The 138,136-nt window shown below is 44.2% G+C and overlaps 19 protein-coding genes and 1 long non-coding RNA gene across 23 annotated transcripts in view; 15 read left to right on the top strand and 5 right to left on the bottom strand.

Moving 5' to 3' along the window:
* Window positions 1-1,539: 1,539 nt before the first annotated feature.
* On the top strand, window positions 1,540-6,477 carry LOC135642078 (cytosolic isocitrate dehydrogenase [NADP]-like). The gene is made up of 16 exons (XM_065157901.1): window positions 1,540-1,666; window positions 2,518-2,561; window positions 2,695-2,804; window positions 3,172-3,209; window positions 3,329-3,406; window positions 3,504-3,557; window positions 3,677-3,778; window positions 4,310-4,395; window positions 4,491-4,594; window positions 4,696-4,764; window positions 4,830-4,945; window positions 5,093-5,127; window positions 5,323-5,465; window positions 5,762-5,884; window positions 5,970-6,103; window positions 6,196-6,477. Exons 1-15 carry the CDS (start codon window positions 1,618-1,620, stop codon window positions 6,061-6,063), a joined length of 1,245 nt encoding a protein of 414 aa, XP_065013973.1. The 5' UTR covers window positions 1,540-1,617; the 3' UTR covers window positions 6,064-6,103; window positions 6,196-6,477.
* Window positions 6,478-25,675: 19,198 nt separating this feature from the next.
* LOC103991885 (probable beta-1,3-galactosyltransferase 14) lies at window positions 25,676-30,326 on the top strand. Its single transcript, XM_065158823.1, has 7 exons — window positions 25,676-26,124; window positions 26,378-26,530; window positions 26,624-26,706; window positions 26,782-26,881; window positions 27,957-28,070; window positions 29,046-29,188; window positions 30,000-30,326. The coding sequence occupies exons 1-7, from the start codon at window positions 25,766-25,768 to the stop codon at window positions 30,080-30,082; spliced, it is 1,035 nt and encodes a 344-aa protein (XP_065014895.1). The 5' UTR covers window positions 25,676-25,765; the 3' UTR covers window positions 30,083-30,326.
* Window positions 30,327-33,777: 3,451 nt separating this feature from the next.
* On the top strand, window positions 33,778-35,436 carry LOC103991884 (protein trichome birefringence-like 38). Its single transcript, XM_009411423.3, has 5 exons — window positions 33,778-34,016; window positions 34,099-34,273; window positions 34,618-34,796; window positions 34,881-35,039; window positions 35,139-35,436. Exons 1-5 carry the CDS (start codon window positions 33,778-33,780, stop codon window positions 35,434-35,436), a joined length of 1,050 nt encoding a protein of 349 aa, XP_009409698.2.
* Window positions 35,437-47,251: 11,815 nt separating this feature from the next.
* Window positions 47,252-48,975, top strand: LOC135643793 (protein trichome birefringence-like 38). Its single transcript, XM_065161151.1, has 5 exons — window positions 47,252-47,517; window positions 47,600-47,774; window positions 48,117-48,295; window positions 48,421-48,579; window positions 48,678-48,975. The coding sequence occupies exons 1-5, from the start codon at window positions 47,279-47,281 to the stop codon at window positions 48,973-48,975; spliced, it is 1,050 nt and encodes a 349-aa protein (XP_065017223.1). The 5' UTR covers window positions 47,252-47,278.
* Window positions 48,976-49,356: 381 nt separating this feature from the next.
* Window positions 49,357-50,758, top strand: LOC103991882 (protein trichome birefringence-like 37). Its single transcript, XM_009411421.3, has 5 exons — window positions 49,357-49,604; window positions 49,677-49,848; window positions 49,951-50,126; window positions 50,224-50,382; window positions 50,461-50,758. The coding sequence occupies exons 1-5, from the start codon at window positions 49,393-49,395 to the stop codon at window positions 50,756-50,758; spliced, it is 1,017 nt and encodes a 338-aa protein (XP_009409696.2). The 5' UTR covers window positions 49,357-49,392.
* A 64-nt stretch (window positions 50,759-50,822) lies between these two features.
* LOC103991630 (GDSL esterase/lipase At5g45910-like) lies at window positions 50,823-52,939 on the bottom strand. Its single transcript, XM_009411136.3, has 5 exons — window positions 52,539-52,939; window positions 52,230-52,445; window positions 52,009-52,157; window positions 51,652-51,925; window positions 50,823-51,190 (listed from the first exon to the last, which is right to left on the bottom strand). Exons 1-5 carry the CDS (start codon window positions 52,933-52,935, stop codon window positions 50,964-50,966), a joined length of 1,263 nt encoding a protein of 420 aa, XP_009409411.3. The 5' UTR covers window positions 52,936-52,939; the 3' UTR covers window positions 50,823-50,963.
* A 51-nt stretch (window positions 52,940-52,990) lies between these two features.
* Window positions 52,991-54,811, bottom strand: LOC135643770 (GDSL esterase/lipase At1g28600-like). Of its 2 annotated transcripts, none has more exons than XM_065161108.1 (5): window positions 54,561-54,811; window positions 54,269-54,484; window positions 54,028-54,179; window positions 53,681-53,957; window positions 52,991-53,497 (listed from the first exon to the last, which is right to left on the bottom strand). In XM_065161108.1, exons 1-5 carry the CDS (start codon window positions 54,766-54,768, stop codon window positions 53,262-53,264), a joined length of 1,089 nt encoding a protein of 362 aa, XP_065017180.1. In that variant the 5' UTR covers window positions 54,769-54,811; the 3' UTR covers window positions 52,991-53,261. The 2 variants fall into 2 exon arrangements, with proteins under 2 accessions (XP_065017180.1, XP_065017181.1); XM_065161109.1 differs by having other exon boundaries at window positions 54,567-54,811.
* A 602-nt stretch (window positions 54,812-55,413) lies between these two features.
* On the top strand, window positions 55,414-57,820 carry LOC135643771 (GDSL esterase/lipase At5g45920-like). The gene is made up of 5 exons (XM_065161110.1): window positions 55,414-55,590; window positions 55,704-55,931; window positions 56,624-56,691; window positions 56,930-57,094; window positions 57,471-57,820. Exons 1-5 carry the CDS (start codon window positions 55,492-55,494, stop codon window positions 57,628-57,630), a joined length of 720 nt encoding a protein of 239 aa, XP_065017182.1. The 5' UTR covers window positions 55,414-55,491; the 3' UTR covers window positions 57,631-57,820.
* A 6,790-nt stretch (window positions 57,821-64,610) lies between these two features.
* LOC103991628 (3'-N-debenzoyl-2'-deoxytaxol N-benzoyltransferase) lies at window positions 64,611-66,319 on the top strand. Its single transcript, XM_009411134.3, has 2 exons — window positions 64,611-65,548; window positions 65,655-66,319. The coding sequence occupies exons 1-2, from the start codon at window positions 64,725-64,727 to the stop codon at window positions 66,175-66,177; spliced, it is 1,347 nt and encodes a 448-aa protein (XP_009409409.2). The 5' UTR covers window positions 64,611-64,724; the 3' UTR covers window positions 66,178-66,319.
* A 182-nt stretch (window positions 66,320-66,501) lies between these two features.
* On the bottom strand, window positions 66,502-69,481 carry LOC135643662 (nudix hydrolase 15, mitochondrial-like). Of its 3 annotated transcripts, none has more exons than XM_065160915.1 (4): window positions 69,008-69,479; window positions 68,754-68,896; window positions 67,041-67,160; window positions 66,502-66,943 (listed from the first exon to the last, which is right to left on the bottom strand). In XM_065160915.1, the coding sequence occupies exons 1-4, from the start codon at window positions 69,390-69,392 to the stop codon at window positions 66,761-66,763; spliced, it is 831 nt and encodes a 276-aa protein (XP_065016987.1). In that variant the 5' UTR covers window positions 69,393-69,479; the 3' UTR covers window positions 66,502-66,760. The 3 variants fall into 3 exon arrangements, with proteins under 3 accessions (XP_065016987.1, XP_065016988.1, XP_065016989.1); XM_065160916.1 differs by having other exon boundaries at window positions 66,807-66,943; window positions 67,041-67,242; window positions 69,008-69,481; XM_065160917.1 differs by having other exon boundaries at window positions 66,807-66,943; window positions 67,041-67,233; window positions 69,008-69,481.
* Window positions 69,482-69,586: 105 nt separating this feature from the next.
* Window positions 69,587-72,148, top strand: LOC103991881 (transcription factor PCF5-like). The gene has a single exon (XM_009411419.3). The coding sequence runs from the start codon at window positions 70,525-70,527 to the stop codon at window positions 71,698-71,700; it is 1,176 nt and encodes a 391-aa protein (XP_009409694.2). The 5' UTR covers window positions 69,587-70,524; the 3' UTR covers window positions 71,701-72,148.
* A 320-nt stretch (window positions 72,149-72,468) lies between these two features.
* Window positions 72,469-73,117, top strand: LOC103991880 (RING-H2 finger protein ATL39-like). Its single transcript, XM_009411418.3, has one exon. The coding sequence runs from the start codon at window positions 72,469-72,471 to the stop codon at window positions 73,009-73,011; it is 543 nt and encodes a 180-aa protein (XP_009409693.2). The 3' UTR covers window positions 73,012-73,117.
* Window positions 73,118-103,072: 29,955 nt separating this feature from the next.
* LOC135642287 (sodium/calcium exchanger NCL1-like) lies at window positions 103,073-107,917 on the top strand. The gene is made up of 6 exons (XM_065158302.1): window positions 103,073-103,724; window positions 104,753-104,931; window positions 106,209-106,354; window positions 106,434-106,692; window positions 106,779-107,084; window positions 107,507-107,917. The coding sequence occupies exons 2-6, from the start codon at window positions 104,800-104,802 to the stop codon at window positions 107,753-107,755; spliced, it is 1,092 nt and encodes a 363-aa protein (XP_065014374.1). The 5' UTR covers window positions 103,073-103,724; window positions 104,753-104,799; the 3' UTR covers window positions 107,756-107,917.
* On the bottom strand, window positions 107,395-111,873 carry LOC135642289 (uncharacterized). The gene is made up of 2 exons (XR_010497922.1): window positions 111,466-111,873; window positions 107,395-107,765 (listed from the first exon to the last, which is right to left on the bottom strand). It is a non-coding gene; the product is annotated as an uncharacterized LOC135642289 (long non-coding RNA).
* Window positions 111,874-112,678: 805 nt separating this feature from the next.
* LOC135643343 (uncharacterized) lies at window positions 112,679-113,422 on the top strand. Its single transcript, XM_065160176.1, has one exon. The coding sequence runs from the start codon at window positions 112,739-112,741 to the stop codon at window positions 113,219-113,221; it is 483 nt and encodes a 160-aa protein (XP_065016248.1). The 5' UTR covers window positions 112,679-112,738; the 3' UTR covers window positions 113,222-113,422.
* Window positions 113,423-114,851: 1,429 nt separating this feature from the next.
* LOC135643342 (uncharacterized acetyltransferase At3g50280-like) lies at window positions 114,852-116,518 on the bottom strand. The gene has a single exon (XM_065160175.1). The coding sequence runs from the start codon at window positions 116,375-116,377 to the stop codon at window positions 114,971-114,973; it is 1,407 nt and encodes a 468-aa protein (XP_065016247.1). The 5' UTR covers window positions 116,378-116,518; the 3' UTR covers window positions 114,852-114,970.
* Window positions 116,519-124,343: 7,825 nt separating this feature from the next.
* On the top strand, window positions 124,344-126,494 carry LOC103991623 (cationic amino acid transporter 5). Its single transcript, XM_009411128.3, has one exon. It carries the CDS (start codon window positions 124,601-124,603, stop codon window positions 126,380-126,382), a length of 1,782 nt encoding a protein of 593 aa, XP_009409403.2. The 5' UTR covers window positions 124,344-124,600; the 3' UTR covers window positions 126,383-126,494.
* A 415-nt stretch (window positions 126,495-126,909) lies between these two features.
* On the top strand, window positions 126,910-128,873 carry LOC135642991 (cationic amino acid transporter 5-like). Its single transcript, XM_065159475.1, has one exon. It carries the CDS (start codon window positions 126,975-126,977, stop codon window positions 128,742-128,744), a length of 1,770 nt encoding a protein of 589 aa, XP_065015547.1. The 5' UTR covers window positions 126,910-126,974; the 3' UTR covers window positions 128,745-128,873.
* A 2,284-nt stretch (window positions 128,874-131,157) lies between these two features.
* On the top strand, window positions 131,158-133,086 carry LOC135642453 (gibberellin 2-beta-dioxygenase 1-like). Its single transcript, XM_065158615.1, has 3 exons — window positions 131,158-131,762; window positions 131,847-132,183; window positions 132,611-133,086. The coding sequence occupies exons 1-3, from the start codon at window positions 131,368-131,370 to the stop codon at window positions 132,848-132,850; spliced, it is 972 nt and encodes a 323-aa protein (XP_065014687.1). The 5' UTR covers window positions 131,158-131,367; the 3' UTR covers window positions 132,851-133,086.
* Window positions 133,087-134,499: 1,413 nt separating this feature from the next.
* Window positions 134,500-138,136, top strand: part of LOC103991619 (polyadenylate-binding protein-interacting protein 9) — a 5,265-nt gene continuing 1,628 nt past the window's right edge. The window contains exons 1-7 of the mRNA XM_009411125.3: window positions 134,500-135,125; window positions 135,423-135,533; window positions 135,705-135,749; window positions 137,325-137,397; window positions 137,479-137,591; window positions 137,769-137,828; window positions 138,052-138,099. Coding sequence (XP_009409400.2) covers window positions 134,781-135,125; window positions 135,423-135,533; window positions 135,705-135,749; window positions 137,325-137,397; window positions 137,479-137,591; window positions 137,769-137,828; window positions 138,052-138,099 — 795 coding nt within the window. The 5' untranslated portion in view covers window positions 134,500-134,780. The remainder of the gene's footprint in view (window positions 135,126-135,422; window positions 135,534-135,704; window positions 135,750-137,324; window positions 137,398-137,478; window positions 137,592-137,768; window positions 137,829-138,051; window positions 138,100-138,136) is intronic.

The raw sequence follows: 138,136 nt of genomic DNA, 5'->3' as shown, positions 1-138,136 counted from the left end.
CGGGTCGAATCCGCTTAGGATCCGATTACAAAATATATAAAGACCACTAACCAATAAATTCTCTCCTGCCTTCGTTTAATGGATAAATATTACCTTATGTAATTAGATCTTTTTAATATCTCGATTTTTAACTTAAAAATTTATATTAAAATATCTATAGTTATACAAGTAAAATATGTAGGTTTATTTATCGTAACGTCGTCGGTTTTACTAATGGAAGCACAAAAATAATTGGTAAAAAAATAATTTTAACATCTTAATTATGTTCTCGATGGTGGTAGACAATGATACTGTTAGGGGTCACGAATGATTATTGTAGATGAGGAAGGTGAGCAACAGAGATAAGTGAGGTAAATGGAGATAAAGAAGAGGACGACACAGATGTAGAACGACGAAAGAGCGACGGTCTACTGTGAGCTGAATACAACATTCTTTTGTTGGGCTTGCGACACATCTGCCCACGACACTAACTTCCTCGTGGCTCACCACATCCGCCAAGTCACCTATATTGCTTGCCACTCCCTCAATGCTGACTACCGCATCTCTGACGCAAGTCCGTGGTGGATTCATATCCTTTACGCTTCTCATGATCTCGATCTTATTACCTCCCTTTGCACTATGTGGCCTCCTCGTCCTCTAGCTCTTGCCTCTCCACCTCCGAGTCCATCCGATACCTTGGGCGAAGAAGCTCGTAGATCCTTAGTGGATGACCATGAAGTAGCAATGCAAGGTGGTTAAGGAGAGGGTGAAGGTTGTCCTATTAGGATAGGACCAGAGGATAGGGTTGCAGAGTGACATCGATGTAGTTTTTTAGCAATGTTAAAATATATGCAAAGCGATAAAAGAGTTGCTTGACATTTACATCGACGTCACTCAGTAACTATGTCAACACTTACGTAAATGTAGAGCGATGAAAAGACGGCTCAACATCTACATCGACGTTGATGCAGATCTAGAGCAACACTACTCTACGTTATCCTCTTCCTCTTCTCCCTTTGTCTCAACTCTCGTTATTGTTCTTCCTCCTCGTCCACAAAGTGATGTCGTTGTTCATCACCATCTAAAATTATATTTTTACATATTATTTTTATACTTTTATTGATAAAATTGATAATATTAGGATAAACAAACATATATATTTTATTTTCATAACTATAGAGATTCAATATAAAATTTTAAGACTAAGAATCAAAATACTAATGAGGTTTAACCGCATAATATGTAATTAACCCTTAATTAAAACCATACATTTTTTTTCACTTTACATTCTTATTTATTAGATATCCTAAGAAGAATATATATGAATAAGAAGAGAAAAATAAAAGTGGGAAAGATAAAAAGGTTCTCTTAATATTTTTTTTGTTTAATTACAAAAGATACTTTATACTTGGAATCTAAATTGCACAACCAAAATTATGATTTAATGACCCCACCAAAATATATATATATATATATATATATATATATATATATATATATATTTGGGGGAAAGTGACGTCACCAGTGACGGTTCAAAGCTGTGATTCGGCACAAATATATAGCCATCTCCGATAGCTTACCGTCCCGTTCTCGTCACCTCGCCGCGCTGCTCCTCTAGAGCTGTTCGCCCAAGCGGACATGGCGTTCCAGAAGATCAAGGTTGCGAACCCAATCGTCGAGATGGACGGTGAGCAGAACCCTCCATCCGTCTCCTCTAATAATCCCGGGCTTTCCCCTTTTGTTGTTCAATGATCGCTCACGGAAGTAGCTATTAGAGATTTTGTGATGCTTGTCAAAGGGTGGAATTTCTTTTGCTAGTTATTATATTCTCCATTTAAGGACTTAGTTGTCATATTTCTTGATCCCGGATTTGTATGTCATTGAGAATATTGCGAGTTTGTTGCAGTAGATCTGCGATTTCGTCTATCATTTGCCCATATGATGCCCTTTTTTTTAATCCTACAAAGAACTTTTTATATATTACGGATATATTGCTCATGGATTGGAATGATTTCAAGGGACCAATTCTTTGCTTTGTAATTTTTTTTTTAATATAGCCAACTTGAACTAATTTCAGTCTTAATTGAAAAAGGAGAAATAATTGTAACACTAATCGCTATATCTTTATAAGAATCTGATGATGAATTCTATATATATGGCAAGCATGCAAGGGTTAAGTTTGATATATGCTGATAGGGTTGGATTCTATTGGTAATATTTGTCAATATGCCCATTGAGTTATGATATGTATGGTTGTGTTTTTGAAATGGCAATCCATGCCACCCAGGATGATCCAGGGTTGGCAACAATGAGAGTTCACATGTCAATCAAATTAACCAAAATCGAGTGATCTAATTATTCAAGATGGAGTATTTTTTTTGTTCAAATAATTAGTAGCAAAGTGATTTTTGGACAACAAAATCGTTTCTGTTTGTGCAATTTGCACACAAGATATCTCTGATGTTTATTTTTAAAAATTTTCTAGATTCTTTGAAGCTCTCTTCTTGTTGACTATCTCCAATGTGTTCTCTGCTGCAGGAGATGAAATGACTAGGGTAATTTGGAGATCAATCAAGGATAAGGTGAACAACTACTTCTCTTCTAGCTGACCATTTCCACTTTTTTCTCAATCCGATAATCACATGATGTATTATTATTACTATTGTTGGTTTTGGTCACACCTATCTGAATTTAATGCTTTGATGATATATGCAGCTTATTTTCCCATTTTTGGATTTGGACATAAAGTACTTTGACCTAGGCCTTCCAAATCGGGATGCCACAGATGATAGAGTTACAATTGAAAGTGCGGAAGCTACTTTGAAGTAAGCATCATTTTCTTAAAATTGGAGCTATTTTTGTTGACTCTGTAACCCTACTTGTATTTAAATCATAATAATGCAGCAATGTAATGCTATTATTTATTGCCTACTGAGTTTCTAATTCAAACATTCTAGTAGAGTCCTAAATGCCTCTTCTCATGGTTGACACTAACAGTAGCTTTATTCTCTGTTCCGCTTCCTTTGGCAAAGATTAGAGTTGCACTTCTAGTCACTTCTGTTTAATTATAGTGACATTCTATCTTTTTCTTGAAATTTAGATATATTACTAATGCCATTTTGCATCATTCTTATGGCATGTTGAAGCTATTTGTCCTGTAGTCTCTACTTAAACTGTTATTTGTGATTGCAGATATAATGTGGCAGTAAAATGTGCAACAATAACACCAGGTATAGTTGGAAATGGTTCAGAGGGTGTTTTCTGTGTAAACTGATATACGATGTGACGTTGATTTTTGATGATGTATGCATATTGATTATTGTTCTGCACCACAATCTATATCTTTCAGATGAAGGTCGTGTCAAGGAGTTCAACCTCAAAGCAATGTGGAAGAGTCCAAATGGAACAATCAGAAACATTTTGAATGGTATGCTGACTTAGTTGTTGGAAGCTCAATTTCCACTGTAGTTGTAACAAGCATGCAATTGCATTTAACTTTTCTTACCCCTTTCTCATTTTCCAAGGCACTGTATTTAGAGAGCCAATTATCTGTAGAAACATACCAAGGCTTGTGTCAGGTAATCCGAAAATGACATTTTATACTCTCACTATATGAAAATACTTCTTTCTCAACCCTGTCCTTAACTCTTCTGTTTCTTTCCTTCACCCTCTTTTACCTTATGTATCATGTTGTTAGGATGGACAAAGCCAATATGCATTGGAAGGCATGCTTTTGGTGATCAATACCGAGCCACAGACACAGTTATTAAAGGACCTGGGAAGCTAAAATTGTTGTTTGGTAAGTGCATCTGACATTCATGTTTAATAAGACTGTGATAAGTAGGATTTTCAATAATCCATGCTATATATCCGGCATGTATATCAAACTTGCTAGGTATAACTCAGCATCAAAGTGGCTGTCACTTTGTTTCTCCTTTTAGTTTCATGTTGTATTTATGTGCTTGGTTTTTTCTGCTATCATCCAAGGCTGCTGCCTAGTTTAGTCCCAACCAACCAACCAACCTAGCCGCAGTTTTGTGCAGCTTTGCATGAGTAGCCAATGAGGAAAAACTGAATATGTAATAATGTCTCCAGAATATGTAACAACTGCAGCAAAATCTACAAACAACTCCTTTCAGAAATTACTTCTTATCCAGGCATGAAAATTTAAGTAATGATTTAACCATCCAAATAGAAGATGTGCCCATCTATTATTAGTATATATTTATAATCTTTACTCTTTGTACGACATCTTACATTGGTTAGTTATTTTTGTACTACTTGCAAATTTAATGAGTTCTTTTCTGTTTTTCAATGACTGAATTCCCAGAGGGAAAAGAAGAGCAAGTCGAACTAGAAGTGTTCAAATTCACAGGTGCTGGTGGTGTGGCGTTGTCTATGTATAATACTGATGAGGTAATCGATGGTAGTTATGCATCTTTATATGCTGGAACATGAATTAGAAGCTATTTTCTGATTTTAATTATTGGTTATTATTATGTGCTTTATAGTCGATTCGTTCTTTCGCTGAGGCTTCAATGAACACAGCCTACCAGAAAAGGTGGCCACTTTACCTTAGCACTAAAAACACAATTCTCAAGAAGTATGATGGAAGGTATGGCTCCTTGCGCCTATAACATTGTGATGTCTGTGACGTTAGATTAAAGTGTTTATGTTGTAAGCATTTTCTGGATTGAAACATTATCTTGACTGCAGGTTTAAGGACATATTCCAGGAGGTGTATGAGACTCAATGGAAATCCAAATTTGAGGCTGCAGGAATATGGTAAGTTATACCAATCGACTTGGTCATCCATCATCTTTGGTGTTCACCCTGGCCATCTTTTCCAGGTATGAGCACCGATTGATAGATGATATGGTTGCTTATGCACTTAAGAGCGAAGGTGGATATGTGTGGGCTTGTAAGAACTATGATGGAGATGTGCAAAGTGATTTCTTAGCTCAAGGTGAGAAGACCAACTTTTTTATAAAAAAAAATTCCTATTATGGTTTTGTGAAAAGAGTCCTAACCAATTCTATGACTTATGGCATAATTGACCACTGGAGGTTCATTGTTTTCTAATATGAGGATAAACTTCATTACTTTTCTGCAGGTTTTGGGTCCCTTGGGTTGATGACGTCAGTGCTGGTATTTATGCTTCAAAGAAAAATATAGTAGTAGCTGGTTGTTTAATAATCTAAATGTTCCATAGAACAGATGGATTTGAATTAGTAGTTAGTACAGTCAACAAAAGTTAGAATGTTCTGGATTTAGAAAATAGAAACAGGTATCTATTATTAATAAAAAATTAAACCATAAATTGGGGATTTGTATCTTGTTCAGATGTGCCCTGATGGGAAAACCATTGAAGCAGAAGCTGCGCATGGCACTGTTACTCGTCACTATCGGGTTCACCAAAAAGGAGGAGAAACTAGCACAAACAGCATTGCTTCAATTTTTGCATGGACCCGAGGGCTTGCACACAGGTATGGAACAACTTTTTCTATGTTGAGATGAGCACTGTCTTTGGGATCACACAAAGCATTAATTCTGCATGATTTCTCACAATTTCGTGGAACCACTTTAACATTGTTCATCAGTATTATTGTGTTCAGCAGCAGCATCAGTATTACAGTCACTAGCTAATTTTCCACTTATTTTGTTTTGTTCTTATTAGTCATAATGAACGTCACTTTTAATCTGTCCTGTATTTTGTCTGCTTCACTAGCAGTTGTGTTGTCTGTGAAGTCTCTCTAACAAAATGTAGGTGATGTCCAAACAGGGCAAAGCTAGATAATAATGCAAGATTGCTCGATTTCACTCAAAAGCTTGAGGCAGCTTGCATTGGAACCGTGGAGTCTGGGATGATGACCAAAGATCTTGCTCTCCTCGTTCATGGACCCAAGTACTTCCAACACTTGTCATAATTGCCGTAACTGTTGGACTACTTCATTCATAATCTAATTCAACAATCTCAATTGTGAACTCAGGGTTACTCGAGATAAGTATCTGAGCACCGAACAGTTCATTGACGCCGTGGTAGCGGAGCTTAGGACAAAGCTGTGTGCCAGACCGAAGTTGTAAACTCCCTCTCACCCTTACATTGGCTCAGGAATTAGTTGTGGTATCATATACCTCTCCTTATCCTTATTAGCAACCCTCAAATTTTGCCTGATGCTATGTGAATTGGTCTTTGATGCTTAATGTCAATTGCAGGACCGTGTAGATTGCAAAGGAGTGGGTCGCTTTCGACCTTTCAGCAATAAGGTGGAGTTCTCGTCAGTAATTCATCGGAACTGAACAACTCAATTTACTTTGCCCCCTCCCCGTGATATGTTTTACGAGTTGAATTGTTGTACTCCTTCTGGCTGTGGTTGTGCGTTTGGTGCATACAGGTGTCATATCATGTGCATCTCGTGTTGATGTAGCAGCTAATTGAATATTGTGGATGCTTTAGCTGAAGAGAGTATACTATTGCACGGCAAACAACTTGGAACACTTCCATAGGTGTGTGTTGGTCATGTGCCTACTTCCATGCAATTTTTTTTACTAGCTATAAATATGGATAATTATTTAAAGAGATGGATGAAGATATTATTAAGATGATGGGCGATATCAGGAGTTTTTGTGTATCGTTGGACATATTTAAAATTTAAAAAATATAAAATTATTATTATATTAATATTATTATATGAATAGATAAAAATAATTAATATATATATAATTTATGTTATTGAATATTGATATAGACGTATAGAATTATTAAAAATAATTAAAAAAATATTTTTATTCGTGAAAAACTTGGTATTCTTTTTTATTAATATAAAAAAAAATTAATTTTTTTAATAATTTTTTTATTTTAAATTTTATTAAATATATAATTTTTATATATCTTAATAATGATAAAAGATCGTTGTAGTTGGTCTCAAATGATTATAACTTACGGTTTTATTATTAATATTGTATAAATATAAATAATTATCAATATTTTAAGAGATTATTCATTTTACTTTAATGGATTATTTTAATATAATATTTTTTCTATTTTACATCCACCCATCTTTTGCCAACATAATAAATGTTATTTGGTGTACACAATGGTATTACATAAAAAATGAAATAATGTGCGTATTATGACGGCTCCAAACAAGCAGCGGCGAGCGCAGAAGAAATGGCTGCTATGACACTTTTGACATAGACAAACCCAGCATAATTTCTTGTCTTAGTTTGACATTTGACACTTTTTAACAATGTTTGCTAAACAGTTTCTATATTCTGTCTTTTGACTTTGATGAAATATAATTATACCTACATTGTTTGGCATCGTCAACGATGCGTTGACCACCACAGACGGAAGGATTCAGAGCTTAGCAGCTGCGGAAGATGCGTTGGGGTACTAACGAAGGAAGTACCATTCACTCTGAGGCACGGATCCAACACTACACTTGTCTGCATGGCATCAAAGTCCATGAAAGTTTCAGTGATTCGGTAGCAAAGATATAATGAGACAGAGAGAGAGAGAGAGAGAGGTATCCGCTAAACAGTATACCAACAAGCTAGCAATCAAAGCAACTCTATATGCAAACAATGTAGTGTTCAATCTGACAGTCAAAGATGATGGGGTTATGCAAACAATGTTGTGTGCTTAACGGGAAACCGGACAAAAGAATGGCCTCCTCGATAGGCAGTCAAGAGGAAGTGAAGTGGACAAAGATAGAGGGAATTGGAGAATGTGTAGCTCTCGTGCCACATCCCATTTGCATTCTTCCTGCTCCTATTCCCCATTCATCAACATTGCTGTCTCACATGCACCTCCGAATCCCCTCAATCGTATCTCTCTAGCGATGGACCGGCGTTCAACTTTGCCAAGAGTTCATTGTTGCAACTGTGCCGACGAGAGAGAGGTCTTCGGCGGAGACCTTCACATCGTACGGGTACCGTGGGTCTGCCCCGACCGGGAAGGGAGGGGGAAATAAATAAATTTTTTATTATGGATGATTAAAGAGTCAGCATGGATAGAGCATTCTCCATCCCGAATTATTTTTATTTATTATTAATTCTATAATTATAATTATGATTATATTTATATTTATATTTATATATTATTATGATATATAATATGTATAAATATTATTTTTGTTAGGTATAAAATTTGATATTATTAATTAAAAAGTTAAAATTAATTAATTAATTAATTGTATATGAAGAACCAATGAATTTTCGTCCCATTTAAATAAGAAATTATGTGAAACACTCATTGTTCTTCCTAGTTGACATTTCTATTTTGGAGTAGGAACAATCATAGAATTTTAATACCTTGGTCTTCGCTTAGGTTACACTCACGATAAGAGAAGAATAGCAGACAATTGTATAGCTTTTACAATTGTCTAAGTCTTATAAACAAACGTAGATTGTACAATCATTGCGCATAGGTAAGACTATCTAAAAATAAATCATCCATACAATCATTTTAAGGGTTTTATAACTCCTGCAAAATAGTAGCAATCAGCACAATAACTTGAAGCTATCCCGGGTGGTATATAATTGGATAAGCCTTCAGGGTAATGTCTATGGCTGATTCATCATATTGTATTATAACAATATCACGTGGACACTTGTGAGGACTTTTGATCGTAACAAATTATCTTAAATTTTTTTCACATAATTATTTATAAAATTTAATTTGTATTTTATATCAATGGTTGACGAGGACGATGGTGATGATGCCAAGTAATCGAGTGAGACACACAGTAAAATTTGAGATTTGCGTCAGATTTGGTGAGTTTATATGGTCAAGATTTGGGTCGTATTTGGTATCGGCTGACCCGGCTCAGTCTTGAGCCACATATCAGAAGGGTCCCGCATCATAGACCAATGAGTGGCTACCACCTCGATATTTGTCCTCGATGCTGCCTTGGCCACGATAGTTGTTGAGCTGTCCACACCGCAAATAATTCATCACGTGGGGGCTACTTAGTCGCGGCGCGACCTGTCTCTTTTAGCATCGAACTTAACCACCTCCCACCAGGCGAGTTCTCACCGAGTCGAATCACCCTCCCGAAAAAATTGATTACTTCCCTCAGTTGTGTGGGTCGCCGCAACTATCAGGGGCGACGTCCCATGATGTGTTCTCACGGGCGACTCACATCTGCCACGTGCCCTCGTCCATCTCAGAAGTCAGAAGTAGACAATCTGCGGAGTCGTCAGGGTGGGTCCCAACAATCGAACGTCACATGGTGAATCGGCGGCTTTGGTCAACTGGATCAGGTCCACTCCGGTCCGCTGACGCACGTTGGTTGACCACCGGGGAGGAGAACGATCGTCGCTTGACGCCTCCTGTAATCTCTGACCTTTTCGTGCACCACCTCCTTCTACCCTGATGCACGTACAGACATCACAGCGCAGCCAAACCATCTCCCTCCTATATATATATATATATTGTTTGCTCCTACCTCGACTCACCGGGACCTCAAGCCTCGTAAGATGTCATGCAAACGAGCGCCGGCGGCGAGCGTGAAGGTGACGGTCATCGAGACGCAATTCGTGCAGACGGACTCGGCCAACTTCAAGTCCGTAGTCCAACGGCTCACCGGCAAGGACTCGGCGGTGGCCGAGGTGGCACTGGCGAGGCCGCGTGCGACGAGGAGGAGATCGGCACAGCCGGAAGAAAGGCTTTGCAGTGAAGGGGAACGATTTTGGTCGCAGGAAGTGATGGGGGAGGCTATGTTTAAGGAATCGGAGTGGGCGGCAGCCATGGAGCCATGTCCAGAAGAATGGTACAAATTCTGGAATTAGCAAAGCTCTCTCTCTCTCTCGCTCTCTCTCTAGCAAGAGAAATGCGCAGTAATCTTGTTCTTTTCTACTGTAGGCTCCCGAAGGAATGCTAATTGTCGGAGATTTAGAATCGTTAATTGTTGGTGGTGTAAGTGACTTAGATATGTGGTGCAAATAAACCATGTCCTTCGAGTATGGGTTTTACAGGAACTGAAACTTGTCCAGAGAAGACTAATCGAGTGTATTACCTGCATCTTCGTTGGCAGGGACAACAAAGCATGCAAGGGCATCGATCCTTGGCTTAGTTGGTGGGTGTGACGGGGGAGTCATGAGACTTTTCTTAGGTATAGTAACATGGGTTTGTTCAGCGTTTCTTGGATCTGCGTTGGACACATAATTGGAGGCTGTCGCTGGTAGAGTGCCAGCGATAAGAAATCGTACATGCACGTGCTTGATGTAATGTAGATGACTTTGACTGTGTATGGTCCCTATCATTTGCATTAGCTTATGCGGTTCTAAGATTCTTACTGCGATCTATTTGAAATAGCCACCTTCCATATATCTATTATACCTTCGAATATGTTTGTTCTTCTAATCAGACGCAAATATAGGTTTTTGGAACCACAAGTTATGATTGTAAACATGCAATAGAACTCTGGGATTTTGAGTGCCAAATAACGAAGAACAAATGTAGGTGTCTTTATTGGATCATCTTAAAATCCATCAAGGTGATCATGGGACCATAACATCAAGTCCATGGAAGATCACATCATCTGGAAACCTTTGGTTTGAATCCTCAGTCAAATCAAATAGCATGTTGTGCAACACACATGCAGTCAAAGAAAGATACACACCTCCTTGTCTTTGCAAGGAAAACAAAAGGTAGACAAACTTCGATGGGGAGATCCATCATGTCAACCAGACCTTGAGACTAAAAACATAAGAATGCCTTTTTAATAGGTTAGTTGAAACTCAGAATGAATAGAGATCATTTTTCTTGGTCAAATAAATTCATTTTAAATTCAAATTATATCTAGAAATGAACTGTAGAGGTGCAAGTGTTGTTGTAAGCTTGCTGATGGAGAAAGACTGCCCAACTTTCTCAATCTAGTCAGGAGTTAGGGTTTTCTTTATTCAGTCCTTGTGTGAGATTTCAACAGCTTTTAGCTGCATCCACTGCTCTCCAATTAAACAGGTTTTACTGTAACATTCTATATGAATAAATGGCCTGAGAAGTCACTTCATCACTAGCTTTTCCCTTCTGAAACTCGACAACCAAATGAAGAATGGGTGACGAGATATCTTTGACCAGCACCACCCAAGTTTGACCAACAATGGAGATGGTGATAAACTCAACGCCACTGTTCTTCTTGAATCTATATATGCTTGGCAACTAGTCAAATCTTCATCTTTGGACATATACTTAACCTCGTGATCAAAATTTCTCCTTGACCGGTCAAGACAACGCAGTCTCTAATCCATTCTTTTGCCAGAAGTCCAACTTGACGGTGAAGAGCTTATTGGATCCAGTAATTAGCATCAATCTACAGTGGAGCTTTATTTTAGTCTCTGGGTTCTATTAATATGAACTGCGTCTCGATCGATCGTTCGCATACAGTCACTGATGACTAGTCTAACTCGGTGGCAGTATTGGTAAATTGATCCTTGCAGAATCATCGATGGCAAACGAGGCAGATGGTCAAGTTGTTCCTGGACGGAATTGGCTGAGCTTTCAGCTTGCTTCGTTGGAGGAGCAATCATCCACAAAGTTCTTTGTGGTTGTGAAGAGAAGAGGACATTTTCTCCTTTGATCTTTTTTTTTTCTCCTCACCTTTTGTGTTCTACTTCAAACAATGACAGGATTTTGACTCGGTACCTGTTCTAGAATCATGTAAAGATTTCGATTGAATCCTTCACTGAAAGTTTACATGGGTGCTACCTTCTTTGTGAAGCTATAACGAAGGAAGATTAGCAATTGGAGGACATCATTTAGCAGTTAGTAGGAGTCAGAAAGTCCATAAACTTAATATAATTTCATTTGTTTTACCAAAAGCTTACAAATACAAACACATTACTAGTTATAAATTATTTTTGTAATGAATTACCTTTAGTATTTCAGTCTTTATACTTTCAAAAACTATAATGAGATTTCTATAAACATTTAATCTTGTTTCATTTTATTGATAGAAATATTATAGGATTTATCATTTATCTCACTTCGGTTTATTATTGAGTAAGAAGAAATAAGATCAAATGTTATATAAAGATATCAATATAATTTTTAAAAATATAGGAATCGAAATACTAAAAGTAACTAATTACTAATTGGTCCATATAAAAAGTTAATAGACTATGGTAATTTGACCATAACCAACATCTCTGAAGAAAGGAAAGGATTGCAAGCCACATGAAATATAAAATGTTGGAAGAGGTCAATGAAGAAGCAGCTAAGCACATCTCAAACATTGTTTTTCTTCGAGTCAGCAAGATATCATCTTTCCGGTTGAAAGGGTTGCCACTTTGTGCATGCACTTGATATATATTATGAACTTAGCATTACAAGTGTGATAAAATCATTGAATATTTCAATTCATAAAATGACAGTCAAAGTTGGTCTCTTTCACCAGCAAAAATTGGTTCTATATTTGCATGATGCATCATAAATAATACTCAAAACTTTGGTTAAGATATCGTGACAGTACAATAAATGAAATGAAGTGACGTGTTCTGTGTTCTGTCCTTTGGTATTAGCTGACCGGTCGACCAGTAGTAGTAGTTTATCCTTACAGGTTTGACTTTTTGACTGTTCTTAGTTTGCCATGCCCCACGCAGTCCCAAGAAGCCATCGGAAGCAACGACTATTCCCTCGGGAGCAGGGAGAAGGATCCTCCAAGCTTTTAGATGTCCGTCGAAGGTGTGAGACCTGTCGAAATGTGAAATTGGAACAATGAAGATAAGACAAGTAATGAATTGTGTTTTCACATCTATTTTTTGAAGGCACTCTAAAAGTATTTATATACAAGAGAATTGATATTTGCTAATACTAAAAAATAACGACATCTAAGCAATATGAACAAAGGAGGAAATAATCCCTTGCTCGATTGAAGATACCAAAGTTTCTATAGCAACAATGTATCTGAACGGAGATGCGAAACTTTGGTGGCGAACTCGTTGGGAAGAGATCCAACAAGGTCGGTGTCGAGTCGACATATGGGAGGACTTGAAGCTGGAGTTGAGAACTCAATTCCTACCGGAGAACACATAGTTCGTCGCAAGAAGGAAGTTGAGACAACTCCGCCAAAGCACCACCATTCGTGTGAAACAGTTTTCTGCACTAATGCTGGACATACAGGACATGTCCGAGAAGGACAAGTTGTTCAGCTTCCTCGATGGTTTGAAACCATGGGCTCAACAAGAGCTAAATCGAAGGAATGTTACCAATGTAGTCGGGGCAATTGCTGCTGCAGAAAGGCTCACCGACTTTGTTTCCTCTGAAGACCCAGCGAGAAGGAAACAATCTTCAGGCAATCGCCCTCCAAAACATTCTCGAGGGAAGGAGCTCGGGGGCGAACAAAAGAAGAAGAGCTCCCACAAAGGGCCGAACCCAAAAGGCAAGGCCTCAAAACCTAGAGGATGCTTCTTGTGCGGAGGACCGCACATGGTAAGGGAGTGCCCACAGAAATAGACACTCAATACTTTGACGGCTTCTATCCACCCTCCCCGATCGGATAAGGGCAAAGCTGTTGCTCTTAGTTCGAGTAGTTCAGAATCCAGCAGCGACGACGAGGAGTCGCAAGGACCTCGAATGGGAGCTATGCGTTTGTTGAACGCTATGCGGGGTCAAGTGGGAGAGAACATGAAGATAAAGGCACAAAAAGCAGGAAGTAGTAAGCTGATGTATGTGGACATCAAGCTAAATGGCCAAACGACCCGTGCAATGGTGGATACGGGCGCTACCCACAACTTCATAGCCGATCGCGAAGCACATCGACTTGGGTTGACCTTGGAGAAGAGCCCAAGCCGAATGAAGGCGGTGAACTCGGAGGCTAGGCGAATCTCCGGGTTGGCGAAGGGTGTTCCTATCAAAATCGGGACTTGGAGCGGAAACACCAACATGATGACCGTGCCACTGGACGACTTCCAAGTGATTCTCGGAATGGAGTTTATGCATGCGACAAAGTTGGTGCCGATGCCGTTCTTGAACTCCCTATGTATGATGGGAGGCGATGACCCCTGCGTGGTTCCCGTCTCTCGGAGAGGAACTAAGGAGCCCCAATACATTTCGGCATTACAATTGAAGAAAGGGGTGCGAAAAGGTGAATTGGCATTCGTGGTTGCTACGAAGCTAGAGCCACTCAACGAGGAGGCCATTCAAGAACCTGCTGTGGTGGCGAACGTCCTAAAAGAGTTCAAAGACGTTATGCCACCCGAGTTGCCGAAGACTCTCCCTCCACGCAGAGGCGTAGATCACAGTATCGAGCTGGAGCCAGGAGTGAAGCCTCCAGCGAGACCACCCTACCGCATGCCCCCACAAGAATTGGCAGAACTCAGGAAGCAGTTAGGTGAACTGCTAAGCGGTGGTCTCATCCGCAGCTCTAAAGCACCTTTCGGAGCTCCAGTTCTCTTCTAGAAGAAACAAGATGGGAGCCTCCGATTATCCGTCGACTATCGAGCCCTCAACAAAGTAACAGTGAAGAACAAGTATCCCATCCCGCTCATCGCGGACTTGTTCGACCAACTGGGCAAGGCCAAGTATTTCTCAAAACTCGACCTTCGGTCGGGGTATTGGCAGGTGCACATTGCTGAAGGCGACGAAGCGAAGACTACCTGTGTGACCAGGTATGGAGCGTTTGAGTTCTTGGTGATGCCTTTCGGCTTAACCAATGCTCCGGCCACATTCTGTACTCTAATGAACCAACTATTCAAAGAGTATTTGGATAAGTTCGTGGTCGTCTACCTGGACGATATCGTCGTCTACAGCCAAACGCTCGAGGAGCACGTCAAGCACCTTCGGACGATTTTCAAGGTTCTCCGGGAGAACACTTTATTCGTAAAAAGGGAGAAATGCTACTTTGCTCAAACTGAGATCCTATTCTTGGGGCATCGAATCGGTGATGGCTCCATTCGGATGGATAAGTCGAAGGTGCAAGCAGTTGCGGAATGACAAACTCCAAAGAAGGTGCTAGAGTTGAGATCCTTCCTTGGTTTTGTCAACTACTATCGACGCTTCATTGCGGGATACTCGAAGCGGGCAACCCCACTGACAGAGTTGCTGAAGAAGGAGCAGCCTTGGAAGTAGTCTGACAAATGTGAGATAGCATTCTAAGATCTGAAGGCTGCTATTCTAAAAGAACCAGTGCTCAAATTGCCAAACTATGGAGAGCCCTTTGAAGTCCATACAGATGCTTCGGACTTTGCTATTGGGGGAGTACTTATGCAGGAAGGTCATCCGGTGGCCTACGAGAGCCACAAACTCAACGAGACCGAGAGGCGGTATCTAGTGCATGAGAAGGAGATGACAGCAGTAATCCACTGCCTACGAGTTTGGCGACAGTACCTCCTTGGGTCGCGATTTGTGCTGAGGACAGATAACATCTCCCTGAGCTATTTCCAAACTCAAAAGAAGCTCTCCCCAAAGCAAGCACGGTGGCAGGACTTCCTGGCTGAATTTGATATGGCAATGGAGTACAAGCCCGGGAAGGCGAATGTCGTGGCCGATGCGCTGAGTCGGAAAGTGGAATGCGTTAATGCTGCACAACTGGAGGGCAGAGGCCAAGCAAGTCAGTTGCACTCCAACTTCCTTTCCCGAATCAGGAATGGACTGTATAGTGATCCCCAGGCAGTTATCCTGATGCAACTCATCAAAGAAGGCAAGACACGACGATTTTGGGTCCAGGAGGGACTTGTTTACACAAAAGGGAATAGGGTTTATGTTCTTCGAGTGGACAATTTAAGGCGTGAACTCTTAAAAGAGTGTCACGATTCCTTTTGGGCTGGACATCCAGACATTCACAGAACGTTGGCTCTCGTGGAGAGGGCCTTCTACTAGCCGAAGATGGGGATTGATGTGGAGGAATATGTTCGAGCATGCCTTACTTGCCAACAAGACAAGGTGGAGCAACGGAAGCCGGTGGGACTTCTGGAGCCGTTGCCCGTACCAGAAAGGCCGTGGGAGAGCATTTCCTTAGACTTCATATCAAGCTTGCCACCTGTAAGGGGACTCGGATCGATACTCGTGGTGGTCGATCGGTTTTCGAAGTATGCAACTTTCATTGCTGCTCCCCTACACTGTTCAGTAGAAGAGGCGGCCAGGCTGATGATGAAGGATGTAGTGAAGTATTGGGGAGTCCCGCACAATATCATTAGTGATTGAGACGCTCGATTCCTGGGACGATTCTGGACCGAGCTATTCAAATTGTTGGGGTCAAAGTTATACTTTTCTACAAGCCTCCACCCCCAGACGAATGGTCAGACTGAAAGAATAAACTCGTTCTTGGAGCAATACCTCCGACACTACGTGAGTGCCAATCAACGAGATTGGGTGAAGCTGTTGGACATTGCCCAATTCTCCTACAACTTGCAGCGGAGCTCTGCATCCAACAAGAGCCCCTTCGAGATTATCACAGGACAACAACCGTCGACTCCGCACACCATGGCAATTGGGTATACTGGGAGTAGTCCATCAGCCTATCATTTCGCAAAGGAGTGGCATCGAAATGCAGATATTACGTGGGCAGACTTGGGAAGGCGACCACAAGAGTTCAAAGTTGGCGATTTAGTGTTGGTAAAGCTCCAACCAGCATCACTCCAATTCTTCAAGAACAGAGTCCACAAAGGATTGGTGCGTAAGTATGAAGGGCCCTTCCCAATTATCAGCAGGGTAGGTAATGTTTCTTACAAGTTGCAACTGCCGGCGTAGTTCAAAATTCACAACGTTCTTCATGCCAGCAACCTAAAAGCCTACCACTCGGATCCGCAAGATGCTTCTCGAAGTATTCCAACTCGGCTACCTCCCATCACAGCTTCCTACGAGAAGCGAGTGGAAACCATTCTGGCGGATCGCAAGATAAAGCTACCCAACGGAGCTGAGCAAACAGAGTACTTGGTGAAGTGGCGAAAGCTTCCCCGAATTGAAGCCAGTTGGGAGCCTGAAGACTCCTTGCGACATGAAGAAGAAGTCATCAACAACTACCAACAAGCGTTGACGAGGGCGTCGACAGTTTAAGTGGGGGAGAATGTCACGAACGGTCGTCGCGCACCCGCAACAACTCCGTTCAATGAACCGTTCGTCGCTCACACCTGCATGTACAGCTGCTTGGCAGCATGTTTTCTCTTGGTTTTGGGTCATTTTGCTTATAAATATGTAAGTTCGAACAAGCTGCAGCGTTGCAAAGCGACCGTTCATCAAACCGAGCAAAACAGCCCCAAAACAGCTCCGTTTTCGCGTGCCGCGGGAGGTGAGCGGAGAACTGCCTCTGCTCACCAAAATGTCAGCCATCTCAGACCCCAGGAACCCCCCGGGTGGCACAGGGCTGGATGGGGCTTCGGTTATATACCGGGCGTTGAGATCTCTTTCGCAAGTTCGCACGTGACCTTTACGGGAACTTGTCTTTGCGCCCGGAACCAGGTGAGCGGCTGTTTGTGGGCTTGCAGCTGTTCGTTCATCCTTGAAAGCCTTGTTTTTCTCCCTCTCCCTCTTTTCTCTTGTGCATACAAGGTGTTCGTCGAATTGCTTGTAAAGCTTCCCTTTTCGCGAGACTTCGGGACTTGTCCGTTGCTCGTTCTTTCGAACTAACTCTCTTTCTCTTTTACATGTCCTTCGGGACCTGCGAGAGGTTACAAAGCAGCTGATCCTTGCAGAGCAATATCGCAAGGGCGAAGCGCGACTTAGGCAACGCAAGCTAAGTTCGCGTCTTTGGCCGCAAGGGTGCCTCACGCCTTAGGCAATTCGAGTTAAGATCGTGACATTGAATCATGGCAAGCATCTTGTTAATTGATCCTCAGTATAATTTTTGTGCCACATGGAAAGAATCCTAACGTCTCTTTTGTGCTGCATGAAAAGAATTCCGATTGCTGATGATTTCCTCGAGATTGTGTTGGCTTCTTCGGGTCCCCTCAAGCTGGCGAGTAAAAGTGAGTGAACTCTCAGCTTGAATCAAAAAGTACAAAAATAAAAAGAAAGTTTGGATAAGGGTTTAGTAAAAACATCTATAATTTACAGTGAAAAGGAAATGAATTTTATGAAAGGACATGACGAGTAACTTTTTCTCAGATAAAACGATAATCAACTTTAATATACTTGGGAAGAGTTATGAAGGCTTTTTGAAATGGATGCTAATGTTACAAAAGAGATAACACACATGATATTTTGCTTTGGGGCTCAATCAAGCATATGGTTGGCTATCACTTCATTAATTTAGTTTCATCGATGATAATATGATCATTAGAGAAGATGAAAGGTTTGATGGCCATGGGTTGGACAGAGATGTAGAATATAACTGTAGGAGGGCCACATCCTGCCATTGTGCCATGGTCATTTCCGACGTCTTCACTCGATATAGCTATCACTTCCACCACCACTACTATTGCTTCCCTCGATTGTAGTCATTGTTGCTACTGCTCATGTTGTATCATCCTTCAACAATACATATGTGGCCTTGCTCAATGCCACCCCCACGACTTCTCTCGTGGCATTGCTCCACATCGTGTCTACGACCTTGATCATCACCTGTGACCCTACCAGTCTCCCACAACATTCAAAGGTATCACTCAATACTCGTATGTATTGATATAGGGATATCACATCTCGAATTCAATGCATGATAGCCTATAGATTCCTAAAAGAATCATAAATGATCCTATGCTAAATCAAGATAGATATATTTAAGCATGAGAGACCCAAAGTCGAATGGGTACATAAAAAAAATTCACCTTTCTTGTAGAGATCCAAAATACTTCACAAAATTTACTAGCCAAAATAATAAAGAAAAGATTATTAGAATTAGAACTATTGATAATAAAATAATTTTAATAAAATATACTTTATGTTCAATGAAATCATGCTTGATGTTGTAACGATGTAATGAAAATGTTAAAAGGTTTGGTATGATGATTTTATATTATGCATGAGGATTTGAAGTAATGATGCTTTGAAATCTTATGTTTTGGAATTATGTGTTACACTTATTATCATGATGATTTTTGTGATATATGATTTATTGATCTTGATATTTTTTTTTGATTTTCTGTTTTAATCAATGATGAATGGATTTGGTATAAAAAACAAGGATATGTTTGTATGAAATTAATCGCTGAAATTAAAATTTAAAAAAGGGGGAATGCATCTCTTTTGAAAATATCTTTATTTCTAAAATTTTTCAAGTTTTTCAATCCAAATATATTATTATTTTTTAAATCCTTTGAACTATGAAAGTGATTTTGATGATATGAATTTCAATGAGTTTTATTTATATCATGATCTTGATGACTTGAGATTTCTTATGCATAATCAAGTTTTCTTATATTTCTTTCTACCACAGAGAAGTTTTTATCCTAATCATGATCTTGATTTCTCGATATTTAATACTTGAGATTTTTTTTGTGAATCAAGATCTTGTATTTATTCTCTTATGTTTCTTTTTACCATTTAGTAAAGAGGAGAATTATCTATATGAATCATAGTTTTTCTTGATTTCTCGGAATCTTAACTTGAGAATTTTTTTTATGAATGATCGTTTACTATGATTCTTCTTTTCGCTATTTGACGTATCCAAATATAATGTCACTTGACTTCTTGATGATTATAATTTTTTTTTGTACAACTCCTTTATACCTATGGTTGTATACATTTTGTCATGATTTTAAAATTAAAGTAAAGTTAAAAGAATTATAACATTGTATTCTTTCATTCTTTTTTATAATGACAAAGAGAGAGAAAAAATTGCTAGCCTAAGAAGTAAAGAATTGCTAGACTTACACATCTCTAAATTTGCTAGCTTGCAAATTATAAAAAAAAGCAAAACTTGCTGGCCTTCGTACTTCAAAGAGAAGTAACACTTCCCAACTTGTTAGATTTCATATTCTAAAGTGATGTAAATCTTGCTAAATTACTAGCTTGAAAATTTGCTAGTTGCACTTATTCTTTTTGTTGATGACAAAGGGGGAGAAGTTATGATGATGATGATCATGCATTGTGTATTTTGATTATACATGAAATATTTATGATTTTAAAATACATGTAATAATGTGATTAATTGGTTCTTTCAATATTCATGATACATGCAATGATGAAATAGTCATGATTTTCTGAATTCAAGGTTTCTATCAATATAACATATTGATATGGAGAGTTTAGATTAAACTCTATCATCAATTGATTGACATCATAAAAATGGGGAGATTGTTAAATCTCATATTTTGATGATGAAATCAATTGATGAGTTTGCGATCGTGTTTTAAGTGATGCAGGACTAGCTTCGATCAAGGAGAGATAAATTAATTGAAGTAGGAGGAATCAAACATTGGGCCGGAGTGAAACATGTCAGGAGATTGGACGTCGAGCCGGAGGATCGGTCGACGTATCGGCAGAAGGTTTTGTGCCATGAGTTTAGGCATTGGGCCATAAGGATCAGACATTGCGCCAAGGAGATCAAATGCTACGGAGGTCAACATGCTGATTGGGCCATTATGCCGCAAGAGAGGACGATGCGTTGAAAAGATCAGATGAAGTGCCAAATGAACCAATGATATGCTAGACAACATAAGATTCATGCTTATAATTGATTATGTCTAGATCAAGTTAGTTTAGAGTCTAATTGAGTCAGTTTTTGGGTATTATACTAACTCAATTAGGGGCTCATTGGACCTAAGTTAGGACTATTTTGGGCCAAGTGGAAGGCTCATTCAATCACCCAAGATTAGATGGAACCACCTATGAGCTGAAAAAGTTAAGAGTACACTTTTTCAGGTTGTCAGGCGATGGTATCGCTAGACTGGGCGATGGTATCTCCAACTATTAGTGTTGTAGGTGATGAGATATAATACAGAATAATTTTTGTATATGAACAAATACTAGCAGGCCATGATATGCAGCGAAATTAAATGAAATCATAATCAAATAGAATATCAAGATATACGTGGAAAACCCCTATAATGTGAAGGGTAAAAACCACGGGACAAACTAGAGATAATCCACTATAAGAATAATGAATATACAAATATTAATCTATTGCCCTAAACCCTTGTAACAATCTCAAGAGAATAACTGGGATACAAGAATCACGTTACTGTCCACAATATCTAAAACCTCCTCAAGTAATCACAACAAGAGTCTATTGTAGATTTGATCTAACCTGAGATGAGAACACTGCTAGATGATTGAGAATAGTCTCTCTACGTTGTCCTTATTTTCTTCCCTTTCTTTCTCTTGTTTTTTTGCCTTTTTCTTCTCCTATTTTCTGTTGGAAGGATCACCATGTTGCTGCCCTTTTCTACCCAAAAAACACAGCCACCTTCACACCAAAACGCAGCCACCACACCCCCCTTTTATTGATTTAGGGTTAGGTTAAGAGGGGGTGTGGGCTGTGGGTTGATAAAGCCCACATTGGGCTGAATATGGGCTGTCAACCCAATAACCTCCCCCTTCAGCCCATAAGGGAGGTTGTTCCATGACTTCTCAACGTGAAGCCATGCCGATCAACTATCGACATATCTCATATCTTTCTTTTGGTAAAGTTTTTGTCAACATGTCTACTCTGTTGTCATCTGTGTGAATTTTCTGAAGCTGCAATTGCTTCTCTTTCTGCTCACTTTTAACTGCTTCCTGGTAACTCTCTGGTTCATCTGCATCAGTAAGCATCACATACTCATCTGTAGAGTATCTTCTAGAAGGTTGGCGTTGTCTAGAAGATCTTCTCAACTGAGATTCTGTGGGAAGTTGCTCTCCAACTTCTTCTTGCTCAATATGTCCTCCAAGTAGATCAGCATCAGGCTCTACACCATCTTCCTACACATCTCCCCCATCACCCTGATATACTGGAGGAGTAACTGGGTCACAATATACTAATCCTTCTGCAGAAGTTTTGGCTGGTGCCTTCTTCTTCAAATCCTCAAAGGTTTGATCATCAAAGAAGACTATATCTATGCTTCTAAACACCTTATGCTTTTCTAGATCCCAAAGCCTGTAACCAAAATGATCATGTGAGTAGCCAAGAAAAATACATTCTTTAGTCTTACCACCAGCTTGTACCTCTCATTGTCTGGAATATGTGTAAATGCACGACAACCTCATCCCAAAACCTTTTGGGTAGCTTGGCTTGTGAAAGCATACATCTGATCTTTTCCATGATGGTGCGGTTCATCCTCTCTACAATTGCATTATGTTGAAGTGTACCCGTAACTGTCATCTCATGTTGGATTCCATGTGACCAACAATAATCATTAAACAATCCTGTATACTCACCACCATTACCTGATCTTATGTATTTCAATTGTCTTTCTGTCTCCCTTTCAACCCTAGCATGAAACTCTTTGAAGACATTAATAACCTGATCTTTGGTCTTCAAAGCATAGGCCCAAACTTTTCTAGAAAAATCATCTATAAAATTGACAAAATAAAGTGCACCACTTATACCAAGAACATCAACAGATCCACTAGGAGTTTTTGTCCTCAGAGGACCACATACATCTGTATAAACACGGTCTAAGGCATGCATTTTTCTAGATAAAGCAGGACTAACAAATGAAACTTTATGTTGTTTACCAGCCAAACAATCAATACAAGGGTTCAGATGTATACCTTTGAGGTCTGGCAATACCTCTCTCTTGGAAAGAGCTTGCAGCCCCTTCTCGCTCATGTGTCCCAATCGCCTATGCCACAACTCCATACTAAGTCTTTTTCTATAGCATTTAACTGCTCACCATAATCTTTAGCTTGCAGCCTGTACAAAGTATGACATTTCTTTCCATTAACTATAATAAGAGAACCCTTACTGAGCTTCCATTGCCCTTTGTAAAATCTGCTATCATAGTCTTCATCATCTAACCTTCCAACTAAAATTAAATTCAGCCTCAAGTTAATCACATGCCTCACATCCTTAAGCATCAACTTGTAGCCAAGGTTGGTCTTTAAATGAATATCACCTATGCCTATGATGTCTGCCGTGTCATAGTTGCCCATTCTGACAACACCAAAATTTCCAGACTTGTATGTAGCAAAAAACTCCCTCCATGGTGTAGCATGATAAGTAGCACCTATGTCAATCACCCATTTAAGATCCTGACACATACAAGAAAAAATATCATCAGAAGGAGACAAAATCAAATAATCACCACCCTGCATTGTAGTTGTGATATTATCTTTCGACTCTGTAGACTCCACTTCTTTTCCCTTTTTCTTGCTCTTCTTAGATTGCTTACATTGGTTCTTGTAATATCCTTTCTCACCACAGTTATAGCAAACAATATCTTTTCTTGATCTTGATTTGCTCCTACTCATGCGTGCACTGCTTCTAGACTTTGACCTTCCTCTGTTCTCTGAGATAAGTGCTTATGAATCATTCTAAGATGTGAAGTAACAATGCTTGCAACTCATCATTAAGAGACATTTTCATAGAGGATAACTGGTTAGTAATACATTGCATTTTATTCAAATGCTAAGTAAAAGAAGCACCCTCTCTATATTTTAGATTCATAAGTTTTCTAATAAAAAAAAATTTGTTGCCAGCTATTTTTCTTTCATAGAGATTTTTTAACTTTTTCCAAAGAGAATATGAAGAAAATTCAGTAGAAACATGGTGAATGATACTATCATCAAGCCATTGTCGAATAAATCCAATTATTTTTTTATATAACCTCTTCCACTCATCATCTGTCATAGTTGTGGGTTTTACAGTATCCATCTACAAAGGTCCATACAAATCTTTGCAATACAAGAGATCTTCCATTATTGGTTTTCATATCATCCAATTGTTTCCATTTAAACTAATCATGCGAGAAACATTACTGGCCTCTATGTTCAAATACAAAAATTAAATCACCAAAACTCCTTGCTCTGATACTAGTTGATGGGATATAATGTGGAATAACCTTTGTATATGAACAAATACTAGCAGGCCATGATATGCAGTGGAATTAAATGAAATCACAATCAAATAGGACACCAAGATATACGTGGAAAACCCCTACAATGTGAAGGGTAAAAACCACGGGACAAACTAGAGATAATCCACTATGAGAATAATGAATATATAAATCTCAATCTCTTGCCCTAAACCCTAGCGGCAATCACAAGAGAATAATTGGGATACAAGGATCATGTCACTGCCCACAATATCTAAAACCTCCCTAAGTAATCATAACAAGAGTCTACTGTAAATTTGATATAACATGAGAAAAGAATACTGCTAGATGATTGAGAACAGTCTCTCTGTGTTATCCTTGTTTTCTTCCATTTCTTTCTCTTATTTTTCTGTCTTTTTCTTCTCCTCTTTTCTGCTGCAAGGATCACCACGTTGCTGCCCTTTTTGACCCAAAAAACGCAGCCACCTTCGCACCAAAATGCAGCCACCACACCCCCTTTATATTGATATAGGGTTAGGTTAAGAGGGGGTATAGGCTGTGGGCTGATAAAGCCCACATTGGGTTGTCAGCCCAATAGTAGGCAGTGGTACCGCCCAGCACAAGTGGGGTATCGGTAGGACTGGGGAAACCTATGATAAGACTTTTTTTGGCTGTATTTTTGAAGTCATTTGAGGTCTATAAATACTTTAATTATTTATGTATAGAGATATAAGAATTGAGTATGAAAGAATTCTAAGTTAAAAAAATATTGTATTCTCTCTAAGTTTAGTGGTCTCTTCCTCCTAGATTTAGAAGGTTTCTAGGGGAGGAGTGAGGTTTACAAAAAAGAGAGATGTAAAGGTTCTCTCCTGAGCTTGCGAAAAGGAAAAAGAGTTATAAAGATAATTGATCTTCGTCCATTGAAATAAGATCGATAGTGGAAGTCGGTGGCCTCGCGTGAAGAGGAATCAGAAATGGATGTAAGTCACGACGACCGAACCACTATAAACTCGGTGTGTAATTTCTATTCTGCTTTTCATTATCATTGCTATTATTTTCTGAGTTAATTGCTTAGTTCACTTACTCAAAGTCAAGCACTCTTTTTCCGATATTGATTTTCATCGAATGTAATTTTTCAAAATCGATATTTTTATCGTAAACACTAATTCACCTTTTCTCTTAGTGCCGATTTTGGTCATAATAATGAGATATTCGCTGGAACCCCTATCTTATTGGATATCCAATATAAGCCTATGAATTATTAGATCCTATGGATAAGATCCAATAAGAGCTAATAAGAGATTATTGGATAGAGACCCACTAATCTAAGAGATTTGGGTAGTTGGATGGAGATCTGATACCCAATATGGTAGGATCCATTAGGGTTAATTTGACAACGGGCCTCTATAAAAGGGAATCAAAGACCTTTTAGTTGCCTCATCCGATTCTCCTCTCTCACTCTCTTCCTCATACTACGTGATTTGAGGAGCATCTTCGCAGCCCCTATCGTGTGGATGCGACACTAATTAAACACTTAATTTAAGTTGGTGGCTTTTTCTAAGAAATCAAATTTTGTGTGTTCATTTGTTTGAAGGTCAATAACCAATTACAAATTGATCGTAAGATGAATTAAATAAACATGATATTTAGATAAATTATATCTAACTAATCCAATCAATCGTGAGAAAACAAGACGAATAGGGTGGCATGATGTGAATGAGCTTTAGATTATTAACTCCAATTATACGATGTTTACTAAAGAAGTCTGCTATATTTAATTTTTAATAGTCAGTAATTCATTTTTTTGTTTTGTTTACTTTTTTCTTTTATTCTCAGAAAAATGTCGTATCTACTACAGCTTCTTTCTTCGTCCTGCGTCCGCTTCACTTTTCTCTGCGGGCGAGAGTCCTCGAGAAGGAGAGGAATTTGGAAGGGTTATGAGTCGAAGCGAGCGATGCCGAAATCGCCCAAGGTCTTCCGCACTGGCCCGCTGCCGTCCCCTCTGCTCTCCCGCTTCCGGCGCATCTCCTCCTCCTCCTCCTCCTCCGCTTTCTCCCTCTTTTGCCTGATCTTTGGCCTTGCCGGATTCCTCTTCGGTGCCATCTCCATATCCAGGCCCGCCCGCAGCTGCCCCGGTCTCGAGCCCAGGTCGGTCTCCGTCGTGTGGGACCGCGGCGGCGGGACCGGTAGCGGGACGCCGGAGCGGCACAAGGTGATGGCTTTCGTCGGGATCCAGACAGGGTTCGGATCCGTCGGCCGGCGCAGATCTATCAGGCAGACGTGGTTGCCCTCCGATCGCCCAGGTCTCCTTCGGTCAGTCCTGGTCTCGTTCTTGGGCTCGATTCGTTCAATTTTGCTGCTCCCGTTTCTCATCATCTGAACAATGCCATCGGATATTGTCAAGATCTGGTTTTGGTTGGATCTTTGAATTAGTTCCTTCTGGTTTATGGTTCTCTTACATGAATGTTCTTGTTTTGATGCGATCTTGTGGTCGGTTTCGAAATTGAGGCGTGCTGCTGTTGCATTTTTTGCCCCATAGTTCTGAACCGAGTAATTGGTATCGCAGCTTGGAAGAAGCGACCGGTTTGGCTTTTAGATTTATTATCGGGAAGACCAAAGATAAATCGAAAATGGCGGCGCTTCAACGAGAGGTGGATGAATACGACGATTTCATGCTTTTAGATATCGAGGAAGAGTACAGCAATCTTCCACATAAAACGTATGAGATGCACCATACACTTAGCCATGCGCGAGTGTTTGTGTTGTTTCTGCTATTGGTTTGTCCAAACCGTCATCTAATCTTGTGTTGCAGGTTAGTTTTCTTCAAAGCAGCCTTTGCATTATATGATTCCGATTTCTACGTTAAAGCTGATGACGACATTTATCTAAGGCCAGGTGATGTGTCTTTGGATCTTATCATTTGTTTCTCTTGAACTTTTGATTGTTGACAGATTCTTTACTTTGTTTTAGATCGTCTCTCACTGCTTCTGGCAAAAGATCGACCAAACCCTCAAACTTATCTTGGATGCATGAAGAAGGGGCCTGTATTTACCGACCCAAACCTCAAATGGTTAGTATTTCTGTGAGCTACACAATGCTATGGTGTTTATATTTTACTCTGCTTAAGATTCAGGTCCACCAAAATGCCATGTGATGAAAACAGAGAATAGTGCATAATCAGAAACTTGCAATAAGTTTTAAGAAACCAAATGTTGTGATTAAGGGACGGAAAAGCAAAAGGTGATGAGGTGAAGCGACAGTTCTAACTCAGAAGGATCCCAAGTTTCAAGACCATTGTTCTTAAGCAATCTGATCAACATTTCACCTTCTTCAACTTATATACATGCGTAGACAGAAATGTAACATAAAATAGCAGTCAAAATAAAGGAAACTATTTTACCAGCAGAGACCTGCATAAAGTGTACTGTTTTTGAACATAAAAGTAAAGAGAAAATGGCCTTCACATTGTAGGTGTGCGTGAAACCCTAGGTTTTCTAGGATGCTATCCAATAAGATATTTTAGAACTGTGATTTCATCAAACTCAACCTGACCATAGCTCGAGCTCAGGATGGTTCTTAACTTGGGTAATTATAGGGGTGGTCACATGTTATCTTACTTTTGCAAACTTGACTAACCGTAACTCCTCTATAGCTAGGATGCAAAGAGCTCATATTGGTGTATTCCCACATAATATACCATCCCATAACACTCAGTATCAAACGGGGAAAAAAAACAATATGCTGACTGGTACTGGTCCTGGATCAAATTCATATATAACAGCTGATCAAACCAACTGATATTTTGAAATCATGCTTAATCCGAGCTTGTACCATACTGAGCCCAAGCTGTTTACAAACAATTGAGGCAATTGAAATCTTTCAACTATTGCCTGTTCTCTGTAATGATATCAGCATGTATATCTTGTATGGGTTTATGCTTTATGCTAAGACTGGGTGTTTGAATTTAGAGGCTAAGTTTATTTTTCTGGTGCATCTTTCAAATGTTTGCTTAATCCGATTGGTTCAGTTTTGCAGTTTTGTGATATGCATCTCCCATAGAACTCTGATATTGTAAAATTTAATATTATCTACAAATATAGTAAAATTCTGGCTGATACTTGAGTATATATTTGGGAACTCGATAGGTATGAACCACTAGCATACTTGCTCGGGAAGGAATATTTTCTGCATGCTTATGGTCCTATATATGCACTTTCAGCAGATGTAGTTTCAAGCTTGGTTGCACTGAGAAACAACAGGTAAACTACAAAATCTTGATGCTTAAAACTTTGTTACTTTAATTTCTGATCCATAAAGAACTTTAACAATTATAACTAACTCTTTATATCATTTACTAGTAATTTTTTCATTGTTTCTCTATGTTGAGGTCAAGATGATTTATTTTGTATTCTTCAGCACGAAGGAATTTTCGTTCCTTACTGTCAATGCACAATATAACCTTGTTTTATTACGAGTGCTTTTCGTTTCCTCATTCAAGTGACTTGATTGACCTTACTATTGTTCATCATGAAGCAATGCTCAAATCTTATTTTCTTAATGCATGAGCAAACCTGGCTTCTCTTCCTAGGGGTGTACCAAGTGAAGGTATAAGGCTTATGTATTGTTTGTGATATATGCCAACTTGTGGCTTGGTCTATTTGTTTATACTTGGTTAGATTACTTGGGATGTGGAAGCTTTTTATCTTGATCTGTTTCTTAGGGAAGGGTTTCAGATAGGAGATGAGTTTTGCTGAATTTCTCCTGTCCTATGAAGGTGATTATTATGAGCTTAACTCAAAACTGCAATTTCAGAATCATCGCCAAGAATCTTGCTCTAATTAGCATTAGGATTCTGGACCTCGTAGCAATTACGATCATTAAGATGCCATGCTTGTTATATCTCTATAATCATTAAATGTGCTGTCTGAATTAATAGAATGTGGTCATCTTCATTTGGTTGTCATTCCACTGTTTCCTGGAGTTCTTTTTTTTAAACACATAAGAAGAAATTAATATTACATTAAGTAACGACATTCAAACATGGACTCAAATCTGAGACCTATTACTTGTGCAATAATACACTAACTACTATAATATCTCAACAGAAACGTAACTACAGTTATCGTTATGTGCAACAGCTATTTACATTTTGGTGTGGAATATCTAGACGCATGACTTTTTTAACAAGTTGTGCTGGAATCACTAGATGCATGTATAACTTTTTATATTTCCAGTTTCCGAATGTTCAGCAATGAGGATGTCACTATAGGATCCTGGATGCTTGCAATGAATGTCAACCATGAGAACATCCATGCTCTCTGCGAACCTGACTGCACTTCATCATCAATTGCCGTTTGGGACATTCCAAAGTGCTCAGGTTTGTTTCAATAAAAAGCATTGTTGGTTTTTCCTTAGATTGATGAAGTGATACCTTTCGGTGGACTATGGTAGGAACCAGTATGCATGCCTGATCGATTGTCCCTCACAAGTAGCTTTGTCGTCGTAAGATCCTTGGAATCGTGCATTAGTTTCATGTTAGGCAAGTTTAGAAGATAGTTACCTCAATGGATAAAGCTTAATTGGTGCATATTGGGAAACTTCATTTTGTAAATTTGATGGCCAGTCTGATTCTTCTTGAGAACATAAATTTATTTCTTTACTATATTAGAGCCATGAGACTAATTCAAGACATGGATAATAAGGTGAATATCATTGATAAAGGTTTCCTTTATGAGTCATCCAAATGGTGAATTGAAGGTTAATTAAAGGACAAGGAAAATATAATTTCTCTGGGAGTGAAAACAAACTGTGATCCTCATGATACCTGCTAGCATTTCCCTTTATGAACCAGTATGTGCTATGATTATTACCATCATGGTAATATCATGCTTATGCCAAATTTCATTAGAATTTATCTTGCAGTTATCCATATTGTCCTCCTAGTAGTATAGGACATAAGCCAATTGTCTATCAATCATGTCATAGTTTCTTTTAGGTGGATGTGGAGACTTCTTAACTTCAATCATGTTAGATGTTGCTTTCACATGTTCTTGAATTGCCAACAATTACATTCATATGTTTTTGCATCGCCATGAGGACACTATAATCCATCAGCCCATGAAATAACCTACAGCATTTACGATCAATAGCTATTTCAGATCACTTACGTGTTCTTATGATCCTTCCAGGTCTCTGTAACCCAGAAGTGAAGATGTTAGAGCTCCATAAAAGGGAGATATGTTCTGGCGGTTCGACATCCTCAGATAGATGACAAGTAATGCTCATCTATTTGAGAGTACGATGGAGCACCTCCATCTCAAATTGGTGCTGCACGAAAAAACCAGTATCGTCAACCTTGCAAGGAGATCAACGACACCAACGACGCCTTTTGTTGTTTTGTACAATTTGATTTGAGATACACCTCCATCATCAGTCATTGTCTGTTGACCTCCCAATTAGTCTCCATTATGAGTTCGAGTTCTAAGAGAATAGGCAGATGTGACTAATTGCAGCCACCGTCGTTGGTTACAAAGCAGGATAAGAATGGCCAGGATATATATATATATATATATATATATGTTGGAATTTTCACAACAATGTTGGATGGTTTAAGCCGGGCACTTTGGCTTTGGCTAAGCCGTCCAGAATTGCTCAGCATTTATCTTGTAGTGGACTTGAGGCCATCACGATGGTCTCAAGAGTCAGCAATACAAAATGCAGCGCCTGCAATGGTCTCAGAGCCATCACAAAAGGTTTGAAAGGTCCTGTATTGTTCATGCAGTGAGGAGACGCTGCTTTGTTCTTGCAGAGACGGAGCACCGCATTGTTGACTCTGTGGAAGATTTGAGGAGGCAGTGTCCTCAGACGACTAGGAGATGTTATCGTTGAACTTAGAGGTAGCTGTGTCCTTCAACCAGATGGAATGACGGTTGCTATATTTAGTATCATTTATGTTCTTCCAAAGGAACCAAAGAGAGGTTGCTATAATGGAGACTGTGGTATTCAGACGTTGTTCATAAAAGGAGAAAGTTGTAAGAGAATAATAGAGTCGACCCCCAACAGATGCAACAGTACAGTGAATAACATTTGCGAGCCAAGAAGAGATAGGTAATCTATTTTACTGGAGTTTTCAATGAAATGTTTTGATTCTAGGAAGGATATTTAGATTCCAAACATTTTTCCGACTACTCTATCCTCTCTATGATAAGGCTACTTATCTCTCAAGAATTTATATATGCTTCGGAAGTGAGGACTCCAAACCCAACCATTATCATCGGACATAATAACTCTTTTATTTGGATTACATCACTTCACTCAAAAATTTACTTTGTCAACAAGTGCATTAAAATTAAACATTTTAACTTTTTTACTTGGATTGGATTGTATCACTTCACTCCAAAATAATAGGTCTTCTAGGAATCTCAGAAGTTCACTTTGTCAAAAAGTGCCTACATGTATAACTTCTTTACTTGGATCATATCACTTTACTAAAAAATAATAGATGTAGGAATCTAAGAAATCGACAAGTGCATTAGGGTCAAACATATAACTTCTTTACTTTGATTGTATCACTTCACTTAAAAATAATAGGTTTAGGAATCCAAGAAATCCATCTTGTCAAGAAGCATTGGAGCCTACTGGATAGCACGAGGATATTTATTAGAGGATTATTTCTTAAAATTTTAATATTAAACAAGGTATTTCTTGAGCCTCGGAGAGGCTTAACTCACCTCTTCCATAGTATCAAGCAAAAATTTAGGATACTAATCAATACAACAATTTATGTGGGATAGTAGCTACCACATACAGATGTGAAATAGGATAGGTTTCGTATTGCCACTACTAAACACAATCAGTAGAGAATAACCCATATAATAATTAACTCATACATTACTAACTTTATGTAGGGATTTTTTTTTTGGAATCACAATAGCTCCCATAACAAGTTTAACCATTTTATTTGCGATTGTATCATTTCAATAAAAAATAATAGGGTTCACGAATCCATGAGATCCACTTATCAAGAAGTATATTGGGTAAACGTATAACTCATTTACTTAACAAAGAAGATAATTTATAAATTAATCTTATATTATCATTCCTTATAATTTTAATACTAGATAAAGACACTTCTTAATCTTAGACAGGCTTAACCCATCTCCTTGATAGTATCAAGAAAAAAATTAGGATACTAATCGATAATAGTTCTATGATATTTAGCTTACCAATATACCACTCAATTTATAATCATAAATAAGATAATATGTTATCTCTTATTTATTTTTGAATAGGTATGTATTATTGCAATTTATCTATCCACAAATTACTTTTTCATCCATATTTTGTGAATATGGTTTTTGAGATTCATATTCTCTTATATGACTTGGATTCCCTATCTTTTAGAAATATCCTTTAATTGAAGTTTTTATATATTTTTAAGTATATGTACAGAAATGGTTGGAAAACCGTTTGAGCTATTAATATTTTTTCTTCTGTGAAAATCTTTTTTTGAAACTAATTTAGCATATAAGCTATCTATGATGTCTACACAATGCATGAATTAGATTTTATAGTACATAAATTTCTAAATATCATGTTTACATATTATATTTAAACTCTCCTTTTCATATCTTCTTATATATATATTTTTTCCACTTTCTCGTACTATATTATATTTTTTTTCCACTTTCATATCTTCTTATATTTTTTACACAATCCTATCTACTTTCTATTTGGTGCCAAGCTATTATATTTATTTCCTATGATAAAAATTTATATTTTAATATATTTGAGGAGTCCGAAATCCCCCCCCCCTCTTTAGGGATTCCTCCTTACGGAAGCTAAGGCTATTTGGAGTGTGATGGATCCTTCTAACTCTCCTTTAGATATGACAAAGTATTAGTTATATTTTAAGTTCCCATGGAGCAATAATATTATAGCTGGTTGTCGGGCAATCGAGGCTTCTTATATTTTCATAAAGAATATCCCATATTATTCGAAAATGTAAAATATCTTATATTTTATTTAATATTATTAAACTGATTAAATTAATAAATATGATTAAATCCGAACGGAACTATTTGTTTTTCTTATTTGGTCGATTAAAGTAAAATAGTCTAAATCAAAATCAATTCGGATCTATCTAATCAAATCGATTCAAGATCGATTTATAATTTTAAATAATTTAAAAAATATATATTTTAAATGAACATGTTCGATTCAATTGGATCGAACGAGAATCTTAGTCCAATAGAACGATTATTTATAAGATTGAGCATTTTGGTTGATTTGATTAATCGATTTTTGTTGAATCGTTTAAAGACTTATAATAGGAAACTCAACCAAATTGATATCTTCTAAATTAAATTGAACGGATTAACTGAACCAAAGAAGAGTACCTCGAATTAGAATCATTTATAGTTTTCAAAATCAAAGAAGAGTACCTCGAATTAGAATCATTTGTGCGTACACTGAAATGCCATAAATGCACCACAAAAGGGAATGTGATGCGATAGAGTAAGCAAATCGTATGGATTAATTACTTAATAATGGGCCAAAAACACCTCGAAACCCCAATCAAGAACGACATGATTCGAGATAATGGATCGAGCGCACCAAGGGACGTACGCAGCGTCTGATTCCACGCCCTAATGGGAAGATACGGAAAGAAAGCCACAACTTGCAACCAACGCAGGCAGCCTTTTCTTCTTCCTCCTCTAATTAAGTTGTACTTTGTAATATCCATATTAATTCCCAGACAAAATTCCTCGGATTTGCCTAACCACAATTAAGAGGAAGGAAGGAAGGAAGGAAGGAACGAGATTTCACCTCCATCAAATTACGTGTACGTAAGGTTCGGCGCGAGTTCGATTACAAAAGACACCCCCGGCCACTCTCTTCCATGGCATTCGTTGCATTGTTGCACCAGTCTCTCCTTCTTGTCGTCCTGTCGCTGTGGGATCCGAGATGGGAACCATGATCGGTGTGATGCTGCTGCTGGTGTTCGTGATGGCCTCGGCGTGGGGCGTAGGAGCCCGCTGCGATTTGTACAACGGGAGCTGGGTGGAGGACGAGTCGTACCCGCTCTACGATTCGCGGAGTTGCCCCTTCGGTCGCAAGGAGTTCGACTGCCTGCGCTACGGCCGGCCCGACACCAAGTACCTCAAGTTCCGGTGGGAGCCCGCCGGGACATGTAATCTCCCCAGGTTGGAGGCTGATTGCTTTTATGAGCCTTTTTTCTTCTCCCTTTTGTTTGACTTACTTGGGAGATGGCGTATCCGCGAACAGGTTTGATGGTGTGAAGCTGATGAGGACGTTGGGAGGGAAGAAGGTGATGTTTGTGGGAGACTCATTGACTTTGAATCAGTACATTTCGTTCCTGTGTTTGCTCCATGCGGCTGTGCCCAACGCCACCCTCTCCTTCTCCTCCGATAATCGCTCCCTCTCTGCAGTAACATTTGAGGTTTCTTCTTCCCCTTCTTCTTGCGGCACGTATCATATCATACCGATTATTAATGATGGTTAGTCCTGTGTGAGTACATGCTAAAACTTTAATCATGAGAACGGGCCATAGAACGAATTGACATGATCCTCATCGATGGCACTTGTCGAGCCTGATGAATGAATGATAGGAGGAAGTAGTGGAATGAAATGATTGAGTATATATAGAGTGGAAGCACTTGATCAGAACCAGCACGGGAGTTGACCTTCGTTGAGTTCATGTATCTTAGTTGCGTTACAGGCCAACACAATTAGCTCATGAATAGAAGTTGCAAGAAAATAGCTAAAGATCAAACATTGCTTCAGGATTACAACGTTACGGTGATGTACTACAAGTCTCATTACTTGGTGGACATCGTGAACGAGAACATAGGACGTGTCCTAAAGCTGGACTCCGTACAAATTGGTGGATCCATCTGGCTCACCGCCGACGTGCTCGTCTTCAACACTTGGCGCTGGTGGCTATCCACGGGATCCCGCCAAGAGTACGTGACAAGCCACCCCCCCTCTCTCACATTGTTTTCATGAATTCACCAATGGATATAGAACTTGTGCTCTGGTGAATGCAGGTGGGACTACATGCAAAATGGCGACCGGACAGTGAAGGACATGAACAGGACCGTGGCCTTCTCCAGAGCATTGGCTACCTGGGCAAACTGGGTAGACTCGAGCATCAATTCATCCACTACGCGAGTGTTCTTCCAAGGGATCTCACCAGACCATTACAGGTAAGGACCATAAATGATACATTTGCATGAGACAGATCAACTGCACTGTAGAGGATTTGTTTGGTAACATTGACCGCTTGTGTTCGTTCGTTGAATCAGAGGAACAGAGTGGGGCGAGAAGGGAAGCACCTGTGAAGGAGAAACAGATCCGTCGAGTCCATCTGAATACCACGGAGGTCCGATTCCACAAGTAGCCATAGTGAAGCAGCAGCTGAGCAAAATGTCGAAGCCTGTGTACCTGTTCGACATTAGCTATCTCTCGCAGCTTCGGAAGGATGCTCATCCATCCAAGTATAATGGCGTCAAATTCCGCATCGATTGCACCCATTGGTGCGTTGGTGGCCTGCCAGACACATGGAACCTGCTCCTATACGCAGCTCTTGTCCATTCCATATGAGATGATTAATATGTTAACCTAGCAAATGCTAATAACTCATATGGACTGCGGTATCATATAAGTCGTCGTATCTTAATTAACAGAGCCTTATTGGAAGATGATTCTAAATGATGTCAAGGTGACCTAAGTTCATTTCCTGAAATGCCTACATACATAATGATTTGTGTGTGTTAGAGAGCATGTAATCATGCGATGGGTCATAGCCCATCAGCTACGTGGAGGACAAGTAACCCTGTCAACCAGGGGGTCCGTTGTCGTTTTGACGTATGCTCTCCTCTGTGAGCGATAGGCTATAAAGAGTTGCTCGGGCTAACCCTGCCAGCTACTGGGGATAGTGGTCCCCAAGTCGCTAATCATACCTGTGCCTCCTCTTATATTGTTACGGGTTAGTCATCCACGTAAATAAACAACAAAAGAAGAGTGTTACGATAATTACGAAGGGTCCCCATGCTGCCCAAGTATATAAGTTTTGGGGCTCGAAAAAATATTGAATCTTCTATCTCCACTATTTCAAAATTAACTTGACTATCAAAGGGGCGAGTCGAAAATTTTCCCTCGACATCGACATTTGTGCAATACCCCATGGAGACCAGAGCCCACTTTGACCTATCCTTGAACACCCGAAAGATACCTCGGATCATCCTCGGCCACTTCAGTTTTGCAGTGACTTCCTCATAGGATTGCCACAAGGGACACTCGGACGACTTCGTGCCTTCGGGTCAAGTTTGGGTCGTGCTGACTCCTAGTTGATAGCATTAAAGCTGTAACAATTTTAGAGATAGAAGGAAGGCCTAAATGTCGCAAGAACGTCTACCCATGAATCCTCTCAATGAGTGCTTTAGCAATGAGGCATAATCGTTGACACACAACACGGTTATGTAGGGAGGGCAACTCCCCTCCTTCCCTTAGGTGGATGTGCTCAGACCCGAGGCATTATTGGTGCTCTATTCAACAATCTCAGACTCTCACTTCTGAGGATGAGCATCAGGCACCTGGTTATTCCCATCGAGGCCTTTTTGAGTCTTACGCATCAGGTGCAAACCCTCATCAGGATGATGCAAGCCATTGCCCCACTCCTACCCCAACTAGCTCAATAGGCAACCCCTCCTTCACAACAGCAATCAACGACTTAGCCATCACCTATGCCCGAACCCCTTGGAATTCCCTTGACCGATCTATTACCGTTGGCCCCAAACTACCCTCGATCAGTTGGAATGCCAATTGAAGTATCACGCTCACCAATGGTGGAATTTAGTACACTCTCGCATCATAAGCCAGCTTTACTTGAGTCGAAGACCCAATCGACCGACTCAATAAATGGCTCCCTGGGAGCCCAACTACAGTTAATGGTCCAACATCTTAACGATATGTGATAAGAGTTTTAGCAATCAAAGGGAGAGGGCGCAAATGACCCAACCTCGAGTTGTTCCCCATTTGTCTAAAGCATTCAAGATGAGCCACTTTCAACGAACTTTTGCCTTCCACCACTATAGGCTTTTGATAATAGTTCCAACCCAATAGAGCACACTATAACCTTTGGAGCTCAAATATCATTATATAACAAGTTCAATCATTTTATTTGGGATTATATCACTTCAATAAAAATTAATGAGGTTCACAAATCCATGAATCCACTTATCAAGAAGTACATTCGGGTAAATGTATAATTTCTTTACTAAATAAAGAAGATAATTTACAAACTAATCTCTTTCATATGAAATATGATCATTCCTTCAAGTTTTAAACCTAGATAAAGACATTTCTTAGCCTTAGAGAGGCTTAACCCGTCTCCATAGTACCAAAAAAGAAATTAGGGTACTAATCGATAATAGTTTCATGATCTTTCGCTTACCAATATACCCCTCAATTTATAAGTATGAATAAAGTAAAGAATTTCTATATTGTCTTCGATTTATTTCTGAATAGGTATTAAAATTTGTCTACCCTCAAATTATTTATTTTCTCTTATATCCTCACGATGAGTTATGGATTTGGACTTCCTATCTTTTAAAGATATTTTTAGTATAATTTTTATGAATTTTTAAGTATGTGGATACATATACACAAATGGTTGAAAAGTCGTTTGGGCAATTAATATTTTTTCTACAGTGAAAATTTTTCTTGAAACTAATTTAGCATATAAGCTATCTATCTCCACTTAGACAATTAGATTTATAATACACAAATATCTAAATATCATGTTTGTAGATTACATTCAGACTCTCCTATTCATATCTTTTTCTATTTGTTTTTCACTTTCTATCCAATCAAAACTTAACTATTGTTTCCATCAATTTTTTTGATTAGGCTAATGGTGAAGGCCAAGATTTAGATAACTCAAGTTTCTTAAAAATTTTATTACAAACTTTCTTTGGTTGATTTGGAAACATCATAATGATTGTCATTTCCATAAACATCGTATCAATCTACTTTTCGATTGGTGCCAAGCTATTAAATTTATATTTTTAAAATATTTGAGGAGCCCAAAATCCCCCCTTTAGGGATTCCTCTGTATGGAAGATGTGTCTATTTAGAGTGTGATAGAGATCCTTAACTCTTCTTTAGATATGATAAGCATTAGTTATATTTTCAAGTCTCCATGGAGCCATAATATTATAGTTGTTTATCGAGCTGGCTTCATCACATCTTAATAATAATAATTATATATATATATATATATATATATATATATAATATAATTTTCATAAAGAATATCCGATATTATTCTAAAACACTTCAACAAGAGTAATATCTCTCTTATTTGGTAGATCTTCAAAAATATATTAAATATACGGTTAGGATCTTGAATGACACTTAGAAGGAGGAGGGGGGCGAATTAGTGTTATCATAAAAATTAAGTCGATTTGAAACTTTTGATTTGATAAAAATATATCGAAAAAGATATTAAAAGTATGCTTGACTTAGAATAAGAGTGATAAGTAATTAAGGCAGAAAACAATAGTAATGAAGAGCAACGAGAAAGTGCACACCAATTTTATAGTAGTTTGGTCGTTGTGATTTATGTCAACTCTCGATTCCTCCTCCATTGAGGTCATCGGCATCCACTATTAGACTTCCTTCAAAGGGCAAAGATTAACTATCCTTTTACAACTTTTTCTCCTTTTTACAGATTTAGAAGATAACCTTTTGTAAGCCTCACACCTCTCTCAGACTGATCACAAAGCTAAAGGAGGAGAATAACACTTAGCACTTTTTTAATACTTTTACAACTAAAATTTTAAGACTTTTATTCACATATTTTGTGCTCTTTTACGCAGAAAAGAGTAGGGTATTTATAGACCCTAACAGCTTAAAAAGTGAAGCCAAAAAGTATCTCATTCCAGGTTTTTAGGTTACTAGCAGTACCACTACTAGTATTGGGTGGTACCACCGCCTAGTCTAAATGGTACGACCACTTGACAGAGCCTTGGAGACCGGGCTCTAGCAGTATCACTACCTGACCTGGTGGTACCATCGTCTTGCAGCATTAACTGCTAGCGGTACCATCATCCAGACCATTTGAGAGGCTGAGCCCAGTCTGGGCAATGCCATCGCCTGATGTGGCTCTAAGTGGCTGCATGGGCCATCCAACCGGCCCAATTCAGCCTTGTTTAGGGCCTAGTTGGCCCTTAATTAAGTTAGTATGATTTGTCCCAAAACTAACTTAAATTAAAGTCCTAACTATGATAGTTAAGGCTAAAATAATTACGATACAAGGAATCTAAATTGTCTGGCATGTCAATTGTTCAACCAAACTCTCGGTGAACTTCCGGTGAACTCCCAACGATATTCCGGTGAGTTTTCAGCTAACTTCCGGTGAGCTTTCGGTGAACTTTAGATAAGCTTTCGATGAACTTCCAATAATCTTTCACTATATCATTCGATCCTTTGGTGTATCACTCGATTCTTCCGGCCCGATGCCCAATCATTGACTCTAGCCCAACATTGAATTCTTCTTTAATCGTTTTGCTTATCTCAACATATAGATTAGATTATTAATTCATCAATTGATTTCATCATCAAAATCCGAGATTCAACAATCTTCTTCTTTTTTATGATGACAACTAATTGATAATGGAGTTAACCTTATCTATATGCAATATTGAGATAAGGCAAATTTGAATTCAAAAGAAATCATAACCTTTGAATTCAAGTGAAACAATTTCGATGAATGCAATATATCAAAATTTCATATATTGTGCATCATCATAGTTTCAAGCCATCAAATCATGCACAATTTCATCACTTTATAACAAATCAACATTACTTTGGGTATAACCTACATGATACTAAAGCATTCATCACTTCATGCATGATACTAAAATTAACATTATTTTGGACACAACATCCATGATACCAAAGCATTCATATTTTCAATTATTTTGGACATAACATACATGATATCAAAGCATTCATATTTTCATTCATTTTGGGTATAACGTACATGGTACTAAAGGATTTTTTAACCATTTATTCCTTCATGCATAATACCAAATACAACATTATGATTTCAAATATTCATCATTTCTCCCCCTTTGTAATCAATAAAAAGGAGAATCATTCAATAATTTATGTAAGTATTTTAAACTATGTAAGTAAGTTTTACACCCATTTATGCAAACTAGCAAATTTGTAAAATAAAAAGTTAAGCAAAAACTAAGATAACTACTTTTGCTTTTCGAAATGGGCAAGCTAGCATTTTTCTTTAGTTGTGCAAGTACTTTTTGGTTATTCTTAAGATGTGCAAGCTAGCATTTTTGCTTTTCTTGATATGCTAGTAAGTTTCTTTCTTCTTTTTGCCATGAAAAGAAGAATAATAAGAAGAAGAAGAAGAAAGGAGGAATTCATTCATCACAAGAAAAATCAACCAAAAGTCCATGAATCAAACTTCTACTTATGTAAAGAGAAAGGATTCATCACATAAAAGATCAAATGCATATACTAAAAATTCATGAATCAAATCCCTATTCTTGTAAATAGAATGAATAATGATTCATAGGAAATGATCATCACATACCAAAAGTCCATGAATAAAAACTCTTCTTTTGTGAATTACAAGAAGAAGGAACAAAAAAAAATGATCTCAATTTAAAAAGAAAACTCAAGTTACGAAAAAATAAGAAATCCGAAAAAGGTATAAGAGGAACTTATGCATTTGAAAATTTTAACATGCCTAATTCTTAGAATGTTGCATGTAATCATAATATCATCACGACATGTATCATAATATTGAAAAGCACATAACGTCAAAAAGTACATTATAGAGTGTAAGGATAAGGAGTATAACACATCATGGTACTTTTGAGTTTTCTCCTTCATCAACAAAAAGAAAGAAGAAATATATAAGCTATTCAGGTGGTGGTAAACCAAAATGCCTAAGTAAAATATTAAACTGCGTATTAAAGATGCCAAGTTATCGATGAATTTGTTGTATCTCAGTTAAGATTTGATCTTGACGTAGTTCAGTTCGATCCAATCATGTCACTATGGAATCGACAAATGCAAAGGGTGTTGGCTCCGTTGGAGATGATGCCTCGAAGGAACTAGTATGAGGAGATTGACTTTCCCTATATATAGGTGTTTCTGGTTTTGGTTCAGGTGGGGGAGGATCAGTTCTCCTAGGTAATCTAGTCCAAATACTATTTCTTATTATATATCTTAATCTTCTTAATAGGTTTCTATTGATGATATTAAATCTATCTAGTTTCATAGTTTCTTCATCTAATGGAATAACTATGTCATGTGCATATATTAGTCTAGTAATCAAGCTACCATATGGAAGCATCATATCTTTTATTGACAGTTCAATCATGTTTTGTCATATCAGATATCCAAAATAGTTATCATGTTCTATTATAATCCAATACATTGTTCCTAATTTTATTTGACTAACTTTATCATAATGGTGTTATTTTGGAAGTAGAATATTTATCATGACGTGATGAAGCAACTTTGTGTTGAAAGGTAACAAATGTTCACAACTTCTTGGAACAATAAATAAATCTAGGTTTCTAAAAATAGTACAAAGCCTTAGAATACGTAATCTCAATCGATTCTATGTCATATTTTCCTCTAAAATAGCAACCTCTTCTTTTCTCAAGAATTCCTATAAAGTTGTAAATTACACTATCTATAATGGGTATGTGATACCCTAAAAGATAAGTGGATACCCTATTGTATTCATCCACATGTAAATTATTATAAAACAACCAAACAAGTCTAAGATAAATGGTTTCACTAATTTGAAGAATTGGAAGGACATGTAAGTTAGTGAACCATTGGATTAGTTCCAAATCACTCAATTCTTCTAATCTACATATTTTTTCTCATGTACACTTTTAGACTCAAAGGTTGGCAATTTAAGGACATGTTAAAAGGAATCAAAGAGTATAGAATCAAATATTTTATCTAATTTCCTCTTTTCTTTGTCCCTTGAGGATCTTCTATGTGCCATGGAACTACATATATTATCAATGAGAGAACTACATATAAGAAGCAAGATCAATCAATGATTAAGAGAAAAGTTTTAAGGATTACCCTTATAGTGATCTCCAGGAGGGTTGAGATTGATCCTTAGATTTGTAAAAAAAAATATTTTTCTTAGGTTTCTAGAGGAAGAGCAAGGTGAATGAGAAGTGGAGAAAGATTTAGAGATATGGAGGAGAGGTGGAGGAAAGTTTGAGTGCTGTTCTACCGCCGGCCATAAAAGTTCTTTTATATGGCACAATTTCAGGTAGTGGTATTGCCAACTGGGTGGTGCTACCGCCTATAGGTAGTGTGCTCTGGTGATGCTACTGCTAGTCTAGTGGTGCTACCGCTGGTGCACTGCCTTCAGCTCATTTTCAAGCTATAAATTTTATCTTTCAACCATTCAAACTTCAACATTTGACCTTTAACAACTAAGCAGCCATATTTAACATTGCAATGGTGCTAACATTTAATATTTAAGTCAATATCTAATAATATTGAAGCTAACGTTTAAGCGGATGATACCAATTCTATATTTAGCATTCTAAGTCATCACATTTTGCTTATTAAAAGTGCAAGTTTCACAGCACTTTTAAGATATGTAGGTCAACAATTTTTTGCCCTTGTACATCAATGATTCAATCATATCATGGGTCATATAAATCATAAATACAAAAAAAATTATAATACAATTCAAGTCATAAACATCAAGAAGTCTAGTAATATATCATGGTTTATTTGGATAAATACATTCTTTAATCAATAAGGGGCAGAATCGAAGGAAAATGATTAATGAAATACTTAGAAATAAATTAAAAAAAATCAGGTGAAAGAATCAAGATTTTTTTGGATAAATATTCTTGAGAATCAAAATAATTATTTCATGTATGGTACATCTCAAGTTGTAAACACCAACATATCATCTCATATGAAAACAAATCTAAAGTCATCATCAAAATAACTTTTCGGGAAATCCAATGGAAGCAATGTAGATAGTTTCATATAAGATTAAAAATGACTAAGGTTCTTTAGCTTAATTCATTTTTATACTTAGTATGCTTTAGCATTCCATACACAAACCATGCATCATGATTTAAAACTGAAAGATAATATTTATCACAAAAATCATCAAGATCAAAAGTATAACACATAATTCCAAAATATAATATTTTAAATTATTGTTACTTCAAATCCTCATGCATAATATAAAATCATCAAGTATGATTTCATAAAGCATCTTCAATTAAAATTATTTTGTTTCAACTAGTGAACTTTGTGAAGTATGTTAGATATACGGTTATAAGCCTTGAGCATCCACTATCAAAAATTTATTTTTGCTCCTAGCTTTCGATTATAATCATGTCTACAAGAAAGAAGATTTTCTTTTAAGTACCTATTTAACTTTGGATCCCTATTAAATAGATCTATCTATCATTAAGTGGTTTATGGTTCCTTAAGGAACCCAAACTAATTTATATGGACTATCCCTTTTAAATGAATATTTGTAAGTAAAATGATCATATTTTTTATAAAAATTATATTTTTCTCTAGGTGAGATATGTAATGTTGGTCATTTAATAAAGATAGTTAGCTTTTGTTGAGTGTAACTTACACAGTTAATTCATTCCTTTCTATGAACATGACCCTTATAACCTATTTTAATTTTTTCTAATATTTCTTATAGTAAGACATTTTCTTTCTTAGGTGAATCTATCCCATCACACTTAGTGTAAGAAGCTAGCATACTATCATCATGCTCATTTTTTAATTTATCAAATTCATAAACAACAGAAGAATGCTCCTTTTTTCACAACTTATATTTTTTATCAACTAGCTTACATTTATCATATAGATCATTGAAAGCAATAAGTAAATCATCATAAGCTAAATGAGATTTGATTGAGTCACTTACCTCGTCATTGAGTATCATTAGAGCATAACTTGCAACTCTGTCATTGTTGATTGACTCCTCAACTTCGAATGCACTCGAATCATCCCAAGTTGCTTTAAGCGTCTTCTTTTCTTTTAATAGCTTCTTTTTCACTTGAGGACATTCATTTTTGAAGTGCCCCCGCTTTTTACATTCATAGCAAATTATTTGATCCTTTTTTAGTTCAATTTTATTCTTAGTGTCTTGTTTTATTTTGTTCCTTTTTAAAAAAAAATTTAAACCTTCTTGTAAAAAATGCGAAGTTATCACCATCATCATTATCGTCACTTGAGTTTTCACCCAAGTGGCCTTCTTTGGTTCTAAGTGTTATATCTTTCATGTTCGAATGTTATTCTCAAGTTCATCATGTGCTATGCATGTCGGAAAAGTTATTAAAGTCTTTTGCTTCTTGTATTGCCATTACTTTATGATCCAAACTTTTTGAAATGAATCTTAATATCTTTTTAATAAGTTCAAAATTGAAAAAACTTTATCAAGTGCTTTTAGACCATTAATAACATCCATAAAACAGGTATACATGTCTTTAGTGGTCTCGCTTTATTTCATGCGAAACAACTCATAGCTATGAACCAAAAGATTAATTTTTTACTCTTTAACCTTGTGCTTTTGTGTATGACTTAAAGTGTGTGCTAAATCTCATATGTAGTTTCGCATATAGAAACCCGATTAAATTCATTTTTGTTAAGAATACAAAATAAACGTTTATTGCTTTAGCATTCAAAGATAAAGTCTTCTTTTTCAAATCATTTCATTAGTTCATTGGTTTAGAAGACTTCTCAAAATCGCTTTTAATAATGTTCCATAATTTGAAATGAATAGAAAGCAAAAAAATTCTCATTCTAGTTTTCAAATACATGTAATCCGTCTCATTGAACATAGGAGGACGAGTGATAGAAAGACCCTCTTGATTGCTAGCAGAAGTCATCTCTCTTCGGTTTTAAACCAAATAGAAAGTAACCTTACTTTGACACCAATTGTTAAGGTCGTTAATGATACTAAGAGTAGGGGGTTTGAATTAGTGTAATAATAAAAATTAAGTCAATTCAAAACTTTCGGCTTGATAAAAACATAACAGAAAAGATATTGAAAATATCCTTGACTTAGAATAAGAGTGATAAGCAATTAAGGCAGAAAACTATAGTAATGAAGAGCAACGAGAAAGTGCATACCAATTTTATAGTGGTTCGGTCATCGTGACCTACGTCCACTCTCGATTCCTCCTTCGTTTAGGCCACCGGTGTCCACTATCGGTCTTCCTTTAATGAACAAAGATCAACTATCCTCTTATAAATCTTTCTCCTTTTTACAGGTTTAGGAGATAACCTTTTACAAGCCTCACACCTCTCTTAGATTGATCACAAAGCTAAAGGAGGAGGACACTTAGCACTTTTTCAACACTTTTACAACTAAAATCTCAAGACTTCTATTCACAAAATTTCATGTTCTTTCATGCATAAAAGAGTAGAGTATTTATAGGCCCCAATGACTTCAAAAATAGAGCCAAAAACTGTCTCATCCCGAGATTCTAGGATACTTGCGGTACCACCACTAGTACTGGGCAATACCACCACTTGCAAACTGACACTGGGCGGTACAATCGATTGACAGAGCCTCGGAGACTGAGCTTTGGCAGTACCATCGCTTGACAAGGCGGTACCATCGCTTGGCAGCATTTACTGTCGATAGTATCACCGCCCAAACCACTTGAGAGGCTGAGCCTCAAGTAGTTCCATCAGGGCAATGCCACCGCCTGATGTGACTCCAAGTGGCTGAATGACTCCAAGTTAGTAGAATTTTTTCCAAAATTAACTTAAATTAAAGTCCTAACTATGATAGTTAAAGCTAAAATAATTACGATATAAGGAATCTAAGTTGTCTGACACGTCAGTTGTTCAACCGAACTCTCGATGAACTTTTGGCGATCTTCCGACGAGCTTTCGGCGAACTTCCTGTAAGCTTTTGATGAACTCCTAATGAGCTTTCACTATATCGTCTGATTCTTCGGTGTATCACCCGATTCATTCGGCCCGATGTCCGATTATTAACTCCGACCCAATATTGGATTCTTCTTTAATCGTTTTTGACTATTTCACGATCGTAGTTAGTCCTGCATCACTTATCTCAACACATATATTAGATCATTAATTCATCAATTGAATTTATCATCCAAAATCCAAGATTTAACATATACTATTTAATATTATTAAACTTATTAAATTAATAAATATGATTAAATCCTATCTTCAAAAATATATTAAATATATTATTTAATAATACTAAACTTATTAAATTGATAAATATGATTAAATCCTACCTATATAAAATTATAGGTGTTATTCGAACCTAATTGAATCAGTTTTTCTTATTTGATCAGTTAAAATAAGATAGTCTAAGTCAAAATCGATTTGGATGTATCTAACCAGACTGATTCAAGATCGATTAAATGATTTATAATTTTAAATAATTTAAATATATATTTAAAATAAATCAATACAATTCAATTGGATCGAATTAGATCGAATTAGAATGTTGGTACAATTGGACGGCACAACAACATTTATGAAATTGAGCCCATATTATTTATAAAATAAGATATTTGTACTAATTTGATTAATTAATTTAAACTGCTTAAAGGCTTACTATAATGAACGCAATCAAATTGATATCTTTTAAATTAAATCAATTTAGTTCAGTTATTGATTGAATCAAAGAATGATACTCTGAATCAGAATCATTTATAGACTTTAAAATCAAACCATTTGTAAATCAATTTAGATAAATCAGATTCGATTTCAATTTAATTTAATTTTTTTTAGTTCGATTTCAAACCACTCGTGTCGTAACAATCTTTCCAACCCCTGAGCAAATATCACTCCATTGCATTTTTGGAATGGAATAGTACGTTTTTGCGTACACATAAATGCCATAAATGCGCCACAAAGGGAATGTGATGCGATAGGCGAATCGTATGGATTAATTACTTAATATATGCGCCAAATACACCTCCATACCCCAACCAAGAACGACAAGATTCACGAACATTTTGCCGTCTTTTAGCGGCACACATAAGAAGGGAATGGATCAAGCGCACGAAGGGACGTAGGCAGTGTCTTATTCCACGCCCTAATGGGAAGATACGGAAAGCCACAACTTGCATCCAACGCAGGCAACGTTTCCTTCTTCCTCTAATTGAGTTGTACTTTATAATATCCATATTAATTCCACGGATTTGCCTAACCACAAATACAAGGAAGGAAGGAAGGAGGTTGTTTCCCATGGAGATTTCACCTCCATCGAGACACTGTACGTAAGCTTCGGTGCGAGTTCGACTACAAAAGACCTCCCGCCATTATCTTCCATGGCATTCATCGCATTGTTGCACCAGTCTCTCCTTCTTGTCGTCCTGTCGCTGTGGGATCCGAGATGGGAACCATGATCGGTGTGATGCTGCTGCTGGTGTTCGTGATGGCCTCGGCGTGGGGCGTGGGAGCCCACTGCGATTTGTACAACGGGAGATGGGTGGAGGACGAGTCGTACCCGCTCTACGATTCGCGGAGTTGCCCCTTCGTTCGCAAGGAGTTCGACTGCCTGCGCTACGGCCGGCCCGACACCAAGTACCTCAAGTTCCGGTGGGAGCCCGCTGGGACATGTGATCTCCCCAGGTTGGTGGCTGATTGCTTTTATGAGCCTTCGTCTTCTCCCTGTTGGCTTGACTTACTTGGGAGATGGCGTATCCGCGAACAGGTTTGATGGTGTGAAGCTGATGAGGACGTTGGGAGGGAAGAAGGTGATGTTTGTGGGAGACTCATTGACTTTGAATCAGTACCTTTCGTTCCTGTGTTTGCTCCATGCGGCTGTGCCCAACGCCACCCTCTCCTTCTCCTCCGATAATCGCTCCCTCTCTGCAGTAACATTTGAGGTTTCTTCTTCCCCTTCTTCTTGCGGCACGTATCATATCATACCGATTATTAATGATGGTTAGTCCTGTGTGAGTACATGCTAAAACTTTAATCATGAGAACGGGCCATAGGACGAATTGACATGATCCTCATCGATGGCACTTGTCAATCCTGATGAATGAATGATAGGAGGAAGTAGTGGAATGAAATGATAGTATATATAGAGTGGAAGCACTTGATCAGAACCAGCACGGGAGTTGACCTTCGTTGGGTTCATGTAACTTAGTTGCGTTACAGGCCAACACAATTAGCTCATGAATAGAAGTTGCAAGAAAATAGCTAAAAATCAAACATTGTTTCAGGATTACAACGTTACGGTGATGTACTACAAGTCTCATTACTTGGTGGACATCGTGAAAGAGAACAGAGGACGTGTCCTAAAGCTGGACTCCGTACAAATTGGTGGATCCATCTGGCTCACCGCCGATGTGCTCATCTTCAACACATGGCACTGGTGGCTATCCACAGGATCCCGTCAAGAGTACGTGACAAGCCAACAACCACCCCTCCCTTCCGTCTCTCTCTCTCTCTCTCTCTCTCTCTCTCTCTCTCATTGTTTTCATGAATTATGCAATGGATACAGATGTTGTCCTGTGGTGAATGCAGGTGGGACTACATGCGAGATGGCCACCGGACAGTGAAGAACATGAACAGGACTGTGGCCTTCTCCAAAGCATTGGCGACCTGGGCAAACTGGGTAGACTCGAGCATCAATTCATCCACTACGCGAGTGTTCTTCCAAGGGATCTCACCAGCCCATTACAAGTAAGAACCATAAATGATGCATTGTATGAGACAGGTCAACTGCACCGTAGATGATTTGTTTGGTAACACTGACCGCTTGTGTTCGTTCGTTGAATCAGAGGAACAGAGTGGGGCAGGAATGGTGGCACCTGTAAAGGAGAAACAGAGCCGTCGAGTCCATCTGCATATTACGGAGGTCCGATTCCGGAAGAAGCCATAGTGAAGCAGCAGCTGAGCAACATGTCGAAGCCTGTGTACCTGTTCGACATTAGCTATCTCTCGCAGCTTCGGAAGGATGCTCATCCATCCAAGTATAATGGCATCAACTTCCGCAACGATTGCAGCCATTGGTGCGTTGGTGGCCTGCCAGACACATGGAACCTGCTCCTATACGCAGCTCTTGTCCATTCCATATGAGATGATTAATATGTTAACCTTGTAAATGGTAATAACTCATGGTCGTTTCTTAATTAACACTGTCTCATTGGAAGATGATCCTAAATGATGTCAAGGTGACCTCGGTTCCTTTCCTGAAATGCCTGTGTGCCAGAGAAAGGATGTAATCATGCTATGGGAGAAAACACAATGCTACTAACATAGGGTGAGGAATAAAAGTGATCTCCTTAAATCCATCGAAGAAAAAACCACCACCTTTATAGATCCATCAAAGAAAAAGATGATCCTGTTTCATTCATCAACTTAAATCCATCGAAGAAAAACCCACCACCTTAAATGCTGTGAAAGGTATTTGCATGTGTGTAGCTCCTACAGTCAACCCCAGCCTCTCGGATCATATCCTTGTCATGCACCTTCGTCGGATTCAATATCGAAACCATGATCAGTGTTGTTGTGCTGCTGATGCCCTCCATGGCCATGGCCTGCAACGTATTCAACGGGAGTTGGCTCTACGACGAGTCGTACCCGCTCTACGATTCATGGAGTTGCCCCTTCATTCACGGCGACTTCGACTGCCTCCGCTTCGGCCGCCCCGACACATCCTACCTCAAGTTCCGGTGGCAGCCCGCCGGCCCATGCCACCTTCCGAGGTCGGTCCTTCGCTTCTGGTTCCCGGCACGCCGTATAATGTACCAAAAGTGTGTCGAAATGTATGCATGCAGGTTTGATGGTGTGGACTTGATGAAGAGGTTGGAAGGGAAGAAGATAATGTTCGTGGGAGACTCATTGAGTGTGAATCAGTATGATTCGTTGCTGTGTTTGCTCCATGCGGCTTCCCCCAACTCCACCTTCATCAGATCACAACATGACTTCCTCTGGGGAGTCGTTTTTGAGGTAGCAGTGCATGTAGATACAACGTATCATCATCATATATCTTTATATTAACTATGGAAAATAACAAGATGAATAATAGGAACGTAAGATCGAACTTTGCAGGAATACAACGTGACAGTGATGTACTACATGTCGCATTACTTGGTGGACGTGGTGGTGGAGAAGATTGGGCGAGTGCTAAATCTGGACACCATAAGAAGTGGGGCCGACTGGCTCATCGCAGACGTGCTCATATTCAACACGTGGCACTGGTGGCCGGCCACCGGCGTCCATCAACAGTACGTGATGTTACGGCCGACGTCTCCTTCTCCCCTGTTTTGGTGCCAACTCTAAACCATGACGACTGAAACGTAGAAAGCTTGTGCGTGGAAGCAGATGGGACTACGTGCGAGATGGCAACCGGACACTTAAGGACATGGACAGGACTGCGGCCTTCTCCAAAGCAGTGTCGACCTGGGCCAACTGGGTCGACTCAAACGTCAACCCTTCCACCACCCGAGTCTTCTTCCAAGGGATCTCCCCGGTTCACATCGGGTAAGTCAACAGCTAGAGTAACGTGTGCTTGAGACACTGCATCGTTTGACTTGTTGGCTTCGATGATAAAATGGCCAGCGGAGAAGAGTGGGGTGAGAATGGAAGCACCTGTGAAGGACAAACAGAGCCATCGAATCCATCAGCATACTACGCAGGTCCAGTTCCACAGGAAGCCATAGTGAAGAAGCTGTTGAGTAACATGACGAAGCCAGTGTACCTGTTTGACATCAGCTATCTCTCGCAGCTTCGGAAGGATGCTCACCCATCCAAGTATAATGGCGTCAACTCTACGAATGATTGCAGCCATTGGTGTATTGCTGGCCTACCCGATACCTGGAACCAGCTACTGTATGCAGCTTTTATCCATCGTATATGAGACGATTAATGAGTTACTAAATGGTAGGTGTTCCTGCCAAGACTACATCATCATGGGTTGCCTCCCATGAAAACAGATCATGTATCATTTCAACCTGGCTATTACAAGCTCTGCAAAGAGACTCTTTCCAGATCATAATGCAGTCGTTGGGATTACAACGTTTATGTTGGTAGATACAGCTTCACGAGACAGTGGCCTTTGACTCTTAACTCCACTGCATGATGGATGGTTTAGCGTAGGGGCCTCGAAGCCAACCGTCGGCGATGAGGCTATAAGCAGTTTCCGTCAAGTGACTGCCATCCCAGCTGACGTAGGTTGAGGGATCCTTGCACACGCTTGAGCCTGGCTTGGCGCACACCTTGTCGAGGTTGACGTTGTACTTGCTGCTCCCGCCCGCCCCACAGCACGCCTTCAGAGCTCCACCAGTAAAGCCTGTAAATAACAGTAGATGCAGCTGAATTCGCAGTGCAAAAGAAAGATGCAGCTGGTGGTGACATAGATCGAGCACCAATTGTGCATTTTTTAATGCCCTTCTATTGAGATTTCTTATGCCTTCCGGTCTGCGAATTATTCATGATGTCCTCTTCCTGCGAGAACCCTTGCGATGGGCATCATGGGAATCTGCTTTACATGCATGATGATGAGTGTCTTCTTCCCCAGAAATATGATCATGTAATAATTGAACTTTGTGAAAATGAAATGAGTTGGCTCAACTTTTGAAGGAGACGAAGGTGAAGAGAACAAAAAAGCAGCAGTGGTTGGAGTCACTTTTGCATGCAAAAGTGATGCTTCTCCAACCTGGAGCTGACATAGACGACGGGACCATTCAATGTCCTTAGACCTCTGACGAGAAGATATATCATGTAGCCAACATCACATAAAGGAAGACTCACCATATTTTGTAGGATTAGATGCAAACCGGAGGGTCGGGCTATAGTAATCTGCGTATCTGATCCTTGTCCAAGAATACTTCCTCTGAAGACCATAGATGACTCGTTGGAGGAAAGAATTATGGTGCTCTGCGAAATCGTTATACTTCCTCAGGCATCCGATGTCAGTGTAGTCATTTTTGTTGGAGCTGCCATACAATGTCAAGTAAAGGGGAAAGCATCCGATCGGTAGCATCCCGGGCACCACTATATCAACTGCACCATGGCCAATCAACCTCTGCATTGTCAAGAGTTTGGATGATTCGTTACACAGACAGACACCACACCAACAGGAAGAAGATTGTCTTGGCCAAATCAAACCTCGACACCCAATTTAATGGCACGCATGACTTTGGGCACGTACGAGTTCACTTCTGCCATGCTTCTGCCGGCGAAGATTGCGGTGTTGTAGTCGTTGCCTCCGAACTCTCCAACTATAAAAAGAGACCTGCTGAGGTAGGCCTTGCAGGCTGCAAGCAGTTTGATGGAGTCTTTTAGTTCTCACCGCGGATGTAGCTTGAATCAGAAACACGTTGACGCACCTTGGGTGGAGCTGCAAAGTGAAGGCATCATCTTCTCAAACGACCTGACTTGGCTGCTCAAGGAGGAATTGACCCAGAGTTTGCTACCGAGTCCCCGGCGGTTGAAGAAGCCGAAGTCCAGCGCAGTGGCGGCTGTGTAGGCGAAGTTCGCGCCTCGCCGGAAGTTTTTGCCCTTTGCTGCCGACGGCGGAAGCAATGGCAGCCCCACCTCCTCAGCTACCGAATCGCGAATACACAAGTCGTTGTAGATAACTCTTGCATCATGGCGTGCAAATTCAGAGAGAGAGAGAGAGAGAGACCATCACGTACCAATGAAGTCGATGACCAGCCGGCCATTGGAGCAGCGGCCAGTGGGGCGGCGGAAGAAGGTCATGCCGTAGGGCAGGCCAGCGACTCGGACATTTCCGGTGTCGGAGAGCGAGTCGCCGAAGCTAAAGATGGCGTCGTAGTGCAGAGAACGGGAGGGACAGAAAGAGGATGAGAGAATGAGGAGGAACAAAGTTGAGAGCCCCATGGATGGAGGTGCGGAAGGCGAAGCCATGTGATGTTCTTCGAGCTTGTGCCGTGTCGCACTGCCTTTTATGACTCCACTTTGTTCTTTACTTGTGGGCTCTTCCTCCCTAGTGTTGCAGCAGTTGCATGTGAAAGGCTTGACGATCGAGTCGACCATGTCTGTGTGACCTTTAGGTGGTTGTCCAGTGAACATTAATAAGGAGGTTCACATGCTTTTACTGTGACACCAGGAGCAGAGAAGACTGCTACTATCAGCGACTGATTCGCTGTCATTTATAAATCTTCTTTTGATGGCTATAGAACAGTGGATGAGACACTGTAGATTTGTAGGGTTTTGCACAAGTGGATGAGACATTTATCTTCTACTTTGGCACTAACTTAATTCATGCTGCAAGTACATCTTTTTTCGTATATCATCTCCCACAAACATCTATTGTGACTATAATTTCAAGCATGGGGTGACTCTCTTCCAGCATCGATGAACGTTTCTTCTCCAATCTGTTCGACGAAATGGCAGTCTTAATGAGGGTTGATGAAGCTCAAAATGGGTGGATTAACGTAGGGGCCATGCAGCCAACCCTGGGCGATGATGCGGTGCGCGGCTTCCGTCATATGGATCCCGTCCCAACTCACATGCGTGGTTGGGTCTGGACACACGCTCGACCCATTCTGATCGCACTTGGCGCGCAGATTGAAGTTGTACCTGCCCATTCCCGCAGCCCCACAACAGGTTCTCAAGGCTCCATCTTTGAATCCTGCGAAGTTACAGGGTTTGAAATCACCTTATCTTGTGCGGATCGTATTTTGATTGAAAACTACTTTCAAACGCAGCCATAATCTTGTGCGTCAAATCTATATCTTAAGTTTCGGATAGATGTATGGTCGAGATCCTTAAGGGAAGTACGTACGACATGGCTGGTTGAGAAGAGGAGACTCACCATATTTGAGAGGATTCAAAGCGAAGTCGAAGACCTGGGCGTAGTAGTCGGCGTAGCGGATCGACACGGCCGGGTACTTGTGGCGGAGCCTGTTGAGCTGCCGGAGGAGAAGCGCGTTGTGGTACCAGGACAAGGCGTTGAACTTCCTCGCGCACCCTGACCTGGGGCCGTAATCTTCCGGATTGGAGGAGCTGTAAAGCGTGAGGTACAGCGGGAAGCAGCCCACCGGCAGCACCGACGGCACGATGAGATCCACCGCGCCGAGGCCGATTAATCTCTGTACATATCGACACAGGGATTCTTAGACCCACCGATTCAAGATACAGAACACTTCTTTCCCAACTCACCTCAACACCCTCCGCAATTGCCTGGGTGATTCGGGGCACGAAGGTGCTTCTCACTTCCGATACCGGCAGGCCGCCGAAGATCCCGGTGTTGTAGTCGTTCCCGCCAAACTCGCCGAAGACTACAAGAGATTTGCTCAAGAAATCCTTGCAATCTGCATCCCAAACAATTTCATGGTGGGTTGATGAACACATGTATGATGATGACGATGAAATCGGGACACGACAACGCGTCACATGTGACCTTGCGGCGTGCCGCAGACGGAAGGAAGCAGCTTCTCGAACCGATCCACCTGTTGGTGGACGGAGGCGTTCACCCAGAGGCCCTTGCTGAGGCGTCGCTCGTGGTAGAACTCAAACGGAAGCGCCGGCGCCGCGATGAAGGCGAAGTTTACCCCCCGGTGGAAGCTCACGTTCCTGGCGGTGTTCGGCGGCAGGTGCGGCAGTCCGATCCCCTCAGCTACGACAAGCAGAGTGCAAGATTAGGAACAAGCAATTCGTACGTAGAAATAGCGGAAAAGGGTGGAGAGACAGACGAATACCGATGAAGTCGATGACAAGGCGGCCATCGGAGGCGCGGCCGGTGGCGCGGCCGAAATAGGTCATGCCGTAGGGCAGGTTGGAGATGACGACGTTGCCGGTGTCGGATAGCGAGTCGCCGAAGTTGAACAGGGCATTGTAGCGTTGGGAGAAGGAGATGTCGAAGAATGAGGTGAGGACGAAGAAGAGGACTAAGAGCTCCATCGTTCGAGGGAGGCAGACGAAGGCAAGCGTTGACAGTTCTTTTTGCTTGTCCCACTTGTAAGTTGAGACTGCCATCATATATTGGCTGCTTAACGTGACATTTACGCTTCAACAGTTGACATTTGCATTCCTTGCGTCACTCCCTTGATAAGACTCGTTTGACTACGTCTTCCGTTTTGTTTTATCGCCACTACAAGGTGTGATGCAAGTAACAATTCCTACTGTGGACGACGCTTGCAGATAGAGAGATACATCAGAGGATAGGCAACAATTCGGTACTAATAATGTCTAATTCACTCTGTTGTTGTTGTTGTGGTGTACTGTACGATCAATTTATCGCGTCCATCAGGGCTCCGACTCTCGTGATGAGAGCTCTCTACGGACCTGATCGCGTAGAAACGGTGTTGCATCCGGACCGTATTCCGACTGCGGCACGTGTCGTGTCGTGCTTCTACTTCTCCCATGATGAGATTGGACGGCTCCCGCATCTTCCCCATAAAACGAACCGACGGTAGTGATCATCCAAGAATATGGTGGGGCCATCCCCATTGTACGGACGCCTCCAACCTTAAAGATCTACCTCCAATCAACATGTATGATTGACTGGGTAAAGAAGGAACATGACAAAAGGGTGGGTGTCACTGAAGTCGCGAGGGATAGCGTCCTTGACGTTCTTGCTCTTCTGCTTCAGCCGAGCGGATCAGGGAGCACAGAGGGAGAGAGATGCGTCCGAAGCTGGTGCTCTTCGGCGACTCCATCACCGAGGAGTCCTTTGGGGAGGGCGGGTGGGGAGCCGCTCTCGCCCACCGCTTCTCCCGTAAGGTAAGCACAATCGCGACAACCTCGCTTTACTGGTCGATCGCCTCTGGTTTTGATTTGGTCCGTGGTTTCTGCGTGTGATCCGATGGCCGATCCATCGATCGGATGGGACGCAGGCGGACGTGGTGCTGCGCGGGTACAGTGGCTACAACACGCGGTGGGCGCTCAAAGTGGTGGGACGAGCCATGGAGGGGGTCTGCCCCGATGGCGTCGCCCCGCCGGCGGCGGCGACCGTCTTCTTCGGGGCCAACGACGCGACGCTCCCCGACCGCTGCAGCGGCTTCCAGCACGTGCCGTTACCCGAGTACCAGACCAACCTCCGCGCCATCTGCGCCTATCTCAGGGTATGTGGGTTGTCTCATCACGGCAAATACTAATGTTGGGCAGACACTGGGTTATCCTCTTCCCTTTGCTTGCCTTTGAGTTCGAGCGATCAAACAGCAGCATCCTCCTCCTCTTCCCGAGAACAGTAATGAAACTCCAATTGCTTGTTTTATTATTTGTATTAGTTTAGATTCCCATGCACACTTCAACCACTTACTCTGTGGGCATCATTCATGTTTAAAAGGCTTTGTAGTATGTGTAATTTCAGATGTTTTGGGTTGATATAGCCATACAAAATGATCTACCATGCATCAGTTTGGCTCAAGCATTAAGAGAAGAAGAAAAGGCAAAGAAGTGGAATCCAGTCGTCAGAGCCCTGGAATTATTATTTTTATTTGTTGTGCTGACTCTTGTTAACATAAATTTTCCTACATCTGACAATCACTACCTGCAAGACTCAATCGACTTGCAATTCCAAATGAATCAAACCTTTAAGAATCACCAAAGTAGCCATTTTTTTTCTAGCCTTCTGTTTGGGTGTCACAAAATGCAATCATGATCGCTGTTTACCAAAAAGCCTAATAGAATCGAAGATACACAATGTCCAATGTTCTTACAAATTTCATAATCTCCTGGCTTTGGTAGGCTTGTTGATATTTCAATGAATCCACTTTTTCTAATTGTTTGGTCCTTTGGTCTGTGTTTGATACAGGAAAGGTGGTCATCAACTGTTATAATCCTCATTACGCCACCTCCAATTGATGAAGATGGGCGTCTCCAGTAAGTGGATTATTTCCTCCAAAGTGTTACCAGAAATTATCTTGTCAGCTATTGTTGCAATTTCTATTAGATGTGCTCCATTGCTCTCTTTGTTAAACTTGTCCCTGTGATATCCAGTGACAGAAAGGGAATGATCAATAAGGCGTGTCTGTGGTTTCACATAATTAGCTATATCTAAGTTTTCAAGTGAAGATAGAACTGTGGTACCGTCTACTTGACTTAGTTTTGTGCCATTTAGGGATACTTGTGGAGACAACAGCTCAGGTCTGCCTGAGAGGACCAATGAGTCTGCTGGTGCTTATGCAAAGGCATGTGTAGCCGTTGCTAATGAATTGGGGCTCCCAGTGATAGATATCTGGACAAAAATGCTGCAATTTCCAGACTGGAAGAAATCCTTTCTAAGGTAAACATGTTTCAAACTACAAGTTCATCTAAAGACATGCTCTCCTGTACAATTTGACCAATAATTTCCCTCTATTTTCCATTGATATTCTGCTTATGACATTCTCTCATGTTTCCACTTGTCCAGCATGTAATGTAGATTTGAGTTCCAATTTAGTTAGGGTTTATTTGCAGCGCAAGTGAAGTTTTGTGCAGCTTTTTTGGATGATGCTCTTGATCCTTAATAACTAGATCTAGTCAAAATCACAATATCCACTTGTTTGGATCTGCCTAAAAACATCATAGGCTGCTTCTCTGCTGGTCTGATTTTAAAAGTGATAAATCTAGAGGATCGGTGTCATGCCACAGCTATATATGATAGCTTCTTGTGATATCAGGGATGGCTTGCACTTCACTGCTAGTGGTAACAGTGTTTTGTTTGAGGAGGTGGTGAAGAAGCTTGGTGATGAAGGTCTGAGCCTGGAGGCCCTGCCTGTTGATCTGCCAGACCTTCTTGACATGGATCCCAATGATCCTCTGAAGTCATTTTGTGACTGAGGCTTGCTGTTGCTGCCGCCACCTAGTTAAGCCTCTTCATCCATGCAACAGAGTGAGTTGTGCTTGAGAACGAAGGATTTCACATGTATTATTAGCCAAGGGAAGCAACAATTGATATGATAATGTATCTTTTAATTGCTCTTGTGGATTCTGAGATTATGATGAAATTTGAATTGAGACTCTTTTATGATTTCTGGATGCATTTATTTTTTTTGCCCATGCAAAACATGCATACACTTCCATGCTGTTGTTACAAATGCAGTCTTAGGTTGATTATTGCGAAATGTAGTGACTTTGGTTGAAACGTCATCTCCTCTGATAATTCATCAGGATTAATTACATATTATCTTATAATTAATTATCTTTAGTATCGTAATTTTTATATTTAAAAGATTATATTAGGATCTTTATATTTATGAAAGTAAAATATTTAATTTCGTTTCTTTTCCTATATCGTTAATTTTTTTTAATAAAAAAAAATCATAACTCTTCTATTTATCACTGATTAAATATTTTATTTTATTAAGTATAAAGCCCGTTTCGCCACTTCACCTACCATCGATCGTTATTGGCACTCCAGTATCCACTTGGACAGCTTCAAGCCCCAACGCATCCACCCAACTCCGCCAAACCTATTGGGAAGAAACCTGTTAATGCGGAATAATTCTTTTCCCTCTTTGTGTATCAAAATAGGTTCCTCATCAAAATACCAACTTGATATCAAAATGCTAATATCAATCAGCACAACATAAATAATAGAGCAATAAATCAATCACACAGTGAGACCAAATCTTTTTAACGTGAAAAATTCAATGTAAGAAAAACCACGGGACCGTTGTCCACCTCAAACTTCCACTATCAATAATAATGATAACAGGTTTACAGTAGGTCTTCTCTAGAATAACTAGAGGATCAGAATAACATCAAGAACATAGATCTTGGCTCAAGAATAGCATATCTTCAACACATAGGTGGTTCTCCTCCAAAGAGAATTCTAGGTCTCACAAAGTGGATATCGCAGGAAAGTACCTTAGATAGGGTAAACTGCATATCAACACCGTTAGGATTGTAGAGTTTGCTGCAAGGATTCTCCACATAAAATTTGGGCCAAAACTAACAATGTTTGGCCACCGATCGTCTAAGTAGAAAAACTCAGAAACCTTACTTTCTCTCTCTATTTCTCTGCACGCCGTCGCACGCTGCACGCTCTTACTCTAATCTCACCCTAATTTCGTTCTCTCTAATCTCCAATTAGTTGATTTGGGCTTATGACCCAAATTATCCAAGCCCACATATGGACTGGACCCAACAATTCTCCCCCTCCAGCTCATATGATGGGTTGTACCAAGCCCGCTTTTCGCCTACATGCTTCAAGCTTCTCCTTAGGCAAAGACTTTGTCAACATATCTGAACCATTATCATTGGTATGCACCTTTTCCAACTGTAATTCTTTCATCTCAAGCACATCATGAATCCAGTGATATCTCACATCAATATGCTTAGATCTAGAATGGTATGTTGAATTCTTGGAGAGGTGAATAGCGCTCTGACTGTCACAGTAAATAGTATATCCTTCCTGTTTCAAGCCCAATTCCTATAGAAACTTTTTCATCCATAAAGCTTCCTTGCAGGCTTCAGTAACTGCTATGTATTCTGCTTCTGTGGTTGATAGAGCAACACACTTCTGTAACTTAGACTGCCAAGAGACTACTCCTCCTGCAAATGTCATCAAGAATCCCGAAGTGAACTTTCTGGAATCAGTATCACTTGCCATGTCTGCATCTGTGTACCCTTCTAACACAGGTTCATCATCACCAAAACATAAACAAAACCTGGAAGTACCTCTTAGATATCTTAATATCCATTTCACTGCTGCCCAATGTTCCTTTTCAGGATTTGAGAGAAATCGGCTAACAACTCCAACTACATGAGCTATATCTGGCCTAGTACAAACCATAGCATACATCAAACTACCTACTGCAGATGAGTAAGGCACTCTGGATATTTCTTCTTTTTCTTTCTCACTTGTAGGACATTGTTTTGAACTCAGCTTGAAATGACCTGCAAGTGGAGAACAAACTGCTTTGGCTTTACTCATGTTGAATCTTTCAAGAACCTTTTCAATGTAAGTCTCCTGAGATAGCCAAATCTTCCTTTTCTTCCTATCACGAAGAATCTTCATGCTAAGTATTTGTCTCACCGATCCTAAGTCTTTCATGGCAAAAGACTTAGCTCTCTTTTAAGCTTTTCAATTTTTCCAACATCATAGCCAACAATCAACATATCATCAACATATAGTTGTAAAATAATAAAATCATCATCTGAAAATTTTTTCATAAACACACAATGATCAGATGTGGTTCTATCATACCCTTGGCTCATCATAAAGGAATCAAACTTCTTGTACCACTGTCTATGTGCCTGTTTGAGTCCATATAAGCTTTTCCTAAGCTTACATACCAGATTTTATTTTCCCTTGACTTTGAAACTTTCTGGTTGCTCCATGTAAACTTCTTCTTCTAAGTCACCATGAAGAAATGTTGTTTTTACATCAAGTTGCTCAACTTCTAAATTCAAGCGGGCAGCCAAACCAAGAATAACTCGGATAGAGGACATTTTCACAACCGGAGAAAATATTTCTTCAAAGTCAAAATATTTCTTCTGACTGAATCCTTTCACAACTAGTCGTGCCTTGTATCTTTGTTGTGAGCTATTATTTTCAGTCTTCAATTTATAAACCCACTTATTCTTGAGAGCTTTCTTCTCTTTCGGCAGCTTTACCAAGTCATAGGTGTGGTTCTCAAGCAAGGATATCGCTTTAACCCACTCACTCTTATTCTCATGTAGAATAGCTTCTTGGTAAGTTTCTGGTTCTCCTCCGTCAGTAAGCATAACATACTCATGTGGAGGATATCTGGTAGAGGGTTGTCGCTCTCTAGTGGATCTTCTCAATGGAATCTCAACTGGTGGTGGAGGTGCCTGTTCAGTTGGTTCAGCATCATCAACTGTAGGTGTATCATCACTAGTATTCTCACCACAATCTTCTTGTTCATCTCCCCCATTATCATCATGAACTACAGGTGAAGGAACTGGACCCAAACTCCAAGGAATATAAACAGATGTTTCTGGCTTCTCAACATTATCACCATCATCAAACAATTGGTCTTCAAGAAACACAACATCTCTACTTCTAATAATCTTCTTGTTCACTGGATCCCATAATCTGTACCCAAACTCTTCATGACCATATCCCAAGAAGATACATGCTTTTGCCTTATTATCAAGCTTGGACCTCTCATCTTTGGGAATATGAACAAATGCTTTACACCCAAAGACTCTCAAATGATTATAAGATATATCTTTTCCTCTCCATACTCTCTCTGGAATATCACATTGCAGAGGAACTGATGGAGAAAGATTTATCAGGTCAACTGTAGTTCTCATAGCCTCCCCCCAAAATGACTTTGGTAACTTGGCATGGGAAAGCAGACACCTAATCCTTTCTTCAATGGTTTTGTTCATCCTTTCTGCCACACTGTTCTGCTGAGGAGTTTAAGGAACTGTTTTCTCAAGCCTGATACCATGGAACCTACAATAATTCTCAAAAGGACCCCTGTACTCGCCACCATTATCTGATCGAACACACTTTAGCTTTCTGTCAGTTTCTCTTTCAATATTGACATGAAACTCCTTAAAAGCATCGAGTACCTGGTCTTTAGATTTCAAAGCAAAAGCCCAAACTTTTCTAGAATGGTCATCAATAAAAGTAATAAAATAAAGAGCACCTCCAAGAGTTCTAGTTTGCATAGTACAAACATCAGTATGAACTAAATCAATAACATCAGATCTTCTAGATGATGGATATGTCTGAAATGCAACTCTATGTGTTTTTCCAACTAAGCAATGATCACAAGATTTAAGAGATGTACCTTGCAACTCTGGTAAGAACTGCTTTCTAGCAAGAGTTTGAAGTCTCTTCTCGTTGATATGTCCAAGCCTCTTATGCCAAAGATCTATACTTTCACCTTTTCGAATTGCATTAATCTCTCCTTTGTGTAGCTTAGCTTCCATGACATAAAAAGAGTTAATCTTCTTTCCTTTTGCCACAATTAGAGAACCTTTAGTGAGTTTCCATTTACTTTCACCAAAATAATGTGCAAAGCCCTCATCATCAAGTCTACATGTAGATATCAAGTTAAGACGAATATCTGGAACATGTCTTACATCTTTGAGTATCAATTTGCTCCCAATACTGGTCTCCAAGCAAATATCTCCAATACCCACAATCTTAGATGTACCATTGTTTCCCATTATGACATTACCAAAATTATCAGCACTGTAAGATCTAAAGAAATCACCATGAGAAGTAACATGAAATGAAGCACTAGAGTCAATTACCCAATTACTGTCCTGAGCTACAAGGCTAACACAACCTTCATCACAGACAATAGTGATATTACCTTCAGCAGCAACTGTATTGATCTCTTTCTCATTTTTCTTCATTTCATTCTGTTCTCACTTCCAAAACCTACACTCTTTCTTCATGTGACCTGACCTATTACAGTGAAAACATTTGATATCTCTTCTAGACTTGGATCTTCCTCTATAACCATATGAATTTCTACTATGACTTCTTCCACGTCTTTCTTGTTTTTCAGTAACAAATTCACCAGAAGAAGATTCACCCTATTCTTTCATTATTGCATCTTCATTTAGCAAACTGTCTTTAACCATATCTATGGTTAGAGTCCCCTCTGGCGTGGAGTTACAAATAGTCACCACAAATGTTTCCCAACTTTCTAGTAAAGAACTGAGAAGTAATAATTCCTGCATCTCATCATCTATATTCATTTTCATAGCAACCAACTTGTTTGCAAGACTCTGAAATAGGCTTATATGCTCAACAATGTTACCACCATCTTTATACTTCAAATTTACAAGCCTTCTGAGGAGAGAAATTCTATTTCCCACTGTCTTTTTCGCAAAGAGATTTTCTAACCTTTGCCAAACAACATCAAGCTCTGATTTCATCTGAAATATGCTCATGCAAGTTTATATCCATCCATCTTCTAATATAGGCAATAGCTTTTCTATGTTGAACTTCTCATTCTTCATCGTCCATAATAGAAGGTTTATCTTTAACCTTGATAGGCTTATACAAATCTTTGCAATAGAGCAAATCTTCCATTAGACGCCTCCAAGTGGAATAATTTGATGAGTTCAATTTAATCATACCATCTGACTGCTCCATTTCAATCACACAAGAAAACTAGCACCAAACAACCTGATGCTCTGATACCACTTGTTGGGAAGAAACTTGTTAATACGGAATAATTCTTTTCCCTCTTTGTGTATCAAAATAGGTTCCTCATCAAAATATCAACTTGATATCAAAATGCTAATATCAATCAGCACAACATAAACAATAGAGCAATAAATTAATCACACAGTGAGACCAAATCTTTTTAACGTGAAAAACCCAATGTGGAAAAAATCACGGGACCGTAGTCCACCTCAAACTTCCACTATCAAGAATAATGATAACAGGTTTACAATAGGTCTTCTCTAGAATAACTAGAGGATCAGAATAACATCAAGAACATAGATCTTGACTCAAGAATAGCATATCTTCAGCATATAGGTGGATCTCATCCAAAAAGAATTCTAAGTCTCACAAAATGGATATCGCAGAAAAGTACCTTAGAGAGGGTAAACTGCATATCAACACCGTTAGGATTGTAGAGTTTGCTGCAAGGATTCTCCACATAAAATTTGGGCCGAAACTGACAACGTTTGACCACCGATCGTCAAGCAGAAAAACTCAGAAATCTTACTTTCCCTCTATATTTCTCTCTCCTCTTTTCTCATCACGCCGTCGCACGCTGCACGCTCGGACTCTAATCTCACCCTAATTTCGTTCTCTCTAATCTCCAATTAGTTGATTTGGGCTTATGGCCCAAATTGTCCAAGTGGACCCAACATGCATTTATTTTGAATTGCGACTCTTTTATGATTTCTGGATGCAATTTTTTTTTTTTGGCCATGCAAAACATGCAGACACTTCCATGCTGTTGTTACAAATGCAGTCTTAGGTTGATTATTGCGGAAATGTAGTGACTTTGGTAAACGTCATCTCCTCCGATAATTCATCAGGATTAATTACATATTATCTTTGATAGGGGTAAAAAACTGACCTGACATAGCACCCCGGATTTGACGTAATACACCCCTCATGTCGAACACCATGTGCGGCACACTGCCCCAGAACGAACGTTAATGACGACACGACATGCGCCCACACCCACCGTACCCAGACCCCCTCGGCTGACCGACGCTCCCCTCACCCTGTCGAAGCTCGGCTCTCCACGCAACGCCCGCGACGACGACAGACGCCATCAGAGGTACGACCCTCCTCCTGTAGGATGGCCCATCAGGTAACATCAAACCCCCTGTATAAATACCCCCCGACTCCCAACCGAAAAGAGGGGGGGGGGGGGGGATCGATCTCTCAATACTATACTTCTCCCCACTGACTTGATCGTCGGAGGGGTCGGGCCGAGCTACCGACCCGACCTGTGTGCAGGCACCCGACCGCTGTTAAACCTGCTCGACAAGGCGGAGTTTCCCAGCGAGATCCCCCGCATCCACCGCCCCGGGACTTCAAAGGGAGTCACGTCTGATCCGAGTCATTTGGAGCCCTGAACCAGCCGCGTCGACCCCGAAGTCACGGCTAAAAAGTTACTTACCGTAACAATCTTATAATTAATTATCTTTAGTATCGTAATTTTTATATTTAAAAGATTATATTAGGATCTTTATATTTATGAAAGTAAAATATTTAATTTTATTTCTTTTCCTATATCGTTAATTTTTTTAATAAAAAAATCATAACTCTTCTATTTATCACTGATTAAATATTTTATTTTATTAAGTATAAAGCCCGTTTCGCCACTTCACCTACCATCGATCGTTATTGGCACTCCAGTATCCACTTGGACAGCTTCAAGCCCCAACGCATCCACCCAACTCCGCCAAACCTTCGCTTTTGAGCTTCGCTCCCGAGGCTAAGCGAACTCCACGAGAAAGAGGAGAGTATGGTGGAAATTCAGATCTTGGGCACCACCCTCGTCTACCCTTCCTCGCCCTTCCCTTCCTGCCACCAACCCCTCCCCCTTTCCCACCTCGACACGGACCGCATCCTCCACCTTCCGTTCCGCACCCTCCGCCTCTACGCCCCTTCTCCCTCTCCCTCCGCCGCAGACCCTGCCGACATCGTCGCCGCCGCACTCTCCGCCACCCTCCCTCTCTTCTTTCCCCTTGCTGCCTCCCTCTTCCGCCGCCCCTCCGACAATCGCCACGAGGTCAGGCCTCCCGCCACGGGCATCCCTTTCACCCGCGCCGCCTCGCCGCTCACCCTCGCCGAGCTAAGCGCCCGGCCCGGATCGCCCCTCCTCGACCGGTTCGCGCCCGACCCGGCCCCCGCCGAGGCGCTAGCCCACCCGCTCGCGATACAGGTCACTCGGCTCGCGTGCGGCGGGTTCGCCCTCGGCGCGTGCGTCCACCTCGCCCTCTGCGACGGCGCCGGGTTCACCCAGTTCCTAAGCGCGGTGGCGGGCTTCGCGCGCGGGGCTGAGCGACCGGCGGTGGAGCCTGTCTGGGAGCGGGCCGAGCTGCTGGGACCGAGGAGTCCGGCTCGGGTGGAGGTGCCCCTGTTCCGCCACGTCCTGGGGTTCGACGGCGACGTGGCCCGCTCCGGACCGTACGACGTGGTGGAAGCGAGCATCGAGGGTCCGCTGGTGAGGGAGTGCTTCCATGTGAGCGAGGCGTGCATGGAGCGACTCAGGAACCGGCTCGCGGAGGAGGCCGGTTCTAGCTGCACCACGTTCGAAGCTTTGAGTGCTTACATATGGCGCGCCAGGTACGTCCGTTTCTTCTTCTTCTTCTTCTTCTTCTTCTTCAGAGGTTTCACTCTGTTGGAATGGTGCAAATGGGAACCTTCTGCTATGAGAATCCTGTTAATACAGGATCAAAGCTTCAGGAACTCCCCAGGACGAGGTCGTGAAATTGGTGTACTCCATGAACATAAGGAGACTACTTAAACCGGCACCGGCACTTCCCGCGGGGTATTGGGGCAATGTCTGCGTCCCCGTGTACGTCCAGCTGAGCGCCAGAGAACTAATGGAGCAACCACTGTGGGAGACGGCAAGGTCGATCAAGACAAGCAAGCAGAGTGTGACGGATGAGTACGTGAGGTCCTACATCGACTTCCAACAACTCCATTACGCCGAGGGGATCACAGCCGGGAAGCGGGTGAGCGCCTTCACGGATTGGAGGCATTTGGGCCACTCCGACATCGATTTCGGGTGGGGTGGTCCGGTGAGCGTGATGCCGCTCTCCTGGAGGTTACTTGGCAGCTTAGAGCCTTGTTTTCTCTTGCTTAATGGCGCAGATGAGGTGGAGAAGAAGAATGGATTCAAGGTGCTGATTTCTTTGCCTGAGAAGGTGATGCAAAGCTTCAGAGCGGACATGAAGATATTTGCGAGCTAATTCCATGGGAGATATCATGCTGAGTGTAGTACTGTTATGATTTGATGTACTGACTATTTGATCATCCTGATTCAGCTGCTGTAGTCCTATTAAGTTCACTAGCACATTGAAGCTGGAAGAATCCAATTCAGTCATTCATGAATGCCATGGTAGATTCAAATCTAAATACTATATACTTAATCGACAAAGTAACAGTTCACATCAACCACATATCATTTTATTATGTTTCATCTCAACATGTCAGGATTGCTAATAAGTTAGTGAGAAAAGCATACATGCAATGTATCTGATTGCCAATACTCTTTCTTACATCTGACAGGAAGATAAAAATAAAATTAGCCTGCTTATTTATTGATTAGCTTCCCAGCTTTAATAATTTTAAGACAAGGAACAACTTCACTGGCCACATTATTGATAATTTCCATCAATTTCCCCTTGAATGAGAACATAAGAATACTGCAGACAGATTCAGAAAGCCATTGAGAAATTTACAATTAATACTACAGTTCTATTTACTGCTTTGTCATCATAATGGAATTTGAGTAGCTGGAACCAAAGAATTCCCATTGGTAAAACCTGGGATCTATAGTTTAGAAATTTGCTCGATGAAAGAAGGCGGCCTCCGATAAACAACTGATGCAACACGAATTAGAATTCCAGCAGTCAGACCCCATATCACAAATTTCTTATTTCCTGCTATGTAATCAAAGTAATGAACCAGATAGTTGACCATCCAGTCTCTTCCCTCTGACCTCCGGTTCTCATCCTGCAAATACAATGAGTAGGACCCTTAAAAACAAATATTTAAATCAAGAATGGTGTATTGACAACTACGACAAAATAATAAAATAAAATAAAGATACCTTCAAGAACATCTCCAGAGGCACATCGAATATTTCATCCACCTCAGAGGTGTTTGCAGCCGGTCTGAATGCCTGCTTGTTTGGAAGTATGCCGATTACAGGGGCGACTCTCAGAAGATGCTGTGATGTCCAAAGCAATTAAAAGGAGTTGGGTCACTGGTATGGCGAATACAGGGATGAGTCTCGAAAGATGCTGCAATGTCTAAGGCAATTAAAGGGAGTTTGGTTGCTGCAAGAAGCTGAAGTTACAGACACTTCTTCATGTTTAATAGATGAACCCGGGATAAAGTAACAAGCATGGACAATTATTACTCCCTAAGATCCAAGCCACAACCTCTAGGCAATTGATTGCTTCAGCATGAGCACAAACTTGCATTTAGTTGATCTGATCTTATTCAAACACAAAAGTGCTAATACTTTGGCACATCTTTATATTTTTGTGGTACTTGCAGTCGAGATGTATATTACCTATCCTGTACATGATCCACTTTAAAAATGCACATCAAATAATTATCATTAATGGTATGTGTATTATGCTTGTTGATGGTACAAAGTGTATCAGAGAATAAAGCTTTGGAAAACCTAACTAGCAAAATAAGGATCCTATTCCAATCACAAACATCAGCAATAGAATCTATTGCTTGAGGTAGCCACTTCTTTTTTACCTCCAAAGCTCCTGAACTACATAGTGAATGATTGAATTTATGTAACATCGGGTGAGGAGATCATTCAAATGAGGAATAATGTTTGTGTAGCTTTTGTCTCTTATATTATTGGACCATGTATCATCCAATTGATTTGCCATCAACCAATCAATTTAAGTAGATAAAGAAATGGATTATGTGCAGTATATAGTTCCCCTGCAACATCCTTCCCCCAACAACAGATTACTGAAGTAAGAACAACCCAGAAAGCTCAGCAACAAATGCAACTTATAAGTATTCAATTACTAAAGATTTAGGAGCTTACTATTTAGAGCCGCTTTCTTACTACTCATAATCCCTTAAAAATTAAAAAATAATATATTATTATTTACAACCGTTTTAATTTTGTTTTTGCCCTTATCTTTTTCTTTTCTTCCTTCTCCACAGCTCCTGCCTGCGCACCCTAAAGGATCGTTTGAAAAGGCCCGGAACATAACATCTTCAAGGTTATTGCAACTGACTTAGAAAATTATTTCTTCTTAGTTATTACAGAACGTACGTAACCCTAGAAATATTAAATCATTATAACAAACGTTAAAAACTATTTCTCACTTCCTCCTCTTCGATCTTCAATTTGTCTCATTTCATCATCCGTCTTTTTCTCATCATTTTATGACACCCTTGGCGATTAAGAGGATGAGGAGAAGAATAAGGAAAAAAAAAAGAGATTATAGGCAAGGAGTGAAAAGATTTTATTATAATTAAGTTATAAATTAAGGAGATATATATGTCTATTGATGAACGGATACCTTAGGAATATTCAAATTTCTTAACGTAGGGTTGTAAATAACAAAAAAAAGGGATTGCAAATAGTAATATTCACGATTTAAAGTATGCAGTCATAATAATTTTCAAGTGCTCCTACCCCCTGTTGCCTGCTCAATTTCAGCATCAGATCAATATGTATTTGAAACTATGTAGACTGAATTGATGATAAATTGAGCAAATTTGCTTATTAACAGTTGAAGAATATGACAATTATCTTTGAGATTGGTACGACTATTGATACCTTAGATAAGAAAGGTTCGAGGACGGCGACGATGGTGACAAGGGACGGATCAAGCCCAATCTCTTCTTTGGCTTCCCTCAATGCCGTCTCCCGGTCGTCCGCATCGCCCTCGTCCGCCTTGCCCCCTGGAAGCGAGACTTCACCTGCACCCACATCCCAAAATTGGGCGAAAAGGTCACACCTTCCATCCCCAGGCTGAAGGTCCCCCTATTTAATGGAATCAAACAGGGTTTATAAAGGGAGAATAGAAGCACCGGAGTGAGTGGAAAGGTTGGAGGAGCGCTTGGTGAGGATGACGCGAAATTCGCCGCGGTCGCCCTCGAAGAGGCAAACGAGGACCGCGGCCCGCTTGGGGGCGAGCTTCTCCGTAGCACCGCTGCCGGTGAGGTGCGCGGCGGCGGCGGCGGCGGCAGACTCCGGTAGAGCCATGGCGGAGAAGACCTTGCCGCGGTCATCGACCACGGTCTCGTCGGCATCGGAGGACAGGGGAGAGGGCCGGTAGAGGCGGAGCTGCTGGGCAAGGCGCAGGAGCCGGTGGCTGCTGCGGCCCGACGCGGCGAGATTGGAGAGGGCGTTCTGGTTTGGGCCGGGGGATGCCGCCATGGCCGAAGCTCTCGTCAGCGCCGACCTCCAATTCATGCCGTTTCATATCACGGTGGTATTCCACAGGGAACGGGAAACGGGACGTGTCGAGCAGAGATGCAATGAACCGGACCTGACCCGCCAATAAACACATCGTTGGTTTTGAACCCGGTCCATTAGCTAGTGGGTCGGATTGTGGTGAAAGTGATCCAATTAAATTAGATTTAGATTGGACGATCATTGGATCCGATTAAATTACAGTTGACGACGGTGGCTTTGGGAGAAGAGAAGGGGAAAGGACGGACGCAAGGCGGTTTGGCAATGGAGTATTAAGGAGTCAGTGGAACAGCAAAAGGTGTCAAGACTCACTGACGAAAGCTCCAAAGGAAACGACAGAGACACAGAGAAACATAGATCGAGTGAGGAACGTTGCGCTTTTTTCTTAGCTCTACAACGACTCACTGAGAACTCGGCAGTCTAAGGCTGCTGATTTTGTTGGGGTTTTGTCTGGGAGATGGGTGCTATCGTGAGGATCCTTTAGCTGTAGCGCTTGCCCTCTCTCACCTCCTCCTCCCTCTCCCTCACTGTCTCTCCCTACCGTCTTCCCAAAGCTGGCATCGACAGGTTGGGTTCTTCTTTCGTATATTAGGTGCAGGCCCACCCGAAGCTTTCTCTATCTGCTTCCCTCCAACGAAAACCCAAACCCTCTTCTTCCGCCGGTTGTGCTTCTCCTCTTGAAACAGTCTCAGGTCGAAGATATCTACTTTGTCCTCGGCCGTGCTGTTGATCACCTTGCAAGATCCGAGCTGAAGTAGCAGTGATAAGTCCCTGTGCTCCTTGTGTTCCTTTTAGATGTTTTAATCTCAGAGAGGATTGTGTTGGTGGTGGTTTAAGAGCTGAGGTAATGGGTGTTTGGATACATGGAGTTGGACGTTCAGAACTTTTGGAAGAAGCGGCAGGAGAAGCACAAGAAGCGGGCGGCAAAAGGAATCTGAGGTCAACAAAATCTACTACTAGCCGTAAGTCCGAAGGATCGAAGGCTGGAACAGGAATGTAAGACGAAGGAGAAGGAATTAGTATCTTCCGCATTCAATTAGATTCATCATATGCACCACCAGCTTGTGTTTTCCTCCGTCGTCTTCAGCTGCCACGGCTTCGTCGTCCGAGTACGTCCGCCTTCCTGAGAGGGATGGGGAAGGGTCATAGCCATCACGGCCTCGGTTACAACCAGCTCAGTCTCCACCACCATCAACAAAGGCCGCAGAACCGTTCGTTGAACGACTGGGTGCGGGGCGGCTCGGTCGGGGAGATCGTAGAGGTGCATGCCGGCCACATCGTGCGGTCCACCGGCCGCAAGGACCGCCACAGCAAGGTGTGCACCGCCAAGGGCCTTCGGGACCGCCGCGTCCGCCTCTCCGCCCACACTGCAATCCAGTTCTATGACGTCCAAGACCGCCTTGGCTACGACCGTCCCAGCAAGGCCGTCGACTGGCTCATTAAGAACGCCAAGGCCGCCATCGACAAGCTCGCCGAACTCCCTCCCTGGACCCCCTCTGCTTCCAACCTCACCGCCCCCCACACTGCATCTTCCTCCTGCCGTCCTCCGCCGTCCGATCAATTCCCCTCCACCGAGCAGAGCATGACGGAGTTTAGCGGGGAGCCATTTGCAGTTGGGGCTCCGCTTTTGGACTCCGAAACTCTTGCCGATGTCATCAAGTTCTTCTGCCCCATGGTGGCTTCTGCTACTGCGGCTCCATTTGCTACCCCTTCCATCAGATTAGACAGCTACTTGTCAGACCTTCCATCACGAACCAGTAGCCAAGCTCAAGACCTCCGCCTCTCCCTCCAATCCTTCCAAGACCCAGTCTTTCACACTCTGGAATCCGGCCACCAGCAGCACCACCACGCCCAATGCCTCCGGAGCCCAAATGCTGCCACGTCCGATGCTCATTTCTTGAGCTCCGCCAATTTGGCATTCAACGCAGCCTCTGTCTCAACCGGTTTGGCCGAACAGAACCAGCGGATTGTCCCATGGAATGTGGTGGAATCGAGTGGCCGAGGTGGAGAAGAAGCGTTCGGTTCGGCGGTGCCACTGCACTCGGTGCTCGGCCAAAGCCAGCTTTTCTTTCAGAGGGGGCCCCTTCAGTCCGGTAACTCGCCCGTGGTTCATGCCCGGGAGGACACTGTCGACGCCGGAGCTGATCACCGGGTGCAAACAAAGGTTCATCCATGCACGTCACCCATAGGATTCACGTCCGTTGCCAGTTTCTCAGGGTTCCACATCCCTGCACGAATCCAAGGGGAAGAGAAACACGACAGCATCACCGACAAGCCTCCCTCTGCTTCCTCTGCTCCTCGCCATTGATGGATTTGAAGATGAGTGCCTCTTTTGGTGATCTTCATTCATTGCTTTACCATTTCGTGTTCTTCTCGACCATAGATCGCACACCAACAGACTAGTACAACTTTTATGTCCCGTTTCTGGTTGAAATCTCAAGAAAGGATCTCGTCAAGCACATTCTCTATGACTCCCTGACAGATGAGATGGAAGTGGATGATCAACGTTACCGATTCTTAGATGCGCATATGGCTTCGTAGAAGAAGCCCCCAGCTCGGTTCCTCATTTCTCACTATCATCAACAAGACAACAACCAGTTGAAGATCGAAACCAACTTTGTAAGCTATGATTGCTTCCTATATTTTATTTGTTGTTCAGATGTACATCTTCCATGTATCTATCGAAGTATGTGTAGGTTGGATGTGCAACTAAAACTCCGCTGCGTGCCTGCAGAATAATCATGGAAAAGGCAAACAGCCGTAGAAATATACCTTCATAGCACACTGTTTAGCTACTTTCCAAATTGTATCATCTCTCTCATAAGATATATATACTTTATGTTCTTTTCTAGGCGAAGGCTGAGCTCGACCTATATGTATCTATCCCTTTCCTTCTAATTCCTAAATATAAAGCACGAATCAACGGAGATTCCTATGTGGATTAGAAGAAGAAAGGGTTACCGTTCTTATCGCACCGAGTCGAGTCAACTCTATGTGGAAAGATAGAAATGCCTCCACGGATGCCATCACTCGCAGATAAACAGCAAGGTGAGTTCTCCACGGCGAAGCGATCCTTATGGCAGACCAAACAGCCTGCTGCAATCTGAAAGCCACCATCGAGCTCATCGGCCTCTCCTTCAGCGGCTTCGTCGTCCTCTTTGTAGTCTTCGTCTACGTCCGGTACCGTCTCCTGCCTCAGCTTCCTCCCGCAGGCCCTGCCCATGACCGACGACCCAAGGCTGGCCTCGATCCCTCCGCCGTCGCCGCTCTCCCTTCCTTCGCCTATCGCCATGGTGACGGCGACGGCAAGGGCAAGTGGACGTCGCTGGACTGCGCCGTGTGCCTGAGCACGGTGGAGGAAGGGGAGACGCTGCGGATGCTGCCGGCTTGCCAGCACACGTTTCATGCGGAGTGCATCGACCGGTGGCTGCTCTCCAGCTCCACGTGCCCGGTCTGCCGGACCGAGGCCGACTCCAGCGAGAGGAGTGTTGCGAGTTCGTCTGCCTCCTCAGCGACGACCATCGGAGAGACGTCGTCATCGTCGTCTTTTCCAGGGATGTGGTCGGGAAGAAGGCCACTGCAAGGGGATGGAATTCGAGACTTGGAGAATAATCTGTAAACATCTTGCAATTATTTCCTATTTGTTGTTGCGTATTGCAAAAAAAAGGAAAATTAATAGCAGAATTCCAGTCTTGATGTTCTAATAAACAAAGAGTTCTATACCATGTCTTCTTTCCTTTTCGTTTTGTGTTTCGTCAACGAGGGTTGTGCAGTGTATTGATAACTCACACTGCGACAAGAACAAAAGTGTTTCAACAAAGTAAAATACTTAAAAAAACAAAAACAAACAACTATAACATGACATAAATTCTTCATTTGCTTTATATAATAAATGCATACCGATTTGCGCAACCTTAGGGATCAAAAAGTTCATCATTAAGCCTATCGTGTAATGGCCCAAAACGCTTTACATAGCTAAAACAAGCTTATAAAAAAGCAGGTTAACAATATCAGGATTAACTAAGCAACATAAAATATGCCTCTATAATCCAAATAAAAAAATAATAATGATGAAGAAGAAGAGAAAAAGAAAATGAGAGGGAAAATATTCATCCGACGAATCTGTCAATAGTTGAGCCAACTACACACACATCGACCTAAAATATAAAATTTGAAAGGGGTCGGGTTGAGCTCCCGACCCGACCTGTGTGCAAGAACCAGGGCGAGGTCACACCTTTCTGACGCCACGCCAAGGCTCCACCCCTCACACTACATCCCATCCGGACAGCTTCGACCGACCACCCCAGCTGGCCCAAGGAGCATAGCGCCAGATCCTCGCACATTCGGACCTGAACCAAGACACATCGGCCCTGAGCCCACGGCATACAGTTGCCCCTCGCAACAAATTGGCGCTAGAAGGAGGGCTCGAATGTCGACTGATCAACAGACCCACTTCGGCGAACCCGCAGCCACGGGGTCACGCTCGGTCAGGACCCCAAGGGATCACCCCTCACAGGAGGAGCTCTGAGACGAACGCCCCGCCACAACTTCGGAGCGATACTAGCGGCTATTCAACGACCCGGGCTTGTCGCTGCCCGACGCCCCCGTCGGCCCACCATCAATTTCGCCCGAAGTCTTCCACGATCTTGCCCACCAAGTGCGGGCACTAGCGGGTGTGGTGCAGACTATCATCCCGCTCGTCTCCCAGCCAACGCCCCCACATGCAACCCGACCTCTGCAACAGCGAGAACCCGCCCCCCGGATGCGCACGTCGCTCAACGAGAGGCGAAAGGCACGTCAAGTCACCCGGAGCCCGAGCGGTCGTCCGCAAACCCGACGAAAGCCCTGCAAGCCCAGTTGCGTCTCTTCAACCAACGCCTCAACGAAGTGCAACAAGAGATGCGTAGGTCGAAAGGGGAGCCCGGAGCGGATGGATACCAAGGGTCCCCGTTCGCACCCGAGATACAAGATCAAGCCATCCCACCACACTTTCAACTCCCATCTCTGGATGCCTATGACGGCGCCACTGACCCCGCGGATCACGTAGCCGCGTTTCGCGCCCAAATGGCGCTATATGGGACTTCTGACGCCTTGATGTGCAGGGCGTTCCCAACGACTTTGAGGGGACCGGCCCGCGCATGGTACGGCGGTCTCAAGGCCAGGACCATCTCTTCCTTTGACCAGCTCGCCCGGGACTTTGAGCTCAACTTCCTCGCCTATGCCCGCCCGAAGCCGTCCGTGGCATTGCTCCTCGGGCTCAACCAAAGGGAGGATGAGTCCCTCTCCCACTTCTTGAACCGCTTCACGACACAGATCCGAGGGAGACGCTCACCCTTCTCTATTGATGCAGGCATTCATGATAGGCTTACGACCCTCCCGGTTCTTCTGGTCCCTAGTGGAGCGACCCCCCACAACGGTACCCGAGATGCTCCAACATGCCAGCCAGTTCGTCGCCGCGGAAGCATGGATGGCCGGGAGACCCGGGGGACACAAAGGGACCAAGTCAGAGCCGCCCTGACAACAGCAACCCGCGGCATCTCGGCGCAGGTTGGACCGATCCGACCCGCCGACTTCGAGGCCCCCTCTCCCAGCCTTGAACTCGTCCCGAACAGAAATATTCCTTCACATAAGGGAGAAGGGATTGCTCAAAGGACCTTACCCGATGAGAAGTCTGCGGGCGTTGGCGGACCAATCTAAGTACTGTCGCTTCCACCGGCAACATGGGCACGACACTGAACAGTGTCGGGAGCTAAAGAGACAGATCGAGGAGCTCATCCATAGGGGGCACCTCGGCCAGTACCTCCGCCCAGACAAGGAACCTTCGCCACGCCCGGAGGGTCCCGTCAAGCGACACATCGACGTAATAACAGGCGGCCCCGCATTTGGTGGGGACTCCATGACCAGAAAGAAGGCATACGCCAGAGCCGCCTCAACCGAAGCTCCTAGACACACGCCCGGGCCTAACGTCACCTTCCCGACCGGGACATCTGAATAGGCCGAGCACGACGACGCGCTCGTGATATCAGCCAGAATCGCCAATGCGCAGGTAAGAAGAATCATGGTCGACACCGGTAGCTCGGGCGACATACTCTACTTCGACGCCTTCCAGAAGCTCGGCCTATCCAGGGACAACATGAAGCCGAAATCCTCGGCGCTCATCGGATTTACCGGTGATTCAATCTCACCACTAGGGGCGATCACTTTGCCCTTGACCCTGGGGGCCCCGCCGAGATCGAAGACAGTAATGACCACTTTCTTCGTAATCAATCTCCCCGCGGCATACAACGTCATCCTCGGTCGGCCGACCCTCAACAAAATTAGAGCCGTCATCTCGACCTACTACCAAACTGTGAAGTTCCCGACCCACGCCGGGATCGGAGAGATCACAGGGAGTCCTCGAGAATCCCGGCGTTGCTACCTGACCGTCGTCTCGTTATACAAGAAGGCCAGGATCGAATCGCCGTTGGCAGACCCCCGGGAAACGCAGAAGCCAGCCCCCCATCTTGAGCTGAGGGGGTACACCATCGGTGTGCCGCTGCTAGAGGATCGACCGGAGCAGACGGTTAGGATCGGGTCAGAGCTACCCGAGCAAGAACGAGGACAGCTCGTTGGCCTCCTACAAAGGAACGCTGATGTCTTCGCCTAGTTGCCCTTTGACATGACAGGCGTCGACTCAAAAATCGCCCTACATCACCTCAAGGTCTCACCTGACGCCCTCCCGGTAAAACAAAAACTGAGACGACAGGTCCCGGAGCGGCAGGTAGCCGTGCGAGAGGAAGTGGCTCGACTCTTGGTGGCAGGCTTCATAAAAGAAGCCAGATACCCGTAATGGCTATCCAATGTAGTCCTCGTCAAAAAAGCTAATGGAAGCTGGAGGATGTGCGTTGATTACACTAGTCTCAACAATGCATGCCCGAAGGACTGCTATCCCCTTCCGAAGGTCGACCAGCTGGTCGACGCCATGGCAGGTCATGCCCGCCTCTCCTTTATGGACGCCTTCTCAGGATACAACCAGATCAGAATGGCGCCCGAAGATCAAGAGCACACTTCCTTTCTCACCGATCAAGGGGCTTACTTCTACAAAGTCATGCCCTTCGGATTAAAGAACGCCGGGGCAACATACCAGAGAACGGTGAACAAGATGTTCGCCCACCAAATCGGGCGGAACATGGAAGTGTACTTCGACGACATGATCGTGAAGAGCCAAGAGGCCAGAGCTCACCTAGCCGATCTGACCGAGGCATTCGCCACGCTGCGCAAGTTCGGCATGCGACTCAACCCCGCGAAGTGCGCCTTCGGCGTCACGTCGGGGAAGTTCCTCGGGTTCATTATACACGAAAGAGGAATTGACGCCGACCCATAAAAGGTCCAGGCGATCATCAATATGCAATCACCCCGGACGATCAAGGACCTGCAGCGTTTCAACGGAAAACTCGTCGCCATGTCCCGCTTCCTTGCTCGATCAGGTGATCGCTGCCTCCCCTTCTTCAGGGCGCTGAAGAACCCAAAAGGTTTCCAATGGACGACAGAATGCGAAGAAGCCCTCGAGCAAGTGAAACAACACTTGGCCAGCCTCCCTCGGCTTGCCTCAGTCTCTCCCGGGGAGAAGCTAAGCGTCTACCTGGCTGCCTCCCCGCACGCAGTAAGCTCCGTCCTGGTTAAGGAAAATTTCGGCGAGCAGCTCCCGGTCTACTATGTCAGCCACGTCCTCAACGGTCCTGAGGAACGATACCCACCGATCGAGAAGCTAGCGCTCGCGCTCATATTGTCCGCCCGGAAGCTACGCCCCTATTTTCAGGCTCACCCGGTGGAAGTCGTCACGGACCTGTCGCTTCGACAGGTCTTGTCTAAGTTCGACGTTGTAGGACGGCTTCTCAAATGGGCGGTGGAGCTCGGCGAACATGACATTCAATACGTGCCCAGGACAACAATCAAAGCCCAGTCCATGGCCGACTTCATCGCGGAGTTAACCCAGATCGGGGATGAAAGCCTCGGACAGCCCCTCGAGACTTGGGTCCTGCACGTCGACGGATCAGCCAACTCAAAAGGTGCTAGCGCGGGACTGGTGTTGTACGCTCCCGACGGGCGGTCTTTCGAACGCTCCCTCCGCTTCGGGTTCCAGGCCACCAACAACGAGGCGAAATATGAGGCGCTTCTAGCAGGACTCAGGTTGGCCCTCGAGATGCAGGTGGTCGCCATCCGCGTCCTCACCAACTCCCAGCTGGTGGCCGAGCAACTCAGCGAGGGATACGAGGCCCACGACCCGACCATGGCGAAATACCTGGCACAGGTAAAGAACCTGACCACCAAGTTCCTTCATTTTACATTATCTAACGTCCCAAGGGGAGAAAACGAGCGCGCCGACACACTAGCTAAGTTGGCATCGAAACCAGCCCCCGAAGTCAGGCCCGAGGTCGACGAGCTACCTGCCCGCGCCATCGAAGTCGCGGCCACAGCCTCGGGTAGCACGCCTACTACCTGGGTACAAGAGCTGCTCCGTTTTAAACGGGACGGAACTCTCCCGCCCGACAAAGCGACGGCACGGTGCCTACGTCGCACGCATGCATGGTACACCGAGGAGGGTGGACGGCTCTACAAGCGGTCCTTCTCGTACCCCCTTCTACGGTGCTTGGAGCCCGATGAAGCCCGGACCGTCCTGGCTGAGGTCCACGAAGGGATCTGTGGAGAACACATCGGCGGGCGGACCCTGGCACATAAAGTACTCCGCCAAGGTTATTACTGGCCGACCATGTGTCGGGACGCAAAGGCCCATGTGCAACGGTGTCGCTCATGCCAAGAACACGCCCGCACACCCTGGCTGCCCGCAGTCCCGTTAACCCCCATCGACTGCGCGTGGTCGTTCGCGCAATGGGGTTTGGACCTCCTCGGTCCCTTCCCCCTAGCTGCGGGACAGCGGAGATACATCGTCGTAGGCATAGATTATTTTACAAAATGGGTAGAGGCCGAGCCATTGGCGACAATCATGGAACGACAAATAGAGAAGTTCGTGTGGAAGAACTTTGTAACTCGGTTCGGCCTGCCGAACACCATCATCACGGATAACGGGCCCCAATTTGCTGGTCGGAAATTTCGGGAGTTCTGCGCGAACCACGGAATCTAGCTAAGGTTCAGCTCGGTGGCTCACCCTCAAACAAATGGCCTGGCAGAGGTGACCAACCGGTCCATCCTAGACGAGCTCAAAAGAAGAGTGTCCGCGGCTCGATCAACTTGGACAGACGAACTCCCGAGCGTACTATGGGCGCTACGTACCACTCCCAAAACTGCAACGGGGGAGTCCCCTTACAGCCTCGCGTTCGGATTTGAAGCTGTCCTCCCACCCGAGGTAGCCATCGCCACCTTTCGAACACGAAGCTACGACGAGGAAGCCTCGGGCGAAGGACTTCGAGCCGACCTCGATCTGCTGGAGGAGCGGCGCGCCGACGCACACGTAAGAGCCCTCTCTTATAAAAGAGCAGTCGCGAGGGTTTACAACCGAAAGGTATGACCCCGACCCATCAAACTAGGCGACCTAGTCCTACGGAGGACCGAGGTCAGCGACCCGACCCGAGCACGAGGCAAGTTGGCTTCCAGTTGGGAAGGCCCTTACCGGGTGACCGAAGTCATCGGAGACGGTACATTCCGACTCACCACAATGATAGGTCACCCCATACCAAGGAGTTGGAACACCCAAAATCTCAAAAGGTTCTTTCCGTAAGTAAAGACTTGGCCAAAGAAAGAGCCGTACCAAGACGTAGACACTCCATCGGGAAGAAGAGAGAGACCATGTCTATTCAAAAAGCGCGTTACAAAACAAAGCAAAAAGTATAGAGGTCTTTATTCCTCGGGGGAATCTGGGCTATCGTCGAAGGAAACTTCAGCCGGCATGTTGACGCCCAGATCCTCGGGGAAGGAACCAAAGGGATCCTCTATGACCTCCAAGTCGGGATTGCGCACCTTGAAACGAGCAAGGGCAACACGATACTCGTACTCATACGAGACCCGCCCGGTCCAAACAAGGCCGAGTTGGAAGCCTGAGGAACCCTTATAGTCTTCGATCAGCCTCTTATCCCTCCTCGGCCTTTGGCGGATCTCGGCGTCAAGGGCCTCGGAGGCCCTCCACGCCTCGGCTCACGACTCTTCGAGGCACCGGATCAGTTTAAGAGAGTCCGTCCTCGCCGAGCGAGACTCGGCCACCGACGCCCTCAAATGCGTCTGGAGCTCCACATTACGCTCCTCGGACGCCTCCAGCCGCATCTGGAATTCCGCGAGCTGCTCCGCGGACGCTTGGAGCTCGGATCGAAGGCGCGACACCTCCACCTCCAAATCCGAGGTGCGTTGCTCGGCCGCTGTGACCGCCTCAGGTCCCGCTCCGGCCCGAGCTTCGTCCGCTTGCCTCCGGAGCTCGGCATTGCGGCTGCTCAGAGCGGCGATAACTCGTCCCGCGTCACGAACGCGGTCCATCAGCACGGCAGCATAGTGGTTACCCTACGAAAAGGGCGAGGTCAAAACAAAGTTTACCCACCTACAAGCGGGAGGATGAAACAACACTTACCCACAACAGCGACTTAGCGGCTTTGCTAAGCAAGACCTCGGAAGACAGGGTATACAAATCTCGAGCTATGTCAGGATGAAGCCCTCCGCGGACGAATCTGGCCGCGCAGTCTTCGTCGGCCCACACCCGGCTGCCCCGGGTGAGACCGTCCCACCGGCCCACTAACGGATCAGTGCCCGCGTCGCGCGGGAGAGCGCCCACCTCCCGCGCCAAGTAAGGCTCGTCCTCCCTCCCGAGCGGAAGACAGAGAAGCTCGCGTATGGAGGGCTGACGCGGCGCTTCCACCGCCGCATCCCCACTCGTGCCAGCCTCGCCCTCCCCAAGGCTCCTCGCGGCGTTAGCCGCCGGTGCTACGACGCCTTCCGCCGCCGAAGAAGTTGCGACCACCTCAGGACCCTCACCCGCAAGCACCTGCGGCCTCTTCCGAGGCTGACCAGCCTCGACGTCCATGGGAGCCTCCCTCGTGCCCGCCTTGGCGAATGGCCCGACGTGGCCGAAGAAGTTTTTCCTCCACATAGGACTTCGAGAAGCACCATCTCTACGAAGAAAGGCCATAACGACGGTCAGTTAAGCAAATAGACCATGAGGAAAAAGAGAAGAACCCCTAAAAGAACCGCCCCCTGGAGCCTACCTAGAGGCACCGGGCTAAGACCCGCCTCCACCAACCACCGCTCGGACATATTCCGGATGGCGCTGGAGGCCGGGAGGATCTCTCTAAGCCTCCGGAGCTCTCGGCCCCCCTCGTCGCCCAAAACTGGGACGGTGTTGTCTATCGCACGCGTCGCCCAGCGGACCCCGAACCCCCAATCTCCCGAGCGACTGACAAAAAAGAAACGCTCCTTCCACCCCTTATTACTGGAAGGAGCCCCGCCCACTCGAAAACCCGCTCGGGCGGACAGATGGTAGCCCCCCGAACCCTTACAAAGACGGAAGCAGGAAAGGAAGAGGGCACGGGTCGGGGTTATGTCGGCATAATGGCACTCCCCCAAAAACGCCACCAGATAGCGCCATGAATTCGACGCCATCTGGGACGGAGAGATACGCCACCAGGAGAGACATGAGACTATGACGGGGTGTAGAGGGAGGCACAGCCCGGCCTTGAAAGCATCAAGGGTGAGGGCGAAGCCTCTAGGAATCGGGTCGTACGCCCGTTGACCGGGCTCAGGAGCAAGAAGGACGAACTCCTCCGGGATGCCATAGTGATCCCGGAGGAGGCTCAGTGCCGATTCACCCACGGTGGAGTCGTGGTCATGCAGCCACATCAGGGCCTTGAGGGCTCGGGCCGCCTTCTCGTCGGATGACGAGGTAGGACTCAACAAAGCCGCCGCCTCCCCGGCTTTTGGCGAAGAAGAAGACGAATGGGAAGAGGGAGACACCATTCTTACTGGCCTTTAGCAAGAAAAGAAGGAACGACTGGTGCGAGTAAAACGATGGAGCACGAAGTGGCACGACGAAACAGATGAAGAGGCCCCCCAACGGCTAGCCTCATGCTACTTATAAGCAAGCAGCATCCCGCCAAAACGACAACCCTTCCTCTCCCAAAGTGCGCTGCGAAGACTAAGAGTGTCACCTCGCCATAAATGCAGCGCGATGCAAAGTACGGAGGCGCTAATCACATCAACCTCAGAAGCGCTAATCCAATCAACCTTAAAAGCAACAATTGTTTCCGCCTTAAAACACTAATCATATCGGCCTCGAAAGCCGGCGACTCCCAAAAGGGGCGGCCCCTTGACCTTCCCCAGGAAAAAGCAACCGGTCGCCTGCGCCCGCGCACGATTGAACGATCAATCGCTGGCCGGAACAAAGTCATTCCTCGGCCGCATAAGGCCCGAGGCCACCTCCTCGGTCGCGTAACGCCCGAGACCACATCCTCGGCCGCATAATGCCCGAGGCTACCTCCTCGGTATCGTAACACCCGAGACCACATCCTCGATTGCATAATGCCCGAGGCCACCTCCTCGGACGCATAACGCCCGAGGTACAGCATCATGCTCCTCGAACGCATAACGCCCAAGATACACCAGCGTGGTCAGCCCGCCTGCGTCATGCTCCTCGGACGCATACTGCTCGGGACCCCGCCTGCATAAGACGAGCTTGACCACACGCCATTGGAGACCGCTACGGCACCAAGAATGAAAGCCATGCCTCGGACTCCCTCCCCCGATTGCCACAACCGACGCATGGCTCCTTCCGGGGGGGGAATATGATAGGGGAAATAATGGTGGCATGACGTGTCATGACGATGGCCCCACCTGGGCGCCACCCTGCCCGATGCGGAAGGCAATAACGCTGACTCGACTCGCGCTGGCGTCACCCGGTATCAGGCAACGACTTCCAACCCCTCACGCTTGACCATGGTAGGGTAGGACGACTACTGACCCTCGCCCATACCCTGCGACGATCCGGTTCTCCACGCAACGTCAGTAACGATGTCAAACGCCATCAGAGGTGCGACCCGACCTCACACAAGCGGGTACGTCAGGTAACGGTAAGCTTCCCTATAAATACCCATGCACTCTAAACAGGTGGGGAGAGGAAGACAACTCTCGACCGCATCTCCTAACTTGATCGTCGGAGTGGTCGGGTTGAGCTCCCGACCCGACCTGTGTGCAGGAACCAGGGCGAGGTCACACCTTTCTAATGCCGCGCTAAGGCTCCACCCCTCACACTACATCCCATCCGGACAGCTTCGACCGACCACCCCAACTGGCCCAAGGAGCACCGTGCCAGATCCTCGCACATTCGGACTCGAACAAAGCCGCGTCGGCCCTGAGCCCACGGCATACAGTTGCCCCTCGCAACAATTTTAATACTAAAAAGAGAACTAATGAGACATGGACTCTCATAATAACAAGGAAACAAGTAAATACGTTTAGTTTTATATCAATTGAGGAGTAAAAATATCAAGATTTTATAAAAAGGTAAAACTATACAGATTCATCCATAACGGATAACTTCTTACGAATCTCAATGCTGGAAAATATAACTATAAATTAGCTATTGAAATATAATTTTAGATTATTTATAATTTGATATATAGTTTTCTGTCATCGAAGATATACTCGAAGAGGTTGCAACTTATTATTATGGACAAACTTGATTCTGCGTCCGTATAAACAGAAGACATGAGATGTGGATAATATAGTTCAAATAATCTCCACGGCTCCACCACCATCCCGTAAAGCTTGAAGCATCACACGACAATGTGAAACTTGTTTCTTTAGAGGTCATACACACTAGTAGACGAGGGGTTATAGGTTTATTGTATCTACAACCACACAGACAAAGCATTGAGAGATACATTTAAGTTTTGATCCTGAGAAACACAAGATAAAATTCTCTAATTATCAACCTTCACAGAAAGAGGTACATCGTCCAGTGAAGCATCCTTCCGTGCTGGTGAAGAGTTTGCCATGCCATGAGATGGAGACTGAGAATAGAGTGGCGAGAGGAGGGAGGATGCAGATAATAGCTTACTTGCATAGGCTCTAAGATGACTCAAGGATCGGATGTCACACTCAAAGTTGTGTAGTACAAGTGATTTAGAGATTTAAAGTCCTATCATGATTAACTTTCTCTAGTCTTTTTGTTACTGAATGAGTGGTAGATAGTTCAGCCGCCGTTGTTTACCTCATCAAAAATATTCATGTGGATAAGAACAAGTTATATTATTTGTGTGCAGAGGAATAAAAAAATTTTGAAAATAAAAGAGAAATCTATACATCAACAAAAGATATTCATGTGGATAAGAACAAGTTGTATTATTAGTGTGTGGGAGGGATAAAAAAAATTTAAAAATAAAAAATCTAGACATAAATAATATATCAGAAAATCGATAAAAGATTAATGTGGTTCGATACTTTTCGTCAATATCCAATCAAATTTTTTATCATATGAGCTCAGAGTTTTTCTCACTTAAACATAATTCTAATTTTGTACACTTTTCTTATACAGCACAGCTCGTAGAAGAATTTATATTTTTTTATCATTTCTAAAAATACTAGATAATATTCTCAAAGTATTTCTCACCTCTTGTATAGTCGGTAAAACTAAGAAATCTAATTATCAGGATTTCTTTTCTTGATCATGTTTATTCTTTTTTCACTACAACTTATTGATTTTAAGTCCACCTAAGACACTAACTCTAGACATCATAAAATACTTATTATTTATAATAATTAGTTAATAATAAAATATAATAATCTTTCTTATCTTTATTCTAAAAAAAAGTCAAGATTTTTCATTATAAGAGAATAATCAAATAAAGGTAATATAAAAAATTCCCCTAAATTAATTTAAATTCATGATCAAAATTTCTTACACACCTTCTCAGCTAAATCTTGAAAATAATTTTTCTTAATTTTTATAATTTTACCTACCAAAATTACATGTATATTCAAAATATTTTTTCGAATCCTCCTACAAAAATTTTAGAATACATAAGATATTTATATAATAAAAAATAAATATTAAAATTCCTTGTCCTTCCGGTAACATTGTTTTTTAAGTAATCCATTTCTTATTATGATTAACATAATATTCGTCAACGATGACAAAATATTATCCCAATACTTACAAGAGTATTCTTATCCGAAATCTCTCCCGGGCCCACAGTGGGGCCAACCAGTATAACACAATCTAAACCCGTACCGATCTGACTAAAGGACACGTCTATTCTATTTATCCTCCAATCTGTACTGCCCGAACGAGAGGAGCGCAAGGAAAGCGAAACCATCACCGTCCCCACCACCGCCGCGCCAGCCCGATTGACCCCACGCGAGCCGACTCTCCGACGAGAAAAGAACGAGCGACACACAGCGCATCCATCTCAATCTCCATCTCCAGTCTCGTCTTCTCTTGCATTCATTGGCATTCACCTATAACGAAACGACGGCTGCATGCGTGTATAACAACCGTCCGATCCTCCGCGGTTCATTCAATATACACCTAAATAAAGTAATTGAAGGAAGTAAATGGACTTTTTCGTAAAATTTACACATCAAAGTTGATAGCGAAAGAATTGTGGGCTTCTTTGCAAAAGTATCTTCTGTTAGTTTACTAAGAGCGGCCTCATCTTCTCGATCAGTTCGCCTTGACCTTTTTGGGCTGATGGCGCACCGGCACCGACCTGTCGACTTCCCTCCTCTCCTCCTTGCCTTCGTCTTCTCCCTCCTCGTCCTTCTCCTCTCCGGCCGATGCGTCGACGGCCGCGCGATTTCGCCGCCGTTCGATGGGGACGCGATGGAGCTGCCGGCCTCCGATGGGATCTCCGGCTACGCCGCTGCTGGGTACAAGCACAGCCCCTTACTCGTCCTCCCCCGCGGGAGCGCTGCGGAGGCGTGTGAGCCCTCGTACGGGTTCCTCCCCTGCACCACCACGGTGGCGGGGAACCTGTTCCTCGTGCTGGTGTACGGGTTCTTGATGTATAAGGCGGCGACGTGCCTCTCGGCCGGGAGCGAGATGCTGCTTGAGATCTTGGGCCCTGGGATCGTGGGGGGCCTCTTCCTCCCGATTCTTGGGGCTCTCCCCGACGCCTTGCTCATTCTTGGTAGATCATTTCTTGCTTTTTCTGTTCCTCTGGTCGTCATCTCTCTGATGTGGGTTGGACTCGCGTGAAACTTCATGGGATCTGTTTCTTGTTATGCCAATTTTCCTATTTATGATATGATTTCGTTTGGTTTTGTCGTTGTGCTGTGTGAGTTTGTATTTTCCTTTCTTGCTTGATTTTATCGTGTTGGCGAAAATTTTGGAAGCTCGTATTAGAATCTCTATGTTGTGTGAAGGATTACGATCAGGAAATTGGTCGAATAGTTACTAGTAAAGGGGGTCGTCAATGGGCAAGCGCAATCGTGACGAGTACTTCATCCTTTCATGTGGGAATGGTCAAGAATACACCTAGGGTGTGACTGGACCGTCTCCTCCGGAGCCCAAGAACGTGAAGGAGTGATGGAAACGGAGACATCCTGTTAAGAAGAATAAAAAAAAATGAAATAGGAAAAATGGTGGTGGAAAATTCTCTGAAGTCAAAGGAAAAATTTTCATCCGCATTGCAAAGACACTTTTACAATTATAATATTTGATATATGACTAAAACTTTAAGAGGCATTCAGTTTCTTTAGTCTTAGGTTATGAGGTGGTTGCAGCCTGATTGTAGCTAAATTCTGGCGATGAAAGTTACTGGTGCTTTTTCTTGAATAGAAACTGTGCATCATGAGATGATAATTTACAAGTAAGAGAAATATGAGTTTATCGAAACTAGCTAATTTGGCGAATGATACTTTTGTTCAATGTTACAGTTGATGTACTTTTGCTGATACAACTTTACTAACAAACTATGCAGTTTCTGGTCTGTCTGGGAGCAAAGAAGTTGCACAGAATCAGGTCTTGATTGGAATGGGTTTGCTTGCTGGATCAACTGTTATGCTTATAACATTGCTTTGGGGTTCTTGTGTTGTTGTTGGAAAATGTGATCTTTTAGAGAATTCAACTTCGGTAGATTCACAAGATACAAATGGTTTCAGTCTATTTGGTATGCTGTTTATTGAACTTCCCCAGAATTATGTATTTTGGCTTTGTGCAAATTAACTTTAGTTATAAGATCCGCTATAAGTACACTTTCATTCTGGTTTAGGTCTATTTGGTATCTACCCCTTTTCGATCTTTTCTGCAGAATTATTTATGTTATTTTTATGCAAAGTCCTCTTCATTTTTCTCTCTGAAATAGCTCTTGTTTTTAGTTGTAAGCTCTGGCACGTGTGTGTGTATCTGACTATCTATACACATACACACACACATTTCATTCTGCTTGCCTTCTCAGAGTCTGCAATTGAAGAAAATGTGACAGGGACTTGTTGCTTTGATTTTCCTGATTAGTGTGGGTTTGATTAGTAAGATTAGCTGATAAAAATAGAAATAACTGTGGTGTGGCATAAGAAGGTCAAGAGCTGCTTAAATTTTAGAGACTGATAATGTTAATGCAACAATATACTTCAACCTCCAATTTGAATATGATAAATCTACTACCTTCATTCTAGCTTCTAAGTCCTTTTTAGCCCAACCATTTCTTGTTGTCCCTTATAAAAAAACTTGGAACATTATGTATGAATTAGTTCTTACTTGAAGCGCCGTCTTGTCACGGCCTTAGCTGGAATTGCCTAAGGCGTGAGGCACCCTTACGGCCGAGACGCGAACTTAGCTTACGTTGCCTAAGTCGCAGAGCACCCTTGCGGCAAAGACGCGAACTTAGCTTGCGTTGCCTAAGTCGCGCTTCGCCCTTGCGATTTGCATCCGCAAAGATCAGCCCACTTGTAACCTCTCACAGGTCCCGAAGGACCTATAAAAAGAGAAAGTTGGTTAGTTCGAAGAACGAGCGACGGACAAGTCCCGACGTCTCGCGAAAAGGGGAAGCTTTACAAGCAATTCAGCAAGCACCTTGTGTGCACAAGAGAAAAGAGGGAGAGGGGGAAAACAAGGGCTTTAGAAGGTTGAACGAACAGCTGCAAGCCCACAAACAGCTACTCACCAAGTCCCGGGCGTGACAACAAGTTCCCGTCAAGGCAACGTGCGAACTTGCGAAAGAGTGTTCAACGCCCGGTACTATACCGAAGCCCCATCCAGCCCTGTGCTACCCGGGGGGTTCCAAGGGGTTGAGATGGCTGACGTTTTGGTGAGCGGAGGCGGATTCCAGAAATCAGCCTGCGGCACACGAAAACGGAGTTGTTTTGGGCTGTTTTGCTCAGTTCGGTGAGCGGCCGCTTTGTAACGGTGCAGCTTGTTCGAACTTACATTTTTACAAGCAAAATGATCCAAAACCAAGACAAAACATGTTGCCAAGCAGCTGTACATGTAGGTGTGAGCGACGAACGGTTCGTTGAACGGAGTTGTTGCAGGTGTGCGACGACCGTTCGTGACAGTCTGGTTTTCTCTTGGAGTATATAATCAAAATCCTGCTTCATAGAATCAGATTTTATATAAAGCAGAAGGGAGGTAAGTCATTCATGATTCCCGTATTTCAGGTCTTATGCTTGACGCAGTCTAGGTTTGGGTTTGTCATGTCGGAATGATTCCTAGAATGGCTAGATTGAGCTTGAAAACTCTAGATATCAGTTTGATCACATAGTATTTGATGGTTTTGCTTCTATCGAGCTAAAACATATCAAATTTTTTTATCAGAATCATGATCACAATTATGATCTCAATTTGGAAAGCTTGAAAGGGAAAGAGATTGGCTCAATTACAATAAAACCAATTTGATCTCTATTTACTATATTTTTAAATTAGATTGCAAATTAGTTACTTTCTTTAATTGTTACTCTTGGAGGGCAATCTAAATAATTGTCTTGGGGCTTAAGTATTAAGCTTATAGATTGAAACTATGGCATTGTCATTAGAATACTAGGATTTGATCACTTAAATAACATGAAATTATTTTGTTCTTCTTTGCTTCATGAATTGTGCCACTTCTCTCCCTCTGGTGCACAGCTGCCTGAATGCTGATGCAGTATATATTATGTTACCATGAAATATATTTAATAATTAGAGGAAAATATTAATTATTAATTAGTGAGTTGAAGCATCATATTATAATTTAATAGGGGAAAAGATGTTTGCTTAGGAGATCTAAAGATGCGACACTTAGAATAAGTAAAATGATTACCTTTGTGGTATAAGGAGGTATCACTAAGAAGGTGGTATAAGGAGAGGTAGGATGACACATGAAAGACTTTAATTGAAACTATAAATAAAGATTTAAATATTCATAACTTAATTAATGATATAGCTCTTTATAGACCTCAATGATAGTAAACGATCCATGTAACCGACCCTAAATAGTTGGGACTTTATGCCTGTGTTCTTGTTATTATTGAAATTGTTTCTGGAAAAGGAGAAATTTTAAAAACCGATACAAATAAGTCATACCAAATTTTACTAAAAATGACAAACCTGGACAACCAAGAATCATAATTTTTTGTTATCACATCTCTTTCTTTTTGAAAATTTATTCCTCCTTGTAAGCTAACAAGATGAAGTCATTTTTGGGAGTGTAGGACACTGCTTTTGCTTTGTTAGAAGAAAATGAATTCAATAAGCTTCTACTAAATTTAGTGCATGAGGTTTCTGCCATAGTGACACAGCCTTACCCCTATGAATATGGATGCTATTGTGACTTAGACCTTGATTACCCAAGTTGCAAAGGAACAACTTTGCTATTATACCAAGGCCTGCCCTTAGTGAAATTCTACTAATGATGCTATTACTGTGGGAGCAAAAATGTTAGAATATATCGATTGTCATCCTTAATATGCTCAAAAAATTTATAGGCCTTGATAGGGGTAAAAAACTGATTTGACATAACACCCCGGATTTGACGTAATGCACCCCCACGTCGGACACCCTATGCGGCACACTACCCCAGAACGTGCATTAACAACGACACGACGTGCACCCACACCCGCCATACCCAAACAACCTCCTCGGCTGACCCCTCATGGCCGGCCGAGGCAGGGGATGGCGCTGACTGACACCCCCCATACCCTGCGGCAGCTCGGCCTTCCATGCAACGACCACGACGACAGACGCCATCAGAGGTACGACCCTACCCCGGCAGGATGGCACATCAGGTAACATCAAACCCACTTATAAATACCCTTTGGCTCCTAACAGGAGGGGGGACGATCTCACTCAAAAACTCCTCTCCACCATCACTGACTTGATCGTCGGAGGGGTCGGGCCGAACCACCGACCCGATCTGTGTACAGGTACTCGACCGCCGCCGAACCCACTTGACGCCGTGGAACTTTCTAGTCAGATCCCCTACATCAGTCACCACAGCACCCCCGGGGAAGCCACGTCTGATCCCAGCCATTTGGAGCCCTGAACCAGCCGCGTCGACACAGAGGTCACGGCTAAAAAAGGTTACTTACCGTAACAGATTGGCGCTAGAAGGAGGGCCGTCCAAATGTCAGGCGATCAGCGAATCCGCCTCGGCGGATCCTCAACTACCGAGCTCCCCGCCTTGGGGGAGCATCCCCCGCATAATGAAACCCACGACGACCGCCCCGCGGCGGTATCGGAGCGCTACTGGCGACTGTTCAATGACCCAGGCTTATCACCCCCCGACGGTGCGCCTGCCGGCCCGTCGTCGGTATCACCCGAGGCTTTTCACGACCTCGCCCACCAAGTCCGGACCCTGACAAGCATTGTCCAGACCATCATCCCGATCGTCTCCCAACGGACCCCTCCGCACGAGACCCGGCCCTCGCCACAACGGGAGACCCCTGTCTAGACTCACGTACCGCTTCCTGAGCTCCCCATCTCACCTCAAAACCCCGCAGCTCGGCCCGGGAGCCGAGAAGCAGAAGACACGGCAAGCCGACCCGAGCCCGAGGTTCCGATCGCCGACTCGACTAATGCCCTACGGGCTCAGCTACGCCTTGTTAGTCAAAGGCTTGAATAGGTACAACAGGAAGTCCGCAAGTCAAAGGGAGAGCTCGGGGCAGACGGACGCCAAGGATCTCCGTTCACCCCCGAGATACAAAATCAGGCGATCCCGCCGCACTTCCGCCTCCCCTCTTTGGATGCGTATGACGGCGCCACCGACCCGGCAGACCACGTGGCCGCTTTCCGCGCCCAGATGGCGCTATTCAGAACTTCCGACGCCCTGATGTGCAGGGCATTCCCAACGACTCTGCGCGGGCCGGCCCGTACGTGGTACGGCGGCCTGAAGCCGGGGACCATCGCCTCCTTCGACCAGCTCGCCAAGGATTTCGAGCTTAACTTCCTGGCGTACGCCCGACCTAAACCGTCCATGGCATTACTCCTCGGGCTCAACCAGAGGGAGGACGAGCCCCTCTCCCACTTTGTGAACCGATTTACAACCCAAATCCGTGGATTGTCGGATGCTCACCCCTCTTTCTTGATACAGGCATTCATGACAGGCCTGCGCCCCTCCAGGTTCTTTTGGTCGCTCGTAGAGCGACCCCCCGTCGCGGTCCCCGAGATGCTCCAGCGTGCCAGTCAGTTCATCGCCGTGGAGACTTGGATGTTTGGAAGGCGGGAGGAACACAAAAAGGTCAAGTCAGAACTGCCCCGACAGCAACAACCCGCCGCCTCCCGGCGAAAGTTGGACAGACCTGACCCGAGGCCTCCTCTTCCCGCCTTGAATTCGTCCCGGACTGAAATATTCCTACACGAAAAGGGGAAAGGACTGCTCAAGGACCCTCGCCCGATGAGGAACCCGCGGGAGCTCGCGGACCGATCAAGATATTGTCGATTTCATCGGCAGCACGGGCACGACACTGAGCAATGCTACGAGCTGAAGAGGCAAATCGAGGAGCTTATCCTCAGAGGTCACCTTGGCCGGTACCTCCGGCCGAACAAAGAGCAGTCGCCTCGCCCAGAAGGTCCCGTCGAGCGGCACATCGATGTGATAGCCGGGGGCCCCGCATCAGGGGGAGGTTCCATGTCGGGCAGGAAGGCGTATGCCCGAGCCGCGCTTGACGAAGCCTCGGGGCACGAGTCGGAGCCCGAGATCACCTTCCCAACCGGAGCTACCGAGCGACCCGACCACGACGACGCTTTGGTAATATCAGCCAGGGTAGCCAACGCACAAATGAGGAGGATCATGGTCGACACGGGGAGCTCGGCCGACATACTCTACTTCGACGCCTTTCAAAAGCTGGGCTTGGTCAGGGAGAATATGAGCCCGATGTGCTCGGCGCTCACCGGTTTCACGGGAGATTCAATATCACCCCTGGGGGCCATTACTTTACCCCTGACTTTGGGGACCCCACCGAAGTCGAAGACTGTGATGGCCACTTTTCTGGTGGTCGACCTTCCTACCGCCTACAATGCCATACTCGGTCGGCCAACCCTCAACAAGGTCAGAGCGGTCGTCTCGACCTACTACCAGACCATTAAATTCCCAACTCACGCTGGAGTCGGGGAGGCTACGGGAAGCCCCCGAGAATCCAGGCGGTGCTACCTTACCGTCGTATCATTGGGCAAGAGAGCCAGGACCGAATCGCCCCCGGAAGATCCGCGGGAAAAGAAGAAATTGACTCCCCATCCCGAGCCGACGGGGTCCACCGTTGACATTCCTTTGCAAGAAGCTTGGTCGGACCAGACCGTGAAGATCGGATCGGAACTACCAGAGCGGGAACGGGAGCAGCTCGTCGGTCTCCTACGGGAAAATGCCGACGTCTTCGCATGGTCCCCATCGGACATGACGGGCGTCGACCCCGAGGTCGCAGAGCACCATCTCAACATCCCACCTGACGCCCACCCGGTGAAACAAAAGGCCCGGCGCCAGGCCCCTGATCGACAACGTGCGATACAAGAGGAGGTGGACCGGCTCCTGGCCGCGGGCTTCATAGAAGAAGCCAAATATCCTCAGTGGCTGTCCAATGTAGTCCTCGTGAAGAAACACAATGGAAGCTGGAGGATGTGTGTTGACTACACCAGTCTCAACGATGCATGCCCTAAAGACTGCTACCCCCTCCCAAAGATCGACCAGCTGGTCGACGCAACAGCCGGTCACGCGCGACTCTCTTTCATGGACGCCTACTCAGGGTATAACCAGATCAGGATGGCGCCCGGCGATAGAGAGCACACAACCTTCCTCACCGATCAAGGCGTGTACTTCTACAAAGTCATGTCGTTCGGGCTGAAAAATGTCGGGGCCACATACCAGAGGACGGTAAACAAGATGTTTGCCCATCAAATCAGAAGGAACATGGAAGTCTACGTGGACGACATGATCGTGAAGAGCCAAGAGGCCGGAACACACCTCGCCGACCTAGCCGAAGCCTTCTCCACGCTACGCAAGTTCAGCATGTGGCTCAACCCCGCGAAGTGCGCCTTCGGCGTCACCTCCGGGAAGTTCCTTGGATTCATTGTGCACGAGAGAGGAATCGACGCCAACTCGGAGAAGGTTCAAGCGATAATCAATATGCAGTCTCCCCGGATGGTCAAAGACCTGCAGCGAGTTAACGGGAGACTTGTCGCCTTGTCTCGCTTCCTCGCCCGATCGGGCGATCGCTGCCTCCCATTCTTCAAAGCGCTCAAAAGCCCGAAGAACTTCCAGTGGACATCAGAATGCGAGGAAGCTTTCAAACAAATGAAACAGCACTTGGCCAGCCTTCCCCGGCTCGCCTTCGTCTCTCCGGACGAGAGGCTGGGTCTCTACTTGGCGGCTTCCCAGCATGCGGTCAGCTCTGTCCTGGTCAAGGAAAGCTCCGGCCAACAACTCCCGATCTACTACGTCAGCCACGTCCTGAGTGGACCTGAGGAGCGTTACCCGCCGATAGAGAAGCTCGCGCTCGCCCTAGTGCTCTCAGCTCGGAAGTTGCGCCCCTACTTCCAGGCACACCCGGTGGAGGTCGTCACCGACCAACCCCTTCGGCAGGTCTTAACGAAATTTGATGTTGCAGGACGGCTCCTCAAATGGGCGGTGGAGCTCGGCGAACATGACATAAGGTACTCGCCCAGGACCGCCGTCAAGGCCCAAGTGGTAGCCGACTTCATTGCGGAGCTGACGCAGCTGGAGGACGCAGATCTCAAGCGGGCTCCCGAAGCTTGGACCCTACACGTCGACGGCTCGGCCAACTCAAAGGGCGCAGGCGCAGGGCTGGTCCTCCTCGCCCCTGACGGACGCTCGTTCGAGCGATCCCTTCGCTTCGGGTTCAAAGCCACCAACAACGAGGCGGAGTACGAGGCGCTCTTAGCGGGACTAAGGCTGGCCCTCGAAATGCAGGTGGCCGCGATATGCGTCCTCACCGACTCACAACTTGTGGCCGAGCAGCTCAACGGCGGATACGAAGCTCGGGACGCGACCATGGCGAAATACCTGGCACGGGTAAGGGACCTGACCCCCAAGTTTCGCTACTTTACCTTATCCAATGTTCCGAGGAAGAAAAACGAACGAGCCGACGCCCTAGCTAAGCTGGCGTCAAAACCGACCTCCGAGGCACGGCCGGAGGTTGAGGAGCACCCTGCTCGCGCCATTGAAGTGGCGACTACGACCTCAAGCAACGCCCCGATCACGTGGGTGCAGGAGCTACTACGCTTCAAGCGGGACGAAACCCTTCCCCTCGACGAAGCCGCGGCTCGGCGCCTGCGTCGTACACACGTATGGTACACCGAGGAGAGCGGCCGACTTTACAAACGGTCCTTCACCTATCCCCTCCTGCGATGCTTGGAGCCTGACGAAGCCCAGGCGGTCCTAGCCGAAACCCACGAGGGGGTCTGCGGCGAGCACATCGGCGGGCGAACCTTGGCGCACAAAATACTTCGCCAAGGCTACTACTGGCCGACCATGTGCCGGGACGCGAAAGCTTACGTACAGCGGTGCAGCTCGTGCCAACAGCACGCCCGCGCTCCCCGACAACCCGCGGTCCCGCTCAGCCCCATCGATTGCGCATGGCCATTCGCGCAGTGGGGTTTGGACCTCCTCGGACCCTTCCCACCGGCTTCTGGACAGCGGAAGTACATAATTATAGGAGTGGACTACGTCACAAAGTGGGTCGAGGCCGAGCCGCTGGCGACGATCACGGAACATCAAATGGAGAAGTTCGTGTGGAAGAACCTGGTAACTCAGTTCGGGTTGCCCAAGGCCATTATCACGGACAACGGACCTCAGTTCGCCGGCAGAAGGTTCCAGGAATTCTGCGCCAATCATGGCATTCAACTGAGGTTCAGCTCGGTGGCTCACCCCCAGACGAACGGGCTAGCAGAGGTAACCAACCGATCCATCTTGGACGGACTCAAAAGAAGAGTGTCCGCAGCCCGGTCAGCCTGGGCAGACGAGCTCCCCAGCGTACTATGGTCACTGCGCACCACTCCTAAGGCCGCGACCGGAGAATCCCCGTACAGTTTGACGTTCGGGACCGAAGCCGTCTTGCCACCCGAGATGGCTGTCGCCACCCTTCGGACAAAGAGCTATGACGAGGAAGTCTCGAACGAAGGACTTCGTGCCAGCCTCGACGTGCTCGAGGAGCGACGCGCTGATGCGCACCTGAAAGCCCTCTCTTACCAGAGAGCCATCGCGAGGGTTTACAACAAAAAGGTACGACCCCGACCGATCAAGTTAGGCGATCTAGTCCTACGAAGGGTCGAGGTTAGCGACCCGACCCGAGCAAGGGGAAAGCTGGCCCCCAAGTGGGAGGGACCTTATCGGGTCGTCAAGGTAGTCTGACCGGGTGCTTATCGCCTCACGTCGATAGACGGTTCTCCTTTGCCGAGAACCTGGAACGTCGGAAACCTTAAGAAGTTTTTCGTTTGAAACGAAGAAACCTTTTCCGTTTAAAGAGGAAGAACTCTCTCCCGAAGGAAGAAGCTTTTGCCTAGGAAAAGAAGAAGGGAACAATAAAGCGGATGGAGAAAAGTCTTTCCTTTTATTGAAGACAGCAAACCAAAATACAGGACCCAACTTACAAAACCCGGCCAACAAAAACAAATACAAAACCCCTTTATTTTTGGGGGACCTCTAGGCGATCGTCGAAGGGGACTTCCTCGGGCATATCCACCCCCCCGGTCCTCGGGGTGAGGGGTAAAAGGGTCCTCCACCTCGAGACCCGGGTGACGAGCACGGAAACGGGACGTAGCGATACGGTATCCATATTCAAAGGATACCCGCCCCGTCCGCGTTAGCCCGAGCTCGAACCCCTCCGACCTCTTGTAGGCCTCGAGGAGCTCCTTGTCTCTCGCGGGTCGGAGACGGGCCTCCTCCGCCAGCGCCTCCGAGGCCGTCTTCGCCTCAGCCTTCGCCTCCTCCAGCTTTTTGCTGAGGGCGCTCGCCTCCGTCTTCACCAGGCGGAGCTCAGTCCGCTCCACCCTTATTGTCTTCTGGAGTCCCTCATTCGCCTTCTTAGAAACCTCGAGCTCCGACCGGAGGCGCGTCGCCTCCGCCTCCAGGTCCAACGCACGCTGCTCGGCAGCCGCCACGGCCTCCGGACCAGCTCCGGCTCGAACCTCTTCAACTTGGCGGAGGATTTCAGCGTTGCGGCTGGCCAGGCCCCCGATGACCCGGCCGGCGTCGCGCACCCTGTCCATCAGGGCCACCGCGTAGTGGAGACCCTGCATAGAAGGAAACAGGTCAAGGAGGTCGGCGTCGGACCGATGAACCGGGAAAGCAGGAACACGCTTACCCAGGTCAGTGACTGGGCCGACTTGTTGAGCAACGCCTCCGAGGGCAGGACATACAAGTCCCGAGCCATATCGGGATGGAGCGCGCCTCGGAGGAACGTCGCGGAGGGATCCCCTCCGGCCCACACCTTAGACCCCCGGGACAAACCCTCCCAGCGGGCAACCAGGGGGTCACTGAGCTCACCGGGCAGGATCTCGCTCGCTAGCCGCGTCAGGTACGGCTCCCTGTCTCTGGCAGGAAGCCGGCAGAGGTCGCGCACGGAGACAGGGCGAAGACCCTTCCCGGCCGTCCGACGACTAGGGACTGCCCCTCCACGACGAGAGCTCGCCTCGGGCCCCTTCGACGGGGTTGTCTTCGCCTTCTTCGAAGGGCGCCCAGCCTCGACCTCCAGCGGGGCGCCCGCCGAGCCGGGTAGCGGGTCGGTCGACGGAGCGGGAGTAGGAGGTTGCGGATCGGTTGGCGAAGCTGGAAGGGGGGGCTCCGAACCCTGACCCCCCAGGAGCGAGCGTAGGTTCACCATATCTACGAAAAACAAAAGAAGTTAGTACCCGGAGCCAACCACGCAAAACGCCCGGACGAAACGTAACTAAACATACCCATAGGCGTTGGGCTGAGGCCCGCCTCGACCAGCCTTTGCTCGGTCATGGAACGGATGGCCTACGACCTAGGGAGAATCTCCTTGAGCCTCACCAGAGCTTGGCGCTCTGCCTCGCCCAGACATGGGGTGGTGTTATCGATCGCCCTCGCGGACCACCGAACCCCGAAACCCCAGTCCTGCGCACGGCTGACATAAAAAAACCTCCCCTTCCATCCCTTGTTACTGGAAGGGGCACCACCGACTCGAAAACCCGTCCGGGCTGACAAAAAATAGCCCCACGAACCCTTGCAGAGGCGGTAGCAGGAAAGAAAGAGGTTAAGAGTGGGGGTGATGTTGGCATAATGGCATTCCCCCAGGAATACCACCAAGTAACGCCAAGAGTTTGGCGCCACCTGAGATGGCGAAATCCGCTAGAGAGACAGGCCGGATACTATGAGGGGGTGAAGAGGAAAACGCAAGCCCGCCTCGAGGGCGTCGAGGGTCAGGGCAAAGCCCTTCGGGACTGGGTCATACGCCTGTTGACCCGGCTCGGGAGCACTGAGGATATGGTCCTCCGGGATGCTATAGCGCGACCGGAGTTCCTCCAGCAAGGCCCCGCTCACGGTGGAATCAATGTCGTGCGGCCACATCAGAGCCTCAAGGGCTCGTGCCGCTTCTCCGTCGGAGGACGCAGCGGGAGACGGAGGGGGACTTCCCTCCCCGGCTCCGAGGACACGAAGAGAAGAAGAGGATGGAGAGGAAGGAGGAGAAGGAGACGACATCCCGACTGACCTTAAGAAGAGAGGAAGAGTACGCGGAAGACGGAAGGGGACCGGGGAGGCAATAGCGTAGCTCGAAAGAGAAAGTACGGCGGCAAAAGATGGAGGCGGAGTCGAGCCTCCGCCATTTAAAGGGGATAACTCGTCAGAACCAGCGCCCCTTCGCTTCCCAAGGATGGGCGGCAGCCCACTCACCCGCGGCCGTCACGTCGCATCGAGAGACCCCCAAGGGCGCTCCGCATTAATGAGGGCCTGACGTGGCGGCCAGCGGCAGCGCGGTGCGAAGTACGGGGGCACCCAATCATATCAGCTTCGAGAACTGGCGACTACCAAAAAGGGGCAGCCCTGTACCTTCCCCAGGGAAAAAGCAACCCGGCCTCCCGCGCCCGCGCGCAGTCAGACGACCCATCAAACGGCCAAAGAACCAAGTACCACCTCGGTCGCAGCCTGCCTGCGCCGAATGCCTCGGCTCCGCTCTTGCCGAGCCCACAACCTCGGTCGCAGCCTGCCTGCGCCGAACGCCTCGGCTCCGCTCTTGCCGAGCCCGCAACCTTGGTCGCATAATACCCGAGGCCTCCTCGGCCCTCGGTTTTTCGCCTCCCGAGACACACCTGCGCGGTCACCCCGCCTACGTTGTGCTCCTCGGCCCTCGGCTTTCCGCCTCCCGAGACACACCTGCGCGGTCACCCCGCCTGCGTTGTGCTCCTCGGCCCTCGGCTTTTCGCCTCCCGAGACACACCTGCGCGGTCACCCCGCCTGCGTTGTGCTCCTCGGCCCTCGGTTTTCCGCCTCCCGAGACACACCTGCGCGGTCACCTCGCCTGCGTTGTGCTCCTCGGCCCTCGGCTTTCCGCCTCCCGAGACACACCTGCGCGGTCACCCCGCCTGCGTTGTGCTCCTCGACCCTTGGTTTTCCGCCTTCCGAGACACACCGGCGCGGTCACCCCGCCTGCGTTGTGCTCCTCGCCCCTCGGCTTTTCGCCTCCCGAGACACACCTGCGTGGTCACCCCGCCTGCGTTGCGCTCCTCGACCCTCATCGGCTCCATTGCCCCCGAGTACAATCCTCCTCAGCCTCCCGACTAAGTTGCGCGCCTCGGCCTAGCACTGCTCGAGATGCATTCACGCGACCGACCCATCTGCGGCGCGCCCCTCAGACCCGCCTGAACAGCCCGCTTGAAGCAGAAAGCCATGCATCGGGCTCCCTGCCTGCAAAACCAACGCATAGCTCCTTTCGGGTGGGGCATATGATAGGGGTAAAAAACTGATTTGACATAACACCCCGGATTTGACGTAATGTCACGACCTTAGCTGGTTTTGCCTAAGGCGTGCGGCACCCTCGCGCGTCCGTCCGCAAAGGTCAGCCTCCCCGAAGCCTCCCATTGTCCCTTAGGACCAACAAAAGAGAAAACGGGTTAAAAAGAACGCCTCAATCGGGATCCACAAGCAAACATGTCCGAAAAACACTTCATAGACAATGCAAATTACAAACAGACTTTACAAGCTCTGAATAGTTGCACAACAAAGGGTAAAATGGTCCATTACAGACCGAAAAGCTCTCGAACGTGTCCACATGACACAACCTTTATTTACAAGCCTAAAGAGGCCACTAACCCAACTAAAATGGGACTTATAAGCCTTCGGCCGCCCCTCTACCTGTTATACAAGGCATGAACATGCCAAAAGACAACGGACAGACATAAGCATTACATCCAACATCTTGTTTAGAAGTTTGTCCGTTACATTCTCCCCCACTTATCCCTTCGACGTCCTCGTCGAAGCCTTTGTGAACACTGCAACTCTTCGCCTTTGCTGAGTCTTCAATCTTCCGCTCCAGCTGCAATGCGCCTCCTGGCTCCCAGCTGCTCTACGCTGCTGTTTTTGAGTAGTCGACCCTTTAATCCGCCATGCTGCTACAACTCACCAATGACTCTGACTCTGTTGGGGGGGTTGGCTGAGTTGTGTTGATCCTTGTCGATTCTTGCGGATCCACCAAATGAAGGAAAAGACCATCTTTTCTGCGCCAGTCTCTCAAAATTTCCACATGCTGCTTGAACTGGGTGGATGCTTGTTGGAGCTTTAACGAGCATCGCCTCGCAAACTTCTGAAGTTTTGGGTCCTTCCTCCACAAAATTTGCTCATTGACTCTTCTTTCAGTTAGTTGTCACATCCAAGTAGGTTCGCATCACTTCCGCTTTCGATTGGCATTTCGTTGGGAAATGAAGCGGACGATCTACTCTCAGTAGCACTGATCACCGTTGGTGAGGATTTGACAACTATTGTCTTCCATTATCTTCGAAGGGTCTTTAAACTTGTGCAGAGCTCCTCTGTTGGATAGATAAGAGAACTGGGGTACTCGGTTTCGCCCATTCTCTTAAGAGTTGAGAAGGCAAAGGTTACTTTGACTTCGCCCGCCTCCTCGAGGTTGTACTTCATGCATCGAGCTGGTTACTAGTCTTCGCCTGCTCTTTGCTCACACTTCTGAAGCACTTGAAGTGTTTGCACTCCTTGCGTTGAGTTGGCTACTGTGATTCACCTTCTCAATGCCATCGAACTTCTGGAATGCTGGAAGTTTTCACCCCAACGTGGAGTAATTCTCTGATAGATGAGGTCGCCTTTGGGATTGTACCGTCTTCTCCATCAACCCTGCCGCCTACTCCACCGAGTAGCAAAGGTATAGCACCGCGTACTGCCTGCTTCGTTCCTTGGTCGTGCACTCTTGCATGACCCAAAGTCCTTCACTTACGGCTATCTTGATGAGAAACTTGTTGACACCGGTCTTACGAAGTTTCTTGGCCTCTGCCCTTCAGCCTTATCTCGGTACTTGGAGATTGCCTCTGCATGCTCCACCTCCTCGGCCCCTTTTACGACCAAGCGCTCTCCCTCCATGAGAGCAAGGGATCAATGACTTGCACGGAAGTCCCGCCTCTGCGGTACCATGGCGCTGGCATGCCCATGGCCCTACTATCCGTCGCCTCGCCTCTGTATCCCTTTTCTACATGATCAGTAGAAATGTCTCTGTGGCACTCCTCTGAGTCCACCTCCATTCTGACTGATGCTTGATTTTGGGTAGCTAAGTCCCTCTGGACTCGTCGTCGCTTCCTCGCCCCTTTCGACCCCCTGCTTCAACACCTCTGTGTTCTCCAAGCAGTCTGTTTGGTCGATGGAAAGACAGACTGCAACTCCCATGCATGGCCTCTGCCATCACGTTGTAGAGTTTGCACCGATTCTGTTCTCCTTAGCTTCCTTGGTAGCAACGTTCGCTTACTCGACCTTGTCCTCTGACTTGTCGGGCTCCCTTAAGCGAATATGAGCTCTGGAGCAGTCCAACTCTCCAGCTGCTTCGATCATACCTCTGTATGATCAAGTCCCTCCCATGGAACTCACTGGTACTTGCATTCGAACTTTTCCCTTGGTGGAACACAGCCCCCATATGTTGATGACCAAGGCTTTCATCCGATGCAAAATTCGATGCACGCCCGGAAGACCCGCCTCTGCGGTACCATGGCCTTCACTCCTTGAATCCATAGCCCTTCTTGCCGTCGTGTTGTTCACCGAAGTGGAGCTTCCAGTAGCTCCCGATCATACCTCCATATGATCTCATCCCTCACGGGACGGATTGTGTGTATCGCATTGCCACGAACTGTTCATCTTTGATTTTGTTCGCTCCTCTGGCAATCGACCTTCATCCACCCACTCCTGGGTCACACCTAGATGAAGCACCGCTCTAGGACAGTTCGTCGCCTAATAGCTCTCGAAGTCCACCGACTTCACTGTAATCTGTGCACCATTGTCTGGATCCTGGGCCTCTGCCCCTACCAGCACAATCTCCGCTGCGCACTGCTTCCTTCATAGCAACTTGAATGGCAACACTGTGGCATATTCTTCAAGAGTACCCGCCTCTGCGTCCTCTTGCCCCGTGCTAAGGCCTTCTGAACCCAACTTCGCCTCCGCAAGTTGAGTCGCCTTAGTTCCTCCATCAAATGCTCTTCCGAGTTAAGGTGCATGTGCCGCGAAGCTCCCTTCGTCTTTGGCACCATGCAAGATGAGTCCGCTCCGTCAGGATGAAGGACCCATGGAACAACATGATCCTACCCTTGCCTCTGCAAGAGTTCATGTCTTTGACCTCTGTCTAAGGAAAGCACTGTGCTTCTGCTCCATGTTCCAACTTCTCTGCTGGCTCCCTTCGGGCGACTTGGGTACTTCGCCAAGTTACACCCAAGTTGCTCCGCTCCTCGTTTTTGCATTGAGTCGATGGTGGCCCTCGCGCCCACCATTTCACGGGTCAGCCCTCCCTTGAGTCCGATCTCCATATCGACTCTAAGTGTGCCTTCATTTAAGTTGCTTCAGGTCGCTCCCCCACTTGATCTCGCAATGCATCCACCAATGCATTCTCTCGAGCGAGATCATGCGACAACTCCTCGTCGCTTGCTCAGTCCATCGAGCTTCGTGAAGTTGTTGTTTGTGAGGTACTCCTCCTCAACATGTGAAGTCCGTCTCACATGATCCTCCCTCTGGAGAGCCGAGACTTATCCCTCCTGGATAACTGTCCCGTTGGAGCAACATCTCTCTTCGTTTTGGAGACCACCATCCCCTTGGACTACTCCGATATACTGAACAAACTGTGCATTGTTCTGCCTCTTGCAAACGCACTTGCTAGATTGCGCCTCCACGTCAATACAGTCACCGCTGCACCCCTCAAGGCCTAGCAACATGCTGAACTCGTTGCACACTTCAGCCTCCTCCGGACGTATCCTTTGCATGCCGAAGAGAAAGTTTTAATGCTCCATTGGCGCCGAGTCTCGGCCGCCTTGGGATGGCCACGAACATTCCATCGTCCGCATACAAGCCCATGCATGAGTACCAAATTCTTCGAGTTAGCAATTCCCCTCACCTCTGTGAGCTTTGCATAACTCTTTTGGTCGTTGAGCAACTCATTCCACCTTGGATGGTCTCATTCTTGCCAAGCGCCTCGCTTGCCTAAAGCACCATCAAGTATAGTTGTCAACGTTGAGCCGTAGCTCAAACTCAGCCATCCCAACCTTTGTGCGCTCCAAATTCTTCCAAGCTTGCCTGTTCTCGTGGTGCCTCTTGCGCGAAGGGTTGGCCATTCCTCTGAATGCCAATCTCAGATGCTCGCTCCTCTGAGCGACTCTTTTCCCTACATCTCCATGCCCGTTTTCCCTCAAACGGTCGCGCGTTGCTGACTGCCCTCAATGTAGCCCCGCTAGGTCCCCCACATTTGCATGTCAAGTGTTTTTATGAGTGCTTGTCCCGCTCTGATACCATAATGTCACGACCTTAGCTGGTTTTGCCTAAGGCGTGCGGCACCCTCGCGCGTCCGTCCGCAAAGGTCAGCCTCCCCGAAGCCTCCCATTGTCCCTTAGGACCAACAAAAGAGAAAACGGGTTAAAAAGAACGCCTCAATCGGGATCCACAAGCAAACATGTCCGAAAAACACTTAATAGACAATGCAAATTACAAACAGACTTTACAAGCTCTGAATCGTTGCACAACAAAGGGTAAAATGGTCCATTACAGACCGAAAAGCTCTCAAACGTGTCCACATGACACAACCTTTATTTACAAGCCTAAAGAGGCCACCAACCCAACTAAAATGGGACTTATAAGCCTTCGGCCGCCCCTCTACCTGCTATACAAGGCATGAACATGCCAAAAGACAACGGACAGACATAAGCATTACATCCAACATCTTGTTTAGAAGTTTGTCCGTTACAGTAATGCACCCCCACGTCGGACACCCTGTGCGGCACACTGCCCCAGAACGTGCATTAACAACGACACGACGCGCACCCACACCCGCCATACCCAAACAACTTCCTCGGCTGACCCCTCATGGTCGGCCGAGGCAGGGGATGGCGCTGACTGACACCCCCCATACCCTGCGGCAGCTCGGCCTTCCACGCAACGACCACGACGACAGACGCCATCAGAGGTACGACCCTGCCCCGGCAGGATGGCACATCAGGTAACATCAAACCCACTTATAAATACCCTCTGGCTCCCAATAGGAGGGGGGACGATCTCACTCAAAAACTCCTCTCCACCATCACTGACTTGATCGTCGGAGGGGTCGGGCCGAACCACCGACCCGATCTGTGTGCAGGTACTCGACCGCCGCCGAACCCACTTGATGTCGTGGAACTTTCCAGTCAGATCCCCTACATCAGTCACCACAGCACCCCCGGGGAAGCCACGTCTGATCCCAGCCATTTGGAGCCCTGAACCAGCCGCGTCGACACAGAGGTCACGGCTAAAAAAGGTTACTTACCGTAACAGGCCTTATTAATGTCCCCTAATTGTTAACTTACATACCTTGCAAATAAGGAATATTAGATATAATTTTTTATTCTCACACATTTTTTACATCATTCTGAAATCACCTAATAAATGAAAGAGGTTTTATTCATTGCTAGTGTCTGACAAATGAATGCTATTTTTCTTAGGACCATAAATGTCAATGCTGACCTTCAAGTGATATGGTTTGATTTAAGGTTCGCAATACCGTACCGTACCAGTATTTCGACCTGGGCTCGGTACCGGTACGGTACGGTATACCGAGCGGTACACCCAGGCGTACCGAGTACTGTAGCACTGTTACAGTGCTACAGTGCACTACTACAGTGATACAGTACACTGCTACAGTACTATAGTACTCTCGGACCGGTAAAAGTTGGTCCGCGTACCGACAACCTGTCGGACCGGTACGTACTGCCCATACTGGGCGGTACGGCTCGGTACGACAGACCCTGATTTGATTAATGTTCCATTAGTTCATTTATAAAATTTATTGGAGTTTTATGAAAAAATATTGACCTCCCTTTTTTTTCTTTTTTGTGTACCTTGGCTTAAGGTAAGAAAAACAGCTAAAGTTTTCTCAAACCTTCTTGGACTTGGACTCATGCTCAATTGATGCGAATTTTCTCGAGTGGTCTCTAACCAAGATCCAGCATCACTGAATTGTTTTTATTTGAACTTAATATAGATATCATATTGTGCATTATGAAAATATCTTTGCTTTTTGCTAGATATGGATAGAGCAGTCTGTTCGATCTATTTCAAATTCTTCATTGGTCATTCCTGGGCATAATTTTTCAGACGTGATATAGTAATGTTTCTCGCAAAGCTGTTCCAATTGATGCCTTACAAGAGATGTTCTTACTTCTTACACATTTGTCATAGGAAATGTATAAAATGATCTTGCATATTCTGGTTACTCAATCTAGTATAAGATTCTTAATTTTGCTCTTTGGTTAAGTTGTGATTATGTGATTTCTTTTATTTTTGAAGCATCCGGGATTACAACTGATTCACAAACAAGCCATGCTGCAAAGATCATGGTTATATCTATCATTCCATTTATCATTGTGCAACTGCCAAGAGTTTTCAAGTTTCTTTCTGGACGTGTAGCAGTCTTGATTGCTCTCATTGTTGCAATTGCACTCTTGGTGTCTTATTGCTTGTATCAGGTAACTTGCTAGTGTTGTTGCCAAGTTTTTTTAAGTCAAAGCTAATTAGCTTATTTATCTTCTAGCATTGGTTTGGATATTTTGGATGTTTAACTTTGCTTAGCCATCGGTTATGTTGGATGTTTTACTCACAAGCTGTTGTTATTTTACCCAAAATCTTGTAATTTATTATCACAATTAGCCATTATAATCCTTTTTCGGGCAATAATATCTCTATCACATTTAGCCATCTATTTTCTATCTTTTAGGTACATATTTATATTCTCTTTTTCAAACGCACATTGTTATATTTATGGTGCTAATCATTTAGACTAATAAATTGATGGTTCAAATGTGAAAAGGTATATTCTAAAACTACACTTTAAAACATCTTTGTTGATATTTGATCCTGACATAAGTGTCCCAACTCTTATAGTGCTTATGTTGTTCTAAAGAATGACAAATTTTCTTTTAGTTTCTTTTTCCATTTAAGCCATAGTTATTAAGACCAGACCAAATAGCAATATCATCTAGCCTTAGGTCACTGGTCAAACTAGTAAGTTAATCAGTTGGATTGCATGTTATAAAAATAAAAAAAATGAGAAGTACAAAAAGTTTAGAAAAAAGAAAACTTAAAAACTTTAAGAGTTATGCCTTTAACTTGGTATAAGATAACATCTAAGTGCTTGATTCCAAAGTCTCCAGACCCTTTAGATTGTTTAGGTTGATATACTATCTAATATACTAGTTCCGTGGTAGTCTAAGCAGGTGTCAAAACCAATATTGGTCTGTGATTCTAAAGCTTGATTGTTTTATCAAATAGGAATACCTTGCAGCATTAGCAATGCCAATTAAGTTGAATAGCTGCACAAGAATGCAATCGTGAGAGATAGTCATGGGAATAAATTATATTAGATCGTTTAATTTTCAATGCTTAAGAAAATCTTTAGACTATTTTTCTTGCTCATCTCAGCTTTTTTATAAAGTGGTTTTAGTTGTCATAGTTTAAGCCATCCAAATTTGACAGCAAGCACCGCATGTATGTTAATGAGTTAAATAGCCACACAAGAATATCATCATGAAAGGTAGGCATCGGAATACAAATATTTTTTTCATATGTTCTTTGCATGCTTAAGGACATTTTTTAACCTTCCTTTTTGCTCATCTCTGTTTTGATATGATGGTCTTAATGTATCCGGTTCATTTTGATTGAAAAATAAACATGGATTCACATTTGCATACCCACTTGTGGAACTTTTCTAAGTGATATCAACACTGTACGCATTTTGATGAACCAGGTCCTTCAGCCATGGATTCACAGGAGAAAACTGGAATTTGCGGAGCATATGCTTATGATATTAGGAATTCTAGGACATCCTCAGACGGCAGCCCTAGGACGGCTTATGGATGATGATGGAAGACCTAATAAACCTGTCATTGAAAAGTTGGTCTTTTATCTAATCTTTGTTACCTTTTCTAAAATTTCATCTTTGTACTATCGTTTTTTATATGTTCCAATGCAGGCTGTTTCATAAAATAGATCAGGATAAAAATCAATTAATATCACCTTCAGAGTTAAGAGCATTTATCATAGGGCTTAAGATCCATGAGGTAAATTTGGATAACGATGTTGTCGTAGACAAAATAATGAAAGAATTTGATACATCACATGATGGCAACATTCAAGAAGAGGAGTTTATTAAGGGCATCTCAAAATGGATTACTAAGGTTAATCATCGTTCTTCTGCATCTCACTCAAACGACATTGTTGATTATTACATGGTAAGTTGCTTCCTTTTTATGCATAGTATGACTTAGTTGCAACCTGGGGGGTGGGTCATAAGTGACAACTTCTTTATGCCATGCAGGAAGCAAGGGAGCAACGCAATATGCTTATTGATCAGATTGATGAGGCTGCAGTAGAAAATATCAAAAATCCAGCATCAACCTGCGTTACATCAATCCTGCTTTTGATTCTCGGAACTTCCATCGCTGCTGTTTTTGCTGACCCTCTTGTGGATGCTGTTGATAATTTCTCAATTGCTACAAAGATACCTTCCTTTTTCATATCTTTCATTGCAATGCCATTGGCTACCAACTCTAGTGAAGCTGTATCAGCAATTATTTTTGCCAGCCGAAAGACGCAAAGAACTGCCTCACTAACTTTTTCCGAGGTTTGTCTTCAGGCTTTTTGTTTAAACTTGTGCAATTCTCCATTCATCTAAGCTACTTTCATGTGAACTTTGTTGAAGTTGGTTGGATATTAGTTGGTATAGTGACCATGCTGCAGGTAGTAGTGGGTAGTTAAATAATCAATTAATTAACGTTTTTTTGTTCAGCTTTGGGTCCTCATTTGGCATTTTTTTTAAAAAGTTCGTACAAGATTATTATATCTTTTATGATTAATCTGTTTGTGGTATGTGGTCAGCGAATTTTCAACTTCAACCACTAATGTTGAAGTTGAAAATTGTGAAAGTTGTCTGCTACGCTTAGTGATATGACTATCAAAAACAATTATTCTACAATCAACAGTTTTGACAAAAAAAATTATTCTGGACTACCTACCTACTCCTCACTCTGCTCTTTTGTGCTGCAGATATATGGTGGGGTGACGATGAACAACACCCTATGCTTGGCCGTCTTCTTGGCTCTTGTTTACGTGAGACACTTGACATGGGACTTCTCGGCGGAAGTGCTGGTCATTCTCATAGTATGCGTTGTGATGGGCATCTTCACGAGCCTCCGCACCACATTCCCACTTTGGACTTACTTTGTTGCGTTCTTGCTGTATCCGCTCGCTCTGGTTCTTGTTTATGTGCTGGACTTCATCTTGGGATGGTCATAGATCAATTACCCTGGTGGTGGAGCACCAGATGTTTCATTTTGTACTACAAAAATCTTGTTTTAAGAAAAAAAATACTCTTTCTGGTGAGAATGCTTGGATTTCAAAACAGTGTGTGGATCAAAGCTTAGAAACAAGAAGAAATAAAACGACTTTTTTCATAAATACTTGTTCCAAACTATTAATTACAAACCTTGTTTCATAGGTATCCGTTATCGCATGAGAAATTTATACCGTTATTTCCTAGTGACCTACAGGTAAATATATAAAGGCGCTTTTACATATCTATTATCATTTAAATGTTTAAATAGCAATTTTTTTTTTTATGCTCACCCATATTTAGATATTTCATATATATCACAACTTTTTACTTACAGACTCATGGTTCGAGTTTGTAAAAGTATTAAAATTTCATTGATGATAAGACTTCAATTTTTAGAGAGGCAAATACCGAAGTCATGAACTATGGAGGGATGCATGCATGCGTATGCAATTTTTCCATGAACAATAGGCAGGGAGTCGTGAACTATGTCAGAAGATCAATGAAGGGGTAAATCCTTACTTCTTTCTAGCCCCAAAAAAATTGCACCAGTTCACATATTTTTCATATTATTTCACCAGAAGTTTATGTACTGAACTATCATCAAGCTGGAGGAGAACAAAAAAAACAAAAAAAAAAGACTATCCGGCTATATTTCTAGATTCCATGACAAATAAAATTTGAAATGGATCATACCTTGAAAAGGGCTGTGGGCTTTAGACTAAACCTACCTTGAAAGTTAGCAAACAGTAAGATAAGATTCTCCTGCTGATAAGCTAATTTCCCTTCTAGAAAACACATTAACTTTATAACATGTAAATTTAGGATGTAAAGAGATCATGAAGAGAACTCACAAACCATCAAAACAATAATGCTCGACACACAGTCTTTAGTATTCTACCTGAAACCAAATCAGAATTAAGTGAATCCCCATACATATTTCCTGAGCACCTACTGCTAATTCAAGATAACAAACACTACCTACAGTGGAAGCCGCAGCTTTATGCTGCTCATCAAGGTTAAGAGGTACTCTATCAATACTGGATTATAGTAAATTAGGATTCTCATTAGCACAAATAGCTAACTTAGTGATTGTAACCCTTAACAATCTACCAAAATGTAACTGCATGGAAGACTTAGATAGACCGACAGTTTAAGACACCAAACTCAACAATTTACACTAAGATTATATAGGAACCTCAAACAGAAGATTTATCTAACCTCTGAAAGAAGCATAAATTGCTCGCTGGCCCAGCAATCTTTAGGATCAAGAGGAAAAAATTATATGGAGCATCTGAACCAACTATTTTTTTTAATTGTTAACAGCAACATCAAAGTGTCAAATAGAAAAACAAACCTATGCTTGCTACTTAATCATCGGCTAAAAAAATGTTATTTTAACATTTGAAAAGGACAAAGCTGGAAACCTTGAGAGATAAGGCTGTAATCAACACTTAAAAACACCACAGATGAAAATTCACCTGCTTACATATTCTTGGTGGAGACTAACGATTTATTGCTAAGAAAAATCATGTCATCAAGCAAAAAATTCATAGCACTTCAAAGAACAAAGGAAGAAAGTACAACTTGGCGAAGACAACTTATTCTGAAATCACTGATCAGTAATGTTCTTACTAATCCTAGCTAGAACTCTTCAACTTTGCATATTTTTCGCTTCTGCATTTAGAAATTTTTTTTTTCATCCTATTATGGGTAGCAAATAATATACATGGTTAACAAAGACAAATTCTGGAGAACAAATAGCAATGCAACAACAACAACAAGTCATAGTGTGCCACCTACTTAGGGTAGAGAATATGGATCTTTTAGTCATTGAGCTGTGTCTAAGAAAAGAATGTTGAAACTGAAGTGTTACTGTGATAGGACAAACACATGTGACATGTGTACATACATGAGGCATGTGCTATGAGATAAAGCTGAAAAAAAAGTCAAAAGCAAAAATTCAGTAAACTTACATGTACTTGTCAAAATAGCATTCAAGCAGGACTAAAAAATTTATCGAACAAGCATCTTGATCTATTTATATGGAAGATAATTTGCACTCTCTAGTGACACTTGATATTTCTATTCATGTAAACATCTTAATTCCGAGCCCCATCAGATCAGACTAACCTGTATCTTGTGATGGTACTAAGCTAGACGTGACAATGTCACTAATCCATGAATGCAGGTGCTGGATTAGAGAATGAAGAAGCCTCACCATCTCTGTGAGAGCTCTCCTATATAAATTGAATCTTGTGCTACGTTTGGCATGCGAGCGCCAGGGTGAGCTTTAGGACAAGTATCATTGCATATTTACTAAACATATCCCACCGAATCAATTCATTTCAACAAGAAAGATGATCGATTGTGCTCTGTATGTTAGTGAAATTATTACTTTGCATCCTACTAATTATAGGTAAAGCTATAGCAGGGACAGAGGATAAACTGAACTGTATGAATGGGAAATGATAAGAATCCTAATTTACTATAATCTTCATCGTTCGATCCTAAGTCACCGCCGATGTCACATGCCAAGTCAGAATCCGATGTCACACGCCGTCAGAATCCGATGTCGCACGCCAAGTCAAGATCTGTACCGAGACGCTGTGCGACACGACTCGTCTCGAGAGCTCGGGGTGATGCCGTCTGACGCCGCTCCGACATTCCTCGAGACAACAGCTGGTCAGAAGCATCGTCCCATCCCACAAGGGTTAGTGGCCACACTGAACCGACACGCAATCGACCCTTGCACAATAGGCGATTTAATCCTCTACCGACTTGTTCGTCGGAGGGACCAAAATTAAGGATCACTCGACGAGAGCCGTTTTTGTAGGCGAACGACCACCCGAGCCGTGAGCGTCCCAACCTAGGGATTTCCGTTCGGCGCGCAAGGGCGAGCTGCCAATCGGCTTGGAGGCCAACAAACGTCGATAAGCACCCCTTCTCGAGGACATGGCCACCTCATCATCCAGCTTAGTCGACAGAAGGCTCCTGGCATCGACCCGTGAACCAAACTGACTCATCAGCCATGGTATTTTTGTTACTAACAAGAAATGTTAAAACCTACTTGGGCCATTGAATAAGTGCAGCTTCAAAATGTATGACACCATGACCCTTGAATCTGGATCCATCATGTGCACCTGTTCATAACAATTGAAAGCTACCTGTTTGCTACTGACAGCTTTGATGATCTTTATGCTGGACTTCCTTTTCTTTATGTTTTGGCACCGACAAAGACAAGTTTACTCCAGCATTCTAAATTCATCATTCCTAAAGTCAATAATTTCATTGCCAAGAGTTCCTTACAATTTCTTTCGTATTATTGATGCTAAACTTTATGCCATCTCTCAAATATCATTTTAGGTGCATAACCCTAAATTCCCTTTCCTAGAGGCATTTATCATGACAGAAAACAGGACGAAGGATGCAGAACTACATGCTGATGATTAATCACTAAACCCTAATTGCGTATCCTCATGGCGTGAATCTCAAGAATTACTTCACCAGGAACACAAAAGAACGTCAAAAGATTAATAATCACTAAACCTTCGTTCCGAATCTCCAAGTATAGAAGTCAAGAAATGAAAATTCTAAAGAACAACTGAACCATGACAGATCAGGGAAAAGGGAAAAGATCAAGAAGCTTAAAGAGACGGTATCTTGTTCTTACAGGGATCAAGATCTTGCTCCCTCGATCCGGTTGGCTACGTACATGCCGTCGGCGGGATTCTCTCTGACGAAGCGCCCCGGCTGGCACTCGGGGGCCCTCGGTCCCCGGAGCGACGACACGAAGGAGGTCCTCGCCGTCCGGTCAGAGGAGACCTCGGCGGGTTCCAAGGCGGACCCAAAACGAGGGCGTCGAAGAAGACGATGGTTTCCATCCATTACAATCTATACATGACTCTCTGGAACAAATGATCGAAGTTACAAATGACTGACGTATCAATCGATGACAAATCGGGTCCTTTCAAGGTGGTTGGTTTTCTCTTTTCATCTTGAATGGTTCTACGGTACCGTCTTCGTTGAGACGATGACAACTCGCGAGGTACAATCACTCTCTCTCACAGGACCTGCGACAATAAACCCTCGTCTGCGAGATTCCTTCACTGCTCATCGTTAAAAGACATCACGACCCTTCAATGCGAGCCAACTAACTGCACCCGACCTTGAGCGCGCTCCATTCCAGACGACGACGACTTCCTTCAATGCGCACTTGCCTGCCAGCTTTCCACTCCTTCGAATAACGTCACCCTGTGACCGTCGCAACCGCCTCATAAATGATTTCGATGCTCCCGTTTCATTAATACGCGAATTCGCATGGCAATCTTGATTGTCACATTTTTATTGTTTCATAAAAGGCCATTGTACTTAATACTTTAAAATGTGTCCAATTTCAGCTCTGTTTACCGATATTTGTAAATCTTCATCTTCTAATTGCCTTCTTATAATATTTATTATACACGGACTGATCCAATGATGAATTATCCGTAGTAAATCGGTAATTGTGAGTGTGATCGATTTGATTTGATTTGATAGCTTTACCATCCATACACCAAAATCGATTCGAGAGATAGCTGATCGAACGATGAAGATTGGTAGGAGGAACATATTAAATTGTACTTATTTGAGAGAGAGAATTTGTATGATCAGTACATATTTATGTTATTTCCTTATTTTAATTGAAATGAATCGAACATAACAGCCACTATAACAATTGTAACGGTGTCGAATGTGGCGGTGGGCCGTTATGCAGGATGTGACGGTTCTCGGCCTTTCACTCCGGTGCACAGTTTCCCCAACTACTCGACTTTAAGAGCTCCCGGGGTAATTCCGTAACTTCACTGGCCCTCGCGGCTTCTATTAAATGGGGCCTGGTGCTTGACCCCCTTCATCCCCAGACTCAGTCTCCGACGACTCGGCGCGGCGGGAGGACCATCGGAGGGATGTCGACGCAGGCGCTGATCGAGAGCCAACGCGAGGGCGCGGAGGTGTCCTACGGCGCCGACATCTGCAAGGAGCAGTCGATGACTCTGCTGGAGGGGATCCACCTGCCCAAGGGCCTGCTTCCGCTGGCGGCCATTGAGGAGGTCGGCTACAACCGGGCCACTGGGTTCGTGTGGCTGAAGCAGAAGAAGTCCACCACCCACGTGTTCAAGGCGATCGGCAAGACGGTGTCGTACGCGTCGGAGGTGACGGCCTTCGTGGAGGACCGCCGTATGAAGCGGATGACGGGCGTCAAGAGCCGGGAGTTCCTCATCTGGATATCCATCTCGGACATGTACATCGACGATCCCGAGTCGAAGCGGATCACCTTCAAGACCCCTGCCGGCATCGGCCGTTCCTTCCCCGTTTCCGCTTTCCAGGCCGAGGAGGAGGAGGAGGAGGAGGAGGAGAAACCCGAGGCAAAGGGAGGAGACGGTAAGTGATGTAGAAATCTACGGAGGCGGTCTCGCTTGTTTTCCCTCTCGAACTTCGTCGTTTCCCTCTCTTTCCTTCGTATTCACACAATAAATGAAATTAATGGTAGTTAGATCTGTGATGATGTGCGGAAGGGATAAAGGTGATGAAGATGTTGCTATATTTGTCCTCTCTTAAACATTAAGCTTACACGCGTACTTAATGATGAAGGTGGATTTGGGAATGGTGCAGGGATAATTAATCCTTTTAAATTATAGATTTATCCTCTCCCCCACACGAGCTATTTTGATTTTTATATTTATAAAAATAAATTATTTAATTTGGTTTCTTCATTCATGAAAATATCTTGATGATAAATTAAAATGAGACACAATTAATCCGTGCTCAGTGAAAAGGAATAAAATTAAATATTTTATTTTTACAAATATAAGAATATTAATATAATTTTAAAATATAAAATATTAAAAATAATTAATTACAAAACTAGTATTTAATTAGCCCTCTTCACACTCACGCACTCGATCTTCCTGTTTATGTGTTCCTCCAAGTCGAGGAATCTGAGAAGCTGCTGCGGCACCTTCACGCTACTGAGCACCTAAAACAAAGTGATTCGTCGAAACACCTAATCCATGAATCTGGTGGAAGAGTGCTACAGAACAAGGTTTGATGATGCCTTGTGGTCGGACCATCACTACTTGCGGACGGTGGAGCATGCAAAGCGGAGCCCATCATTAGACATGCGTGGGTGGAAGAGTGCTACAGCACAAGGTTTGATGATGCCTGTGGAGCCCACCATTAGGCATTCGTCGTTTGTGAGACGGGCAGCGTCGTTTCGTGACTCAGCTGTTTCCGAGTTGTGTATGTGCGACTTCGACTAGCGTCACATGTGACAGCCAACTGGACGGTACCAAAACGTCCTCCGGTGGGACCAAAATATTTTCGCTCATCGTGAACCTTACGCTTGAGTAGTTGTGGTGGTGATAATTATGATGATGATTGATAGGGAGTTCGAGTGGAATATTATCTGTGATGGTCACGACACCACTCGCTCTCTAAGGAGGCAGCCATCGTTGAACTGGGCTAACAATTCAATTGGATTAACAGGGGCTCGTGGAATGGCCGGTCGATAGAGCAACCGATGGTCTGGTGAACCCAGCTCGATGCTGGAGCACACCGACAGCTGTCGGAGTACTCTCGCGAGTTGAGCGGCGAGACGCAGAAGAGATATAGGGCAGCAAATTAGAGAGATCAGGGAGCAGCAAATGCGTGCAGTGAACGGCGGCAGCACTCGGCAAGAGAGAGAGAAAAGACATAGAGAAGGAGAGAGTGTTTACGAGTTTTCTGACGGTGGACCACCGTTATCAGTTTTGGTTTCAATTTTATATGAAAAATTTTTACAATAAACTCTACGATCCTAACGGTATTGATCTACAGTTTATCTTCTCTAAGAAATTTTTCTGTTATATTTATTTTATGAGATCTAAATTTTTTTTAAAAAAAATCTATTATGATATGCTAGAGTTAAGATATATGTTTTTTATGTTATCATGATCCTTTAGTTATTCTTAAAAATTCTCACTATATAATTAATTAATTATTTTATTATTTATATTATACCGTTGATATTGACGAGGAATCTAGGAAAAAAATTATTTCGATTTTTTTTTCCAACAAGATCAGAATTACAAACATCATACTTATGGTACCTCTTTGCTGCGCGAGTCTTGGAATTTGGAGTGTAACAGTGTACTTACTGCTCAAGCATCTCGCGAGTCGGCAAGATCCTGTAGCCACTGAAGCTCCGGTGATGGGCTGACGGCGCTCATGAACTCCTCGTCTGCCTCGAACGCACTCATAAAAGGCGGCTCCAGGCAAATCTCCAAGTCCATGCTTCCCCCGCCCTCCCACCCCGGATAGAAGGTCACCTTGCCATCGAACTTGTGCGCCGTCCCGCTCCGCACCGCCACCGCCTTTCCCAACCCGAAGTTGCACCCGTAGACGTCGAACCTCGGCGAGCTCCCCATCATCACGCTGAATTTGTCGAACATGTTCATCTTGTACACGACCGGCGCTGCCATCCATGCCTCCACCTTCTCCCGGATGGCCGTGTCGGTATGCCCCTCCACCGTCTCGTGGATGAGGCGCGCGGCCCAGCCGAGGCCGTGGGCCAGCAGCTCGCCCGCGGTGGCCGCGGCCGGTAAGGGGTAGATGGAGTTGCCGAAGTAGTCGGGTGACATCGACGGCTGTAGCCGCGCGCGGTTCTGGGTGGCCACTCTGCAGTGGGTCGTCTGCTCGGCCGGGAGGCCTCGGGCGCGTGTGATGCACCTCCACAGCAGCGACGCGACGGACTGGAAAGAGGAGATGGAGCTCATGCCGCATTCCAGATTGGCTCTGGCCTTGAGGCGGGCGATGGACTCGGCCGACAAGTGGAAGATCCGTTCCCGATACAGAGGCGGCTGCGTCGACCTGTCGATGAACTCGTCGGGACGCGTGAAAGGAAGCTTGATGGGAAGGCCCCCGGAGCCATCGATGAACCACCGGTCGTGCACCGGAGGATGTGACATCTTGGCCGCAGCTCCGTCGGCTCGAGCTATCTCCGCCCACGCGTTGAAGAACTGCCAGTAGGAAGTGCCGTCGCCGACGACGTGATTGAAGGAGCACCCAACAAAGAAGCCGTCCGCCAGCTCCGTCAGCTGCACCGCGAGCAGGGGCTCTGAGTGGCCGTCGTAGTTGATGACTCCGTCGAGGCGGAAGAAAGACCGGACGAAGGAGGGCACGTCGCTCGAGGGCGCAAGCACGTCTGCGACGGTGATGCCATCGGCGACGACGTGGGTGAGCTCCGCACCTTGGCCATCGCAGTCGATGGACACGTAGATGCCCGTCACGTTGCCCTGCTCGTCAACAGCTTCCTCGGTAACGAGGCGGCCGGCGAGGGGGTAGAAGTGGAGCAGAGCAGTGGAGAGGGAGGTCTTGAGGCGGTCGACGACGTCAGCGATGGTGAGGCGAGACAGGAGGTGGGTGGAGAAGAGGTGGCCCTTCTGGATGTAGGAGGCGTTGAACATTGATAGGTCCCAAACCGCGAGGTGGCACCATGTGCGGGGGCGAGGCGGCGGCTTGACGATGCAGGTGGAGACATGGCGGAACAGGGGCGAAGAGGAAGACATTGCCGATCTCTCTTGCTTGGCTGCAGGAAATTGACTCGTCTTCCAATTGAACCTCTCTTATAGACGCAACCAAGTCTGCAAATACAGACAGAGGTTGTGAAGTATGGGAGTGTTGGAAATGGTCGACCAGCGAACTCTGACGGGCAACGGCGAAGACTTGGTCATATAATAGGAACGACAAAACTCATCGATGTTAAATGAAATGCGTTCCACATTTGCGTTCCAGAGTTGGTGGGTCAAAAGTTGTCAGAATCCAGCCTTGCTCGGCAAGCAATGTTTTCTTATATTTGGTGATTCCGACCCAAAGCCATATAATATAATATAGATGTAGAAAGTGTGCAATCAAACAATAGTTCAACTTTGCTTATTTTATAATATACATAATTTTGGTATGAGTTGTGACGATTGATGTTTTCATCAGTGTAATATGATTCGAACGAGTATGCATAAATTTATCCAAAGATGCTTTAAGGTAGAAACATCGGATGTACTATCTATATAAATATTGAGGTCAAGAATTTTTTTTTTTTTTATCCGATCCCTTCCATATACGAGTATAGACATGAATGACCAAAAGAAGAAGCATTTATTTTTTATCATGTTGAATATGAGCTTTTATATTTAGAACATAAATAAATAAAATATTTCATGAAGTTTTTTATGAGAATGTAGTATCTAACCGCCTTCGATAGCCTCTCATTAGCTTCTTGTCCACGTGGGCAACAAAGGGGGTAACCTATAACCCCTTCTTTTTCCACCCCAGATATCACGTGGTAGTTACGTGTCGAATAACGATTCGTTGATTGTGTACTTCATATCATCTGTTCCACCCCCTCCCCCCTCAGGTGTGTTTCGGGACTCTTGCGGGAGAGGTTCGAAGTGTGGTGTCTAGTTCATTCAGCACATCAAGTTTATACCTGTTGAATCCATTATAGCCCTGGTGATGCATTTCGTTCGTCTAGCATGAGTTCATTTGTCATGTTTGTCCGAGATTGCTTCCCTTTTGCGTTGTTGGTGGCTATCATAACCTCCACACCTTAGGCAAAGGTGGGGATCGGGCTTCCCGACCCCACATCTCAAGAAGAGGCGATTGGACTTCCTGACCCCACATCTTGAGCAAAGAAGATCCCGATCTCCACACCTTGGGTGGGGGTGAGGGGTCGGGCCTCTCGACCTCTATGCCTCCGGCATAGGTGAAGTTCAGGCTTCTTGACCTCCATGACGTGACAATAATTGTAATAGAGGAGAGTTTTCCCGACCTCCACATATTATGCGAAGGAAGGAGTCGGGCTTTTTGACCTCCATGGTGCCCCTCTTTTGTTCGGGCTACGAGAGGAGCTGAGGTGGCCTACAAGCAGCGTGGAGGTGGGTTCTTCCTCTGCTCATCCTCGAGGGACTTACGTCGGGCAATGAGTACATAACGGGGAAGCCGTGAAGCCCTATCGTCGACTTCCCCCTCTTCTGTTTATCGTTAAGGCGAGCTACAGATAATATGAAGGTGAGTTCCTTCTTTTCTCCTCCACAACCTCCACGCCTTGAGTGGAGATGGGGGTAGCGCCTCCTGATCTCCACGTCTTATGTGGGGATGAGGTTTGGTTTCCTGACCTCCATGCCTTGGACAGAGGCAATCTCGACATTCATGCCTCGGGTGGGGGCGGGGGCTAGGCCTCCCAACCTCTATGACATAATGATGATCATAGGAGATAAGAGGGTTGAGTTTTTTGATCTTCGCACCTCAAGTAGAAGAGGGGGTCGGTGTTGGGAAACCTAGGGCTACATCATATGTACAGTGGAAGAACAAAGAAAAAATCCTAATTTTTATAAATAAAATTAGTTTATTGTCATCGTACGAAGATTGGTGTATGAAAACTCGTAAAATTAAAAAATCACGTGTGTTAAGGGATGTATTTTATTTAGGGAGATCATATATTCTTAAAATCCTACATATCTATGAGAGAGGATGAAGGAGGTTAACTATCCTCCTCTTTAACGATGATCCATATGACATGAGCTACGAAAATGCTCCTTAAATCGTTGCACGATCCTCCTTTCCATGTGCAACATGAGATCAAGAAAGAGGATCGACCCTTCTTACCGTCTACACGGCCCAAATAGGTGTTGTTGGCTGAGAATGAGAGGGGGAGAGGAGAATAAGAGGTGGCAACCGAAAGGGTCTAAGCCTATGGCCCTTTGGTTCCCTCCTATTTATAGAGGTCTGTTGTCAATTTAATCTTAATGGATCCTACTCTATTGGGTATTGGATCTCTATCCAACTACCTAAGCCTCTTAGATTAGTGGATCTCTACCCAATAATCTCTCATTAGCTCTTATTGATCTCATCTATAATATCCAATAATTCAAAGGATTATTGAATATCTAATAAGATAGGAGCTCCAACAGATTCTCATATATGAACCTTTACTCATCGCAACACCTACCATATATGTATAACCCTTTAGGTCTAATATCGAGTTGACCGTGAGTTATACCATTCATAATTTCTTTTTGGCTTAGTGAATTATTATGAAGCTTCATAATAATTCACTTGACTCAATTATTGTTGACGTATTAGGCCACTATACCGTAATCCCTAAACGATACAAGGGAATCCAATTCTTTAGACTTGTCTATCCTCAATTATCACATATTTATAGTCCCTCATCTATCTAATATCCTAGAGATCGTATTCCAAGCATGGTGTTATATGACCTATATGGTTTCTAGTTGGGTCTAGCTCTAATCGGATTCTCCAAAAGAACTTTTTTCTCTTAATCCGAATGATCCCGATCAGGTTGGCTATCACTCCCGATGACCAACTATTCCGGATTTGAAACTTTTAAACCTATAAGTCTGATATTAAAAAGTGGAGTACTTATATAGGAAATTATTGGTGTCTCAAGTCTAAAGACCAAATATATTGGATAATAAAATCATTGTCTGACAATAAGGTATCATCAACCATCTAGTATTCTATGAGTGGATCAATCAGTGAACTCATTATCTAATGAGCACTTGCATTGTATCCCTACACAAGCAACTATGAGACCAGTTGCCTCCATAATATGGATAGGTATATGACACACCAACCTATTCGATTATCTTGATATCCCTATGAAGTAATCTATGACCGAGATTATTGAGGATTAGTGTTTGAAGGTGAATCGATCTTATTATCATGATCTCATCACGATTTGATTCTTATTGCATAGATTCATGGATATCATAATATATATAACAGACGATATAAAGTAAGAAAAATACTAAATACATAATAAGCAAAAGGAGTGTGTATCATATCACACGGGTCATCACTCACGTGATTGGCTTACAAGCCACCTATAACTAACAGTTGGGCTTATCGATCTCCATGGTGTGACGATGGCCATAGGTGAGAAGAGGATTGCTATAGGTGGTCATCCATCACCCACTTGCCCCTTATCATTTGCTCATCATTGAGGCAGGTTGCGAAGGAGCCGAGGTGAGATACAGTTGGTGTATAGGTGGGTTCTTTTCTGCTCATCCTTGAGAGACCCACATCAGGCAATAGGTCCACAATAGGGAAGCTACAAAGGCCCATCATGACCTATCCCTCTTCTCCCACTCATCGTTGAGGTGGGCTACGAGAGGAGTTGAAGTGGGCTATAAGTGGTGCGAAAGTGGGTTCCTCCTTTCCTCATCTACGACCTCTACCACTTGGGTCGGGGCAGGGGTAGTGTCTCATGACCTCCACGTCTTGGGTAGAGATGGGGATCCATCACCCACCCACCCCTCCTCTTTTGCTCACCATCGTGGTGGGTTGCGAGAGGAGTCCATGTGGACAAGGGTCATCCGGTGACCATTTACCCGGTGTCCAGGGCGAAAAGAAAAGGCAAGGGACACCCTCTACCCGCTTGCCCACCAGAACAAGGGTCCAAAGTCTACAGTTATGGGCTACCCCCCTGTCGCCCATGTGGACAACAAGCTAAGGAAATGTTATCGGAGGTGATTAGATGTTGCCTTCTCAGAATATTTTATCCCTCTGTGACAATGTATAAGAGCTCATCTTCAACATGAGAAGGGGAGGGCTTACTTTTGTTGACTACTCGCGTCCATACTCATATATCTTGGATAATTAACTTGGGCATCGGAGGGATTGAGTAGGGAAACCTCTTCCGACCTCTATTTTCATATAGGTGGTCTATCGAGAGCTCAATGTTTCTACCTCGAAAGCACCATAAACAAACATATACATATGAGTTCAAACCACATCGAATTAACCAAGACGTCAATAATAGTTTTCCTTATCAAATTGATTTATCAAGAGTGATTACAATAACAAACATATATTCATTCATAAGATACCCTTATAACCAATCAATCATTGAGATAATTATTGTTAAAAAATAAGGAGTTTGAATGACACATAAAAGAGTAGATAGAGATTTGTGTAAAATTATCACAATCCATAAATTCATAATGAAAATAGTGAAATTTGAATTTTATTTTTTTCCTTCATCAAAATTATCTTTATAAGATTTTTTATTATATCTTGTCTAGATTATGTACCATCAAGGTAGAATCCGAGGTATTAGGATTAGAGTCAACTTTGGCTCTTATAAATCTTATCTCAAGTCTAGCAACGAGAGCTTATTTAGTTTAACGAAGAGTATTATGGAAATTATGTTAGATGCATGCCTAATAAAAGCCTTCTCTAGTGCCCAAATCATTTGGAAGAGAAGTGACGTAGGATTTGGAGGACTCCGAGAGCTCTAGGCGAGTTAACATATAATCTTTTATACAAGATTAAGTGGTGAGTTAATTTGTTAGAATAGTTTCATAACATCATCGAACTTTGATAAAAAGATAGAGTGTGTGAGAATTTGATTAACGTGTATAATTAATATCATCATAGATCGTGTTAGAGTGGACTATTTCAGAGCGGATGTAATCACATGTTAGCATTTAATTGGCTTAGAAATTTCTACCTAATTTTCTCTCACCTAATTGAGTTAAATGTTAGCATTTAATTACTTGTATCACTACCTAATTTTCTCTTGTAGTTTATGGTTTGATTAAGAGATTGGTTAGCATTTAATTTGCTAAGAAATTATCACCCATATCACTATCGAATAGTCTCTTAGAGTTGATTGTTTGATTACGAGAGCGGTAAGCAATTGATTCACCTGTTTCCCTATCTAATTTTCTATTTGATTGAGTCTAAAATCTGATTAAAAAGCATTTAAACTTTGTTCTAATAGAGATGGGATAGACACATAAAAAAATGTAAAAAAATCAAAATCAAAATCCAATCCAACATCACTATGAGAGATCGAACTCATATTCCGAACTCTCACAATCCTATGTGTCTTTTGAGACATCATTTGGTTAATATATCGTAATATGTCTCAAGTCTTAATATACGCATATTCTTTTTATACATTATTAAATATAATAAAATTTAAAAGCACATCAAGTGACAGATTAAGATTCGAAAAAATATGTTAAATATAAATATTGCATGTAATTCAAGAGCTAATTATCAGGGACGAAATGCATAATCTATAATAACCTTTCATAGGCACTTATTCAGTAGCGTAAAATATATTGGAAATGTTAGGTCAAATTTATTATTAAATGAATTAAAAAAATTTCATCCGCATACGTATAAATTTTCACATGAATGGATATATCTTTTAACCCTAAAGAGTATGTATATATTCATCCTATGAAAAAATCAAATTCCATTCTTGAATTCATTTGACATCGATCAAAGAGAGAATACAAAAGCATATGGAATTCATTGTTCCTGTAATTTGGAGTACTACTATTGTAAGAAAAAAAATGATCATTAAGTCAAATTCATCTTAAGAAAAAAGAATCAAACTCTTGTCTCGATCAAATCATTTTTAATCTAATCTAAATTCTCCATTCGAGTTAGCCATTTTCTCTCAGTCAAGTTATTCTAAATAAAAGAAATACAACCTTCACCCCAACAATATTAACACAATTTTTTTTCTTCTTTTAGAACTCATTTATTGAGTGTCAATGACAATTAATTTTGTCTCTATTGCTCATGAGGAAAAGCCAAAGAAGTTCATTGTAATGAAATGTGTGAAAGTAGGAGTGATTTTTTGTGCAAAAATTATATCCTCAATGGTTTGGACAATATATTATACAACATATCACGTTGCTACAATTATTGAAAAATCACTACCTGCTTGGAAAGACGTGGAAAGATATCTAAAGCACAAGCAAAAGATTAAGGATAGAGGAAAGCATCAGACTTCAGAAAGGAAATCTGTGAGACTGGCAAAGGAGTCAAAGGCAAATATGATAGAACCCAAGATGAACAAAGAGAAAGTAATGGCTGTACACAGTGATTTCAATAAAAATAAGTCTTTTGTTTACTTGAGTGAGTCCTCAAATTTATGACATGGTAAATTAGGACATATAAATCTTAATACTTTATGAAAATTAATGAATTTAGATTTATTGCCTTCATTATATGTTGATCCTAATTATACATGTGAAATATGTGTAGAGACCAAATTGGCTAAGACACCTTTTCATTCAATTGAAAGGAAAACCAAACCTCTAGAATTGATTCACAATGGTATATGTGACATGAAGTTTGTGCACGCTAGAGGTGGAAAAAAGGTAATTTGTTACTTTTATGGATGATAGCATAAGATAGTATTTACTGAGAAATAAAAATAAGGTTTCGGAAGTATTTAAATATTATAAGAATAAAGTAGAGAATCAACTTAGTAAATAGATCAAAGTAATTCAAAGTGATTGAGGTGAAGAAAACGGAGTGGTATCATGTCAGGAGAGTATTAATTTATATTTATCTTAATTAAATGGTATTGCTAAACGTAAGAATCTAACTTTTAAAGAGATGATCGTTGATAAATTCTGATTTATCCTAGAATTTGTGAGGGAAAGCAAGGCTAATCACATTTTTAACAAAATACCATGAAAAGGATAGGATAAAACTCCTTATGGCTTTCGATTACAAGAATAACGTCAATTAGACTATTAATTATAATCGCGACATTGCATAGTTTCGAAACCCATCAAATGAATGTTAAAACAATTTTCTTAAATGATGAATTAGAAGAAAAAATTATATAGAATAATCTGAGAGGTTTATGGCTTTTGGAGAGGAGAAAAAAAGTTACAGACTTATTAAATCTCTATATGATTTAAAATAAACACATAAGCAATAGCATAAAAAATCTGATAAGTTATCTTAAACAAAAGAATTACACCCTTAAACCTAACAACTATTAATATCATGGGGTCAAGCTCGTAGGTCATAGATCAAACCTTAGTATAACATAACTTTGAGTCCATCAATATTTTTCATGCCACACATTTGGATATTTAGAATGACATATACAACAACATAAATGAGATTAAAAAGGTTGTCACGTGATCATAAGATACTTGTCTTTATTTTGTTTTATAGATTCATATGATTACGTGTGATAATATATATTTTAGATGGACTCAACAACCATCTAATGCCATTTTAGGGTCCCACCTCTCTATTATTGACATAAGGATGGGCTTGTCATAGGCAGCCGTCGTCAACCCCCCATTTTCCTGCTTGCCGCCTAACATGGACTTTTTTGTCAACCCCTAGTGAAGAAATGTCCTACGTTTAGATTGCGTCGAAACATTGGCTAAATTTGCACTGGTTCAGTGCAAGTCTCCCTCGTTAGGCCATCATCATCATCATCCCTGAATTCACCGATGTGCGGCTGGCACTTGCAACTTGGCGTATCGTCCAACCCAGGGGACCCCATCGGTGATGTGGGATCAGACGTTGCATTTATGACTGATGTTGGAAAATATCCATGGCCATAGTACAAAGCTATGCGTCTTCTTCTACGGCAAGCTGAGGCCTCAGATGTCCATATCGATAGTTTGTCTCTATATTCCTTCCCCTTCTATGAAATTTCCATAATCTGGATGACCAAAGGATTCCTTCCACACATATTGTAGAGGAGCTTCCCACTGAAGGACTGTTGGATTCCAAATCTTGCTCGATCTTCCGTGAGCATGAGCCAGACTCCCATGACAAGTCCTTCAACGATGAACTATCAAACAATGGAGCCGACGATTTCCACAATTCCTGTGATGTCGTTTACCCGTGGAAGACTATGAATTGCCCCCTCTGTTTTGTCTATATATCAAGCACTCCACCAGCAGAAGAGGCTGAGCCATCGAGAAACCGGGATGGGGAGCTCCATGGAAGGATCGAAGGCTGAGTTCCAGAGAAGGAGCTACTGGAGATGGAGCAAGGAAGACTTCTTCCCCGAGGAGTCCTTCAAGAGCTGGCCGGCCTATGTATCAGCGCTCGGCCAGACGCACCGCCGGTTCAGGGACCGCTTCGTCGGCCGATCCGATGACGCCACCGAGCTCGTTGACCTCCGAAGGCAGAGCGTCAACGACATGAAGCGCTGCCTCACCTGGTGGGATCTCACCTGGTTCGGCTTCGGCTCCGTCATCGGCGCCGGGATCTTCGTCCTCACCGGCCAAGAAGCGCACGACCATGCTGGCCCTGCTATTGTCCTGTCCTACGTCGCCTCCGGCATCTCCGCAATGCTCTCCGTCTTCTGCTACACCGAGTTTGCGGTCGAGATCCCGGTCGCCGGAGGCTCCTTCGCTTACCTGAGAGTGGAGCTGGGGGACTTCGCCGCATTCATAGCCGCGGCTAATCTGATTCTGGAGAGCATCATCGGCGGTGCCGCCGTGGCCCGTTCGTGGACTTCCTACTTGACCTCGCTCTTGAACCTCCCCAAGAACTCCTTAAGAATCCACACCAATCTAGCCAAGGACTTTAATCTCTTGGACCCGATTGCGGTGGTGGTGCTCTTCGCCACCGCGACCATCGCTATGATCAGCACCAAGAAGACCTCTTACTTCAATTGGATCGCCTCGGCGGTCCACACGGTGGTGATAGCCTTCGTCATCGTTGCCGGTTTTGCTCACGCAGAACCCACCAATCTGAAGCCCTTTCTTCCTTTCGGTGCTCAAGGCGTATTCCAAGCGGCGGCGATCGTCTACTTCGCTTACGGTGGCTTCGACAACATCGCCACCATGGCCGAAGAGACGAGGAATCCTTCGAGGGACATACCACTGGGCCTGCTCGGCTCCATGTCCGTCATCACGGCAATATACTGCCTGATGGCCCTCTCACTCAGCATGATGCAGAAGTACACCGACATCGACACGGATGCGGCATACTCTGTAGCATTCAAGAGCGTGGGGATGAAGTGGGCGCAGTACCTGGTCGCGCTCGGTGCTCTCAAGGGGATGACCACCGTGCTGCTCGTCGGCGCGCTCGGGCAAGCTCGCTACACCACTCACATCGCCAGGAGTCACATTATTCCCCCACTCTTCGCTCTGGTCCACCCCAAAACCGGCACCCCTATCTACGCTACTCTCCTGATCACCATCTCCAGCGCTTGCATCGCGCTCTTCTCAAGCCTGAACGTCCTGGCGTCTCTACTCTCCGTGAGCACTCTCTTCATCTTCATGATGATGGCCACCGCGCTTCTCGTGAGGCGGTACTACCGGCGAGACGTCTCGACTCCGAGGGACCTCCACAAGCTGGTCATCTGCCTTCTGGTCATCATTGCCTCTTCCACGGGCATTTCAGCTTACTGGGGACTGAGGCCCCATGGGTGGATTGGGTACGTGATCCTGGTTCCTATGTGGGTGGCCGGCACTCTGGGACTCCAGCTGTTTGTGCCACAGTGCAGGACGCCGAAGGTGTGGGGGGTTCCGCTGGTGCCATGGTTGCCGTCCTTGTCGATCGCCACCAACTTGTTTCTCATGGGCTCTTTGGAATCCAAGGCGTTCCTAAGGTTTGGGATCTGCTCTGGGATCATGCTGATCTACTATCTGCTCTTTGGACTCCATGCTACTTACGACATGGCGCACGGGCAGTACCAAAGACCAGATTTAGCGGAAGCAGAGAGGAAAGCAGCAGCTGGTGCAGGAGGCGAGGCATGAAGCCACGGATGGGCGCTTCGTTACTTGTCATTAGCAGACGGGTGTGTGTACTTGTATTGATGATTGGAAACATCAGCATGATTTCAGTAAAATTAATTATTATGGAAGGGCACATGACGGCGATACCATCATGGCAAAATACTTGCATTACCAAAAGAGGGATGCTAATTATCTATCTAATTCCATTGTGAGACGAAACATAAACGTGCACCGACGAGCCAGCTGGCAATTGCTTCTGGTCCAGATTCATTGAACCACGGCCATCCTCCCATAACTCGATCTTAGCAAGATCATAGCACAGATTCTGCTTAACATCCAAAGATACTGCCAGTTGTCAAACGAATTATGCCAATAACACATATTTATATTATTATAAGTATATGCACACAAAAAATCATGATTTTAATGTTTTTTGATACCGTATTACTGATGCAGATATGGAAGAAGCGTATTTTAAGAATACACGGACTTGTGGAACTAATTTACAAATTTCTCGAGGCATATGCAATTGGAAGGGGATCTTATATTATTATGTGGATAATATATATTGGAGCCCAAGTTCCAATCACAAATATACACCGTGATTCCGTCCATGGAAGCGATCGGCGGCGACGTGAGCCACGGCGCCGCTTCCATCTCAGCAGGCGAGGAGCGGAGTTACTGGCGGTGGAGCAAGAACGACTTCTTCCCGGAACCATCGTTCCGGAACTGGGGGGCGTACCGCACGGCCCTCTCTCGGACCGGCCCACGCCTCCGTGACCGCCTCCTCCACCGCTCCACCGACGCGGCAGAACTCCTCGCCCTCCCCCGCCGCAGCGAGCATGGCCTCCGCCGCTGCTTGTCCTGGTGGGACCTAGCCTGGCTTGGCTTTGGCTCTGTCGTCGGCACCGGCATCTTCGTCATCACCGGCCAGGAGGCCCGCTTCGCTGCCGGCCCCGCCATCCCTCTCTCTTACGCGGCCGCGGGCCTTTCCGCCCTTCTTTCCTCTTTCGTGTACGCTGAGTTCGCCTCCGACGTCCCCTCCGCCGGAGGCTCCTTCTCGTATCTTCGCATCGAATTAGGCGAATTCCTCGCCTACCTTGCCGCCGCCAACATCCTTCTCGAGGCCCTCGTCGGCGCTGCAGGTCTCGCCCGCTCCTGGACCTCCTACTTCGCTACCCTCCTCGGCCGCGAACCGGACTCCCTCCGCATCCATGCCCCGGCCCTCGCCGCCGGCTTCGATCTCCTTGACCCGATCGCCGTTGTCGTCCTCATAGCCTGCTCCTCCGTTGCCATATTCGGCACGCGTGGCACCTCCACCCTGAACTGGATCACCTCCCTCCTCAGCGTCGCCGTCATCGGCTTCATCATTGTCGCCGGGTTCATCCACGCCGACCCGACTAATTTGGCCCCCCTTTTCCCCAACGGCGCCAAGGGGGTGTTCGAGGCTGCCGCCGTCGTCTACTGGGCGTACACCGGCTTCGACATGGTCGCCACCATGGCGGAGGAGACCAGGAACCCGGCAAGGGACGTCCCGCTCGGCCTCGTCGGCTCTATGTCAGCCATCACCGTCGTGTACTGTGTCATGGCGCTCGTGCTCGTCATGATGCAGCGCTTCGACCAGCTCGACCCCAACGCGGCCTACGCGGTGGCGTTCGCCGCAGCGGGGATGAAGTGGGCCAAGTACCTGGTGGCACTCGGCGCGCTCAAGGGGATGACCACGGGACTGCTCGTCGGCGCGCTGGGGCAGGGGCGGTACACCACGCAGATCGCGCGAGCCCACATGATCCCGCCCTACTTCGCGCTCGTACACCCCAAGACCGGCACGCCCGTCTACGCCACGCTCCTGGTCACCATGTCCAGCGCTTGCATCGCCTTCTTCTCGAGCCTGGATGTGCTCGCCACCGTCTCCTCCATCAGCACCCTCTTCATCTTCGCCCTCGTGGCGCTGGCACTGCTCGTAAGGAGATATTACAACCGAGAAGTCACCCCGAGAGCCAATCTCTTCAAGTTAGTCTTCTTCCTAGCCGTGATCGTTGCCTCGTCCGTCGGCGTATCAGCTTACTGGAACTCGAACCCGAAAGGCTGGATCGGATACGCGATCACGATGCCACTCTGGTTTCTAAGTACGCTAGGCCTCGCGGTGTTCGTTCCGCAGCAGCGGGCGCCGAAGGTGTGGGGCGTTCCCCTGGTTCCATGGCTGCCGTCGCTTTCCATCGCGACGAACCTGTTCCTGATGGGTTCGCTCGGCTACGAAGCATTTGTGAGGTTTGGGATCTGCACAGCGGTGATGCTGGTTTACTATGTGCTCGTCGGTCTTCACGCAACCTACGACGCGGCTCACGAAGAGAACGACACAGAGGCGATCAAAGTGGAGGCATGAAGCAGTGAGTGTGTCATGTAGCAATTAACACCGCGTTCTCGTTGATTCGATTAAGTATTGGGATAGGCTGCACAATCTGATGGCCTTCTTATGTGCCCAAAACTCGAAAAAGATGATCATTTGATGTTACTGAATCTTTGCAATTGGTTGAGCACAGATTTCACCTATGATATGTGACTTCAGAGGCAGAGGTAGAGAGAACAGGGAAGGATTCCATGGCTCTGCATGACCATTGATCGCCAAACTATTCAATACCCCACTATTGACCATCACAACAATTGCGTAGAATCCTAAACCCACGAGACATCCAAGCTAAAACAATCTGTTGTCACGTCAACGCCAATTCGTTCGGCATATATGTCTAATTTTACCGTTCAACGTTCCGTAGACTTCGCTGCGCGGCCCAAATCGAGACGCTTCCAACGGCTACAATTTCAGCATGAGGTGGGCCATTGCGACATCGAGAAACGTATTTCAGCTTCTCGCCTCCCTCGTCGGCTATGTTTCCTCCAACCCCAACCCCATAAATGATGCCCGCCGCCTGCGTATTTGCTTGCTGCTTTCCTCACAAAGACCAATCTCTCTCTCTCTCTGAATGGCATTAGTGAGCTGCTCTGTGAAGGCCTCCCTGCTGCTGCTTGTGCTGGCACTCATCCAGGTGAGCGCGCAGGAGCACCACATGGCGCCCAGTCCTGCACCGGCCATGGAGAATGGAGCCATCGCGGCTACTCCAGGCGCTCGCGCGGTGGCTTTGGCTTCCTTGATGTCCATCGTTGCCCTTTCCCTGCGTTAAGTGTGATTCCTTGAGTGGGCTTCCGGTTATGTGCCTCCTCTCCTCTTGTTCCTGGGTGCTATAGAACAGAGGCAGACATCTTGCGTCAAGTATCGAGTTCGATAGTTCTATTTTTCTGGCTGATGATTATTCGTGATTCATTTGATCGGATACTGCTCCATTCATGTGATATAAAAGACTGGTTACAGAAAAATAAAATATTTTTTTAATCAAGTTTATACATGCGATGGATGTAAACATGAACAGAACTCTTGCGTTCACAGCGCTGAAGTTGCAGATGGGCTACACATCGACACAGCCAGAGCTGAGTTCCGGTTGCAAATGGGCTCTTGGTTTTCGACCACGGCCACCGCGTGCATCCGTAAATCGACATGATAACCCTCCTTGATTGGTGGTGCAAATCGACATGACGATAAAACGAAATGATTCATGATTCATTTGAAAGCGGGGGGGTCTCCTCCGAAAAAAGAAGAAAGAAATAGAAGAAAGTGATGAATCATTATAACAGGTCACTGTCCTTGAGCGACCAAAGACACAGGCAGTCGATTTCAGATCCAAATCTACTGTTCCAGAAGACAAGACTGACATCTATGAAAACAAAATTTGCTGGAACTCAACCTTCTCCACCTTTTCAAGTCGCTCACTCAAGAACTATTGATGAATAGTCAACAGGACCCTCAAATTCTACTTGTCCCCAAAGAAACAAGCCCTGTATTCGCTACGGCCATCCCATCGATGCGATCCATCACCCGATACAATCAAACCGATGACGCCCCATGGCGAAGGATAAGCCAGCAACTCCTATTGAAATGGAACTGTGGGCGATACGGAACCAACGTGACTGATGACCAGATGACCACTCTACTGCCTAACACCAGCCAGAACCAGACTGTTCGATATGTGCAGTGATCACTCGTTCTTCTCTGTGCGTCTCTTGTCATTACTTACCATTGCCGAGTCATGAGGGGTTCGGAATGGCCAATTAGAACCTGGACATCAATCTACCCTATCTGTCACTGTACAAATGCACAAATGTCAGCCTTCTCTGCACGCGCATTAATTAGCCGACAGCCGGGGAGGTGACCACGTCGGCCGTCGACGCGATGGCTGCCTACATCACATGTCGAGCCCTTTCTGGGTCACCGTGCCAGATCCGGTATGTTCCGATCAACATGATATCGTGTTGCATGTAACATTGTCTGAGCAGGAGCAGTGTATATTAACCGAGCAGGAGAAGTCAGTCGTCATATCATTTCTGCTTCTGTCATCCATCCTATGACATTACCTGATCTTTTCCTGTTATTTTCATTCAAACGTCTCATTTATGAGACAAGATACTCGAGATAAATTACGACTTCAAGAGAGAGAGAGAGAGAGAGAGAGAGAGAGATGCCATCACAGGACTCATGGCCAGCCTATCGGATGAACGATAGTGGTGACTCTCGAGGACGACGGCGAAGTCTTGGCACACATGGACTGGTCCTTGCCTCTCGCGTTACAGTAGGAGTAAGATATTATTTGGACCACTATGGTCATGACTATATTTACGTTAAAAGAATCGACGGTGATGCATACGACTCTCCGAGAGAGAGAGAGAGAGAGAGAGAGAGAGCAGCTCTGCATTCCATCCTTTTCAGAGGAACAGCACCCAACAGTGAAAAGGAAGGAGAGTTACTATTGGATTCCACGAAAACACTTCAACCACCGCTTATATTGTTGCCCCCTTATATAAGCCAGCCAGCGATATCGTCCACCACAGCCTAACCCAACTCGATCCCCTGTTCTCTGTTCCCAAGGAAGACTTGCTCTGTTTCTGCTGTTCCAAGAGCCATGGTGGTGTTGACAAAACCAGCTCTCGGACAAGTCTCCCTCCCGAGGCCACAAAAACCAAGCCCCTACTTCTCCGGTATTCCTGTCATCGACCTGTCGGAGCCGGGCTCCGAGGCTCTCCTCGTGAGAGCCTGCGAGGAGCTCGGATTCTTCAAGGTCACCAACCATAGGATCCCCATGGAGCTCATTGCAAGTCTAGAAGAAGAAGCGATGAAGTTCTTCGCGCTACCGCAGGCAGAGAAGGAGCGTGTCGGGCCGGCAACTCCTTTCGGCTACGGGAGTAGGACTATTGGTTGTAATGGAGATATGGGGTGGGTAGAGTACCTCCTCATGCAGATCACCTCCAAGCCCATGTCACTACCCTTCCTCATGGACGCATCGGCAAGCTCTTTCCGGTACTACTTTGCTGCTTCCCACCCAATCTTGCAATAATTCCTTGTCTTTAGCTACTGATGCCTTTCGTGGTGGCCATCTTGCAGCTCTGCGTTGAACGAGTACATATCAGCAGTCAGGAAGCTGGCGTGTGAAGTTTTGGAGCTGATGGTTGATGGGCTGAAGATTGAGCCAAGGAATGTGTTCAGCAAGCTTGTCATGGACGAGGAGAGTGATTCGGTCTTGAGGCTGAACCATTACCCCCCATGCCCGGGGTTTAATGGTACCATGACAGGGTTTGGAGAGCACACTGACCCACAGATAATATCAGTGCTGAGGTCAAACAACATTGCGGGACTGGAGATCTCCTTGAGAGATGGCAGCTGGGTCTCCGTCCTTCCCGACCAAGCATCCTTTTTCATCAATGTTGGTGATTCCTTACAGGTGATGAACATGTTGTTCATAGTTCATATATATGTTCCGAACCTGATTGCTGCAATCAACTTTGATGATACCAATGGCACTAGGTAGCATAGTTTTCACACCCTTGATCTGTCAGAAAGGTAAAAAGCTAAATATAGCACCATGGTCCTTGCATACACTGCACAGGGTGGAGCGATGCGACAGCAACCTTGATGTGATTAGGTAGCTATGAGATAGGAGCTTTTATTCGAGAAAACATTAATTAAGGTCTTCATCCGATGGGACCCCACATGTTTAGCCTGTGACACCCATTTCTATAAGTATGTTGAATTTGAAGGGCTGGGAGTTTGTCTTAGCCATGCCTTCCTTTCTGTGGGCTTGTTCTTCATCATCATCATCATATATATATATATACATATATATATGACTGGGAGTTTGTTCACTGCAGGTTCTGACAAATGGGAGATTCAGGAGTGTGAGGCACAGGGTGTTGGCCAATGGTTCCAAGTCCAGAGTCTCCATGGTCTACTTTGGGGGGCCACCTTCCGGAGAGAGATTGGCACCTCTGCCACTGCTGATGGGGGAAGGAGAGCAGAGCTTGTACAGGGAGTTCACATGGTGCGAGTACAAAAGGTGTGCCTGCAGAACCATGCTGGCAGACAACAGGCTTGGGCAGTTTGAGAAGTAGCACCGGAGGCCATGGTGGAGAGGTCTGTGGTTAAAAGATGTCCCTGAAAAGGTGGTTCATGTTTAGCTGGTAACCAAAGATGGAAACATGAAAAGGTTCTGTATCCCCTGGTTCTTTAATCTGTTCTTCTACCTTTCCACACTACAGCTCCTTTCTGTAGTGATTGTGGCGATGATGATGGTGTAGGTCAGTGAACAACTCCATAAAATGAAAAGCTCATGTTCATGCATTCCATACACACACAGACTCTCTCTCTCTTCCCAAATGAAAGTTCCGAAAGGATCTAATCACCAGCAGTGCAATCAAATCATATGCCAAGGTGGTGGCACTGCTGACTCAAACTGGGTACTCTCTCTCTCTCTCTCTCTCTCTCTCCCCAGGGAAGAGTGCCATGCTTTGCCGCAGAGACACTCTCTCTTGTGCTTGGTAGGTCACAGGTCTCGTTCAACTCCACCAGGTGGAGAGGTTACTCTCTCAAAAGCTAGCATTGGTCTCTCGCTCTCGCTCTCTCTCTCTCTTGCCCTCTCTCTCGCTACAGATGCTCTGAGATGTTCCATGTGTCACGGGTTTTTTGTTTATGTACAATGATGAGGACGCGAGACGCAGAGAAAGATCACGTAAGAGGTGAAAACGAACAACTTTTTCCTCTATAAATATGAAATTAATGAAGTGTTGGTGCCTTCACAGAAAAAAAGAACACACTCCCTATCTCTCACCACAGTGTACAAAATGGGGAGAAGAAAATAAATAAAATGTGGAGAGCACAAGATTGGCAGATTGATGATGGGACCCACAGCTAGTAGCCAGGTTGTGTGGGATCAAAAGAGACATATCATATAATGTGGGGGCTCACATCGTGTGTTGTAAAGGTGATGTTACAACCAGAAAGACGGGGCCCATCCTAATGCATTAAGGTTTCATGCAGTGATGGGGTGCACCACGTCAACTACGAAATCTGAAAACTGGGTAGATATCAATGTAAGAGGCACCCAACACGGAGGAATCCATGCTGATCCCGGCAATCGGACGGCCTTCGTCCTTTCTCAACCCCATCACAAAACCCAACGCGCACGAGTAGCGCCGGTCGCATAACCCAGTCCGTACGCCCTCGCCCCACGTGCCTCACCGTTGACCGTCAAACCGGTACCCCTCCACGGGCATCAGAGGCTGCCCCTTCCTCCCTCGATCCAATCCCCGCCGTACGATGCTATCATAACCTGCACCCGAAGCGACGCTCCGGAGACCCATCGACGCTTCGATCGATTTCTACTAAGAAATCAAATACATGCATTAATGGACATTATCATATATCCGTCTTTCATCCGTGTCATTCCATTCTCACCATTTGTTCACAAGCAGGCTTTGTGAGGCTGACGCGTTGCTGTTCCTTTGAAGTTGGGCTGCCCTGCTTCCATCTTCATTCATCTCCAATGCTTACTTATTATTATCTGCTCTCGATAACAATCTTTTGTAATCCAATCCTAAAATTAATTGGAGATTGATGAATTAACTACACTTGTCTGTTCCTATTTCATCTATTTAACATGATACGGTATAATCTTATTTATAAACAGTATTCAACAAAATGGGAACTCTCTCTCTCTCTCTCGGTCTATCTGTCCCTTCTCATTTAGTGAGAGTAACAAACTAAACGCTGCAAGCAGCGAATAATCCATCTATTTATAGCTAATCGCAACATCTCCCCTCCGTCGGGTTCGTCTCACCTTTCTCCCCCTCGCCCCCTATCTCTCTCCTCTCTCCTCGATTTGCCATCTCAGTCTTCCAATCTTCCAAAACAAGCCCGCAGGAATAAGCGAGAGAAGTGAGCGAGCCAGCCAGCATCGTTTCTTGCTTGATCGGTCGTATTGTCCGATTCGATCGGTTCTCGATTAGGTTGTTGTTGGTGTTTGTTTGAGTGAAGGGAAATAAAATGGCCGCGGTGGCCGAGAAGGCGATCGGGTCGGACGATCCGTTCATCCACCGCCAGTCGCCGGCGGAGGCGGAGGCAGAGAGGGAGTACCGGAGGGACGTGAAGAATCTGGTGGACTTGCTCTCCAAATTGAACCCGTCCGCCGAGGAGTTCTTCCCTTCCTCTCATGCTGCCTCCGGTGACGCCGCCGGTGGTCACCGCAAATTTGACGGCCGGCTCTCGGCCGATGCGCCCATCTTCGTATCGTGGAATGACTTTTATTACAATAGTGAACCGATCAATAACAATGGTGGCACTAAGGAATCGAGCGGAGATGGATCATCGAATGATCAGCCTAATCGCAGAGTAGTTACTTGGATTCTTTTTCTCTTGAATTTGATTTCGTTGCTTTCTTTTACTGCAATTTGGATATTAAGCTTAGATGGCTTGAATTGTAGGGTTCAAAGGATATTGGATTTGTCCAGCTTTGTCCATCCTTTTCTGAGAATATAGAACCTCATTGATATTACTTTGAATTGGAAAGTAACCGCGATCTGTTAGAACATTCATGGAATTGGAGAAAAAAGATATCAATTTTTATTCGAGAAATTGCTTGAAATGAATCCTTTTTGTTGAACTGCATTTTCGCTCGTTCTTTGGCAGAGAAGAAATGGTTCTAACGAGGGGAAGAGGAGGACGAATAATAGACCTCGGGGAGCTGAGAGGGAGGATAGCATCAGGCGAACTGTATATGTTTCTGACATTGATCAGCTTGTGAGTCCATCAAAAACCTTTTATAAGCCTGATCATTCACTCTTGTGAATGTTACTTGTTCTGGTCAATTTGCCTGTTTCCTTTTTCATATAATCATGAACAATGACTTGATCAATTATTCAGTATTAGTGTTTGTTGTGCTAACGTGGATCGTTTATTGATGAATATCAGGTAACTGAAGAAAATCTTGCTGAACTATTTTCTAATTGTGGACCAGTAAGTTTCTCAAACTTCAGAAATCACAAAATCTATTAGAATTTTCCTACTTATGCTTTACAAAACCTGGAATGATCATATATTTTCCTGTACCGGATAATGCTAAACTGGTTGGAGTTTCATTTTTTTTTGCTTTTAATCTGTTGACTTCCCTCCAATTTACTGACCAAGGAACACATTTAGCTTTTCCATGACTTTGCCATAGGAAATTTCTTTTTTAACAGTCTATGCTTTTTAGCACCCATTTTGGCACCTGAAACAAGGAAATGTGAAATGACCTTTGGAAGTGTGGGACTATCAGTAACAGATAGAAGTCTTGTCCTTTAACAAGTTAATCTGCTGTTGATCTTGGTTAAGATTGGTTCCTGGTCAGCTTGTCATATCTTTCCGACAGAGACTCGCAGGCCTACATATTCATTGTAAAAGTCCCACACTTGCGGCTAAAGATTATGCAGTTTCTTCCTCTTTGATGATGCATGCCCTTTGTCATTACGAGGCTCGTTCAAATCAATTTTTTAGCTCTTAAATGCATAAAGCAACTGAAAGACCAAGTTAGAAAATTAATTCTTGATTTCATATGGGTTTATAATTTTCCCTGTTATCATCCTCCGGCATTCCCAATACTGAGAGGAATAAAAAAGTTGTGTCCACTAAAATTAAACTTAACATGTCCACAAAATGCATTTGACAAGACCGGCAAAGTGATGCCTCAACAGGAATTACAACTATAACAACAACTAGCAATAATGCCTCAACTATCTCAGGCCAACTATATGGATAATTTCCCACCATTGAACTTTTATGTAAGGTAAGATCCTAGCCATACTAAGATAAATTATATCTCTTCTTATTGTTTGTAGTAAAGTTGTCTTGGGCCTTATTCTACTCACACCACATCCAAGTTGGCTCGTCATCTAATCAAACATTTATGTTTGTATTGTCTTAATTGATTATCCCTCATTCTATTTTGCATGGAAGCTATATTTATTGTTCATAAATGAAACATTTTTTAAAATATTTTAGAAATTCCATATATCCACCTTAATTTCCTGAATCCTGATCCTAACAACACAAACTTTTTATAGATATTGTTTCTTTATTGTTCCAAATCTCAGTTTGCAAAACATGATTGACCATATAATTGTTTTATAATTCTTTAGTCTAATAGTTACATGGTAATCACACAACTCATGACGGAACTCTTCATATTTAATCATCTCATTCTCAATCTATAAACAATGTTTTCATTAACCTTTCCTTTTTGTTGAATATAGATCTAAGATATATGAAAATCTTAATGTACATAAAGTTCTTATCCAACTCGAAACAGGAATTAAGCCAACCAAATTATTAGCAAATCTGGGAGAAGGTTACGTTTCTGCACTTTGGAGGATAATAGATAAGTTGGTTTAATATTAGGGAAAAGGAGTTTTTCCTCTGTCCATAAATGTTACTGTTAATAGAAGATATTTCTTTCTTATCCATCTCTTTTTTCTTTCACTGCAGACACAATGAACTTATCACATGCTTATTGATGTTCTTTCACTGATTATTTTAAGTATTTTCTTACTGAAGGTGGTTGATTGCCGAATTTGTGGTGACCCCCATTCAGTTCTACGATTTGCATTCATTGAGTTCTCTGATGAGGGTAAGTTTATATGATTGTCAAAGTTTTCTTGGATATGCATGTATCACATCTCAGTTTACAAGAATGGTTTTATCCTCGTAGATGGTGCAAGGGCAGCACTGAATCTTGGTGGGACGATGTTAGGTTATTATCCTGTCAGAGTATTACCTTCAAAGACTGCAATTATTCCAGTGAATCCAAAATTTCTTCCTAAAGTAATTACGGTTGCTCATTTCATGTGAACACCCATACAGTTTTACTTGTAGAGACTGTTTAGAGAAAAGAAAAAAGAAGAAAAAAAAGAAAAAAAAAGAGAGAGATTGTTTAATGCTACTTCACTTTGTTAGTTTATGCTTGCCGATGTCCTTCTGAGTGCTAAAATTTTGATGCAGTCCGAGGATGAAAAGAAAATGGTTGTAAGGACAGTTTATTGTACAAACATCGATAAGAAGGTGACAGATCTCTGCTTCCTGCACTATGATCCATCTTTTTCCCTAGTTACTAATGGGCATGTGTCTAGAACATAACTACGAAATCTGATTTTATGATTCTGATTATGGAACAATGATAATTATAAGTGATTTTGCAGGTCATTTTATGATTCTGTCAAAACTATTGTTCATCGAAGATCATGTTGATCATTTTTAAGGACTTATTCTTCTAGTCCTGATGCAGGTCACTCAAATGGATATTAAAATTTTCTTTGAACAATTTTGTGGTGAGGTTAGATAACTGCCCTAAATGACCACTTTAAAGCTAA

This window comes from Musa acuminata, chromosome BXJ3-7 (genome assembly GCF_036884655.1).
Source record: "Musa acuminata AAA Group cultivar baxijiao chromosome BXJ3-7, Cavendish_Baxijiao_AAA, whole genome shotgun sequence".
Taxonomy (NCBI): domain Eukaryota; kingdom Viridiplantae; phylum Streptophyta; class Magnoliopsida; order Zingiberales; family Musaceae; genus Musa; species Musa acuminata.
The sequence above is the reverse complement of the archived record's forward strand: the minus strand, read 5'-3'. Positions and strand labels throughout refer to the sequence as shown.

Bases quoted from the DNA above. Each gene is read 5' to 3' on its own strand.
- LOC135642078 (XM_065157901.1), top strand. From the start codon at position 1,618: ATGGCGTTCCAGAAGATCAAGGTTGCGAACCCAATCGTCGAGATGGAC. The intron at 3,210-3,328 runs GTATAGTTGGAA...TATATCTTTCAG, and splicing joins ATGTGCAACAATAACACCAG to ATGAAGGTCGTGTCAAGGAG. The intron at 5,885-5,969 runs GTACTTCCAACA...TTGTGAACTCAG, and splicing joins CTCCTCGTTCATGGACCCAA to GGTTACTCGAGATAAGTATC.
- LOC103991885 (XM_065158823.1), top strand. From the start codon at position 25,766: ATGCCGAAATCGCCCAAGGTCTTCCGCACTGGCCCGCTGCCGTCCCCT. The intron at 26,531-26,623 runs GTATGAGATGCA...CTTGTGTTGCAG, and splicing joins AGCAATCTTCCACATAAAAC to GTTAGTTTTCTTCAAAGCAG. The intron at 26,882-27,956 runs GTTAGTATTTCT...GGAACTCGATAG, and splicing joins ACCGACCCAAACCTCAAATG to GTATGAACCACTAGCATACT.
- LOC103991884 (XM_009411423.3), top strand. From the start codon at position 33,778: ATGGGAACCATGATCGGTGTGATGCTGCTGCTGGTGTTCGTGATGGCC. The intron at 34,274-34,617 runs GTTTCTTCTTCC...ACATTGCTTCAG, and splicing joins TCTCTGCAGTAACATTTGAG to GATTACAACGTTACGGTGAT. The intron at 35,040-35,138 runs GTAAGGACCATA...TCGTTGAATCAG, and splicing joins ATCTCACCAGACCATTACAG to AGGAACAGAGTGGGGCGAGA.
- LOC135643793 (XM_065161151.1), top strand. From the start codon at position 47,279: ATGGGAACCATGATCGGTGTGATGCTGCTGCTGGTGTTCGTGATGGCC. The intron at 47,518-47,599 runs GTTGGTGGCTGA...ATCCGCGAACAG, and splicing joins GGGACATGTGATCTCCCCAG to GTTTGATGGTGTGAAGCTGA. The intron at 48,296-48,420 runs GTACGTGACAAG...TGGTGAATGCAG, and splicing joins TCCACAGGATCCCGTCAAGA to GTGGGACTACATGCGAGATG.
- LOC103991882 (XM_009411421.3), top strand. From the start codon at position 49,393: ATGATCAGTGTTGTTGTGCTGCTGATGCCCTCCATGGCCATGGCCTGC. The intron at 49,605-49,676 runs GTCGGTCCTTCG...GTATGCATGCAG, and splicing joins GGCCCATGCCACCTTCCGAG to GTTTGATGGTGTGGACTTGA. The intron at 49,849-49,950 runs GTAGCAGTGCAT...CGAACTTTGCAG, and splicing joins TCTGGGGAGTCGTTTTTGAG to GAATACAACGTGACAGTGAT.
- LOC103991630 (XM_009411136.3), bottom strand. From the start codon at position 52,935: ATGTTCACTGGACAACCACCTAAAGGTCACACAGACATGGTCGACTCG. The intron at 52,446-52,538 runs GTACGTGATGGT...GCGATTCGGTAG, and splicing joins GCTGGTCATCGACTTCATTG to CTGAGGAGGTGGGGCTGCCA. The intron at 51,191-51,651 runs GTGAGTCTTCCT...TGTTATTTACAG, and splicing joins ATCTAATCCTACAAAATATG to GCTTTACTGGTGGAGCTCTG.
- LOC135643770 (XM_065161108.1), bottom strand. From the start codon at position 54,768: ATGGAGCTCTTAGTCCTCTTCTTCGTCCTCACCTCATTCTTCGACATC. The intron at 54,485-54,560 runs GTCTGTCTCTCC...TGCTTGTCGTAG, and splicing joins CATCGACTTCATCGGTATTC to CTGAGGGGATCGGACTGCCG. The intron at 54,180-54,268 runs GTCACATGTGAC...TTTGGGATGCAG, and splicing joins CGTCTGCGGCACGCCGCAAG to ATTGCAAGGATTTCTTGAGC.
- LOC135643771 (XM_065161110.1), top strand. From the start codon at position 55,492: ATGCGTCCGAAGCTGGTGCTCTTCGGCGACTCCATCACCGAGGAGTCC. The intron at 55,932-56,623 runs GTATGTGGGTTG...TGTTTGATACAG, and splicing joins CCATCTGCGCCTATCTCAGG to GAAAGGTGGTCATCAACTGT. The intron at 56,692-56,929 runs GTAAGTGGATTA...TGTGCCATTTAG, and splicing joins GATGAAGATGGGCGTCTCCA to GGATACTTGTGGAGACAACA.
- LOC103991628 (XM_009411134.3), top strand. From the start codon at position 64,725: ATGGTGGAAATTCAGATCTTGGGCACCACCCTCGTCTACCCTTCCTCG. The intron at 65,549-65,654 runs GTACGTCCGTTT...CTGTTAATACAG, and splicing joins GCTTACATATGGCGCGCCAG to GATCAAAGCTTCAGGAACTC.
- LOC135643662 (XM_065160915.1), bottom strand. From the start codon at position 69,392: ATGAATTGGAGGTCGGCGCTGACGAGAGCTTCGGCCATGGCGGCATCC. The intron at 68,897-69,007 runs GTGCTTCTATTC...ATGTGGGTGCAG, and splicing joins CAACCTTTCCACTCACTCCG to GTGAAGTCTCGCTTCCAGGG. The intron at 67,161-68,753 runs GTATCAATAGTC...TGGACATCACAG, and splicing joins TCGAACCTTTCTTATCTAAG to CATCTTCTGAGAGTCGCCCC.
- LOC103991881 (XM_009411419.3), top strand. From the start codon at position 70,525: ATGGGGAAGGGTCATAGCCATCACGGCCTCGGTTACAACCAGCTCAGT.
- LOC103991880 (XM_009411418.3), top strand. From the start codon at position 72,469: ATGGCAGACCAAACAGCCTGCTGCAATCTGAAAGCCACCATCGAGCTC.
- LOC135642287 (XM_065158302.1), top strand. From the start codon at position 104,800: ATGGTTATATCTATCATTCCATTTATCATTGTGCAACTGCCAAGAGTT. The intron at 106,693-106,778 runs GTAAGTTGCTTC...TATGCCATGCAG, and splicing joins ACATTGTTGATTATTACATG to GAAGCAAGGGAGCAACGCAA. The intron at 107,085-107,506 runs GTTTGTCTTCAG...TTTGTGCTGCAG, and splicing joins CCTCACTAACTTTTTCCGAG to ATATATGGTGGGGTGACGAT.
- LOC135643343 (XM_065160176.1), top strand. From the start codon at position 112,739: ATGTCGACGCAGGCGCTGATCGAGAGCCAACGCGAGGGCGCGGAGGTG.
- LOC135643342 (XM_065160175.1), bottom strand. From the start codon at position 116,377: ATGTCTTCCTCTTCGCCCCTGTTCCGCCATGTCTCCACCTGCATCGTC.
- LOC103991623 (XM_009411128.3), top strand. From the start codon at position 124,601: ATGGGGAGCTCCATGGAAGGATCGAAGGCTGAGTTCCAGAGAAGGAGC.
- LOC135642991 (XM_065159475.1), top strand. From the start codon at position 126,975: ATGGAAGCGATCGGCGGCGACGTGAGCCACGGCGCCGCTTCCATCTCA.
- LOC135642453 (XM_065158615.1), top strand. From the start codon at position 131,368: ATGGTGGTGTTGACAAAACCAGCTCTCGGACAAGTCTCCCTCCCGAGG. The intron at 131,763-131,846 runs GTACTACTTTGC...GCCATCTTGCAG, and splicing joins GCATCGGCAAGCTCTTTCCG to CTCTGCGTTGAACGAGTACA. The intron at 132,184-132,610 runs GTGATGAACATG...TGTTCACTGCAG, and splicing joins ATGTTGGTGATTCCTTACAG to GTTCTGACAAATGGGAGATT.